Genomic DNA, 143609 nt, shown 5'->3' with positions numbered 1-143609 from the left:
TTGGAGTCTCCTCTAAAAAATAAGCTGGAAACTTGAAAGGTGGTCGGGGGAAAGCCAGGGAGAGGCATAGCAGTGCAGCTTAAAGCTCATTACCCTCTCTCCCCGGCACCTTGCTGAGTTGAAAAGGCTTGGCTGCCTCTCGTAGACACATCCACCGGCCGCTAATCAGGTCAACAGCGGAATTAAGCAATCTTTTAGATTTGGTCACTGATGCTTGCAGGTTGTAAAAATACTTGCTTTTGAGTGTCATTGTGGTTTACCGTGATATCGTTATTGTCTGTCATTTAGAACAAAGGACACTAGGAGAGAGTTTAAAGATGAGGCTGAACTTCAGGCAGTTTGGTGGAACAAGAGTTGTAGTGGAGAAAGAGTACCTGAACACAATAAAACAGACCATGAAGATAAAGACAGCTTATTTTATTACACGGCTATCCAATACATTACTAATACCTTTCAAGGATAGAGTAAATATATGCTGTGCGATGCTGAAGAGGTTGCTTGTTATGAGAAATAAGACGTGAAAAGTTTATTGTTTCATGTGTGGTATTAGTTTTTGTTTTTTCGTCTTATTTACCGGAGTCACTGACAAGAATAACATTTTCACTTGTAGAAAATGAGGACACTACTCAAGCTGTCATATTTAGGTAAAGGTTTCTCAAGCGTTTCCACATGTCTTTTGTATATTATGAATTTGAAGATACATTATTGAGGACATTTTTAGAACGGTAATAACTCTAAACAGCACAAAAACTATTCATATTAAGTTTCAAAGCTATGACTTATCAAAGATTTAAAAAATATATTTTGGTTGTTATAAAAAAACGTAATTCACATTGCAAATACAAAGATAGCAAACTGCAGATTTATTTCAAATGTTAAACCATTGACTTTGCTTCATGTTTTTCAAATTCCTAACAAGCTGGTTGTTTTCTAGAAAAAATGGCGAAAAGATTAAAGATTTTGTGGATGAAAAAAAAGACTTTCAAGTTTTCATCTTCCAGGAATCATGACATTACAGCTAACAGCTTATTTAAAACTTATATCGAGGCATAATGTCTTTTTATACTCTGTTGTTTAATGATCTGCTCTTGAAGAGGGCTGAACAGTTCTTCATCCTTGACACATGAACCCTTCTGTCACACTACAAATATATATATATTTTTATCCATGTCAAGCCGCGATCACACTCTTCCTCCTCATCTTCATCCCACTGCGGACATCAGGCTGAAAATCAGGGATGCCAGCTCTTCACCCTCAGTGTGAAATCACACTGTTAATTCTGAAAGTTATTTCAAATTCTCCTCATTTTCATTGAATGAATTTATTACAATTGGCTTTGGGGATACACAGACAATAACAGCACAATGAAATGATAGAGGCTTTTTAAGCAGGGGTACTCTTTATTATAGAGCTTCAACTGCTATATTTGTAACACTGATTGCTCACTATGGCTTATTTTGTCTTTTCATTTTTGTTTATGAGCATCATGGAGACATAAAAATAGATTATTTTTTATGTTGCCATCTTGTCCGGTTCATCTGAACGAATGATGTGAAGACTTACAAAGAATCAGCCTCTGTGTGACACACACACACACACACACACACACACACACACGCTGGCTTTGGGGCTGCTGCAGTGCACTAACCAGCCTCCCTGACACAAACAGCCATGCAGCACATTGTCCTCCCTGAGAGGAACATCAATCTCTCTCGTACAGCACGGTGCTAAAGCCAGACAATAAAAACTGCTAAAACACAGACTGGCATGTGTGTGCTTTTCCCCAGAGGAATTTTTACAGAGCGCTCTTCCTACAAAAGGACCCCATCCCTCTTTTCTGCCGTCTCCCCTTTTTGTCACTCCTCTCCTCGACACACACTTACGGGTGCACGTCACCTGTCAGGATGATATGTGCCGTGGTTCCACTGGACGTCTTATCGGCTCTTTTAGCCGTGTGACAAAATGGAAATGCCGGGGTTGAAATATGAGGGCACAGAGCTCTGACAGCTCCCACATAAAAGGTTATTGATCTCTCTTTAGGGACAGATGTAAATCTGAATGCAGCCGCCGCCGCCCCCCCTCACCCACATCTGTAATCCCGTGTGCTGTTTCACCCCTGCAGTCATGCAGCCTGGCGGACTTGAGGGGAAAGATCACAGAGGAGGTTGGGAGGGCGCAGGGTGAGGCGGGGCGGTGCTGCAGCAGTGGCAGGGATCCCGGGCGAGAGCTGCCGAGCTGTGGGAACGTGGAATATGATCGCTGACATCCCTGTGTGGATTACGGCTCCCAGGCCGTCACTTGTTGTACATCAACGTCCACCCAGATGTACGAGGGAGCAGGCCCGGTCTGGCCCGGTCCGGCCCTCTGACCACCGCGAGGTGAAGTTAATAAAAAAAAGAAAAAAGAAGCTCCGAGACAGATTATTGGCCCGAACGTTCCAGTTCAGCCCAGAATGATGAGGTGATACAGGAGGAGCAGTGAGCGAGGGGGCTACAAAGAAGAGGTGAGAGAGGTCTGACGGGAAAATGGGATAATCCCTCCAAGACGAATGGACCTCTTACTGAAGGCCAGTAAATTAAAAATGCAAATCATACAAAGAAAAATGTTGTGTTCCGATGGAGAAAAAAAGACCAAAGGAGCATATTTATGATGCTTTTCTAACGGTTGTGTGGCTGCCAAAATAGAAGAGTGGTTTCCTGTTATTCACAGCTTAACAGGATATTCATGAAGATGTAAATGAAACGAGCCGCAGTCCGCTCGATTAGCCTCAAGTGGAGCATAATAAATTCTTACCCTGGACTCTTGTGTCATGTTGCACAAGTCTAGACAGGAATCAAAGGCAGCAGAAGGTGTTTCTGCTACTGTCAAGACACTTCTTCACATGAGAAACAGTCACCCGACAGCCAGACATTAATCTCAAAATATCAACTCCTGCAGATTTAAGGTGAAAACCTCTGGTAGAAGTAGACAGGAGCTACTGTATGTTTGGAAAATACCCAGAAAAAATGTTGAGTTGGGGAAAGATTCTGCCTGGTTTTTGGTTCTATACTGTGATGCTGAGCGCATGGAGAGCTGAAGCTGCATTTTTATTTTTTATTTTTTTCATGCCTCACACAGCTTAGTCTCTTTCACATTGGTTGTTTTTGTGATAAAACCACATATGATAAGAAAAATACATTGTAAACATTAAAACTGGCAAGTGCACAGACATTCCTGTAGACAGACGATGAAGTTGGATCACTGCAAGTGACGCTCAACTAGAAATCCACTGAGTCCCAGGAGAATCTGGACTGGGAGTCATGATACTCTGGAGGCAAACCTTGTTATTGTGTGTATATTCACGCATTACCAGCGCCGTGGTGTGTATAACAGTGGCAGTGTTTCAGAAAAGCTGAGTTTTCCTCCATTTCTACACAGTCAGAGTGTTTTTGAAAAGTTCCATCCCAGAACTGGCATTTGAAAAAGTTGCCTTGAAGAAACTTACTCCAGCAACAAGATAAAAAATGTGAAGTGTGAATCGAGTCCTTGATTGAATGAGGAGGAAATTTTTATTCAACATGTTAGCAAGAGTTACAGATTTCCTTCTTCATAGCCTTGTGAATTATCCTCACAGCTCAGTGAGGCAACTGGGCTTCAAACCAAGTGTTAACATTGGCATACTAACATGCTGCCAAAGGCTAAGTGATTAAAAAACAAAAAAGATTCAAGAGTAAATCATCATTCTCCGTGTAAACGATGTGATTTAAGGGAGACAATACACAGAAAAAAATTCTCGAGGGCAAATGTTTGAGGTTTGGTTTCAATAAAGGGACGGGGGACCTTGTTTATGCAGGCATATATATTTTCATGTACCTTAGAGGAAGTTTTAATTGATGCAGGCATGAGATAAATTGCTACTCAGTCAACAGTATAGTCTAAAGTGGAAATGTCTGGAGCAAATTCCACTCATCACCAACTAACTCGACGCATTTAGATGAAAAACTAAGACAGCCCGGACATTGAAATGACAGAAATGCATGAAAACTGTCAGCTGCAGGATGTAACGGACAAATAAAGATCATGTGTAGAAAACAGAGAAGAAAAATGAACCGAAGGTCGTAGATGAAAGGATTTTGCTTTCTTTCCAGCACATAGTCCTCACCCAGAGAGTTCATTCCTCAGATTCCAGTGAGAAGGAAGAGCGAGTCTCACCAGCGGCTCATTTGGCATGATTGACATTATTTGCTACCATTAGCCACCAGTATGCGGTTGCCCTCTGACCCTCCAGCAACCATGTTGTTTAAAACAACATCAAGCAGTACGGTTTAATCTGCATGGGAAAAAAAGTTTGGAGAACCCGCCCGCCCGTCCAGGGCCTCTTAGATCAATCAACAATTAGAGGTGAGATAATGGTGACCGTGTCTCCAGGGTCAACGATCGTATATTCTCCCAGCCCGGCCTGGCTCGGCCAAGCCTGCCCCGGTCCGTCCCCGGAGTCAAAGCAACAACCGTGAAGGAAATATACAGTAGATGCAGGTGTAGCAGGCCGCATGTGTTGCTTTAGCCACAGCGGTTTGACGTTAAGAAAAGCAGAAACGCTCTCTTTCCCTCTGAGCGACAGGCAGACATTACAGCCAAGAGGTTCCTGCCTGTGCCTCGTCTGACTGACGTAAGTGAGAATCGAGCAACGCAACAGAGAGGCAAGGCAGAGCCGGCGTTTGCCCACGTGAGCTGTGTGCAGGGACATTATTTTTGTTTGTTTCTTTGACTGATAATTTCGATGGAAAGGCTGCAGCATTCTATAAGCTGGAATGAAATGAGTTATCACAATAGTTTAGTACGCTGGATGAAATTCGTGGACCGATGACGTTTCTCTGTCTCCACATCGTATCTGATACCCGAATGCCATCACAAACAGAGCATGGCAAGTCTATGTCCATCTTAAAAAGGCCCAACAGTGTAAAAATGAAGAACACCTGAGGTATATTAGGTTTGCAACAGGCTGAACTGTGACCCTATCGTATTGAGCAGCTGGTGTGAAACAAGGGTTAACAACATCGACACCCCCTCCCCACCAGCATACCTCCCCCCGAAAGCCCTGTCTCCAGCCCCCCCCCCCCCCCCCCCCCCCCCCCCCCGCCTTAAAAATAAAAGGCTACAGCTCACATGAGAGAAGGAAAGGGGAACCAAAGATGGGGGGCAAAGAGGACCAGGGGAAATCTCGAGCTGAAAACAAACAATAGCCGCATGTTCACTTCTACAATGTAATCTGTCAAAATGCAATTAGAACTGACTTCTCAAGTTGTGCAAGCGCTTTAGCTCAAAGTGCAAAACACGACCCAGGTGAAGGCGCTGCGGAGAGACGACTTACTCTGACATGTGATATCGATTTGCTCTTGTCTGTCAGTAAAGTGAGTCATTGTTTAACTTCCTCTCCAACACCCCAAACCATCATCTCTCTCCACGGGATCAGGAATGTTTGGATGTTGAAGGATGAGAGTTCTACCGTTGGTCATAATCCTCCTGGCTGCGTTGGGTTGCACTAACAGATTGGTTGTGTTCATGCATCACAGTGATGACAGTTTAAAGCTTCTCCGAGAGTAAACCGAAGAAAGCATTCTGGCATGCAAAAATGCAGACTACGTATTGTAAACTGTGCAACGTCTGATGTAATTACTGCAGCGAACGTCAACATAGCTTAAAATCTCTAGCTGGAAAAAATCCAGCATATATGAGCAACTTGACATCTATCATAATTATGTTGATTTGCAGAAAAAAGATGAAATATTGTTAGTTTATCAAGGGGAAATAAAGTGCTGTGATAGCAAAATTGCATTTTTATAAAGTGACTCTACAGATAATGATAAATAATGATGATTGGAAATTGTGTTTCACAGGTAATGAAGACTGGCCCGAGGTTCAGTTTTCCATAAGTTCAGTAAAAGCTGTTGTCAGCTCTAAAGTGTCCTGGGTGGAGATTCTTTAAGCTAATTAGCATTAGCCCTGTTCCAGATGTCTGATGTCTGTTTACTCTCAGTCAGACTCAAAAAACAATTGTTCAAAGTAATTCATGGGAAATGTAGCAACGTCTGGAGACTTTTCTGTTGTGAGAAAGTGTGTTTTCTCTGAATCGCTGCAACAACTTTGAAGAGGCCAACATTAGCGTGACGTCCAGACTCGAAATATTTTTATCAGAAGGGAATGCAGCAGGTTGAAATAAACCAGAATACAACTCTGAGATTTTTTTCCTAAATCTTCTACATACAATACTGAATCGAAAACTTTCACTTTGTTGTTGTTTACGTAAGGGTCATTTACTGCTTGTGCGGGGTAACTTCCAAACTCATTTCTGCTACACAAGTGTCAAGAAAACAAAGTATTCTTGTTATTCAGATAAGGTTCAAAGTTTCCTTCAGAGAATAACGTTCTGCCTCATGACTTACGGTAGCTGGTTAATTGCTTAAATGTGTTTGTTCTTCAGAGGGCTTTCTTTGCCTTCTGGTGTGTGTGTCTGTGTTCCTGTAATGAGCTTAATAAAACAACATTTCCTTACTTCAGGGAACATTCCGCATCCGAGGAAGTGTTAATCGCTCCGCATCCAACGGGCCATGGAACAGCACTGTTGTGACTTCTTTCTGTTTGATGCAAAATTCTTAAAAAAATAAAAGAAGCTGAACCTGAGCGGGGAGTTGAGGGATCGGACGGACACATGCAGCTGACGTGAGGACATGTGTACAGTGGTGGGCAGTCGTTGTGAACTGACACGGGTCCAGCTCCAGACCTGTTTGTCTCCCCCGGCTGTCTCTGCGGTGCCAGATGCTGCTCTGGTGCGCTCGTCCATATGGAAGCACTCGGCTGAGCAAACAGAGACGAGGCCGGATCGGCACAGTGGGAAGGGAACCGTCCCTCTGAGTTTTAATACCGAAAAGTAGGCTAACCGTGCGTCAGCTATCCCACGTTTACAAGCAGCCTCCATGTCCCTGGCCCTCCCAGCGTATAAAGAGCTGCCTCCCTCTGCTTCTTACCTGCCATAATCCATAACAGGTTCACAACAAGTGCACTCGTGTTATTAGGCTCGGATTTACACAAGCTATTTTTAGGGCTTGTGAAATATCTGTGATTTATGGTTGCTACTGTGTGGTTGCTTCTCAACCAACATTTCTGAAATAGCATTACTATTGAAATTGCTTTGAAAAGTGATCAAGTAAAAATTTGGAAATTCGATCAACATGATAACAATATAGGCTAAATACTGTGTGTGAATATCCACACTACATATTAATATGATAGTTTATGGATAGTTTGCCAGTTTGGTTTATTCAGGTTTTGTTTCTGAAAGCAAGGCCCTTGGTAACATCTTATGATAGGATCATTAAAAAAAAAGGTCAGTGCCAAATACAAATTATTCCTCTCTTTTCTCTTTTTAAGATGGTGTATTTTGAAGGTTTGAATCCCTACCCCCGACCAACACCAGAGTTTGAATCCCTCCCCACAATACATTCATCTGTCCGATCATTTTCTCTCCGTCTATCCCCGAATAGCAGAAAGTCTCCACCTTTGAGCCTGATTCAACAGTATCCGCCTCATATCGAGGCTGCATTATCAGGGACCAAGGACATATTAAAAGTAATCAGTCATTTCTATCAATGTCATCCAGGGGCGGGGTGGGGTTGAAATTCAGCCCGGGAGCTTCGTTTGGAGGCGCATTTTATTCTGATCCAAATATGAGGAGCGGGTGCGCGTGCTTCGATTGGCAGATTGGAGAGCGGAGACGGTGGTAGCACACAGGCCGTGAGAGCAGGGGGGGGGACCTCCCAAACCTCCCGAACCTCCCGATGGCCACCCCGCCCCTGGTGTCATCTATTGACTGTGAAGGTAGTTCACCAAAAAAAAAGTAGGGCTAAACACTGTGAAATACAATCATCAACATCTGTGACGACATGTCCTCATGTACGTTTTGTTTTTGTACGCAAAAAAGTTTCCCTACACGCGAAACGTGTCTCACAAAGCAACTGAGAATGTTCAGTTCTTAGGACTGTGGCAGCGTTATAACCTAGCCACAGAGATCCGCCAAGCACAGAGAGAAAGTCATGAAGCATACACAGGAAACTCAAAACATCCGAAGGAAGGAGCATGCGGCGTATGCTGGTCTCAATTTGTTGTTCACAGTGACAGAGGCAGATTTTGTTGTAAAAGCCATAAAAAAACTCAGTAGCTTCTGCAGCACGAACACAACCCTGTAATCTGCCATTATTAATGTGTGTGTGTGTGTGTGTGTGTGGTTGGTTGCGTTACCCCAGGAGGTGAAGGGCAAGGCGGGACTCAGACGTCATTGTTTCAGAGCTTTCATTCGAAAAGATGGAGACGCTGAATGAGCATTTTCAGAGTTATCCACTCTGGGAGCAAGGCCGTCCTCATTTGATTTAAAAAGAAAAAAAAAAAAAAAAAAAGAAGAAGAACATATGGCTGCATCTAAACCATCTTAATAGAAAAATGATGAAATGGTGGCAAAGGAAGTCAAGCAGTCAGTCAGTGAAGGCTGAATTTTAATAGTTGTTGAGAGATTTTAATCTAAACCAAAGTGATGGGCTGACTGACTGTCATGTTGGTTCTCTGCATGTCTAAAATCAGCAACACTGATGGCTTGGATACAATGACTTCCAGATATAATATATAAACAGATTTTCTTTATAAACTTGGCTTCAAGCATTGGAGAAATCTTCATTACTTGTTAGCAGTTTTTTTTTTTTTACACTCTTGTTGAAAAGTTTGGGCTCAAAGGTTCCCAAAGTGTTGTCACCTCTCAGAGGAACCAGTAATCTTGTATCTGGAGTTAACACTGTTGAAATCTCCTCAATCTGAGCTTTAATCATTAGAAAACCCACATGCATGCGCAAAAATACACCACCGGCCATAACATCACGTCTGTAAGCTCAATTTCACAATGGCTGTGATCAGAGGATTGGCTTCTTTCAGCCCCCTGATGACACATATTTCTGAGTGTGTGTGTGTGTGTGTGTGTGTGTGTGAGAGAGAGAGAGAGAGAGAGAGAGAGCAAGAGACAGAGAGAGCGAGAGAGAGAGAAAGTCTCCCTTTGTGTCTCCTGGGGTGAAAATGAGACGGAAACATATCAGTACACGCACACACACACACACACACACACACACACACACACACACACACACACACACACACACACACACACACACACACACATACTACTACTACTACTCCACTCCAGGTCAGTGGTCCCCCTTCTCCGCCTATATTACAAAATATGATTTATAGCCCCTAAATACAGACATGAGGCGCTTTAATAAGACAGGGAGCTTATAAAGAGGGACGTGTGATTAAGAGCAGATCCCAGATCCTCCCGGGTCAATGAGGAGCGTATAAAACAGTCGGGGAGGGTTGTGTTATGGGTGGGGGTGATAAGGACAGATGTACGGCGGTCCTGAAGGTAAGACGGTGAGATCTTATGGGCTGTCGGACACAATCCAGCCAGAGCCGGAGCCCTGCAGGGATCCCCCTCTGTGGGAGAAGATATTACAGAATACAGAAGGAATTCTTCTTTTTCATCTCTGTTGTACAATCAGAGAGGTAGTATTTATCTCCTGGCATAATGACACGAGACGTGGAGTAATGCACGAGGCCAGGGCTTTCTACTGGACCAGTGAGAAATGGCCGAAGCCACGCAGCCCCTCCTGGCTGGGCTGTTTAGAAAGCGAGGCTGCGTTACTCGTCAGCAATTACAAACCCTGCATGTGATGTGATCCAGGCTGCACTCACACTAATTGTGGCATTTTAGTCAAAGGGTGGGGTCTCTGGGATCCTCTCAAAGGGCTGGAAGCACATGCACACATTCGTCCACCCCTTCCTCTGCTCCCTACTTACAACATCACAAAAAAAAAAAAAAAAAACTTGTGTAAAATGGAAATAAAACAGAATCAAATATTATAGAATTCATTTAAAAGATATCCAGTAGAAAAGAGTCGAAAGTAAAAATGTGCTGATTGTTGAATTTGACATTCCAGCAACATGTCTGAATAATTGTGAGCACAAGAACAAACGTCTGGAAAAAGTGTGTAATGCTAAAGACTCACCAGGTGGAGGATCTCACAGCTAATTCGCTCAAGGTCATTACTCTGATTTTGGGAAGAAATCAGCATTCAGGCATGCTGAGCATTTTCAAAAGTCAAGATGAGGAGTGTCCTGGCCAATCCTGTAATCACATAAAAAAAAACAATGAAAACGTCTGCTGGCGTTGTCCACAAACAAAGTTCATCACTACATCTAAAACTGATTTTATCCAGAGGAACCAGCAAAGGAAAAGTGTTGAGTTTTTGATGCGTTCTTGAAACTTGAGCTTAATTCTAACAGGTTATGCTAATTTAAATGTCTCTACTTGCCACAGCCACTACAAACTGAGTTATCTCTAATATAATAATTAATAAAAGAATACAAACATTGTGACATGTCGTTCTTTGTTCTTTGCACATCACATACAATCAAACATGATGATCAAAGAAAATGCTAAACGAAAATCAAACCAGGATTAAGTGGCTCACTTCCATCACAAATTCCTAAATACAAAAAAGTGATTGACAACAGTACACTCTGAGTCCAGTGAAGAAAGAGCTCACCCATCTGACAGCTTTTATTCAGCAGCTTTCCAGCAGAGCTCCTGGACATCTTTCAGATCTCCAGCAGTGAGAGTGAAGCGGTTCATGTCCGCACGTTTTTCAAACTGTTAGACAGGAAATGTAGCTGTCTAATCTTTAGACTGAAGGTCAGCAGTGAACCGAATCACACACTATGGCCCCTTGCACCAAGATCCTGCGTAAAGCGTGCTAAATTGCACGCTCACGCAAAAGAGATTTTTCTTGGACTCGCTTGTGTTTTGTGGATGATAAACTAAGATTAATTCCATCATGGACATGCTCAAAAAAGAGTACTCAAATGAGGGTTTTGCATGCATGAGAATAATCTGCTGGAAACGAGATTGTTCCCTTGTGCATTGGCTTGATTTCACTATAGAGTGGTTTGATAGAGTGCTGAGTCCACACAAGCTCAACATTAAATGTCATATCATGTTGGTTATCAAACATAATTACAGCCAATAAATCTAAATTTGGAAAAAAAAGAAAAATATTTAGAAAAGATAAACAGACCTAACAAGATGTAGGACAAAGAAAATGTCTTAGACAAATCTGAAAATAAACATTGTGGAACGCCAGCTGAGGAAATGCCTCCCATCATATAAGAACAGCCTCTTTTCATTTTCAAACATTACAAATGACACAGTGCACAAGCTAAATTAATCTATTTGCATAAACCCCTAGCTCCTTCTTGGGAACCTGATATTCCATAATTGTGATTCAAATGTGTGAAATGATTATGCTTGCCATTTTATTTCTGTCAGATGGTATCTCAGGTGCAACAGTAGATCAACTTCTGCATAAATATCAAGTCTGGGCCAGTTTCCATCTACAGATTCAGTAAATTTGTTTCACTGTCTTTCAGTGCCAGCGGACAAACCGATGCACGGCTGGAGACTCAACTGTGGCATTGTGTAATGCTGCTGATGAAGAGGCATTAAACTGTTGCAGAGCATATTGGCTGATTTCCGACAAACAGAATAGATTTTGAAAAATATTCCCTGGCTTCATGTTGGCCTGTGGTGCAGCCTCAGTGTTGTTTTTCTTGGCTGTAAGGGCCAAGTTAAAAATACAAACATTCTCTTTTCTTGCTATTTAAACGCCACTACATTATCAAGACATTCATAACTCACCAGGATTAGCAGTTGTTTCAAATGCATTATATCATTATTAAAACGAAAAGTGATCTTAATGTTCAGTATTTCATTTATATATTTCATTAACTTTGTATTTCTGCTTTGTCCAAGTAATTTTGTGGGGCTGGAGCCTTTCCCAGCTGCATTACTGCTGAACTAAATATTCTTTATCATTAATACGGAATATGGTCTTTTTATTGGACATGTTTTCTGAAATGCAACAAGTAACAAACATTTGAAGAGCGGGATGGAGATAGATAGATAGAGATATACTTTATTAATCCCAGACGGAAATTCAAGTCTTCAATACTCTTCAGTACTTACTTATTACTTACTTCAATACTTCAATACTGTCTTCAATAGATCAGGCATCATTTACACAATGGGTCAAAGACCTTTTGATTGTTTGTTGTTTTTTAATTAGGATTCAAGGAAACATTTTACCGTTTCTATCATACAACATTGGTGAAAACTTGATAAACTATAAAAGGTTGTGTTCATACATTTTGTGACATGGCAATCTACATAATTTTCTCTTTGGAAAAAAAATTGCACTTCTGTGATAATGATTGCTGCTTGCTTCTGTTATTCACAATGTTATTGTATTTTTGTCACCCTGTTTCATTTCCTTCTCTCCGTTTTTTTCTTTGTTGCAAATATCCCAAGATTTTTTTTCTCAAATGAAGTTTATTTGTGTCGGTATTTTTTCATGTATGCAAGTACTTTTTGGAATGTTTGATGAATGCGTGGTACCGTAACACCGTTAAATTAGCAAAGCATGTCAAACACGATGTTTCCAAATATTAATACAAAAAATAAAATTGAACAAGAAAAGAGCAGACACCTTTAACCTGAGTGAGATTCCACATTGGCAGACCAAACTTCATCCATGAACATGTTTGATGGGAATCAACTTCAAAGCTGATAAGAGATGTGTGTCCTGCGATGTTTAGGTCAGGTAGACAATAAAAGTTTGTTCCGACCTACCTACAAACGCTAAGTTGCACTTTGGTTCCAAATGGAGGGAAGAGAAATTTGAGAGAACAGGGACAAAGTCTATTGGAAACTATACATATATTTGACATTTATTACTGGCATCAGGACTTTCAGTGGCTTTTTATATTTTTCAAATTATGAGTTCAGTTCAAAGTTATTATTCGGGGGCGACTATTTTCTCTTTATGAGAGGAAGGAGAAGCTGTATTCCCTCTGTATGAGGGAATGTTAGCTGGGTTTTAACTAAATCCTCCCATTTTATTAACTCATATTAGTGAAATTTAAAAGTAATATTTAATTACGATGCCTCAAAAGACATTTTAAAGGCTCTTTTTTTTTTCTGTTCCACCATTGATGGTCTGTCCCAGTGTGTCTGAGTCTCAGACTGTCCCAGCAGCTCAGCTGCAGAACTGGGGAAGCCATTACCATTGGAGAGACTTTAACAGAGACTTCCCTGCAGCTCGGAGTCCAGGCCTCAATTTAGAGTGGACCGAGGCGTGTGGCAGGCGAGACAAGGTCTCGACATCTCCCCTGCTCCCTCTCTCTGTCTGTATTCCCCTCTCTCTATGTGCGGTCCAAAGCGTTGACCCTCTGGGAGACATGGAGGAAGAGGGACAGGGTCCCAATCCAACTGGCTCTGTCAGCGAAGCAATGCATTTTCCTCCCGTTCATGTGAGCGAAACACAAAGACGACAAGCGAGAGAGAGAGAGAGAGAGAGAGAGAGAGAGAGAGACAGACAGACAGAGAGAGAGAGAGAGAGAGTGCGTCTGTCCTCGCTTCGACGAGTGTCTGCTTACTGCTAGCCTTCCCCAGTCCTGCATTGCCTCATCCTATATGAGCTCAAAATGGGCTGGGACCCATGTGTCAGGGGTCGCACTGTGGGGACTAGGCTTGGCCTGAAAGCCTGGGAAACGTGTAGATATTTAGCCGTATACATCCCGGCTGCCAAGAGCAGAATCTGCCTGTACGCATACGACTCGTGCGCAAACAGAAATAGACACACGCTCGCAACACATGGCGGAGTAAGTGGGTGTAAAACTGTGAGGAAACGGAGCGGGGAGGGAGGGACTGGCTGTAGGTAAACAGGTTGGGAGCATCGCGGTTGTGCGGAGGGGGGAAATCCCCCCTCAGGCTCCCTTCCCCCTGTTGTCCTTCCACCACACACACCTCACAAATCATAGCAGCTTCTCACCAAAGTCCACATTCCTCAAGATTCAACTTCATGAGAAACATATGGCTGACATGAATCACATTATTCCTGATTAAGTGAGTATTGGAGAAAAGCATCCATAATAAACATTTTGGATATTGGAAATGAATTCATTAGTTTGCCGTTGTGTGCCGTATAATGAAAATAAAACCCTGCCACGGGCTTGACTTTATATTTCTTGGCATAGAATCAACAACACCCCTCTAAAGTTAGATACATAAATGCAAACACACTTTTATTCATTCTAATGTTGCTGCATCTAAGAGTAAGAAATTAGAGATTCTGTCAGACAGGTAACACATAGAAAGGGAATAAAACCATCCAAGCTTCAGCGCAGACACCAGAAAAAACAGCTGTTACAGCTGGCAGACAGCATCGTGGTGCAATCAATCCTCAAACAGTGAAGGCATCCAGGTGCATCTCTCAGTCTGCATCTGCCACTCAATAAAGTGATTTAATTCCAATAAAACTAGAAGCATGGTGGAAAAAACAACCACAGAGTTTTGGAAGAGTCCTCCTTAGACCCAGTTAATCAGACTCATGGTACATCAGCCACTGCTGATGGGCTAGTATTACAGACACTACTACAAAGACAGCAGAATTTAAAAGAATGCATTTTGTTTATCACGAAGACTAAAGAGACAACAAGGTTTCTATCAGTAAACATGACAGCGAAGCCAAAGGTGGTGGAAATTAGTGAAAGTGAGGTCACTTTTCTAGGACTGCTGGTTTCTAGAGAATGTTCTCACGGTGGTTTGTTTGACAGGCATGTGCTCCAGAACATACAGAATATAAGATTTATACCTTTGATTTCAACATCTTTCAGAGAGGAATTACAGACTTCATCGGAGTTCTTAACTGGAGTTCACTTACAAGTACACTGACCTGAACGCTGTGTTCAAGTCTGCGTTCAGGGCTTTAATACGTTCCGGAAATTTTGTGCTACTTAACACTTAGAACTCATGACAATGAAATTACAGATTATCCTCCTGCACAGCAACCACAGAAGCAGATTTCTTCAAATGTAAGGATCAGTGGATTTCAACCTCCATGCATGATTTTTGCATTTTCTTTTTATGCATAGGGTTTCTGAGCACTCTGCTTTTCCTCTGTCAGTTTAGAGAAATGCTTCTGAGGCTAATCGGAGACCCTCAATTGTGAATGAGAGTGTGTTGAAATGCTTGAAATCCACCTCCATTGTTCCTGTACTGAGTGACCACCACCCTGACCACCAGCAGCAGGAGCACAGAGGACGCAGTCTTCGCAGCATTAGCCTCTGTGCTCGCACATCTGGACGGTAACAATTACTAAATAAAGCCAATCAATGTCCAGTCATCACGAGATGACTGTCATACACTACAATAAACACTTATATAAATATTTGTTCAATTAACAGCATTATATGAACAGATATTCAGGAAAAATAGACTTGACAGTTCTCGGACAATTGAAAATATGAGTTGTCTCCATAAGGCGACACATCAGTATTCAGTACTTGCAGTTTGCTTAACAGTGGATCGTTGTTGTTGGTGTTTACCTGAGTCATATGGTTCGACTTGTCAGATACGAGTCACAGAGATTAAATAGTGCCGGGAATAGCGATGGAGTAAGGTCTGGCCTTTGGGGACGTGGCTGAAGGTTGGAGGAGAGTGGCGTGTAAGTGATGGCATGTCATTTGATCATTGGGCGCGCTCTACCCTCCAATTCACGCCGTCCCACAATCAGCTGAGGACCCAGATGAAAGGAGTGAGTGACAACATGGCAGAGAGCGGAAAAAAATGTATAGAAAGACAAAACAGACGGAGGAGGGAGGAGAAAAAAACTGCTGCAGCAAACATCGACGGGGGATAATTAAAGGGCAGGATCTTGTCATGCCATGCGATTACTCAATTCCTGTGATATCCCTGAGAAGCTCCAGCTCCTGCCTGCTCTATAATCTAAAGCCGGGCCGGGAGATGCTGCACAGGAGGAAGTGCTTGGCAGAGTTCACAATGTCATGAGTAAATCATGAACATGAGAGGATTAAGGGAGGTTCCTTTCCTTTTATTTTGACACAAACTCTGCCTCTTGTAAATTGATGGTTTTGGGCTCTCTGTCTGTATGCCACAGAAAACATGCAACGAGCTGTTCAGCACATGAGAAATAAAACAGTCCTCAGCTCAGAAGAGGACATTAAGCCTCAGTATCAGCAAATGATAAAAACCAATAATGTGTTCAGCACATGAGTCATATTGCCCGAGGGAGTATGGGAGTATGAAACTTTATTAAGAGATCTGTAAAGCTGGGACACCTTTGATTATTAATTACCCAAAGAGAAGCCATCTATTACTGAGAGCACGTCATTCTGCTGTTGACGGAGCAGCCAGTGATTCACAGCGATGAAGCACGGGAAGCAACCGAGGTAAATTACACAGAGGGCAAGAAGGGAGCTAAGCGCGCTCCGTAGAGTCTGCAGTCGTATCGGCCGAGTGAGGGAGCGAGAGAATCGACAACACGTTCCAAAATAACCTGTTGGTAGAGGAAAACACATTTTATATATGCTATTTGAATCAGTGTGGGGGCAGTTTTTAGATGCTACTGTCACACATATTAAGATTGGTTGGAGTGATGCCTGAATTTAGTTTCTCAAAATATGAACCAAAAAAAAAAAATTTTGTATTATTTCAGAGTTAACGCTAAAAAACATCGACAGCGCTATATAAAACCAATGCATTATTATTATTATTATTATTAAAAATTGGACTAATTATAGTAGACGTGGTACCCGTCTGTATATTCTAGCTTACACTTTGTGTTGACATTTAACAGCCACTTGTAATGATTATTACTGTATCCGCTGCAACTGGAGAAGAGTCTGAGCAGTAGACAGTAGTAAAACAGTTGAAAGGCTGTTTTATTAGTTATAGAAACACTTCCTGGTGCACAATGTTGGACACATCCTCAGTGTTATTCTTTTAATCACTGGGTTTTTCAGGTCTTTCAACAGACACCCACGTCCAGGCGACCTAACCAAGGCTGATCAGACCTCAGTCGGTGCGCAGAAGTGGAATTCTACATATTTGGGAACATGGGGTCAAGTAGATGCTTCACTTCTGCCCCAGGCAAATCTGTATGATGAACTCAGTGGGATGCTGTACTCCTGAATCTCTCAGATGTCACTCCAGGTGACCCTCTCTTAGATCAGCTGCTCCAGTTTCATCCAGGCACCTCTGCCTTGTGCTGGTATTCCAAGGATGCTCTTCTGCTTGAGGAGGGTCTCAGCCTGCTCAACTGGCAAATTTGGATTTGGCAAAATCCAAATTTCCCAAGCCATTAGTGTGAGATGGTGTCTACCAGTGAGTAATTAAAGAAAAGTAAGACTACAAGCTCAATCCATTTACATTTATCATGAACACAGCACAAAAGGCACCACGCGGCTGTTAATCTGTTAGCTCATTCTTTTGTGACTGAAAGTATGAATTTAATGCAGTAATTTTGGCATGTAAGGCACGTGAAAATGATTCACAAAGAAAAACTAAAATAGCAGTTGTGCACCATCAACAGGTATATTCAAAAACATTTAATTACCTAAAGGAAAATGAGACTGGATGATTTTGTGCTGTGTGTGTTTCGTGATCTCATCAGACTCACATGGAGAATTATTTGGATATCTGTGCAAATTATCTTCATTTGAATATATGAAAATGTGGGTAGATGAAAACTGCTTGGTGGTTTATATGATGAGGTTTTGTATTGCGATCACTAAGAAAAGGTTTAACTCACATTGGAGAAGCATTTCTAACTTCAACCAGTTTGGAAACGTTTATTCTGATTGAAGATTTGAACATCTTTGAACATTGAAACACCTTTTCGAGGTTTTTTGCTATATTGGTTGTTAAACCAGGATCTGTGTGTGTGTGTGTGTGTGTGTGTGTGTGTGTGTGTGTGTGTGTGTGTGTGCTTTGGTTTCCTCAGGTTGTCCTTCCTTCTCCACCTGGATTACATGATTGGCCACAGCTGCAGTCGCTGCTTCATCAGCAGCTGAAGTATGAAAGCCAGAGCAGAGCTGACTGCACGACTGCTGAAAGCAAGTACAGAATTCAAGATGAACTGAGAATTATATGGTTAAATTAAAAAAAAGGCTTTGCGTTATGGTTGCAATATAGTTCAGCATACAAGGGCTGATTGTAGCCTTTATGTGGAAACTGAATACAAGTACATTTCAATGATTCTTCAATTTTCAGTCATGCTCAAAAGAAGCACATAGGAGATTTGGGAGATTTGAGAGTAGGTTAGTGTGTGCAGTGCATACTAATCAACCAGTGCAGTAACAATTTTAGATCTAAATTTGGATTTGTTAGTGGATCTTTGTAAGTTGTGCTCATCTATCCTACTTTTGGAGGAAAGTTCTGAAACAATACCAGGTGACTTTGGGCAGGGAGCAGATTATGCCCAACAAAAGCTGTCAGTCCAAGAAACAGTTGATAACACACTCACACATACATTTAAACCTACAAGTAATTTAGAAACACAATGTAACTTCACATGCATGTTTTATTTTTTTTGAGTGGGGGGTTTCCGGTGGGGGAAAAAAAACTAGACTAAATGGGGAAAATCTATGCAGGGAGAACATGCAAACTCCACACAGAAGGGCTACCAAGTTGGGAAAATAACCATCAATCATGCCATTTGGAAGATGAAGTGTTGTTTGCATGTGTTCAAATGGAATCCAAATAAAAGTTCATAGCATCAAATTTAAGAATGAATTTATTTTACATTTTTTTCATTTTTTCCATAAGTGATGATCCTAGGAGCCAGTCATGTACCTTTCCTCTTTATTCAGTGTTTGATGAGTTTTACCCCTCCACAACAGAGGATGCATGGATGGAATGAGAAAACTCAAAGACAACTTGTGTTACATTTTTCTGTTTTTCTAACATTGTTATTCAAAGTCAAGAGGTTGAAAGACATCAAACTTTAAATCAAAAGAAAAACCTGATCTTTGATTATTTTTTTACCCTTGTGTATCTTTCTTTGTGCCGTCCCTTTCAGCTGAAGCAAACAGCACCTCCGCTGTTGACAGCATCACATAAATTTGCACGTTTGGTCCGAAACATTTCGACCTCACTCGATTAATTAGCACTTTCCTCGAGTAGCTGTATCCGCTCCATCGGCCTGGAGATTTATGCCCATGGGGAAGACAGAACACCCTCCGATTTCAACCTTTTCCCCCCATCATTTTTATCCCTACTTTCCTCTTAACCCTCCTCCCTGACCCATTCCCGCCTTTTTCGCCCGCCGACCGCCCTCCATAACGGCGCTGATCTGTAAAAACATACAAACATGACACTGAGTCTATGATAAACACCAGGTCTGCATTTAAAGAGGAGAGGAAATCAACCCCAGTTCAGGATGTGACCACTACCTCTGCTCAGATCAATCATACTCCAGCAGACCTGCATGTGGGGGGCAACCGTATCAGTGCCGCAGCGGGGGGAGGTGGGCTTTAGACACACACCCACACACACACACACACACACACACACAGGCCTTCACTTAGACACACATACAAACAAAAGCTGTGGTATACAAGTCTCTGCGCAGTGCAATGCACACATGGGCACAGCACACACAAAGTTAACAAGTCTCCCAGGCAGACAGGTAAAGAATGAGCCCACTGCAACTGGATTCCTGCGCCGTGGTGCTGGGTTTACACTTTCAACTCCCCTTTCCTTATCTCTCAGATTAGCTCGATAAGAGAATTATGAAGCCAGACGGACATCTAAAGCTTCCTGGGGGGTCAACGGCGTGATGAGAGACAGCCCGGGAGGGGAGCCCGCCGCCTCTGAAACGCTCAACCCTCCCAGCCAGTGTACATGCGCGCTCATACGCACAGACCCCCACCCAGGGGCTCCGCTTATTCATTTTCTCCATCATCCCTTTCTCCCCTTTATCAGAAAGAGAACGCGCGGGAAACAAAGGAGGAGGGAAGTGAAGGAAGGCGGTGAGTACAGATAGCCTTGCTTCTGTGACTTCCTTCCTGTGCATTCCAGGTTTTGTGACCCTCCTTCAAGGACAAAGAGCTGAAATACACCCCCCTCTCTCCATCCCTCACCCCTCCTTCTCCTTTCTCCAAATTCAGGGGGAAAAAAGAAACTTTCTTTCCAAGTTGCAGGATGTAAAGAGCGATAAATTATGGAGGTCAGGAAGTCACCTGATCGCAGGAGCAACTCAGCAATGCACAGGTACAAACATCTGGGGATGGAATGTCCACCAAGTCTACGCAGCGCAAGGAGCAACTCAATTTGTCTGAATGGAGAGAGAAAATGGTGACGGGGCTCAGATAATTAAATGCTTCTGTTTTCCAAAGTTATGATGTTTGAGCATCTGTGAAAGCAACCCTGAAGAACTGCAATGTTCAGAAGTTCATTATTTGCATGTGAGGAGTGGATGTTGAGTTGCTGTAAATGTGAACTGTATTGCAAGCTAAATTGTCAGTTTGAGATTTTTTTTAATTTTTTAAATTTTTCCCAGAGTTCCCAGAAGTAGAAACTGTGATCTGAGGTGATGGTGAGTTTCAAATGTCACTCAGTCTAAAATGGAAAGCAACTTAATATGTGAGGTGTAGTGTCAGGGGAGTTACCTGCTCTGAACGGAAAACCAATATACAATTCAATAATGATTGGTTGGTTTAGGTTGAAGAAAAGATCTTTCTGTTGGCTTTAAAAATGCAGCTAATTGCAACTAATTCTTCTTATTAAAACAAAAAACAGCTTCAAACTACTTCAAAATCCCAACTTTCCTAATTAAATTGACATCCAGTCTCTTTTCACCTGCATGCCAGTGACTGTTTGTGTCAATAATACCACAACTACATGTTCTATGCCCTTGTGTGCAATTGAACTGGGACAAAAAATAAATAAATAAAAATAACCATCCGTTTGGAATGAAGGTCAAACCTGGAATCACTAACAGCTGGCTATATTTAAATAAAATCAAATCCACCACAGGTTTAGTAAAATCTGATTCAGGTGGGGAAAGAAAAAAAAATTGAAGAATAACATTGTCGATGGTAAAACTTGGATCGTTTAGACACTGTGCTTGAAGCTTTGTTGCCCCGTATCACCTCTTTAAACAAGGTATTGATGACTCCCGACCTCCCTGCATGCTGCATTACATTCTGACTGCTTCCAGCGAAGCGTGACGTTCCTCTCCTCCAGTTTCTTCTCGGATTTGAATATTTTTTAGTGGTTCAACGAGGTAAAGTATCCAGTTTTTACAAGAGACGTGCAAAGTTTAAATTAATGTCAGAAAACATAAACAGACATGTTTTGACTTCTTCTCGTTGTTTCCCCTCAGGTTCTGATTGTAAGCCTTTCGAAGGAGTCTTAGAGCCCAGGAGGAGAACCAGTTGGACTTGCCATAGCCAACAGCCACATGGTCTTTATCCTTGTCATGATATTGTGTGTCGCTGGATGGAGAGAAACCGCTGCCGGAAAATCAGCCTGGTGTTTTCTCAACCACACGGCTCTAAGACTGCGCAGAGAACCACATCTCCGGCAGGGTTTTCTGTTGGCACTGAGGCATCTGCTCCCTCATCCATAACACCTAACGCCGGAGTGTAAGAGTTTTTAAAGAGGCTTTAAAGGAACGGCACACACCACCCCGACCTTCCCCACATTTCCCCCTCGAATCGCAAAACTGGCAAGTCTCGGCGTCCGTCCATCCCATGATTCATCCTCCAGCTCTGTCATCTGTGACTGGTGACGCACCCCACTGCCCGGGGCATAATTAAACCTCTGACAGAGATTGCAGCTGCAGCGGTACCGCTGCCATGTGATCCCCCTGCTCTGGTATCATCTATCAACTGGGCAAAAAAAAAAAAATGCCCCTCCGGACCCCTCAACTCCAACCTTCTTCACACCCGTGCCCTCGCTCCGGGCCCAGGCCAGCCAACCCCTCATGCCATGCTAATTTAATCCAAAAACACTTCCTATAGCAGCCTGTTAATGTCAGAGTAGATTTCCTCTGTGTTCTCTGTGACCCAGAAAAGAGCACCACCCTGCCACTTTGCCAGGAACCTTCCATGGTTTTGTGTTTCCCAACAAATGGCAAATATGCTTCAAAACCAATAAACCTACCCCTGATATTTATTAGGCTGTTATTCAAGTATTCCTTCCCTGCCCGGCCGAACGGAGATGCACACGCACGCGTGCATTCGTGGAAGTGTGAGCGCACACATGCAAGCAGTCACACACCTTTCGTCAGCTGCAGACGTATTAGTAATTCTAATGCGGCGCAAGAAGATTAAAGAGTTGCGTTGTCTTGGGTGTTACAGTACACGTCTAGCTTTACTATGCAGACCAGAGGTCAAGAAGAGGAACACAGAGGGAGGAAATTGAGAACATTTCTTGATTAAAGGCCTGTGGAACATCTAACCTTTGACTGCACACAGGCTGCGCAGTGTTCAGACTGCATGTGCCGAACAGCCTGGGTCCTTTCAGCGTGTTCGCTTTCGCGTTCAGCGGCACCTGGAGAGAGCGGACGGCGCAGGCAAATAGGCAGAAACCCGCATCGCTTGCCCAGACATCTGGGGACAAACTGGTAAAAGCAGCTGCCAGCTTGGCAGAGGGAGTTATTGTTTGGCCGGTGGAGCTGTGTAGATTGACATCGCTGTGTTTTTGTGTGGAAATAACTGGCATATGTTGCGCAGTACTCTCTCAGATTCATTTTTATGTTGATGCTCTGGTTTGTAATTCAAACTCTGGTCACCGTGGTGCTAAAGTAAGGTTTTTTTTTAAGTCAGCTAAATGGTCAGGTAAACAAGTCAATGTATGTCTTCAATCCATGTGACCGAAGACTGAAAAACACAATTTTCACAGTGAAAACAACTTTATGGGGTGCATCTCCACCTCTTCCTGTCATTCACTCAGACTAGTTTCCTCGTGTCCCTTGACCTCTCAGCTTCTCACCCCCACCTCGCCACCCTGCTTATCCATCCTCTCTCAGCTCCGTCATCAATCTCTCAGCGAAAATCTTGTTTCTGCCAGTTGTTTCCTCGACTGCCAGTGTGTTTGCTAAGACCCTGCGACAGCTCCCCCTTTCCTGCCGACTTGGTCGGAGGCTAATAAAACTGTCGTGGTCAGTCATAAGACACCCTGAGAAGGAGAGCGTAAAGGGTGGAGTTGGTGAGTGGGTTGGGGGGGCGGAGGGCGGAGGGTGGGGGGGGTAGCAGGGTCACAGCTCAGAATATGCTGGGTTGGAGCTGAGTGGCTAAGCTGAGGGGGAGGTTCTCCCCGCTCCCTCGGACCTCCAGATCGGTAGGATGATAAATGATATTTAAAGGAGACAGTAAAACACATCTATTGCATAAAGTCATCAGTTAAAGTTAATTACAAAATATATGGGGGTTTGATTGAATGGGTCCCCGGGGAGTGATCAGGCAGAGGAGCTGCAGGCGGGCCGTAGAAAGTCGTCAGATGAGCGGCACTGACTCACTCACATTCCTCCAGCCGGGACCTGGTCTGTGTAAAGGACTCCAGCGAGCGGCAGTGATTCATCCCTGGTCAACATTAAAGCAAAACCCATAAGAGTATTGGGCACTACCATTTTGGAGTTGAGATCAAGACTCTGGAAACATCCGTTTGAAGTCATGTCATTTTTTACTTAAAGTTTATTTTTAGGGACGTTCAGCAGTTAGGCCTGAGTTCTCGAGGACTGAGGAGGAAACTGTGGGTCAGTCACTGGACGCTGTACAGATACTTCATGTTGAGGATGTGAAAATCTCAACATGAGCTGTGCTCATCTCCTTCACTTTCATTTGCAAAAGTGGCCCTGTCTTATGTTTTTTGGGCTCATTGAGTGGAGACACACTTCTTAATTGATCACATTTTAGAAACTTTATCCCTGCATTTAACTCCTCTAATCTGTTGCAAGCTAATCAAACCATCAAACTCTCTCTACCCTCTAAACCACAGTCCCAGTAGTATATCTGAAAAATTGAACTCCGACTGGATGGTATATTTCTCATGGTTGCCTCTTTATTTGCTGGAGTTCATCATAAGACAATTGCATCTGTTCATGCTTAAGAGAATGTCTATTATTGATTCCTATTTGTACTTCTGTCACTGACTAATTTTCAAAAAACACAATAGCAAACCTACATCTCTCTGCTTTACCATTTCTGCAGCCAGTGGTGGTCACCAAGAATCTCATTCTCTGGCTTCACCACTTCTTTTGCCCTTTGGGTAAGGCCAAAAGCAGCTGAGGTATTTCTCTTGAAAGGTGAGAAAATCTATCTCCCTCTCACTTGATACCATTAATTTAGTCAATTAAGCATAATATGTGATGGGATGTTCATGGGATTATCAGTAAAGACAGCGCAGTCACTACAGATTAGGTTGGAAAAGTACACAGATTCCAAATTTGGTTGGATCATGGTACCCATGATTCCTTAACTCCTAAACTGTAGTTTATCTGCAGTGTAGACGATTTTTCCATGTAGATCATATTTCAGGAAGACATCTATGATTTTAAAATTGACTGTAGTAATAACATGAATATTGTAAATAATATAGGCAGTGCCTGAATAATGAAAGGAAATGGAAGATTATCTTTCAAAACTCATGCATTAAAAAAAAAAAGCCTGAAAATAATAATTGTGTGTATGCTAGCATGCATACTTTGTGTATGTGCTCACGTCTGTGTTTGTGTGTAGGTGCGTGTACGTATGTTTGGGGGATCTGTTACATTTCAGACGGGGTGCTTTGTTACTGCTTCTGAGTGTTGGGGTGCAGCCGTGCATGCAATCAGTCTGTGTTTCTTTATAATTTTCAATGCGCCTGTTTTTTAGCCTCCTATAACTCAGCACCAACTCACCAACACAATCACACTTTCCCAAACACACACATATCCAGATGCAAGAAGCGCACGCAAAAAAACATTTGCGCTTTTTTTTTTTTTTTCCCAGGCCAAATGATTTAAACCAGTTCCTCGTTCACCCAGCAGACGCCATGTGTTTCCCATGTTGCTCTGACAGTGGCTTTTCATGCGATCTTCATGCTTTATTTCAGAGTAAAAGGGACAGAAAGTATAATCTCTCTGTATCATGTTATAAAGTACAAATCACACTGTGGGGGAATTGCACGAAAAGACATGAATAGAGAGCTGTTGGGGGCGAGGGAGGGGGGGGGCACGATGACGACGGCGGCGGCGGTGGTGGTGGTGGTGGTGTATAAATCTTCATGGGGTTTGCAGGGAAGGAAACTCTTATGCTGAGGAACAAGAAGCACATGTAGCGAGCAAGCTACCAGGAAATTGGTATAGTCTTGTATGATTTTATAGGGATCTTGGGCATGCCCTTCACATTAATTAGGATGTGGAGTGCGGAGGTATTTTTTACAGGAAACTAAGTATGGAACCCCTGCTGTCCGCCCCAGGGCTCCAGCTCCTGAGTGGAGAAAAAAAAAAAAAAAAAAAAAAAAACTAGCGGACTGTGTAACCAAAGTAAAGCAGGATAATGCAGGTCATATGCACACACAAACATGCTGACACACACTGAGAAGCTCCAACACACATTTGAACAGACCATGCACGCCATGGCAGGAACATTATTACTGAGGGCAAAAATGAGCTTTTGATCAGATTTATTAGTCACCAGCAGGTTTGTTTTGTTTGTAAAGTTATGTTGGTGAAGAACGTTAGCTGACCTCGGATCTGTAATCCTGCTTGCGTGTCCTTCTGGTTTGGTGAAAGTGTTGACTGCTTCCGCAGATCCTTCGTGTCTCTGCCCACCCAGGTCGCTCCTCAGAAGTGCACAGCAGTAACTTTAATGCTGTCTGTAGTTAATATGGCACTTCTGAAATCACCACAGTCCACCGCCAACCAGCACTCCGACCAGCGCTCATAAACCAGCCTCATCGTTCCCGTTCATCTACACATAAACATTTACTGGATGTTTCTAAACGGACACAAAACATTTAATCATCAGTAATGATTTAAAAGCATCATGAAAAAAAAAATGAGTGAGCTGTATTGAGCGAATAGTTTATCCTTAAAGTTACAAACAGAAATGTGTGTGATTGTTATGATTTGAGCGAGTTGTCAAAAGCTAAACCGTGATGGCAGGAATTCTAGGTCAGAGATTCTCCTAAAACTGCATCTCTTGTAAAACAGTTTAATTGAAAGCTGAACTGCTCACATGATTAGAGTTCGACTGGCTTCTTTACTGGAATAACTATTTACTTGACTGATGTAAACAAACAGTCTTGCTCTCATGATATCTGGAGCTCCGCAGCAGCTGCTTGAACACCTGACAATCATGATTCATTTTCCGAATCTTGAATTATTTTCAGATTCAGGACTTTGGTCTGAAAGGCTGTTTTAAGAATAAAGAAGAAGATTACACCCGATGAAGCGACACAGAGATAAAACCACAACAGGTCACCAGATAAGTTTAAGTAGATGTTTTTACAATTGCACATGTAATCGTAGCAACTTTACAAAATGATAAAAATCTTGTTGCCCTTATTTGTGGCCCCGTGCTCCCCCCTCCACGGAGGAGGCGGTGGGTAGATTCACAGTTGCAGAGGAGGAAGAACCGGCGGCGGCGGCAGCGGCGTGTGTAGCTCAGCGTCAGGACAAGCTGTGTCTAAATGTCTTGATGTATGTTTACACAATCTAATGCACAAGTTCAAAGGTGAAGGGGAAAAGGGCTTTTAATGTTTCCGGGTTTATTTATTCAGCCTTGCGTCTGGCTAAGAACTAACTCCCACCCCAACACCGACACCAGAGCCCCTCCTCACCGCCCCCCCCCCCCCCCCCCCCCCCCCGCCCCCCCCCCCCCCCCCCCCGCCCCCCCCCCCCCCCCCCCCCCCCTTCAGGCCCTCCCACTGAAATGACATCTCAAGACCGGCGACTGGCGAAGAGCATAACGCAGCCAGTGTGTGTGTGTGTGTGTGTGTGTGTGTGTGCGCGCGCGAGTTTGAAAGGAGCTGTAACGTCTGCTCAAATGTTTCTTTTTTTTTTTTTTTTTTTTTCCCATGGCCAGTGAACTTACGCACAGTAGTAAATATACAGGTCATAAATCAGTCCAACACATTCTTCTGCAGAGGGGTGGAGCGGCGTATTATCGATTTCAAACGGCTCGTGTAATTTTCTTTACAAGAATGGATCACAAGGTTTAATGAGGAGTTGTTTCGTTTTTAAAAAAAAAGAGAGAGAGAAATTTGAATTATATGCGGAAACCTGTGCATCTGCAGTGCATGTGTATAAAAAGGCAAAATCTGTAACGCTTTTATTCTGAGCAGATGTTCAAAATCGCATTAAATGTGCACACACACACACACACATTCATGCACACTCAATAAAAATGTGCTTTAGGTAGGCAGACTCGGTACGCCAAACTTTAACTGTTGTTCCTGTGAGCACAGTCAATCATAAACAGTCGACCCATTTTATTTGGCCAACTCGCTGTTAGTGGATAGCGTTGGCACTGCAGCCCGAGGCTCATAAAATTGACATGTCTGTAAATTCATGCATTTATTGACACAAATTAATAGATGCAATACTTTTCTCTGCTATTTCATCCTGCACTTAGTTTTTTTTCAGTACCTCCTGGATCAGCTGGACAGCTTTTGGATGAGGCTCCCATCGAAAGGAAGTTGCTTTTTTCTTCTTCCTTTCTTCAAAATCTTTTAGTACAAATGTTGTGGCCAGACTAAACACAACAGAAAAGTTTACTGTGCACAGATGCACGCCGGTTCACTTCAAGTCCAGGAACTGCAGCCAGAGAGTCATGGCTGACTGTATATTATGGCTACCAGGGGGCTCTCGTCTTCAGACAAGGACAAACCATTACATTATGCAGCAGAGAGAAAACGCTGGAGGGGATGATTTGGAAGCTGGAGCTGGTCTGTCTGCGTGTGCTCTCCGTGTCTGTGTGGGTTTTCCTGCAGGTGATCCAGTTTCTTCCCACAGTCCAAGGACGTCGAGCTCAGGTGACCTGAAAATGGAAAAGTCTCAGTCAGCGCGCAGCTGGATTTCTTGAATTGTGCTCAGTTGTTGACTCCATACTGGACTGAGCAAATGCAGAAAATAGTGTTAGGAAATTATAAAGATGCAGTCATAGAAAAGTCCTCCAGTTGTTCACTAAGGTGAAAAATGTTCCAAAATCCAATTAGTGTATCTTCAATAGTTCTGGACCTGGCAGCTTTGGACTCTGTCTTTACTGCTCAAACAACATAAATGCTAACTAGCTCCTTTAAATGCAGAATTTCTCCACATTTTATTTGGAAATACCTTCTTAGTGATTCATTTATTGTATGCTTTGGAAATTCGCTCCCACTTGTCGAGGGATATAATAAAGTTGGCCGTCAGTTTATTATATTAAAAAAAGGCACTAAAACTCAGTTTGGTTGATAGTTCTTTGGGTTTTTTTTTTGACTTGACAAAAGAAAATAAATGTTACACTACATGATTTTCAACAATGTTAAAATATTATTGTTCTTGTCTTGCACCAATGAAACTGCTTGTTATTTTCTTGAATAGCTCACTAATTGAACTGAAGAAGCAGATGTTGAAGACACCGATGTAGCCAAAAAGACAGAACCAACAAAAGCACGATGACGATACGAAAAGACAAATGAAAGTTGTATTTCCCACCAATTAATCTGACTTGTTCGCCAACATCTCCTTTAAATCAGGATTCTCCCCTGGATTGGAACATGTTAAACATGTTAAATTTGTCTTCTATCTTCATCACTCCAGTCTGTCATTACCAGCTCATTATTCCTCTGTGCACGCATTTTAAATTAGGTCAGACAAAGAGAAAATGAGAAAATTGTTGTCCTTGTTGTCATTTTTAGATGAACAGAAAAGGAAGTAAGTGAGCCCAAGGCCAGTTTTCAAAGTAAGAGTTGTTTGGCGGCAGGTCTCTTTGGTTTACTCAGCTGTGTGGAATTAGAGCGACTGACCTTGCTCCGAATCAGCTTTCTGATCCACCTGTGATCCCACCCAGCAGCAGGAAACACTGTACATTATGGGCTAAACGTGCCATGAATTATGGGCTAAGGTTTTTACCCCCGGAAGAAGGTCCTTTCATGTCCCAAATTGCCGGGCAGTGAAAAGAAAAGTAGCGGCTCTCCTGCGGCTTTGGCTGATGACTTGCGACGTTAGATGTATCGAACTGATGCCGTTTATGTAGATCATCCCCTCAATTTTCAGCCCAAAGCAAACAGGCCGAGGGCTTTGGGCGTAAAACCGCCTCCTCTGAGCTGGTCTCATTTTCTCGGTTCTGCCCCGGCCCGTCCCCTCCTCCCCCCGCTAACGAGACGTGCCAGTCACAGGACGCCCTGCGGGCTCCGGAGACCGCTGCCTCCGTGGGACAGATGAGGAGCAGGCTTTGGCCGATCAGCCTGGCTGGAAATCAGGAATGCCCTCCTTCTCCACCTCCTCATCCCTTGCCGCTACCTCCTCTTCCTCCTCCTCCTCCTCCTCCTCCTCCTCCTGCCTTAATGACTCATACCAAACTCACCATGAGATCTGTGACCGCACCATCCTCAAACCATGAGAAGACTGCCACCAACTTCCCCAGAGCCGGAGGATTACGAGCCCAAATGCTTTGCATCTGTGTGCCTTCTATCAGCGCATGCCAGAGTGCTGTTTCCTCCGTGTAATGGGAGTCACTCCAACGTCCCCACGAGGTTAAAGTCTCATCCGGGGATGTTTCTCAGTTGAAATCAGAAAAGAACTGCTGGGAGTTGATTACATTTCATTTTACTGCTGAGTCTTTTAACAACAATTATTGGTGCCATCAGAATGCAGCGGAAGACAGGAAATGGCACTGAAACTCATTAAAAGTACTTTTTCTGGTATTTTTATCATTTTATTATTATTTCTTTATGAGAACACAATTTTATTCCACCCTTTCCATTTTGCTTCTTTGCCTCAGTTTGCTCACTTTACTGGCTCTTTTCTCCCTTCAGCTGGAGGAGCTCTGCTTTTCCCCACCAGGATTTTATGGCTCTCCAGCAGAGTGTTGAGACACAAAGCACTCCAGCAAGAGACGGCGGGACAGGCCTGACAAACACAGAGACGCAAAGCTTAGGAGGACTGAAGAGGAGAGGGATGAAGACGGACAGGACGAGAGCGTGTATATGTCTGAGTTGACGGCCAACATATTTCAGCGTAAAGACCGAGCGCTTTTTCCTCTTCTCTTGTTATTTGAAGTTGTTTCCAAATGTCAGAGGAAACGTGCTTGGCTTCCAGAGGAAATATAAGGTGTTAAACATACCTGCTCTGCCCAGATCTGCTCCGATCTGACGGTGATGAGCCACATCTCACGCTCTTAATGGTTCACAGCGCTGTTCCGCAGCGTCTGTTCAGTGTCTGTCTGGAGGTGGATGTGCAGTTCTCGGGCCAATAAGTGCACGAGTAGCAGAGATGGATGGCCTGCTTCAGAACAATCGGAATCGGTGCAACGACCCAGAAGGTCTAGGAGTCTAAAAAGTGAGACCCGGGATCTCAGCTGAGATCTTCTTTCTGAAGCTCTCTGAAAAGACAAAGAGGTCATTTATGGAAAAGCATCTGGATCCGGTGGCAGAACAGGCCAAGCAGCAGAGAGCATTCCCATCCGCAGCCTCTCCCCCCTCCAAATATGAAAAAAAGCCCCCCCACCTCCACCCCCCTCCCTGCAACCACCACCCTCGTCTGTTTATCATAGGATCTCCAACACACAATCAAACATGAAAGGATGAGTGCTCGCAAGAGGTCTTTCGAGATTTTGTGGAAATGTGACATCTCTGGAAACATTTAGTCTGTCATAGCTGCTGCTGCTCTTCAAAGAGTGCCGAGAGGAATAGATTAATGTTGCTTCTGTAACAAACCTTCCTCCCGTCTGTTCTCTTTCCCTCCTGAACACGCCGGCTCCCTATATCTACCGTAACCATACAGAGAGATGACTGTGTAAAAAGGAGGCAGCAGATCATTATAAGATGTTCATGTGTGTCAACACTGATGTGATTTTCAAACTGATAAGACATTTGTGTTTAGTTTTTTTTTTTTTTTTTTACCTTGCTAAATGTTTGCTTCTCTGTCCCATTATGTAATCTGGGCTTGAACTAATCTATATGTCTGAGTTATGTCGACCAAATGGGAAAGGCATGTGAACACATACCATACCGTTGTATGTAATGATACCAATGGGAGGTACACTGGGTGTTATTCTGAAGCTTTTACCGTCAGCGCAGGTCAGTGAGAATTACTGACTGCATGCGAAGGCATCACTTATCAACGAGGTGGCTTCTCATGGGACAGGCTGACATCAGCCACATGATCTTAGCTTTTAACCTTTAGTTCAGTCACTGTCAAGGTGTCACAGTTCAACTTTTCACTTTCAAATGTTAGTGATGACAGTCCACAAGACAAAAACAAACACTGCCAGTTACTTCATATATTCAGGGTACGATTTACCGGTGCCAGTCTACATTCCCCTTTGGTCAAGCCATCCAGTTTTCTGCTGAATTGTCACTATCACAGGAGGGATCAAATCTGTGAATGCATTTGTGGGATGAGCCACAACAGTTGCACCAATAACAAAAAAAAAAAAAAAAAATCTTCTATGTTGGCGCCAAACTGTTTCTTACAACAAAAAAACAAACTTGCCAAATATAAGGCTAATTTTTGTCCCATCTTTCTCTCTGGAGATAATCACTGTCAAGTTGCTTGGAGGAGGCAAGAAGTGAGTCATTGAAATCTTTCTAACGAGTTAATTGCCTTCCATGTGTGGCTCAGTAACTCCAATATTACCATTTGCTTCTGATCAGTGCAGCTGGCAAAATAGAAACAGTAAACCGATGAACAATAGAAAATTTCTGAAACCACTTATTACATTTTGAAAAACAACTGGAGAAAATTTGTGTCTGTATGAAAACAACTGTATCTCTGCCAGTGCCTTTGGATTAAGATCAAGTAGTACAAGAAAAAGAGGTAAGTTGTCTGACATGTCTGTTTCTATGGTTTCAGGGGGCAATACATTGATTTTAACCCTGTTTGACGTTTGCACGAAGTTAAACTTAACCTCAACCTGTTTATGATTTACACTATGCTGACCTGTGGAGGAACTCTGATCCACAAAAATTGAGCAGTTTCAGCTCATTTTCTGATTATGCCAGAAGGTTCTACGAAGAGACACAGGAAGTCCTGCTCAGTGTTCGTCTGTGGTTATTCGCTTTATCTTGATGATACTCTCATCTCTGTCTTCGCAACCTTGTCAGAGCTTCTTTCTCTGGGCCTTTTGGTCCCCCCTGTGATCGTACCGGACAATATAAATGTAATTTGAAGACATCCTAAGGAGCAGAAAAGAGTCTCCCCTGAGTTGGAATCCTACTTTTTGAGGGTATTTTATGTATAGAGGAGAAAGACGGAACTACAGAGAGACAGCGAGGGTCAGACAGCGAGAAAGGAATGCTGTTTACTCATTGCACTCATCCATAAGAGGGCTCCCCCCTCAACAGTCAGCCAGCCGGACACTGCCTTGAGTTCAGCACCACATCCAGCCAACACTCCCCCCTCCTCCCCCCACCCCCCCTCCTCCTCCTCCCCCGAGCCCCCTCCTCCCAAACCCCCCGACCCTAAACCGCCACCACTTTACTAACACAAAAAGATGCAGCACGGCACTTTCCTTTTCACCCTTGCATGCAACTCGCCCCGTCTCCCCACCTTGCTCCCGCCACACACACCCATACACACACATCCACACACACTCACGCACCCCTGGCCTCCCCCTTTCCCACCTTTGTATCAGTTGAAAGGCATATGGTTACTGCCATCCGATTCCCCCCCGGCTGAAAGTGCCTTTCACTTTACCGCAGTTCACAAAGAGGTCAGACTACGGCAAACAGAAATATTGTGTGAGAGCTCCTTTTTTGTGCCTGAGCTAAAGATGTGGGAGAAACAAGAATAGCAGAGCCAGAGAGAGAGAGAGAGAGAGAGAGTGAGAGAGAGAGAGAGGAGGAAAGAGACTCGCTGATAAAGTTACATCTGGTCAAACAAACCTCACTCCATTCCTCATGCCAGAGCGGGAGAATTTATGTTGCAGTGAATAAAGAGCGGTATCTGAGAGAATTGACAGGAACTAACCTCGGACATGGTCAGCCGTACATCATTCATTCATCTCCGCATCCACGCACCCAGTTTTTGAGCCAGGTCGGATTTCCTGATGCGGCTCAAACAGCTGCAGTTTAAAAATTACCGTCTTGCGGGCCGCAACGCTGGGATTTTCAGGAGAGTCACGTGGCGGTTGAGTCAGGAACAGAGACAGAGGCGAAAGCTGCTTTTATCAAAAGGCGAACTGCACAATGAGGAAATCAATCAGCGATGGGCAGGTGGGACTGATACCAGCGAGGTGTCAGAAATATCACAGTGGCCGCTGTGTGTAACACGATGAGGCAGCGTTTCGCTCTCGAACCCCCGGGTCCTCTGGGCTATCTAGTCTCTCCAGCTCTCTTTGTGCTGCTCTGGTAAATGATTAATAATGAGTGTTCCTCTGCTGACCTTGTTTGTTAAAAGACTTGTACCTGACAACTCTCCACACTCTGCGCACCAAAAGAAAGCGGTTTGTGACACAGACAGGGACCGACTTCTATTTCAGATCGCCACCCCCCCCTCGCTTGTCAGTGAAATGAGTCATGAAATCTGTCGAGCTCTTTGAACCTTCTGCAATCTCTACCCCGGCGTCCCTATTGTTAACCTTAATAATCGCAGCCATGAGTCGAGGGTGAATTTTCAGTCCGCAGCCCTGTAATTAGACTGCCGATGCAGGCACCAATTTATGGCCAATATTTTTCTTGGCATAAGAGTCACAGAGCTCAAGATTTGATTTCCAAACAAGGAGCTTTGTGGAACCACACCAAAACAGCCTCTGCGAGGAAACCACGCAACCATAGAGTCTTCAGCACTTCAAACACTTCACTGCGAGATAAAAGAGATTCATTCTGAACAGCTAACTGCCGTTTACTTTGCCCTTTGTGATGATTCCTTCCAGTAGGATAACATTTGGTGAGAAAGTGTCAGACTCGGTTTTGCTGGAGGCCGGGCGCTCTCCCCCTAGACCAGGGACTCTTTGAGGAGCCCCCCCCCCCCCCCGCCGGTAACCTCCCTCCCACAGCAGACTGACAACTGGCCTGGAAGTGTGCCTTGTTCCACAGGGCCATCAAACATTTATTAATCTAATAAGCTTGTGCCAACACGCTCACACACAGACCTGAGGGCGCGCCGGGCTCCCCGTCAAATGAGCGATAATGCAGTTTATGTGCATCTCTGTTGTAGTGTGTGAAAACACAGCGTTTGTGTGTGTATTAGGGAATGTGATGGTGAGGGATTTTTCTTTTTCTTTTTTCTATAGTGCTGAATGGAAGACTGTCTTGTACCATAAATCTGTCCCTCATTGGTAAGACAAAATGAAAATGGCCCCATCATAAAACATCTGTAATGGCTCCATCCACCACCAACACATAATGGGGCAATTACCAAGGAGGGGGCTGGGACAGCATGAAGCCTTCAGCTCTCTTTCGGTACGCCACACAGTGCTTCACTCTGTGTGTTTGTGTCTCATAAGCATATGTCTGTGCATATGCTTCATTTTATCTTGAGGTATCACAGCGTGACGACATGAAATTACGGCGCAAAGCGACCCGGACAGGGCAGGCAAACATCAGCTTCTACCTGTTCAATAACCAATTAGGACTGCAGGCCGAACACATCTGACGCCAAGCTGCATTATTGATGCTTGATCTTTTGGTCTCGTGCCTTGACGTCTTCCACACCTCGTAATCAAGTATAATTGAGGTTAACTGTACGGCACGGCTGAAACGCTAGACAGGTAAGCCGCAGCCTCTCATGATTAATGTAGTGTGTTAGTGTTCTGGGCTCTGACCTTTTGAGATAGGCCAGGCACCATTTTTAAGTGAAAGCTCTGCCTCTGCCGAGTTGTGGAGTTGTCCATCAAGTCCTCCGGTGCCCTGCCGCCCTCCTCCCCCCCACTGCCGCACCATCTCCCCCTCTCTTTTCCAAAGTCAGATCCTTGTCTTGCTGCCTCATTGCCCCTGACCTGTGTTTGTTTGCCTACATGGCTCGTTTTACAATGAACAACCAAAACCTCTTTTTTTTTTTTACCACCCAGATCCCCTTTTTGAATTTGAGTGTGTCTTTTGCAAAGCAGTGAAAAAGTTAATTGATGCTGATTGAAGGGAATCAGAAAAGAAAGTGTTGCTCTGTAGACTCTCATATCGCACTTTTTTTCTCTCATTTTTCCGATCCGTGGAGCTCACTTTGACGTTGCATGTTAAAGCAAACATTTGAGACCCGACATGTCCTCAAGCATCCAGACCAGTGAATGCCATTGTCCGGCGGCCCCCACCAGCCATCGACCTTCCTTCTGCTCTCCGCGAGCGTCCGAGGATGTGAATTGGCAGCGAGGTCACGTCCTTGCCTCACTCCCAAACATGAGCATTGTCCGAGTTGGCTGAGTAAATTTGCTTTTGACTCCAGCTCATTCAAGCCCTCGCACCGCCACACAGAGACACACTCAGAGGCCAACAAAAAAGGGAAAACAAAAAGATGAACTACGCGAGTACGAAAAAAAAAAAGGAAAGGCAATGTTCCTTTATGCAGACATTTGCAGGAGAATCCAATGGTGTACTTGTTAATCAGGGAAGGACCCGGGTCACCATCTGTAACATAGACCAGGGGCAGTAAATGGATGAGGAGGGGTGAAAGGGCACACTCAGACATTCCTTTAGAAAATAAACAGAACAAAAATGGGCTTCTCTGGACAGGTACTTCTAGCAGATCTATCAACTTCAGCATTTTCTGTTTTCCAAGTTCCTGAACGTGTTCAATGTCGCATCTGTGGACTTTTACCAGAAATACAAACATATATATATACCTTCCTGGGGTGGGAGGCATGGACGTGTTGTTTCAACCGCAGCCGATTAAGCGACTTTAAATTCATGCTAATGTTTTGAAAGCCCAGTTGGAGGCGAGTTTAATGCGATTAGCAGGTTATCGGTGAAGAAGCGGAGGTGTCTGCTGTTACCGTCTGGCCTGACAGGAGGAAGGGGAGGAAGTGTGAGGAAGAGGCAGGCAGATGCAGTGTCAGAGGGGAGAACCACTAATCTTTTGTTTCACTGTGACTGTTCTGTGCACGGTTTATTACCTGCTTCTGCCCAAATGACATCTGCCTAACAAGTGCAACTAGAATCAACTTCTTTTATTTTTACATCTCGGTTGATGAGCAGGTTCAAAAAATGTATGACAAAACTCAACCTTTTTTTTTTTCTTTCTTTCTGAAGTGACTCTCAGATAAGCAAAAAAAAAAAAAAAAAAGAAAAAAAAAGAAAACATGACCTCTGGCATCAAGCAAGTGTATTTAATGTTCAGGGCCAGCCCTGCCTTTGTGCTGGAGCCAGTGGTTCAATGAAAGGCAGCAGTAGGGGTCACTTCAGGCATCTGCTGCTCTCCTGCACCAATCATCTGCCCATCTGTGTATGCGGCTGCCCTTCTGTCCACTCGTGCACACACACACACACACACACACACACACACACACGTACACGTTGACACACGCTCCCCAATGTTGCGTGCAAAAGCGCACTTATTGTAAGACATGCGAGTCTGTCAGTGTTTCGACTCTGCATCTGCTTAGGAGCACCACCTTGCACCGCGTTGGCTGGAGAAAGGTGTCAAGCTTTATTATAGGGGGGAACCGCAGTGTCTGCAAACCATAACGGTGGGAAGTAGAAGAAACTAGAGAAGGAGGGACCCCTCTAGAGGCAAGAAGAAAAAAAAAATGAGTGAGGAGAGAAACAGTCACTGAAAAATAAATAATGAAGTTCATGCTGGATTTTCTCAGTAGCAGTTTAGAAGTCAGGCCTTGGCAGCATCCAGGCTCCTCGTGCTCTACATTTCAACCATTCAACAAATCTGAAGCCTTTTCTAATGCTTCTTAATGCTGATTTAACAAATTTCTGCTCGCACAGAGGTCCTTGCTGTCTCAAAGATCAGCGCGATTTATGTGTTTCCTGTGGCCGCTGAGGACATCACTGATAACAAAGCCATTCAGCAGCAGGAACAATTGAGTCTGCCTGCGAGCCAAGACGCTTTCTCAAAACCTTGGAGACGTTCCCGGGCTTCTCACTCAGAGCAACACCTTATAGATCTTCACTTATGCAGCCTCACAGTATTTTGAAGAGGACTCCGCCACGCACAGATGTGGGGTGTCAGGACTATTTGTGTTATACATTCTCCACATTTCTGATGAAAAGGACCCCCTCTCTTTGCCAATTTCGGTTTGCTTAGACTAATATATTAGGAGCAAGTTTAAAATAAACACATCTCCCTCTCCCTCTCTTTCTCTCTCTGGGCTCCAGTGCAGATAGAGGGGGACAATACGGCAGTTGTGATGAAGAACTTTATAGGAACATTTAACTTAAGAGTGAGGGATTGAAGCGGGTAAACAAAGCATTCCTTTCCCTTTCATCACCATTTAACTGTTCCCTTAACATTTAGTCTCACCTCCGGGCCAGTGCCCACCAGACCGAGGAGCTTGTCAAATAAATATAAATCAGAAAGTAAAGGTTTATTCCAGCAGTTAACTTGTGGTTGCTTAGGAAAGTTAAAACTTGATTGAGCAGCATTAAGGTATTTGTTATCCAGAAACAGCTGCAAAAGTCCCTTCTGGAGGTGCACTTGCAGCAGCGAGGCTCTCAGCAGCACCCCGGCCATGGCGTTCCAGACGTACGGCCTCGGGGGCCATTTGGTTATACTCAGGGGAATGGTTGTTGTGTCAGTCATTTGCAGCGGCCGCTAAAGAGTGCACTTAGCATCCTCTGTTTCCCCCTAGCAAACATGTGGGGAGTGACATGATACTGTACGAGAGCCTGGACAACATATAACATTTCAAAGCAATTTCCTAATTGTTTCCAGGCCAAGGTCGATAGCCTATATGGAAGCAATCCCTTCTTTCAAACTCCGTGCATGTGTGTGTGTGTGTTTTTGCCCACAGATTGGGAAACATTAAAGTGTTAAGTAAACTTGACCCAGGCAGGTCTAATTCATTGGGAAATAGCTGGGGTTTGTACATTCAGTGCCATATCAGTGACAGTCGGCCGGCGCGTTTCCTTCCACTTGGATGGTCACCATATGTTGATACGGGTTTTGACGGTGCAATCCTGAGACATCCAGTCACTCAATAATTGCATTTGTTGTCTATGAAGAGAACGTGTTTACAAAGGGGTGCCAATAGGGGAAATCTGACCTGGAGGCAAAGGTATATGTGGTCCAGATGCACCAGATCTCAGGAGAGGGGAATTCAACTTAAAACTTGAAAAGACCCTATAAGTGCTTGAAATAATGTGAATTAGTAGTGTTTTAATTGTATTGCCAGCACATTGAATCACTGTCAAAAGAAAGTGTACTGATTGTGAGTAAACACTGTCATTGCAAGCATAGGAATCAGTAATACCAACAATGTAATTACTTTTTTTTTCTCAATTTAATGAAGTTAAACACACAACTTCTACACTTCCCAACTCAATGCCCTGCAAAGTCCGGTTTGGATGCTTGTGTTTTCAAGGGAACGTTATCCAAAACACATCATATGAATGGGATGGGATACAGATCTGGTGGAATTAATCATCAGAAGTGCCAGACTGGTGGACTTGGTTTTGAATTTTATTTGTACAGTAATGGTGTGGAATATTATCCAGTAATATATGTATATAAATGATCTTATATATCATTGTAAAAGCTCTTTACACTCTAACTGAATGCACCTCAATACTCAGATCCTATATGCAATTATGAGGTAGACAATAATAATGGTATTTTCCACCCTCTGCAAAATATCGAATACACCTTAAATTACTCTTATCAACGTACGAAATATATGATTATCATGAAACTCTGTACATCACAAATAATAAAATAATTATAGAATAGAAATTATACCAATTTGAGTGCATTTTGTATATTTACAAAGAAATGCCGTTTTTTTCATTTCTTCATTCGTTGCACTTTGTAAAGTTTTCAACTGTACAAATATTTACAGCTCAAAAAAACAAGACAAAACAAAAAAAAATAATATTGAACAGCAGTGCATTCCAAGCTAATGTGCATTTAAATATCGTCTCGTTGGCGAGTCTCTCGTGTTTTTTCTTTTCTTTTTTCTTTTTTTCTCATATATTTTCGTCAAGAAGACAAATTCTCGCTGACCACGTGTCCTTGGCGCAGTCAGTTCTGGAAGTGCATTTAGTAACGATGCAGACTTTCGAGCAAAAAAACAAACAAACAAACAAACAAAAAAATAATAAAAGTTCGTCTCATTATGTGTGCTTTCTCTCTGTCTCTCTTTATTTATTTATTCTTATCTATCTCCTTCTTCACCAAGGCCCGAGTCAGGCACAAGTCAGATTCTGTGTCTTTTCTGTCAAAAATGCGCACCGAGCCTCTCAGCTGGTAAAGCAAAAAAAAAAAAAAAAAAAAAAAAAAAATCTCTTCACGGCATTACCACCACGCTCCTTCTCATCTCCTCTTCTTTCTGCCTGGATGTTTGTTTGGTAGATTAATCTTCTTCTTCTTCTTCTTCTTCTTCTTCTTCTTCTTCTTTAATCTATTTGGGAAAACAGGCACTTGATCGGGCCTGTAATGACTCCAGCTGGACAGTGGCAATTACGGCCCTGGATGCACATACCCAAAACAGTCCGGGTCTCTGCTGGCAGGATCACACGGCAGAGCTGCAACAAAGCGCCGCTGACAGGCAGAACGCCGGGCTGTCCCCGGGCCTCGGCACGAACAGGTGCGCAGTGGGACTCAATGGGTCCTCCGCTCGCTCTCTCTCTCTCTCTCTCTCTCTCTCTCTCTCTCTCTCTCTCTCTCTCTCTCTCTCTCTCTCTCTCTCTCTCTCTCTCTCTCTCTCTCACACGCACACGCACGCTATGCGCTCACTGTGTTGTGCCATATGGACACGACTCACTCTTCTGGGAAACAAAAAGCCTGCTTGATGAGTGATAACTTGTTGCATGGAAAAAAAAGGAGTCGATGTGCTTTATAACACTTTAAGGCAGAGAGCGTGAACGAATGTGACTGAGCTGAGTCTGAATAAATAGAGGTCGCCTCGCGTGTGCATCCCTTTTGAGTAAAGACGAGGCGCGTCATGCGTCAAGACCCGCGTGAGGACTTGATATCTTCAGTCTAGGACCCATTAAGACTTCTCTTTGATATTCTCTGTCTCTTTTTTTTTCTCTAATATATATAAGTTCTGAGTGAATAATGGCCGCTACCTGCACCCGCACTGCTCCACCACCATGTCCTCGTACTGTTTGTACACCACGTTGTTGCCTGAGTCTATGTAGAGGATGCTGATGGGGCTGAGTTTGGTGGGGACGCAGCAGCTGGGCGGAGTGCTGTTGGGGTCCATGGAGTTCATGAGCGTCTGTATGATGGCGTGGTTGGTCGGCTCCAGGTGCGACCTGAGCGGGAAGTCGCACACCCCCTCGCAGTGGTACGCCTCGTAATCCAGGGGCGCGATGATCCAGTCGTCCCAGCCCAGCTCCTTGAAATTCACGTGCAGCGCCTTTTTGCTGCACCTGGATTTGGACTTCTTCCCGTGCCGCTTGCCGTGCCGATTGCTCAGCGCGGTTCTCCGCCGCCGCCTGGGTCCCTCCCCCCTTCCTCTGACCCCCCTGGGCGGCGGCGACACCCGCTCCCCCTCCACCTCCTCCTCCTCCTCCTCCGCCGCCGCCGCTCTCACCACCACCACCTCCTCCTTCTCGCCGACCGACCTCCGCGACTTGATCTTCTCCTTCATCTCGTTGAACAGGTTCTCCCTCTTCTTGGAGCGAGTGTAGGCCACCAGGATGGCCTTCTCCTGCTGGGACCGGCCGCTCCTGTCCAGACCCAGCTGCCTCAGATCCACCTCGGTGTCCGACTTGCCCAGAGTGACCCTCAGCTGGAAGCACAGCTGGCTCCCCTGCTGCTGAGGATGATGATGATGTTGGCGATGATGATGGTGCTGCTGGTGATGATGCGGGTGATGGAAGTGATGCTGGTTCGCTTTAAACATCTCCCACACGTCCAAAACCTCCCAGCCGGGTTTGGTGGAGTCCAGCGGGTCCAGAGACCTGGAGTCCAGCAGCCGGTCGGAGCGGCACGGGTAGACCTGGATGTCGTACAGCCCCGTCGTCTGCAGGGAAGTCTGCGAATCCCCGTGCGCTCTCCTAAATATCCTTAATTCCGCCCCGACCAGCTCCTCTTTTTCTGAAAGGGTTGAGACATCAAACAGATACTTTTGTCTTCGCAGAGGAGAGTGCAAAAGATCGTCTGCAAGGATAAAAGAAGAAAATAATTGCAGTCAGATTCACTTAGGGTGTACAGTGTTCAGAGGGGTGGGGGGGTGGGGGTGGGGGGGGGGGGGGGTCACATTCTCCCACGGAGGCCTTCTCTCTCTTTTTTGTTTTTCAAAAGTCCACCCTGAACCTGCCTGAAACAAACTACAGCTGACAAGTCTTTGGTTTGGAGAAGAAATGAAAAAAAAGCGAGACACTTGAATTGCATTTACACCCGGTTTCCCCATTGTTTTCCTCTAATTTGTCCCTCACAGAAATCCCTGGATAATCAGGTTCCTGCATCTTAAATCAAGCAAGTGGAACCGAGTTTTGTCCAGAAAGTCATTTTAACCACAGTTCCTAGTTTAATTTCCTACAAACGATAATATGATGCAAAGCAAACAAGCTCCGCGTCATTACGCATGAGCCTGTCTTATTTCACAGTCTGGATTTGTTTCCAGTATTTTTGAAAATCTGATTTATCCGCTAATCGCCTGTCAGATTCGGACAAAAATCTTTCTTTTTTTTTCTCCATCAACAAATTGGTGATATTTTATACTGTATAGCTACTTTTAATTGAAGTCAGTGCGTTTTTAAGGAAAATAGCAACGCTTCCATTACGCGTGATGACAGATTGATTATTAATGGGCACTTTTTTTTCCTGGCAAGGCAAAGGTAAACCTATTTACAACTCCAGAAGGTCTAACATTGCAGCAGATAGTAGAAATGTGGTTAGATTTGCCCTTTTTTTTTTTTTTTTTTTTTTTTTCTTGGCGGGGGTGAGGACTTTTTCATAGTTGCATCATTTAAAAACATGATAAAAACCATTAAAGACAGAATAAAGAATAAAGAATCAAACAAGGGGCCCAGTGATGTGAAGGGTGCTGCCAGACACAACGGACCAAAGGAGACATACTGTACACTCAGCCGAACAATACACAATTAATGCATTATTCCCCGCCGGAGACCCAGGAGGCCTGCAAATATTTCGCCAAGGCTGCAAAACAACGCTCGGAGGGAACGCATGAAACGGCGTCAACACGCAATAAATTTCTGAGTTTAGAGCACACATTTTCAACTTTAAAAAAGGATACATTATGCTGCAGTGTAATAAGCCCGATTCAAAAAATTATTTAAAACCAGAATTTTTAATGTATTTCAACATAATAATTCTACTGTCGTTTATGATTTGACAATTAAGCAATAATGTCAGAAGGAAATTAAGTATTTATTTCATATATAATTTTGTTTAAAAAAAGGTTCTTAGTTGGAAATTTTGGATATGCTGTGCCTGAAATAATTCATAAATTATAAACCTCAATTCGTCATAGCTGCAGATCCTGTGCGTCGTTTAATATGTCGCCATTTCTCCACCAATATTATTTAATTCTTCAATCAAAGTGACATGGCCACATCTAAACACCTCTGTGATCTAATTTGTAAATGTTACTTCAAAAAAAAAAAAAAAAAAAAAAAAAAGAGGTACTCGAATGTGGTTGTCAGCTCTCCTCTGAACCCTGCCCAGCCAAACAGTAAAAGTAGATTGAAACCTTGTGCTCCTTTCAGTGACTTTGTGCGTCTGGTTTGCATTAGTCCCTTTTTTTTTTTTTTTTTTTTTTTTTTAAATAAGTCCTCAAACAAATCGAATGCAAGTTCACCAAATAATTAACAGTTCCCAATTCCCATCTTCCTCATTAAAGCACTTCCCCTCTTTCATTTCATCTCATCCTGCCAACGACAACATTCCCTTTAAAACGCGCCTGCACGGACCGACCGACTGACCCAACAGCCTGTAGAAATTATTGAGTTATTTGTGTTGACAGTAAAAGAAAATGTACTAAGTTTTTTTTTTTTTTTTCAATTTCAGTATTTGTAAAAAGGCCATTTTTTTCCATTACGCGTAGGCTTGACGGTGGATAATTAGGAGGACTGCGGTGGAGTTTATTGCTTGGTTCAAACCGGCATCCTGTGCACTTTAGTTTGACCTTGTTGGTTGTATTTGAACAAATTCAAAACATGTTTCTGTCATACATGCCTCTGTTTAAAGAGAGAGAGGAAAAGAAAGAGGGGGCGGTCGGGCGGCACCATCTGCGCTTTAATGAGTTACCCCAAAGTGCCAAGAGTAATTTTCAGATTCGAGTTACTCTATTCTGATCTCGGGGATTTCTGACCTGTAGTGCGAACACTTCTGCTTGTTTTAAAAGCAAAAATGTTTGTACCTAAACAAGCGGTTCGTCTGCAGCGCGCACCAACTAAACCAAGTCTCCGCATGCAAGAGAAACGCGTAAAAAGCGCAGAAGTTGGAACTTCTCGTGCAAACAAGCTGCGCTCCGTGTTCGGTTGGAGGGGATTTAGGAAACCAGAAGTCCCAGTTGAGGTTCATTCTGCAGGTTAATGCAGTGCAACACTTTGGGGATGCTGGGATGAATCCCAGAAGTAACCAAAGGCACTTGAGCTGAAAGAACGGGAAGAAAAATAATTTTCCATAATTAAAGTGGCGGTCGCAAAGGGAGGTTCCACAGTCAGGGGGGAAAAAAAACGTACGAACCACTTCATAGTGGAGGAAGTGCTCTTTCATTTTTTTTTTCCGTTTCCTCGTCGTTTCTTTCTTTCTTTTCTTGATGTGCCCATCGCGGCCGAGCAGGGTCATTATGGGAGAATAGACAGTGTTTGATAAGTTATGACATGAACACTCAATTAGATCACCGAGTTCAAATACTCCAGTCAGCCGTTCGATGCCAAGCAGCTCTCAGAGAGTCCAGCTCGGGGTCAGAGCCAGTGACACATCACATCAAAATCACGGGAGAGAGTGAGGCGTTTTTCCTATCAAATCAGCTCCCACTGCAAGAAATGACCGCACGGACGCGCCAGTAAACTTTACACCCAGTCATCAAACGTTTGTTTGGCTGTTGAGCAACTGAGAGAAAGGAATTCTACAAATCTAGTCTCCGGGGAACGAAAATGCATCAAATGCTGACACGCAATGGGGGAGAAATTATCACAATTTCACTGAAGTGCGCAACGGAAAAAGTTGATTCATCGCAGTGATAATTGCAAGTGCGCCTAATCACGTTAGTGGAGGACGATCAGCCTCCTCCAGCAGCGTTGCTCATCAGGATGGACATTTTTTGCAGCGCGCAGTCTGAGTCCCAGAGTGTTTCAGACAGGAGGGAACGGCAAACAAAGATAGCTTTTATTTCCCCCTCAAAGATTAACTCGGCTTATGTCCCCTTGTGTGCGCTGGATGTGTTTGTGTTTATCAGATTGTGTTTGTTCTCGCAGGCCGGTCCAATCACTTGGTTACACATGTTAACTGACCCAAACACCTGCTTCTCACACCGACCCGCTCTGCCCCATGGCCCCCGGCTCCCTTTGTCAGGACAAGTTGAACGAACTGGACACCATAATGGCAGCAGATTGAAAGTTTTCTAATAAGTGTTTGGCGGTTTGGGAGTTTCATTCTGGTTGCAATGTAAATCTCACACCTTTGTTTTTCATTGATTGATACGTTTAGGCGAATCGAAAATGAACTAATAATTATTTTCAGTGATGAAAAGGTTTGCTCTGCATTGACATGGAGGTTGGGGGCAGAATAGTCTTTTTTTCTTTTCTTTTTTTGCAACCTGCGCTGACAGTGATTTACAGCCTTCATTCTCAGAGCGTCTCAATTAGTGTTTTACTGTGTTGTTACCCCGAGGTTGATATTAGTGGAGTTCTACTTCAGACTTGGACGAAAGTTGAATGTTTCAGCGGCAGGGCGGCAAACAGACCAGAAAACAACACATTCACCAGAGGATCAACAAACCTGAAGCTATGCAGTAGTTTGTGTTTAGTTGTTATTCTGATCATTCTTCCACTTTTACGCGTAAAAGTGCGCGTAAGGACTGCCTGATCTTACTTTAAAGGATGCGTAAAAGTACCAGCAGCAAGTTTGGCGCTCCGCTGTTTTTAAGCATTACTGTTGGCTACTTTAATGCCATGTAAAAGACGAGAGAATCAAGCAAGTCAAATAGTTAGGACGTGCCATAGAATTCTTCAACTCTGAGGCGATGGATCTGGCATCGAGCTGAAACCAACCTGTTCCTCTGTCCACAAAACTTGTTATGGTGTTGGCAGATTTAGAAGAGCGGAAAAAGCTGGCGTTTAGTCCGAGCTTCTCAGCAGCCGAGTATGTCCTGTATATGGAGAGCATGTATTCATGCGGAACAATCGCGTTCTTTTGCTCGTCTTTGTGGTGTCCCGCCACAGGATGCGAAGACGCGAAGATGTCTTTTAGGAATCTGGGTGACCTTTGTCCGTCTTGATGAGGAATCCTGGCTCCTCTGTTCCTCCTCGGCGCAGAGGGAGCGATGATAGCAGCAGACTGGAAACACGGTATATTCCCAAAGAAAACAAGGAGGAGGCCCAGATATATCGTAAAGACTCGAGATGCGTCCATGGCTGGAAGAGTCACTGGATGATGTTGAGAAACTCTTTTTTTCTTTTTTCTTTTTTTTTCCTTTCAGTGAGTGCGTCCCCCGCTCAGTAAAGTTGGACTCTACGGGCCGCCGGAGTCTGAGGTGCTGCGCGCGTCAGGGTCGGAGAGCTGCTACTTTTGCGCTCCCCGGTCGCACCAGAAGAAGTGCGTTTTTCGCTCTGGACTCCGCACAAGAGCGGAGACTGTTGGGCCGAGAGAAACACGCCCACATGGTGGTTCAGTGCAGGGCTTCCCAAACAATTTCATGTCACAGACCCCCAAACAGACGCGCAATAGATTTAACGGAGTGCCAGAGGAGAGAGCGAGAGAGATCAATACAGAGGAACAGGCTGAGCAGCATTGTGCTCATGACTATCCCTGTTTAGATCACAAAATGTATCATTATAAATATCTCAAAAATATATTTAGATCAATTTCTGAATGAAATTAAAGCATAACGTCTTGGAGTACTGCTTCGATCAGCATTTCTGTTTATCTCATGAGAAATCTGGAAATTAGGTGCAAATCCGCACATATTTCCGAAATACCATCAGAGTTATAGCTTTTCTTATCACAAGAGGCTGAAAGCATGCAAGGACAATGGCATCAGATTAGATTAGATTTTACGCACAGATGACCTGAAAACACGCCGCGCGACCATAAACTTGTGACATTTTTAAAGACGTCCCACACATGTTGCTCTCCTCATTGTGGCCATTATTTACATACCCATCAGTGAAACTGTGCAAGATGTGGAGAGAATGTAATACTATCAAACTCTGATCGAACACCGGCAGATACAGTCAGACGCATTTTAACTGATTAATGGAAATTACAAATGCAAACTGCAAAGCTGCGGAGGTTTGCGTTTAAATGTCATATAGAGGCGTGAACACAGTAAAACCAAAACATAGTCTGACTGATGTCGTTAAAAGGCTGTGTGTGGAATGACTGGAGTGACCTCTAGTGGTTCATAGAAACTATTGCAAAGGAGCCTTTATTTTTTTCCCCTCAGGATAAATTCTGAATTCAGGTCCTGTGGGTTAGACTTGATGAACAGCTCATCCATCCATCCATCCATCCAGTGGAGCGATGGAGATTTAAAATTTTTTAGATAGATGAAACTGTCTGAAATCTGTGATCCAACGTTCATTACAGGATTCAAATACTGAAGCAAGGAGCAGCAACACTGTAAGTCAAGTTTTGTTGCACCATGTTCTTTGACCATCAGACCAAACCAAATTTATTCCAATAATAGAAATCCGTTTTTATATTTGATATTTTTTTCGATATATTCTTTATTATTAAATGAATTTATCGTACTTTATTAATCCCCTTAGGGACTTTTTTTTTGTTTTTTACTGAATTGACCCATTGGTGGTCACAATATGGTGCTCTGGGGGACTGGCAGGGGTCAAGGGTCATGCTCAGGGATCCACAGTGGTGGAGATATAACCTACAAACTCCCGATCCTCGTGCCTCTCTTGCCACAACTGCCCGACTTTGTGCTGAAAGGTAATGTATTTAATCTGCAGCATTTGGGTTTTTGTGGATTACAGGCTCCAAGGATCTCCTTCCAACACAGCCCTGACGTCTGCTGTACTAAAGTTTCCCCTGGAATGCCACCAGAAGGCAAACTTCTTCGAGTTAAGATAGAAGAAAGCAGGATCCTCTACTATATATACATTTGCCACAATATATTTGACAGTACTTTAGTAAATACTACACTTACAAACCACATAGAACAGTATGACTGATGCATGGAACAAATTAACCAGCATGATGTACAGTATGTTGAAAATACTAGGGTTGTGTCAGGTCTTCCATGGTGATGTTAAATATATCGTGTTCAGTTTATTTCTGGCAGAAGTACAACAATAACTTAAAAAAAATACCATGGTATGAATTATGAATTCATATATATGTGTGAAGTATATTCCCCAAACTTTGTAACACAAACACACACACACACATACACACGTAAAAATGTTGATTTGATTTGAATAACCTAACATACTTCAATTGATTTTAAAGTACTACTCTATATTCCAGCTTCAAATGATAATGCAGTATGAATGGAAATGAATGAGGAGCGTTATTTTCCTTCCTGCTGTGCTGCAGTTTGTGTTTGCTCCAGCAGAGGTCGTCGGTGATAGAAAATAACAAAGTCTCCTCCTTGGATCACATTCAATGTCATTTCTCCAGCTTGTTTGAGAAACCAGAGGAAAAACAAAGACAGTGTGACAAGATATTACAGTCAAGTGATTACATGTGGATGAGCCAGCAGCTCATCCAGTTTCAATCATAATCCGCGTGTTGCTTGACAGCATGTTCAAGAGGCTTGTAGTTTCATTTGAATTTCTCAGAAAAAAAGAAAAGATTTCTCAGAAAACCTAAATCAGACCCTTTCTTCAGATCCCCGTTGCTTTCATTTGGGAAACTTTTGGTGAAGATCAATGTGTCTTTAGTGTATCACAGCTTTAGGGGAGGGTGAGCTGCTTTTCTTGAAAACTCACTTGGAGTTGGAACTCACAGCTCCTGGTGGGTGGTTCTCAACCTCTGGTCCAGGACCCCTGGGGAGGACTCAGAGGGGGCATAACTTCGTCTTATCTGAGGTTTTCAAACTTTGATTTACAGGTGCAAAATGAAGAAAAGAAGAAGAAAAACACCCTCTTGTGGTGCAGAGTATATGAGATAAAAAAATGTTGATGGTTTTCCCAAAAGTATTACAACAATGCTACAATATGGCCGTAAAGTCATTTTGAATGATAAGTTCTGGTGCAACATCCAGTGAAATGTCCCACAAACTTCTCCTATAGCATTTGCATTATGCATGTTTTTACAAAGCATGTGTTTGAGGCTAGTTTGTTTGCAATGAGGTGCTTTATGTTCGTCTCTGATAACTCACCTCAGATCTCAGTGTTGTGTTTTATCTGCTACTCTGAGGAGATTTGTTTAAAAATTCAATACTTTCTGTGGAAAAAAAATTCATTTTTTTAACCATTTGCTTGGGTTGTTTCTTGGTCCAGGTTGGAGCCTCTTGCAGGCTGGTTTTGGTCCATGGGCCTTATGTTTAACACCCCTGGTTAAGTAACTTTAGTTGCAGCACACACAGAAATCTAAAATAAAATAAAATATTTATATGGACCTTTTTGGGATGTGGAGCAGAATGAAACTTGCATTTATTACGAAGGGTGTTTAATTTTGATTTGCATTCTGGTGAGAAAGGGTAAGTGTTAGACTTGACTTTAACATTTATTAAATCAGATAGTGCTCTGCACAGCCCTACCTGGGGTTCTGATGGATAATGTTCAGACACACTGCAGGTTTATGGTAGAGTTTGTGCATGTTGTGTGAATTTGAAGCACTGAATTTGCGTCCCTGCTGCAGCTTCAGCACCATGGAGAGCCAACAGTGAGTCGACAGCCCGCACCAAAGGCGCGTGCACACACACTCAACACTGCTCGGTGTGTGTTTGTGTGTTAATGAAAGGATTGGCCTACATATTATACTGTTTCCACTTATCGCGGATGAGAGACGAATCCATCAGCAAGGCCTGAAAAAAAGAAAGTATGATTGAAAACTGTGCATATTGCGCATCAGTGTCACGCTGAACTGCAAAACCTCGCCTTGTCTTTACCAGAACTCTCCCTAAATGCTCCCAAAACGCTGTTTCAGGACGCGCGCGTGGCATGCCGACTGTCTGTTCCTATATGGCGGAGGGCTCTCGGTGGTTAAATAACGCCCCGCGCGTTATGTAACACGGCCGGGGACGCGGCGCGCTCAGTGCGCGTGTGTCGTCAGTCTGCGCTCAGCTCTCCTCCCGCACGCACGCACCCGCACGGCAGAGCGGAGGCTGGCACCACCAGCACAGGAAGGACCCTTTGTGCTTCACCCACTGACTGGCACCCGCTTCGTCCGAGAGGCATCACCGGCATCCGTCCAGGCAGGTGCTCCTCTTCCGATCGCGAAAACAGCGCGCGCTGCCACAGGCGGAGGGATGGGGGACAGGGTGGGCTGAGGATAGGCTTGTTTACAACTTTAGAAACCAGTCTCTCTTTTAAAAAATTCCTCTTAAATGATCTGATTGTTCGCATACATGTAGATGTTTCGGTTTGAAGTGGGATTTTTTTTTTTTTTTTACCCCATAACATCACGCATCCTGCGCTCCGGATTCGCATGTCGTTGTTGTGGAAGCATCTGCGCGCAAAAAAAAAAAAAAAAAAAAAAGGGGAAAACGTCGCCTGGATGTGTGGGGGCGCCTCATGAAACAAAACAAACCCCACTGCTTGATGCGACACGCTATAAACGCAAAAAACAAACGGCTGAATTAAAACGCAGAGATGGATCGCTGGTGTTTCCAGAGGGATTATCTCATGGTAAATTCATGACAGTCAATCAGAAAGGCTCTGGAGATGTCTTTGTGTGTTTTGTATGAACAAAGAAGGGCATGTAAACAAATGGAAAATGCGCTTTCAGGGTTTGTCCATTGGAACAGTGGCTCTATGATATGGCAAAAAAAGGGAATGGTTTTCCTTTGCTAAATTATTTTTTTTAAGGATGCTGATAACTATGATGAGGATTATCATGACAGTTTTTGTGATTTTTCAGTGCTTTGAGCTGGAAGAAAACAGTAATGTCATCATGCAGAGATGATTCAGACCAACTAAGGCTGGAATCTGCAATCTGTGCATCAAAACACTCATTTAATCTCTGTTCCATAAAGCAGTCCGGAAACATGTTTAAGCTGAATTAGCTCAGTACAGTACAGCTTTCAAAGCAATTTTTGTTTTTATTGTTCGCTCTATTTTTGAAAAACTGGTTTCTGTTTCTGTTTTGAGAACCACTGACATTTTCCTCCTCATTGTAAGACATTCATCATGAATTAATTAGTTGTTTGGTAACTCATGGTTGGCATGGAAGTTAATGTGCTTGGTTTATTGGAGGTTGGATTGATAAATCAATAACTCCACTCAGCTGCAGGGATGATGCAGTGTTCATGTCTTTTTTTTTCTTTGAAGTGTCACATCTGTACATTTGTCAGGTCAAACTAAGAGCAACATTCGATTTCCTCTGAGAGGTTGTTTAAAATTGAGGCCAAGGAGTCGCACGTGTTTCCAAAAGGTGTGGGTCACCGACTATTGATCTAAGGACTCACCAGCTTATTGTGATCACCTGAACAAATAACTATGAAGTTTTCTATTCTGGACTCTTGAAGCTGCTCAAACTCTCCAGCGACAGATCTGCTGTTTGCGGATAAATCAGTCACAGTCATCACTGGAATGACTGAACCAAACACTCCATGAATAAACATGTCAACAGAAAAAACGTGCATGTCATGCTGTGTTACGGATGAATGTCAATCCATCCATTTATCTTCTGTATTTGCTTTAGACAATCCCAGGTGGAAGTCAGTGTGCACGCTGGAAAAGTCGAGAGCCCGTCCGAAGCGATTAATGCCAAAATGGAGCAGTGTGTATGATCAGCATTAGAAAGCACGTACCCTCTGACGGATTAGGCTTTATTATTGACGCCCACTCCTTGCTGTTTTATAAGAAGGCCATCTGGATGAGGGAAATGGGAGCGGAGGCTTAAAGACTAGTGCGTCAGTGTCCCGCTAACAGCTTGTCTTTTTTTTTTTTTTAATGAAGTCTTCCCATCTGAGAATATACTTTGGAAAAAAAAAGTGGGAGAGCCCTATAAGTTGATGTGTTTTCCTAATGATTATGGACTGTGTACGCAGGTTTATTGGTTCTTATTTACTTAAGTGTGCCGCAAATCCTCAGTGTGCAACTTAAACAGGACTTATCCTGTTTCTCAGCAGGGAGCCAGTCAACTTTATCTGCAGCCAATAGGATCAAATCCATGATCCTACCTTACAGTGTAGTCGGTGACTCCACTATTTCTAGACTTCCTAATGCTGTTCAAGATTTTTAAAGGTGTAATTTATTAGAAATTGTTTTATAATAAGGTGTAATCCAAACGTTTATTCAAAAGATTAGACTTCACAACATATTGGTGAAGTGATTGAGATAATGTCCCAGTACACTGCAGGAGATCATGTTTTAAGTTATCCATCCATACATCCATCCTCAGTGCTAACTTTATCTAAGTTACAGGGTCCCATAGAGTTAAGTTTAAGAAATTGCACCCAGGTGCAGGAAGACTGGAAACTTCCCACATAAAGATGTTGTAAATGTGAGTCATCCTGCTGTGATTCAACAGTGCTCACTACCTGTGCACCATGCAATACCAAGGTAAACCCATGCTGTTATAACCAAAATCAGTCACTCTCAGAGTTTTATGATGATTTCATTTTTTGAGGAGATATTTAAGTCAGCAGTCTAGACAGTTGCATCTATAGAGTTTAACCCATCACGGGTTAAAAGAGTCAACACTGCTCTCTACTGCCAGACCACACCCTGTTTCACTGAACGACTGCATATCTCGATATGCTCTGTGCAGCTTTTAATTCATTAAATCTACACTGTTCACATTTTTACATCTCATTCCATTATTCTATACCTCTTTTTGTGTTTGTGTCACCTTAAAGCAAAAAAAAAAATTCATTGCAAAAGCAAGAAGATGTAAAAACATTTAAACTCTGTGGGAAGGTTTTCATCCTGTAGAGTAAGTCGATAGTACTTGAATAACTGAATAACGCTGCCCGTGCTGGCTCAAGGCCGGTGTTCATTCAGTCAGAGAAAAACACTGCATGCCTGAACGGTGACGCCCCCACATCACCTCGGCTCCACATATTCACGGGGAAGGATGGAATCGGGGATGAGCGGCAGAAGCCTACACACACTCTGTGCAGATTCACACATAATTGCTTCCATCTAACTTGAGTCCTTGGTGCGGCTCTGTTCTCTCCGGTTGCTAGGACTGTTGCTAGGGCACCGCCGCCGTCGCTCGGCTCGGCGCCGCTTGGTGCCTGTAATCTGATTCTGCCATGCTGGAGTGCCAGCCTGCTGTGCATTGCTACAGTGTGGCAACGCTGTGTGTGAAAATGAGGCTGGAACTGCAGGAGAGGTGGTGCAGGCCACCCACCAACTCAGATCTATTTTTTGAGTCTGATCAAAAGGAAAAGGAGGTGAAGTTCGATTCCCACGACTCTCCGTTCTATTTTCGCATTGTTCTCTGAAGCCTCGGTGGTTTTAAAAAAATAGGATGCGACACAAGTCTGGGCTGCCTTGAACTGATTCTAATAGTAGGTCAATGTGAAGTACAGGCAGTTTGCTTTTGTCGGGAGGTGTTCGGAGGAAGCCAGATGATCACGGCAGGCCTGATGTTCAGTGTGCTGAAATTTTAAAAAGACAGCGTCTGGATGTAGGCATGGAAGACATGTTGAGACTCACTGATGCGACAGAAGCACTCGGACCTCGGGGTCAATTACATCAGTCCTAATGAAAAAAGAAAGAGACTTATGCAACTGGCCCCTGAGGCAAGTGTGCCGAGAGGCAATCAACAGGCGCGAGGAAGTGGAGTGATTGTATGAAGTTTGTTCGAGCATGAGGGAAGATCTGCATTATTTAGCTCCAACGCTCCAGTAGAACATTGCTTCTCTTCTGTTTTTGATGTGTACAAAAGAAGAAGTTCACAGGCCGAAGTGGCTTTCTCCTCTGGTTTGAGATCTTTTTTTTTAAAGAGAGTATAATGGTAGCCCATCATGTTTTATTTTTCCCCGACTGAAGCACTCAGGAGCTTTTTGGCAGGCAGCCACGGCAGAGAGCGGATAACAAGGTTAGCCTCATCGACTGAATCACCGCGATTCATATTTCATCAGCATAATCTGGCATAACTTGGTTAAAAGATAGAAACATGAAAGAAAAATTAGCAGTCTGGTTGATGAGATCATGCTTTTTAGATATATTTTACATTTTCTCCACTGAGAAAAACCTGCTGCTGTACTCTGGTTCTCCAGCCTCGCCGTTGGTTTTTAAAGGTTCCCACTCATCCTGAACATCATGAATTCCCCCTGCCGCCCTCTGAGGAGATACATTTTTTTAAAACATCACCAAATTCACTCATAAACACATTCTACCATCAGACAACCAAATTTCCTGTATTCAGGTCCTAATTTCACATTCGTGTATTAACTGTTCACATCAAAACACATCTGGTTAGCATTAAGGTCTGTGTTGATATTCAGTGGAACTGTCGGCACTCTTATGATCCATTCTTGGCTCTGTATCTTCGATAGAGTATTATCTAAAATGCAATCATAAAATAGGATTTCGAGCGCCCTCTAGTGGCTACAGTGTTATTGACGGCAGCAATGTTGAATACTGGTTTCAGTCAGAGGGGAAAATCACTATTGTGGATCAAGAATGAGTTTCAACTCTGTTTCTGTCTAAAACTGAAAGTAAATGATAAATAAGAAGTCAGATCATGCATGTTTCAATCAATCTTGTCTCAAAATGAAACAGGATTGTTTCAGTTTTAGTGTGATCAATCTGCCGACTGTAAGCATCTCAAAAAATGCCTCATTTATTTGACTTGAGCGCAAATAGTCTTGGTTCCATTTTGGACCTCATAGAATTTTGTGAGTTCAAAACTCTAAGATGAGATTGACATTTGTACTCCTCAGTCAACAAACTAATGTCAACATCTGGATCAACTTCGTTAAAGACACAGTACAGATATTCAGGTCTTTTCAGGATCCATTCTAAACAGATGGCGGCCTTCCACCATTCCTTCAGCACCACATCTCAATCCTTTCACTTCATGTATTTGCATGTTTCTATTGGAATATCTGTGCAAACATCAGTGTTTTCTTTTCCCTTTTCCTTCCAGTTTTGGTTTCTTGTTTGCTATTTGTTTCCAGCATATTTCATTTGTATCATTCGGTCCAGAATTCAGTGCGTGTTGGCCGTGATTCACCCGAGGCTCCTTGTGCCATCTGTTCTCGGGATGATGTGTGTGTTTGCACAATTTGCAGAAGGTGGGATTTTGTGGTGTAGCAGGGTTCACACAGAGGACTCTTTATGTCGGGGGTTTGAGTGCCACGTCGAAGAACTGCTCCATATGCAGTGCACAGGAAAATGACTCACCTGCTGTCTGTCCTGTCCATTCCTCAGGGGAGAACGCTGCGTGAAGCACAATGGGACCGTTCCAAGAATATGAAGTGAGTCTAAAAGTTCAAAATATGATTTCTTCACTTATGGATGTTTTTTTTTTTTTTTTTTTTAAATTCTATCCCAAATGTTGTGTTCCAGGAAAAGAAATCGCCGGAGAAGGGAAGCCCACGCAGCCGCATCCCTCGACTGGTCCTCCATCCTTTCAGGCCGAAGGACAAAGGATCGCCTCTGTCCGATTCCCCTTTCTCAGAGGAGGAAGCCAAGGACTGCGACATCAGCTCCGACCACTCCAAGAGGACCATCAGCACAAACAGCTTTTGCTCTGGTAAGCTTCTGTTCAGGCAGAAAATAGTTGCTCACAAAGAAGGGTTCAGAAACTATAATTGTACAGCTTTCTAAATGTATTTGTGACCAATAATTTAAATCCTTAGGTTCAGCCAGTTCAGACTATAGAGACATCAGTGTGTTTTTCACATGCGTTAAAGCAATCTGAGCTCTAATCTATTGACTAGAGTAAACGTGTAAAACCAGTGTAAAGGCCTTCATGTTATCTGTCAGAAAACATCCGGAGCTGAACCTTGAGCTCCGACTGACTGCTTGTGTTGACTGCCTCCGCTTGCGCCGTCCGTTCTCGGCTATTACTGTCTGTGTGCCTGTCTACAATAGATGACACCGGCTGCCCCACTAGTCAGTCTGTGTCCCCCTCCAAAACCCCGTCAGGCTCAGAGCGGAGCGCCCGCGGGTCGCCGGTACTCCCAGAGCGCAAGGCCAAAGTGAAGAGGGTGAGGGTGATGGCCGAGTGGAGCGGCGAAGGACGGAGCGCCCCGAGGCACAAGAGGGAGCTGCGCTCGGCCATGAAAGCCAGAGGTAAAGAAAGGATTAGAAAAGATTATTCTTCCTTCAGATAAACCTTGATTTTTTTTTATATCAGGACCAATATTTTGCATTGGATTAATCTTTGGATTGATGTTTTTGTCTGTGCAGATTTCTATTCAAGGACACGCTGCATATTTATCCTTGCACATGCAAGTAGTTCCCTGAAGACCAGATTCCAATGCAGTGGTTTTGTTAACATATCTGCAGCTCACACATGAAAAATGCAGGCAGGGGCAGCAGCCTGAGAGCAGAACCCTAACTGGAGACAAATGTCATCTGTGTTGTGTTAACATATATCAGAAAACATTGCCCGGGATGTATCCCAAAACTCAATTTCCTCCCTTTTAATCTTGAGAAAGAGCAAACTGCTTGATTTGTGAGTCAGAGTTCTGGAGAGAGCCGATTGGTGGAGGGAAAGGTTGGGGAGCTTATCCAATTAGACTGATTAGGAGGAGGCTACTGCACTGGCTGCTTGAGCACAGACCTTCATTTGACTCACCAGGCAGTGGAGTATCACTGGGTTTTCAGCCGTTTGTCACAGTCTTCACTGGACACTTTACTATGGTGTTGTTTGATGGAAAAAGATGCTACTCAGGTATGACGAACGTAGTTTCCAATCCAATTGGAAAATATTTAGAAACCTTTTTATCCATTTGTTCAGCATTTCAGCTTCTGTTTACCTCATTATGATGCTGTCTTGTAATTAGGTTGTACAAAGCACCTTGTTCTAAATAAAAGCAGGTTTCCTCTGTTAGTAAAAATATGGAAAAGAGCAATCGGGTCTGATAAAAAAAAAAAAAAACCCAAACAATTTCTAATTGTACCTTTTTAAAACCAGATGATATGAAATTACAATGGGGTTCAAACATGGCCTGAAATTGGATAAAACTTGATTATTATGGAATTTTTAATGTCTAAATACATTTTAGGTTGAAACTGAAGCTTATCTGAAGAACTGCTTGGTATTTTTAATCTCTTTCAGTTAATAAACGAGTCTCGTTACCGCTAAAAGGTTTACTGCTGCTTTTAATTGGAGTTTAACACAAAATTTATGGGTGTTTAATAACTTTCCTTTTTCTTGGAGGGTTCACTGCAATCACTGGAAACGGTTGAATTCATAGGACTTAAACTTTCATTTTTAATGGAAGCTGATTGTTTTAGCACACTTATTTAAATTTAAAAATCTCATGCACTCATTTGTAAGTACTTCTAAAATACAAAAACAAAGCTGTAGAAAAGATGAATGCAGTTAGCTTTGGGGACGTTGATTGTCTTAGAGAACAATAGAAATGAGTAGTTTTTATATAGTGATATTCCGTTTTGAGGTGTGAAGTTTTCTTTTTTTAATGTAGAATTCCTAAATTTGTGGTGTTCTGCAATTCATATATGGAGTGTCTAGGAAGAGCATTAATACAGCAGTAGTAGCTGAACATGCTAAGCAGTGTTCATTCATCTTGCAGGTAGCGAGGCAGACTTCAGCTCTTCCAGCAGCTCTGCCAGCCTGAAAACCAGAGAGAGCATGAACTCAAGTGGAAAGAAGCCCTCTGCTCGCAGGTATGACGTCTCGTCAATGCCTCTTGCTTTGCGTAAAAACCTCGCTGAGTCATTAAAAGTTTTTCTTTGTGTGTTTGAAGTCGGGTCAATCCCATCCGACCGCTCCCAGTGTTCAAACCAGCCGGGAGTCCGTCAGCCAACCGCGATGCCGAGCTCTACGCCCCCTACAGGACTCCTCCCAGAAGCCTCCCAGCTGCCTCCTCGACCAACAGCAGCAGCTGCAACTCCAGCCCCACATCCAGGTACCAAACCTGAACATCCGCAAAGTCAAGTAAAACAAATACGAGACATTGTGATTAGTTGGTGTGACACCTCGCTCCACTTCAGTTTATTACAGATATAACTTCCTCTCTTTGGGTTGGTAGTAGATTTTGGAGACGAGCCCAAACCGCGGTCTAAATCGGCATACCCGTGAGTGAGTGGGTGGGTGGCTGGATTAAGCTCAGACTGTTCCGTCAGGACCTCTGCTGCAGCTGGATGGGATTATATCGGTCGTGATTTGGCTGGAGCTGAGATTATTCTGGATTTAATAAAGCAAATGTCTGAATATGGGACCCAGACAGTGACCGTACTGACTGAAGCCACTTCGTAGCAATGTTGGAGCGAGTGCACCGTGGTTACAGAGGACAGATGAGGGTCATAAATTATTTAGACTAGCAGAACTGAATGGCTTGAGGCTTGAATGTGTTTGGGACCACCATGATTTTCTGACATTGTGCTTCAGGCTGCATATTACATGAGAGGTTTACTTTGGCTTTATGTTTGTTGGCGGTTTCAGAGGGTTTGGCCCAGAAAAATGCTCCCTCAGCATTATAATTAATAGTTAACCATCGAGCCTCCTGCTGCAGCAATTGTGCCGTACTTATCTGACGTTTGCTGACTGAAAGAGCATTTCGATCCCCCGTCCTTGTCGCTTTAAGACTTCCCGTGTCGTGCTGCTCCTGCCTGGCTGGGCATCATGTGACATCTCCCTTCCCTCACATGCTACCTTCTCCTGGGCTGTTTCTATTTATGGCAGGGATGCACGGTGTTCACTTCAAAGCGTTCAGTATCCCGGGTTGCTAGGATATGGTGCTTGGAGAGGGAGCTTGACATGCTGCTTTGCATATTGCCCAAAATCCACCCACGCATCCTGTACAGAACTAACATGCATCTTTTTTTTTACCAGTCTTCTTCAGGCATGATTAACCACTAATCACAAGACATGCAGCGGACTTGTGTGTGCAATTAGCTGTAGATTAGGCTTTTGCTGGTAAGGTGATTGCTTTTTTTTTTTTTTTTTTTTGCCAGCTCTGCTTGTATTTAGATAAACCAGCATTTTGGGGGTTTGTAGTCTTGAGCCTGCATGCCAGTAATCCTGTGTCAGACTGTAATTCTGGGCTTCACAGAGCATCTGCTTTGACAGCACTCTCCCAGCCAGACTAATTACCTTCTGCACGGCGCAAGTTTGTTTTTAGCTGTCAAACGGGTTTGTTTTTCGCAGTCATTTTTCAGATGCCTGGTAAAGGATGATGAATTGATAATGACTTCTAGATGGGTAAACACAGCCTTTTTTTCCCCACAATCCTGTTAATCACCGTTTCTCTGTCCAACAGAAGAGCGAATCCAAGTCGTTACCACTCCTGCAGAGACAACCACGGAATCAGACCCCCGAATCCTGAGCAATACCTCACCCCTCTGCAGCAGAAGGAAGTTGCAATCAGGCACCTGAAGACCAAACTGTTGGAGTCTGAAAACAGAGTTCAAGACAGGTTAGCTCCTCTGATTAAAAAAAAGCTTATCTTTAATTGATTTCAGAGCTTGCAGGAGTGGTCCCATCAGGGGAAAACGTGGCGCAGCAGTTGTGATGTAATGCCTACGTGCAGCAGCTCAAACGTTAACGTCTTGTGAAGTGTAAACCCACTGGGAAAAGCATTATATAAGATGGAGAAGAAAAAAAAACAAAAACCTGAATGCCATTGTTGGAATACAAACTACGAGATGGATTAGCAACATTCATGAGTTGGATATTGACTCCATAACTGGATTTTATTGATCTAATGTTAAGTTCAGTTACTCAAAATGAATGCCTGACCTGAAACATTTCTCCACTCTTATGCAGTGCTGCGTTTCAGTAATGGAGTATTTCTGTTCTTTTTCAGAGAGACGGAGATTGAGGAGCTTAAAGGGCAGCTTGGCAGAATGAGAGAGGACTGGATTGAAGAGGAATGTCACCGGGTGGAGGCTCAGCTCTCTCTCAAAGAAGCTCGCAAAGAAATCAAGCAGCTGCGCCAGGTGGTGGAAACCATGAAGAGCAGCCTGATGGAGAAGGACAAGGGCATACAGAAGTACTTCATCGACATCAACATCCAGAACAGGAAGCTGGAGTCCCTTCTGCACAGCATGGAGCTGGCCCAGAGTGGCTCCAACCTCCAGGAGGAGAGCGCCTTGGACTTTCTCTGCGACAGTGCCGACGGCGGCAGGAAAAAGATGGCGGGGGAGGAAGATGGCGGGATGGAGCTGGGAGACCAAGGGGCGGAGGCCATGGCGGACAGCGGGCTGTTGGTGAACGATGAGATGGCCAACAGGGCGGACATTTTCGATCAGGTCTTCATGTCCACTGCCATGGATTTCAGTCAGGACAGTAACGGCAAGCTGAGGGCCGGGGCAGAGACGGGGTCTGGGACAGAGACGGGGTCTGGGGTGTCTGCGCCGTCTGAAGATGGACAGTTGGCTAAGATTCCTACCGAACCAACACGACAGCCCAATACACTTTCCAACACAATCACCATCGCCACAAGCACAGCTTCACAGTACTGCACAGAGGATAAAGGAATCCAGACGGACGTGGCCCCCGTGTCTCCGGACCTGCAGGCCCTCCTCCTCCAGCTGCTGAAGTTCCACGGTGCCACGATGGGGGAAGCAGCTCCGTTAGCACCGGGCGGCTTTCTGGGATCCTCCAACCTGTCCACTGCCGACCAAACGCCCCCCCGACCCAGCGCGCCTCCAAACACCCCCGACGTCTCCGCAAACCCCGGCACGTGTTGCTCAGAGTCCTTAGAAAGCCAGCGGTTCATGGAGGAGCTGGACTTTGGCGTCATGGAAGAGGGGCGGGGCCTCTCTCCAGGACTGGATGCGGTCGGAAAGCGCTACTGGAGCAACAGCTTCCTGGTGGACCTGGTGGCGGTGGCAGCCCCGGTGCTGCCCACGGTGGCCTGGCTGTACTCGCGCCACGGCGTGGACGGAAGCGCGCCGGTGTACAACATCGCGGCGCTGATCCGGGGCTGCTGCGTCATGGGACTCCACTCGCTTCGTCACGCCACTCACAGGCCGGATGTGTAACGGCCTCCCACCCGCATGCAGCTACACGCAACCCTGAACTCAGAGCACTTAAGCATCTTTTGGAAACTATTTGTGAGATGTGTTTTTGTCTGACAATGCAGTTTTTTTTGTTTTTTTTTTTTGATTCCAGCACTATTATTTTGCACTGTACAGTTACCATTGAGGCAGACCGGTGACACGAAAGGGATTATTTATCAAAGGGTTTATTTATATATTCATCATTTACATGTGTAAACAGATCATCTGGGTAGATGGTTAAGTATTCTCATTGTCCTGTGGTGTCCCTCTCGGTGTTCTCCCGTTTCAAAAAAAATGTTCTTCGTTTGGATGAGAGAAATGTGAAAGACTAAATGTTAGTTCGACAGGTTTGGAATTTAAGTTGTTGTTCAAGAAGAAACCTTAAACCTTCAGCCAAAGCTTTAATGTGAATTCACTGTTTTGTGAGGTGTAAATATCTATTTTTTTTTTTCCTTGGGAGTAGAGCTTTACTTGGTACAGCTTGTGTATTGTTCATAGAAATAAGCTGATGCTTCACAGCAACTGACACTTGTTATGTGCCTGAGCAATGTGCAATACTGTTGGTTTACATCAAAATGTCCCCGTATCTTTATTATTAAAGCATGATAATTCTGGCATGTGTGTGTCCTCCTGACTTTCTTGGCTCTGACAGGGCTGTGGTGAGGTAACTGAAATACTTTCTTTTATGTAATGGGCTTGTTTAAGATGCCAGCGCCGGCTGGAAGTTTCCTCATTTGCGCGACTTGTTCGCATGAATAAATAAAACGGGAGAAATATCCAGTCTGAGCCCAAGTGCTACCGAGCAACGCGTCCTCATGACAGCTCGTCTTATGTAAAAGCTTTCTCGGGCCTCCCCTGGGTCGTGCTGCTGACAGTGTAGAGTGCATTATGTCCAGTTTGCAGGGATCTCTCCTGTAACGCTGTTTGGGCCCCAGCATCGGGAAAAACCGAGTTGACGTCAAGTCGCCAAACCACGCTTCCAGTGGTGCCTTATGCATTACGTAAGATCCAGTTGTGACTGAGTCTAAATGAACTAAGGTTCTCATGCCTTTGCCTCTTTGCTTCGCCGCTTTGCCATATGGCGATTCATCTTCAGTTGCGTAACCGTGACCTCTGGGTTCATAAGGCATTAGAATAATAAGTCATAAGATGCTGTAATCCCCACACTGTGCTGCGGATGAGTGGAGAAAAGTCCGCGGATGCACCAGTGTGTTGTAAAATGTGTGTGTCGAGTGCAGCCACGTGCGTTGTTCCTTTTCTGAGGAACGGTGACGAACATTTTCCCTTTTAGAAAGTGGGTCAGTCTCCAAGAGGTTTTTGGCAAGCGGGCTGCGTCCCCAGGCGGACCGGAGCGACTCCATTATGATGGAGGTCAGCGATGACAGCTGCGTGCCAGTCGGCGTTACGGGCCGTTTAGGATCCGGCTGTAAAGCATTACAGACGTGTGAAGGCAAACTCGGCCATGATGGCTCTTTCAGCTCATGTCAATCATAGCGGTTATGACGAACAAGAGCAATTAACCTTCTTGGCTGTCCATTGTCACAGTTTTGAATTTAATGTTTCTATTTCCATCTAATCCACTTCATTTTAAAATCAAATATGCTCTAATTCCTTGGATTAAATGACAGAAGAATTCAAACAAATTAAATTATGCTTTTTAAATCGTTACAATGAAGTGGAATAATCCGACTGTATCCCACTTCAGAGGCGATGAGCTATGCACAGTGGATTAGTGGTTTAGCCCTCTCACCTCACAGTGAGATTGACCCCAGTTTGATTCCAGCATTGGGGCACCTTTTGTGTAGCGTTTGAATAATTTTCATCATGTGGTTTCATTCCAGGTATTGCAGTTCCACCCCTCAGTCCAAAGCCAGACATATGAATGAAATCTGTGCGTGGCGGTCCATCTCTCAGTTTTTACCCCGCGATGGACTTTCCTTTGCAGACAGTCAGCAGGGATCGACTCCAGCGCCCATAACTCTAAGTTGTAAAAGAGGATGAATGGATTAGCTAAAAACTGGAGTAGGCAGACATTTTCTGTCTCTGAAGTGTACTATTATTTGAAATCTCATCAGAATAATAATAATATTAAAAAAAAAGCCTTTATTCTTTTCAAAACTTTATTACTAAAGTAGCATTTTTCACTTATGTCCCATTCTTGTTTTCATGTGCCTCAACGTCTTTTCCACACATGCTAGTTTAGCATGCTAGTAGTTACTGAAACTGGAGGGACTGATCAGAAGCTATACCTGATGGAGACTACTTTTTTTTTAACTTGTTTAATATCAAATTTCTATTTGTTAATTCATTTCACAGCAGTGCAAACAAAAGGTATCTGTGCATTTCAAATAAAACCAGTCATGAGAGGTCCTTGAAGGCAGCAGGGATTATCCTCTGTGGATCATTAACACGTTTTGACATTTTTAAGAAATCTACTAAAAGAGTTTAAGAAATTTGTGTTGATCCAAATGAACAAATTGCTGAGTCAGTGCAATTATTGATCAGTTATTCTTAGAAAAGGTAATAAATAGCCAATGTAACTAATTTATCATTGTGGTTACTAGTAGTTTTACAAATTACACAGGAGTTGAATGATTTAGCTGTGCTTGCTGAGGTATGAATCAAATTATTTTATTAAAAACATGGGTTGGACAAACACAGCAGGTACACAATCTGCCAAATGTGGACAGAACATGTGGATCCATTCCTCCACTTAAATAATTCTTTGTCGCCCAACCATTAAGAGTTTGTAGACATGAGGGTACATAGTGAAAAAAAACCATGACACAAGATTTTTGGTGCTGGATTTCTGTGCACAATGAAAAATAAAAGCTTGCCTCTTCAATAATTCACTAATCTGCAAATACAGTTTGTCCCAGGATTTGAAACAGTAAAAGCCCATCATGCAATGTCCTTTTACTGAATATTTTATCAAAATCAGCAGCTCTGCTGACAGTAGTAAGTCTTAAGATGAAGAAAATTAAACCAGAGCTGTTGTACTATTAGGAAAGCTTTAGAAAGTCTAACATAAGGTCTTTAAATTTGCTTCTCAGTCATGTACCAAAGATGAACCGTATCATGTCTGCATATTTCAGCTTCCCAACCTGCCAGTGTTTCCATGACAACACCAGTACTGACCAGGAATCTCATTACAGCGATTCTTCATAACCTCAGTAAAAACCACCGGGTTTAGCGACGAGATGAGAGGTGGGCTGACTTTTCTCCAACTTCTGATTGGTGAAGCTGCGAGGTTGGAGATTTCGCTGCGATGGTGATCCATGTTGTCGATGCAGTGAGTGCATCAGTTATTCAACAGCCTGGAGCAAGAATCCCTACTTGATGTTTAGCCTCGCTGTCCAAAGCTGAAAGAACCATGAGAATAAATCAGTAACTGTGAGATTACCATAGGAACCCACAGCCTGCAGATGCGCATTTTGAAAACGCCCACCCTTCTTTTTAATGCAGATTTCCAGTGTAATAATGGCTTTCTGTAGCAAAGGGAGATTATGTGAATTATAAAGCAACATTCATACAAAAAAAAGTTTTTAGACAATGAAAGACATAAATATAAAAACAATGATCAGACAAATCGTGGGGCGTCACTGTCATACAGTGCTGCATCAAATAAATTACACTCCCTCATCCTCTGTGGTCTCGAAAAAGCAAAGAAAAGGAACCATACTCCCTATTTGAGCTCCAAAAGGTAGCACAGGTACCAGTTTATTTACAAATTCCCCTGGGACATAATCAAAGCGGGACACTGTTCTATGCTAACGTAGTGAACCAGAGTCTAAAAATCTTTGTAAAGCAGATGAGAGCATTTAAAATGAACATGAACTGACTTGTATGGACACCACTCCTCCAGAAAGACCAACAGGACCTCGATACATGAACAGTGAGTACACCCGGTGCGCCACCTTCCATCAGGACTGAAGCGTTTTAACACCGCTGCAGCTAGACAACAGATGAAAATGGCTGCTGGTGGGATACAGAGGAAGGAGGACCGTCGGCTAACCGGTGAGCGGTGTGGTGGCTGGATGAGTAACGACTGATGTAGTGTCTCTGTCCACGCCCCACATCCCTTTGGCTCCAAACTGAGCGGTTTGAAAATGTTACGAAAGCTTCACTGCAATCTTCTGCTCCTTCTTCATCATCCTCTGGGCCTCCTTCTCCATCTTTTTCCTCTGCTGCTCCATGGATCGCTTCTCCCTCTCGGCTATCTTCTGTTGTCTGTTCAGTGATAAGCAGACGAAAAGATGTGATTTGCAAGCAGAGTCATTACAGAGCGTGTCAACAGGAGCTGCTGGGTCATCCCGGGCCTTTTCTGCTGAAAGTGACTCACACTGACACCTGCTGGCCAAACGATGAAAGGACTTTTATTCTATGCTTATAAAATTTCTTTTCTTTTTTTTTTTAATTTAACCCACTGAAACATGACAAAATGTCACAATAGAATAAAGAAGTCTTGTATCATAGTTATTCATTCATTCAACTAAATTACACTAAACCACAGGAGCTGTGCCAATAATGGCTGCTTCAGCTACCGATCTAATGCCAAACCTAATCACGACCTCTGACCTGAGAACCTCCTCTGCCTCCCAGGCGGCGTCGGACTCGTCCTCCCAGGCGTTCGTGTCCTCCTGCCAGTTGTCCATTTCTCCCAGTTCAGCCTGTTTCAAACACGGATCACGTTAGTGGTTCCCAACCAAATGCCGGAGGACACACCCGCAACCGCAAACAAATAAGAGCAATGGATAGTTTCCAGCTCTGCTCTCGGTTTTGCATCTTATTGTTGAAATCAAAACTTTGTTTGAATGAAAATGGGAAGTTTGAGGTCTCTCAGTATGGATACATTTGTGCATTTCCATGAGAATTACCATTTATTAATGATGATACAGATATCGATAAAGCTTTAATGTATGCACGTGTAGGATTTTCTATGACATTTTTCTTTTTGCAGATTATATATGAATGACATCGTTTGCTCGCTTTAAACTTGAAATATTATATGGTACCAGTGTTATGTGACTGTTTGATTACCTCGATCGGTGTACTGTCCTTACCATTGTTGGTATTGTGGTTGCATTATTATTATCTATTGGTATTTAATGGTATTCCTTACCATTTTTGGTAAGCAATCAATATCGCAATGTGATCTAATTATTGCCTAAGATTACATCTCCATATTCTATCTCTTGAGTCATTCGGTTACTAAAATGTCTTGTGCATATTTGGATTTGCTAAACTGTTTTGAGTCCATTGTAATTATTTTGAGACTGTTGTAACTGTTTGAATTCGGGCCAACCACTTTTGAGTTGATTGTAATTATTTGAGTGCATTGTAAATGCTTTAAGTTGGTTGTGCAGAATACCACATAAACAATTGTGTGATGAAGTTAACAGAGAACAGGGGTGGGAGTAAAACAAGTTTTTCTTCTTCCCACCCCTTTTCAGGTATCATTCAGGAGGTTTTGACTATACATGTGTCAATTTTGTGTTAAACTGCATTGATATGGCTTGAAATAAATAAGAAACAAAAAACAAAAACCAAAAAGTGGAAGTCTCAAGGTGGATGAAAACACATCATGTCTGCTGAATTTAACATGTACGGAGTTTTGCACAAGCTTTAATTTGGAAGATACAGATGTGGTGATGAATCACATAAAAGGGAGTTGAAGCATGAATCTCATTGATTAGATACTCTGCTGAATAAATATTTCAAATGATGGTAAATGATTAACGTTCAGATATAAAGTAATGCTGCTCATTATGAGGCTGCAGACTTCTATTTCCTCTGTTGTCCCTCAAGTCATTTCAAGGTCATATCCAGTGTATTAACTAGTATTAGAGAAAGGTCGACGTTCCCAATCTAGTCAGGCTGTGTTTTTTACATTTTCACAAGGAGATGTGAATATTTGTACTGATCATTGTTTGAAACAACGATGCAAAAGATAATCAGCTTGGTTCTTAACCTTACAAACAAATCAAATCACTCCACATGTGAAGGGGAGGAAACTGCTTGAGACGATCATGGAGTAGCTTACTGAGGGTGGACTGAAGGTCATCATGTCCTGAGAGGCTGCCAGTCTGCTGGAGAATCCTGCTGAGCCATCAGGCACCAGGTAGTTCAAAGGCTCCCGTTTCTTCAGCACGATCTACAGTGTGGGAGGCAAACAGGGGAAAGGCAGGAGGGCAGACTTTAGCTGAGGCGCTTTGTAATGCATTGCTAAGCTGTCAGCGGGAAAGACAGCAGAATGTGTGAACACGGGCTTCCCAGTCATACAGCAGTAAGAGCTCTGACCTTTCATTCTCTAGTTAAACCTAATATGGCCTGAACACCATGAAGTACTTCAACTATCAACATTTCCATACTGTGTTAGAAACAAAGACACTTTGATTGCTTTGGCTGGTCTTATGTTGGTAATTGAACATCTGTCCATCTTATATTCCACCACCAAATGATTCTGACTGTGGGCACATAACTGTGGAGCTCACAGTGTATTTAATAAGACTGAAGAAATAAGTGAAGAAAGCACCATGTCTCATGTGGTCCTAATTCCACTCCTAATTGAATTGTTGTGTAAGGAATCGCTTAGGACTCGCTTATGTGATTAAAGTCAATGTGATGTAGGAGCTGCACCAGAACACATTGCTGATCACAGATGGTGAGGATATGATGACCTGGATTGGGCAATGTCGCACAATTCTGCTGTGAAAAAAATCAGAGACTTACACTTATATCAGGACGAACAAGCAGGGGTTGGAAATGCTCCTCGTTTTGGTTGTTGAAAGTGTTTTGTTTAGCTTTAGAATAGCCATTTTTTCCTGCAGTGTTTGTATATAATATTTTGTTCTTCCATTTTGGTTCTTGCTGCATAGTGTGTGTCTACCTTCTGAGTTTTTCTGATGGTGGGAGCCATGTCTTTAAAGTAGTCAGGCTCTTCGTCCACATCGTTGGCTGGAGTGGAAACATTCCCATTTCCACCTTCAATCTTAATACTTGTGGGCGCCTCCTCATCCCAGGAGCTCCATTCTTCAATCTCTGGCTGTGCACAGTAAGAAAAAAACAGTGCTACTTATTCAAAGTTCTCCATGTTCTCTGAGTGTTTTGTATACAGCTTGTTGTTTTAATAACCGAGTGTTGAGGACTGATGCCACACTGACCTGTTTTGGTACAGATGATGAAAAATCCACCGTTGTAGGGAGAGTTATTTGATCGCCACTGAGCTTGCGGCCTCTTCCACTCCTGGTGTACAAATGACATGTCAAGTGAAATGGTAATCAAGCTATTACAGTGCATTCATTTTCACAGCAATTGAGCACTACCTGACAATAAGCTTAAGGATGCACAGTATTGAACTTTCCGCTGATCCTCAATGCATCAGTTATCAACTTAATTGCCTAAAGGACAATGCTAAAAACTGCATGCATTGGTTTCTCTCTGAATGCTTACTCTTATACTTTACTTTCAGAATGATTGCTAAATTACATCTATTTCAACTCTTAAAGGTGTATTCCAGGGTCACAGCAGCAGATTGGGTGATTTACATGTGTGTTTGGAAAAAGGTTTCACACCAGGTGCAATTCCTGATGTAACCTGAGCAGTTGAGGGTTAAGAGACTTAAACCATCACATTTTTGGTTGCAAGCTTGCTTTTCTAACCACTAGGCTATTAACAGAATCCTGTATAATTAAACATAATATCATCAGCCAGTTACATTGGCAGGTTTTTAACTTCAAAGATAGTTCTTGAATGCTTCATCTAATCATTAAGTCCTACTGGGATCAAAAGATCTTTTTTTTTTTTTAAATCAAGGCCAATAAAGCAAAGAAATGAGCAAAAAGGTGTCTAATGAACAAACAACAGTGTTTCACATCAAAACCTGATTATAAAAAAAGATTCCATAAACATGATTATGAAAAACACTTTCAAAATACAGAGACCCAAGTGGGTTTAAGCATCCTTCAAACATTTCAAATGAAATATTTTTAGCTCAAAATCAAATATGTGAATGATTTCATGATTTTGATGTGACATATACCTTTACTAATATAAGTTTATGGCAAACACTTTGAAGGAGATTAGGTGAGCTTCGAATAGAGTGGAGCAATCAGTGAAGGAATCACAGAATGGAAGCAATCTCACATTCAGTCACTCCCAGACATCTGCCAATAATAGCTCGCATTTCTAAGTAAGGCCTAATCTCTCAGCATGTGAAGTAGTGGTGGAGCAGAAGCATTCACTTTTTTCTTGTAAGTCATCAGTTTTATTACAGTATAGTGCAACACAATGAAGCAGACTCCAGAAAAAAATAAGACTGTAATGCTACGTGTCAAGCCTATTATAAAAGTTGTAACAGGTGTATAATTGTATGCTTACCTGCATATCAACCTTTTGAAGAAAGAAAGTATGCTGGCAAGACATGTGCAGATCTTGAACAGACGGAACTGTGTGATGGCCATTGTGAATTTGAGCTGGTAGGAAAGGAAAAGGAGGAGCATTTGAATTGTTTATCTCAGTAATCATGACTTCAGCTATGCCAATGCCGCTGACAATAACTACGAGGGAGTGACGATTCGGAGCCACTCCTGGAGTTAAATCCACTGGCATACACGTACAGTATGTACTGACTGACATAGTTTTGGGAGCAGTGACACCTGCTTGTTGTCAGGAGGTGAACTGCTGTGAGGTTTCCTCCACAGAACAACAGCGAGCTAAGGCTGACGTTAGGTAACAGCAGCTCTGCTTTACTCTTTAGCGCACTCAACCTATCGACACTGGCACACTTTGGGGCCTTTATGCAATCACACACACTCACCGAGCAAGACGTCAGTGGACCGTTTGAAGGGAAACTGGTTTCCTCTTGTGCGGCAGAACAGACCAGTTCATTTATTTTCTAGCCGTAGCTTGCTAGCTTAGCGTACAGGGAAACATGATATTTCTAAACTGTTTAAGTTGCTCTCTCCGACTGCACATTAGCGGCGGTGAATTAGGTCGCAGCCCCGTCAAAACAGCTCATGTAACAGCCGTTTTCCCCAGTAGGGTTTCATGTCAGAGATCCTAAATGTGTGTCGTCGCTGGTCTCTGTCCTGAAGCTGCCATCTTTGAACTGGGAGGAGCAGGAACAGGGAAGTACGAACATGACATATTCAAGGACCGTCGGAGTTTGGAGGTGTATCGCCTTTATTGTAGCTTCTATGGCGTCTAAAAGCCATATTTGTTTTCACTGTGCTTTAAATTAAACAATCCGCATTTAGTTTGTGTTTTTAATAAACTTTTAGAGTGTGAAAAAAGTATAAAAAGTAGTATTTAAATATAGCTGTGAATTATGGATTTATAAATAAGCAAGTAATTTCGCAAATAGCACAAGAAAACAACACAAATATCCCATAACATATTATTAAACTTTAAAGCTTTCCTATAAAGATAACAAATAATAATGAATAAATCATTATCATGCCATCTTCTTGTGATGGGGAGATGGGAGGGTGTTAAACCCGATACTAATCGTGTTACGTGAATGCACCACAACGTCACCATAAACTATCCAGTCAGAACGCAGGTTGAACGGAAGTGGCACATTTGAAAAGTGGCAGTTGAAGTGGAGTTGTGTTTTTCTCACTGAAAGACTATCCTTTTTCACATCGGAGATCTATAACAACATAAACACGGTCAGTTGGTTTTCCTTGACCATGCTTAGCTTTATTTTAAATGAGGTGATTTTTGTGCTTGAGAGTGTATCTAAATCCACATTTTGATGGAAGATGTGCTTATCGTCACAACATTGCTAGCTTGTTAGCTAACTAGCTTTGTTAGCAAAGTGTAAACACGAATCTAAAGGAGTTTAGGCAAGTTCGTAGTCTTGATTGTTTCACCAAGACACTTGCTTCTTTTCTTCGGAATTTTACATGCTTGATTTGTTTTGTAAAACCCCCTCCGCACGACTAAAGGTGATGGAGACCCGCTATCACGTCGAAAACATGACGGTTTTGTATTAACCGTGTGCTGGTCTCTGATTTTTTTTTTATGCTCATGCAAATCACCTTTTAAAGCTGCAGAAAACCGTGAAAACATTTGTGTTATCATCTGCTTAACTGTTGTCTTTCCACGTTGACTATTCTTTAATTACAGCCCAGTGCTTGCTTTATTGATACTTTATTATAGTACTTCATTGATGCTTTGTAGCTTTAATTTATTTCTGGTCCAACAGTAACAGTCGCCTTTTCTTCGGGAAATTGTATGAATTTCATTCTGACATTAACCAAGTATTTCTATTTTATTCTATTCAATTAAAGATGGAGGAAGAGGAACACACAGACAGGATGCAGCAACTGGCCATGCTTCATCAAAAACTCAACAAAATAAAGAAGTATCTGAACGAGGGTAAGGCATCAAATACTCCTGGCATCAGTATACGTGTGTGTCTCTTGGGGTCGCTTTCAAACCTTTCCTCTGTCACAGATGACACAGACAGTTTTAACCAGGTCATTGGATCCAACTCGCCTGAATCATGCCTTTCCTATCTGATGGATCTGGAGAAGAAGGAGGACCCTCACTTGGATCCTAAACACCTCACCAGACTCATTGACTTTTACACAAAAGTGTTCTTCAGTATGCCACTGGAAAGACACTGTGAGAATGAGAGCTATGCACGGATGTTGGTCAGATTTGCAGAGCTGAAAGCGTAAGTAAAAATTGTCATTAAAAAGACTTAACTGTATGGATATTGAATGGAAAAAAAATGAATGAATCATTTGATATAACAAATTTTATTGATTTATATTTTTGTCTGCCAGAATTCAAGATGTCGATAATGCAGCGGAGAACTTCAAAGTGGCAACATCTCATTGCCACAACTTTGCGTTTGTCCACATTGCACACGCGCAGTTTGAACATTCTCAGGGTATGGTATTGCACAGACTCTTTCTTTTCTGAATACATAAGTTTTTGAATTTTCGTTAAGTGTTTTTTGTCTCTGTGTGTGCTGTGTATTTTCACCAGGTAACACAAAGATCGGCATTCAGATATTACAGGATGGTATTGAAGTTGGAGCCAAACCAAAGGAGCTGCTGGAGGCCACTTTGCAGAGCATGCAGACAAAAAAAACACACGTTTATTCAGAGGATAAGGAAAATGTACCACGTGAGTATTTATCTTTTTGAGTTATAATTATGCTGACTCTGTTTGACTGAAATTAGTTTTTTCAAATTGAATTCTGTTCTTTTCTGTTTTGCTTCTGATGTCAAATTCCTGTTGACACATCTCGAGCATTTCGTAATTCAATTCTGTATCTATGAGAAAGCAGCTTTGCACAATTTCTTTTGCATGAACTCCTGCTCAAGTGCCGGATCATTGGTATAACTAACATCCATTAGGTTTAAAGCACAATCAATGTGATTGGCTGCTGAAAATATAAATCAAATTTGGTAAACCTGAACCTCTTCAGGTTTACAGGGACAAAATTAAAGTGCATGGAGATCAAGTCACTTCAGCTATGATTTCTTTTCCATTTCATGTCTGGCCAATGCTTTTCCTTTCTTTTCAGTCTTACCAAGCAGTACTGTGCACAGTTCAGTCAAGAAAAGTTCAGAATTCCAAAAAGGAAGCAGAATATCGGATGGGACAGGTGACCTGCAGCTCTCCAGTATTTTCAGTTCAGGGTAAGAAGAACAAATACTTCACCGTTGGAGACGTCTCTCATTGAGTAAATACATCTGAGGTTTTGTATTGTTGCTGTCAGGATGGAGTCTTTTGGAGGATCATCAGACGATCAACTGCCAGGCTGGCGGTCCGGATCTCAGCGGAAGAGAGCCGTTGGCATGGTGCGTTTCATTCTCTGTGCTGAAGTTAAACAACCTCGTCGTCATCAGAGTCTTTCAGTTGATATCTTACCTTCTGCTTTGCAGCCGCTCAGAGTTCCTGTGGTACCTTTCTCGATCCCAGAGACGGATAACGTGAATGATTATGTAAACCCGAAGCCCTCCAAAAGAAGCGACGGGTCGTATCCAACCAGCGTGTCCAGGTATTTCTCTTTCACTTTTTACATTTTAATGTAGGGCTGATTATGTCCAGAGAGACTTTATGAAAACTGTTTTATTGCCTGGTGATTCTTACTGATACCATGTTAGAATCAGTTATGTTAACATTCTCTAATGACATTGGGAAATTTTAGATACTGGCATGTTATTTGAGTTGCATTTACTTATTAAAAGTAATCTTTGGTATCCTCTTGTCGTGCAGTGTAAAACACTGTTCATTACGGATGCTAATTCCCAAATTGACTCTTCAGGACTTTCTGTGATGATACTTGTTAAATGCCATTTTTTGATTGTTATTTTTAGACAAACATCTGGTTCAAATATGAACTCAGTGTTCAGGTTCTCGTCCACTAAGAAAAGTACTGCAGAAGTGGACTTGTCTCATTTCCAAGTGAGTAAAAATAACTCTGTACAGAACTGGTTTCACTCCGTTTCTCCTCCTCTAGCTCAGAACAGCTCAATATTCGCTTCCATTGGTTTTGTCCGCAGCCTCCTGCTGTCAGTCCAGAGGTTTGCAGGAAGGACGACCAGGCCGCTGCAGACTCCACCACTTCACTCCTTCACTCACACAACGCAAAGGACGGCATGAGAATGGAAGGTACCTCAGAAAATTAATGTTTCCATTTTGAAACAGCCGCTTCGTGTGTGGAACAGTCCGAAGTCAACGTTGTTTTTTTCTCTCTGGCAGATGTAACTTACAATTTTAATCAAGTCCTCAACTCTAATTCTCCGGAGTCGTGTTGGGCGTACCTGGTGAACCTGGAGAAACGAGGCAACCCGCACACAAACGTCAACCTCCTCAACCAGCTGAAGCGATGCTACTCTAAAGTCTTCTCCAGGATGCCAGTCAGGCACTACAGCAACAACCCCAGCTACGCACAGATCCTGGTCAGATATGCAGAGCTGGCGGGGTAAGTCTTATTTTACATTTCACGATTTTATTTGACTGTAGTTAAAGTTGTTGAAGATGGGATGAAGTCTCCTCCGTCTCCACATCAACCCGGTTTTAGCTCAAAATGATGCCACTACTTTGGTAAACCTTATATTTTAAAGAAAAGGTGTACCTCACATTCCCAGCTTACTTACTTTATCCTTCACTAAGTTGCACTCTATTGTTGAATGGTTTCCTCTTGTTTTTCATATTTTAACATAAAATCAATGTTTCATTCCACAGGCAATAAAATAAAAAGATGCCCTCTTTGGCTTTTTAACATTACTACTGTTTTGCAATAGTGGGATCAATCTTTGAGTTCAGCTCATGAAAAATGAGACCAAAAACATAAGTGCTTCATTTAGATTTTCCATCCATCCATTTTTCTACCGCTTATCCGGGACCGGGTCGCGGTGGCAGAAGTCTAAGCAGAGATGCCCAGACTTCCCTGTTCCCAGACACTCCCAAAATTTGAATGTCATAATGAGGCTACGGCAACACATACTACTGTAAGAAACTCTTTGCAAAGTGAAAAAAGCATAGTATGTCTGCTTTAAAACCTTGATCTACTGAGTCTAAGGTGCCAATCAAGACTATACCATCTTTACTCCTGCAGAATTGAAGACCCGGAAGAAGCAGAGGACTCTTTCATTATGGCTCGATCAACCTGCAAGACCTTTGCTTTTGTGCACATCGCACATGCCCAGTTTGAAGTCAGTCAAGGTCGGTAATTTGTCTTTCATTTAGGACCATATTAATAGAGAAAACTGAAGCTGAATGTGCCTCTCAAGGCACGGAGCTGTGAAAAACCCTTCTTCTTTTGTGCAGGCTTATATTGCTAACATTCGTCCTGTGGTGATGTGATCAGTGCCTTGAAGTCATGATGTCTCGTCCATGAATGTCTGTTTTCACCTGATGTTAAAATCCTACATATTAACTTTACTCTTCATTTGTTCTGATCTGAACATGTTGGATGAGATGGGTTGAGTTGTCAGCCAATCAAGGAAAACAGCAGAGACATGAAAATATGATTAGTAACAGTTTCAAAGCAACCAGGAGACACAACACTAAAACCTGTACAAATAGTCTTACATTCAGCTCTTTATATGAGCTGATGCATTCAAAAAAAAAAAAAGGATGTGGATACTCATTTAACTGTCCCTTCCACACGGTCATTCAGATTCATGTTTTTCTGTCTCCTCTCTTTCCTATTTCAAGGTAATCTGAGCAAAGCGGCCTTGATTCTGCAAAAAGCAGTAGCCCGCCAGGCCAGGCCGGCGGAGCTCCTGGACACCGCCATGCGGAACCTCAAAGCTGGGGAGAAGCAGCTCCTGCCCACCAAGGAGGAGGACCCGTCCACAGGTAGATATATATCCACTCACAGGGGGCTCACATGGGGCCGAACGGGCAGTTTGGATGTGCTCCATGGTTCTGCTGCCTCGCGCTCTTTCCAGATTTGCCACCAGCTGCTCCTGTGAGTGTGTCTGCCTGTGTGGGGAACCAGGAGATGCAGCTCCCCGCTCGCGTCCCCGTGCGCCGCTCAGCCGAACAGCCCAAACCTGCAGGCAAGGAGCCCTTAGCAGAGTGGAAGATCCCAGCTGCTGTCAGCCGCCATGTTTCTCCTGAGGTCTGATGGCTTTACTCACTTTTTTGACTAATTTATAGCAATTTTTACTGCATATACGAACAAAACTTAGCTTTATGATGCATTATGAGACATGAAAGATGGACTGATGCTTTATTAACTATAGCAAAGTTTTAGCTTTAACATCTACCACCTCAATTCCAACTGAATATTTTGACAAATGCTTTTTGTTTTCATTTTTGATTTGTGCAAATTACTTTTCTAGTCTTTGTTGTTGATGTTCTAGAGTTTTCATGGCATCATATAAACAGAATTTTTTCCCCCTCTCTCTCTCTCTCTGTGAAGGATAAACGGATAACTCCTCCTTATCCCAAACCGGTCCCGCTTGTGTCCGAGCCTGTTCCGCCTCAGTCCCACCCTCCTCCCTCCAGAGTGAACCCACAGAGCTTCTGCCAGACCCCCAAAAACTACAGAAACCCTCCTGTCAACAGGTGACATCCTCTCTGCTTCTGTTAGAATTTATATGTGGTTCTCATTTGGAATTCTACTTATTGCACTGGAAAACCTAAAGTACTTAATTTTCTTGAAACCTCACAGAAGACGCACTATTGAAGTCACTCAGGGGGGTTTCTAACTGTTCATTTCTGTTTCCTCTCTCAGTTTAATCACTCCGGTTGTAAAGACAGTTGCTGAGTTGCCGTCCTCGGAAGCGTCGGCACATCGGAGCGGTCGACCCCTCCAGCAGCAGCAGCCGTGCACGCCTTTGAACCAGTCGGTCTGTTTCCGGACTCCACAGGTACAACATGCTCGTGTTTTATTATCTATGATTAAATGTTGAAGGGAATCGGGTGAAATCTCTTCTTTTCAGTCTTTCAGTCTGTTTTGTTTTGCACAGCGATCAGAACACAAAATGTGTTTTTTAAATCTCTTCTCTCTTAAATGACATAAAACATTTGTATTACGCAGCTGTTTTTAATAGTTTTAGCAGTGAAATATCTTACTGCAGCTCTTTCATCATAAAGCAAATGATAGAGAAATGTTGGCACATACTCACGCTTATTTACATTTTGTAATTGCCAATTAAACCGACAAGCATGTGCTTGTTTTTCATTGAGTCTTTGATGAATTTCAAACTCAGCATATGGGCCTGAGGCAGGAATGGAATTGGGTTTTTTTGCACCAAGCCATCAGTCCTAACAACTTTGCGTTGTGCCACCCTGCGAGAACAAGACCTGAAACAGTTCAACAGTTCTGTAACGACAAAGTGTGTCTTCGTTTTCATTTTGTTTCAGCCTTCCTTCACTGCATTGTCCAATGAATCCATCACCATCAAGGGGAAGCAGTTTTTCATCCTTAAAATGATCGGGCGTGGTGGATCCAGCAAGGTGAGACCTCACCCTGACGGTCCTGCTTCATGATGTTCTGCTGACTTCCAGTCACAGAGTCGCTGATTTTGTGTTTTGCTCCTCACAGGTCTACCAGGTCCTCGATCACAAGAAGCAGCTGTTTGCAGTGAAATACGTGGACCTGGAGGAGGCCGACGCCCAGACGGTGGAGAGCTACAAAAACGAAATTGAACATCTAAACCACCTGCAGCAGTACAGCGATCAAATTATAAAACTCTATGACTAGTGAGTACAACAATCTGCAAATCCAGAACAATGTAAAGCAGTAACACAGCAAACGTGTGAGTAAAGATGAACTGGTTTAATATGAGTAGCAACAGTATCCTGATGGCCGTACGCTTGTGACGTTTGCAGTGAAATAACAAACAGCTACATCTACATGCTGATGGAGTGCGGGAACCTGGATCTGAACACTTGGCTGCGAAACCGTAAAACTGTCAATCCCCTGGAGAGGAAGTTCTACTGGAAGAACATGCTGGAGGCCGTCCACACCATCCACAAACACGGTCCTTTCTCTCTGCCACTGCCTCTTCAGGTTTCAGTGCCGTCCACTGTTACTGCTTCTCTTCTCTAAACACGGCGTGTTTGTGCTGTGCAGGAATTGTCCACAGTGACCTAAAGCCGGCCAACTTCGTCATTGTGAACGCGTCTCTGAAGCTGATCGACTTTGGCATCGCCAACCGGATCCAGCCGGACGTCACCAGCATCATGAAGGATTCACAGGTGAGTTTGATGAAGCAGTTTGACTCCAGCATCATTTCGTTTAAGGGTAAAGAAGGTCAACGTGTCTGACTCTGGATTGTGGATCGCAGGTGGGAACTCTGAACTACATGCCCCCCGAAGCCATCAAAGACACCTCGTCCCAGGCAGGAAAAGCCCGCTCGAAGGTTCCCCGCTTTCCTTCCCTTCATTCAACCAGCTGTGGAGGAATCTCTGAAGGAAATCACACATTCTAACACGTCGCTCCACAGATCAGCCCCAAAGGCGACGTGTGGTCCCTCGGCTGCATCCTGTACTGCATGACGTACGGGAAGACGCCGTTCCAGAGCATCACCAGCCAGATCACCAAGCTTCACGCCATTATCGACGCCTCCCACAGGATCGAGTTCCCCGACATCTCGGAGAAGGATCTGCTGGATGTGCTGAAGGTGGGAGTGTGATCATTAAGATTCAGTAAAATAGTAATTACCAAAAACAACATGAAATCAAACTAATGGGTGAGAATAATAGTCGATATTTGAAAAGAAAAGATTTTGTTAATGAAGTTGAAGTTAAAGAAGCCTAAAACAAAGCAGCAGTGCAGACAGCATTCCTTCAGTGTGAGAGAAGACTTGCAGAATGCGTCGTATCTGCAGTGGCAGACTGTTTTTCTGCGGTTTTGAGGCTGGAGGAAGCACAGAATCTTGATGTCTTGAGGGAAGAAAGAGCTGCAGATTCCATCCACAACATCAAACGCCGAGCGTCCCACTGTGTTGCACCAGTAGCATATTTCACTCAGTAGGAAGAATGATGCAAACTGTGAGGCTCAGCTTTTACTCCAACACGTTTCTGTAAACAGTTTTAAAGCCAGTGTTGAATTCAGGTGGTTCATGAGAGGTCAGCAGTGTAGCACAGAGCTTGTCCCTGAAACTTGCCGCCACGTCAGGGAGAGGGCGAGGCTTTTCCTGTTACTGCAGCAGTGTTGGCCGACTCATCACTTTCTGCACTGCTTTCACCAGAGGTGCTTGGTACGAAACCCCAGAGAGAGGATCTCTATTGCAGAGCTGCTGGAGCATCCGTACCTGCAGCTGAAGCCACCTGCCTCACCTGAGCCAGGTGAACACACACACACAAAACATACAATTGAAGTTTCTGAAGCCGTTCTGATCGACGGCCATGTCAACTACCTGTTCTTTAAATTCCAGAGCGTCCATCCAACACTGATCTCAAGAAAATCCTGACTGACCTGGCAGCCCTCCAGTCCCCCAACAGCATCATCCGAGCTGCTAACGTGAGATTCAGTCTATAAAGAGTCCGAACTGACACGTTTCTGAAGTCCTAACCCATTCTTTCCTTTATCTCCCCACAGAATTTGGCCAAAATGTGCAGCAGCGGGAAAAGGCTGGACGTTGCAGAGTGTGCAAAGTCATCGTCTTAAATTCCTCTGAAAATACAGCATAAATGTTTCTGTTTTTTTTTTTTCCCACTCCGCCTTGTACCGTTTAGCCCTCTCTTAACCACTGAAATACACTTTTGTAAGATGTTGAAGCTAGCAAGTCTTTATTTGTTGTTGCGTTAAAACAAAATTAAGTCATTATACTACATCTGTTTTATTACATTGTGAAAATAAATGAAAACTCTGACATGATAGCATAGCAAAATAAGCCTGTTTGGATTGTTCACTGTTGATGTATGAGAAGCACTCCTGAAATAGTTTTTATGGAGAAAATTTTTGAGTCTAGAACAGATTTGTGTACTTTAACTATTTTATAAGAATGTTTTATTTCATTTCTCATTAAAACCCATCTTGGTCAGTAGTGACCACCTTATTGGAAAGAATTTTCCTTTGTGGAATAAATGACAGAGATGAGAAGCATATATTTGGTGTTCACAAAAAAAAAAAAAAAACAACCCAAAAATCTGATGTCTGCAACGAAAGTGTGTCACTATAGTTCCACCAGACCACAATGGTCATTTAAAGGCTTCCCAGATAGCATTCCAGTTTCTAATCCAAATCCTTGCCATTTGAGTAAATTCACAAATAATGATGAATATTTCATTGAGCTTCTACACATGTAGTAAAACTCAGCAAACGACTAAATAATTAATTCAATCTTGGGTTTTCAGAGTTTTGGAGGCTGGGCAGCCCCACAGCTTTCAGGATACCCATGCAGTGGCATCATTATCTAAAAAAAAAATAGAAATTTTTATGTAATTGTGGCACTTTTTTTTGTCATTACAAGATTTACTTTTGGGATTTATACACAATAAGTGGATTTCTTGTCATGTTTTGCAAATGCTGGTAATTCAACATATCTGATACATATTTGTGTTGCTTGCTATACCTGTTACACTAATGTCTTATTTTTTCCATCAGTGTCCCTTACACTTATAATAAATTCACTTCTAAAAATTTGTGTTGATAAATAATAGGTTGATCCTCCAATAAATTTGCTTCATAACAATCTGTAACTGTAATTAAAAAAGTACTGGAAAAATGAGCTGATAACTTTATCTGGGTCTGAAGTTTTCAGTTATGTTTGCTTTTAAGCCTCTGGCTCTTTGCTTGAATTTTCCTATGTCTTTAAACTTCTATTCTAAATTTAAAATTGTTGCAATCCAGTTAGACCAAACTACAGTTTATACCTTCAAATATTACTGTCTCTGCACTATTTCCCATTACTCTGTGATTCGCTTTTAGGTCAGCACATCTATACATTTTAAAAGTGAAAATTGGTGACAGTGACAATAAAACTCTGCAAAATCCCCAGTAACTGAGAACAAATATTTTTAATTATTTTATTATTTCTGTCGGTTTCCGTGCCAACCCTTTAAGAGTAATAAGTCTGGACCCTCAAATGAGAAAGCCTGCTGAATAGTTTCACCCTCAATGAGCGAGCGTGCACGAGCTGGCCTCATACACCGCCCTCCGTTTCCACCAATCACGGCCTGATCTTCACGCGGAGGCTGACAGAGACAAGCGGAGAGACAGAGGTGTCACTCTGATACTTTTCTTGGGTCGCCAACGCCGCAAACATTTTCGTTTTACACAAACGTCTGTTTAACTTGTGCGATTTTCAGCAACATTTAGTGAATCATGTTGTTATATTACAATTTTGTCAAAGTTTTAGTGCTTCTCGGAGTGTTATTAAAGGCCCTATGACTAATACAGTTCTTAAAATCCCATGTAAGTATGTCAAATGTATATAAAGTGGTGTTGAAAGTACTGCAGAGGTATATTAATCAGAATGTTTTAGCGGAATAGCACTGTTGTGCTTTCGAAATTCAGTAAAGATAATTAACTTAAACCGGTTTTGTGTTCGGTTTTGCGCCCGCACTTTTCAATCCAGCGAGGCTGTCCTCCTGTCAACAGACGATCCTCCTCCTTGACTAGTTTTGCCCTTCCTGGTCAGTCATAACAACAGTGATGGCGGCTGCTGCACGGCTTTTTCTGCGAGGCTCCAAACTCTCCATCTCCGGCGTTGGCACCGGGACTCACGGCTCTGTTGGAGCGGCTGTGCTGAAACTGTCTCCGGACCGCAGCTCCCGCACAAAGACACAACGGAGACATGCATCACACTTTACCTTCCAGCCTGACCCCGTCCCCACACAATATGGTGAGTGGACGGCTAACCGGCTAGCAGCTAACAAGTTCAACTCTTATGACAACAATGAGGGCGGCATACTTTAAACTTTCAATTTAAAAATCAAGGATTTGGCTTTATTGTTAGATAAAGCTTCGATAAACGTGTTTTCTGTGTAGAACTGGGTAACTAAACGAATGTCAGTCATTGTAAACCGTGCACTGTCAGTATACTGTCATACACTTTTAATTCTCTTTTACAAAATTTTGTAATGTCTGAAGAGTTTAGTTGATGTGTGATCTGGTCCACTATTTGCAAGGTTGCAGTAATTTGACATTATTCCTGGAGCAAGTTGGTAAATGTGCATCAATGAACTAGGTGGGTTTACTGTTGGAAGGAGTTGATGACCATTTGAAAAGTAAAGAAAAATAAAAGTCTCTAAATTACTTCCAGGTTGCACTATCACCCTGATCTATGTGTCGTTTCATATGTCTGTTTTAAATTGGCAGAATAATAACTGGTGTCTTGTTGAGGATGCTACCTGGAACCACCCTACTGAAACAATCATGTTGTCTGTACTTTATCCTCTAACAAAGACCATTGTGTCACCTGGATTTAGGAGCTTTAATCCATGCCAAGTCATGTTTTTACATTTCCTGCAATAACCTGAAATGTGAGTTATAGTACTGATCGTCTAGTAGAGTACTGTGAATGTCAAAACTTTCTTTCTTTCTTTCTTTCTTTCTTTCTTTCTTTTTTCTACTTTCAGGTCCTACCCAGAAGATGAACTTGTTCCAGTCAATTACAAGTGCCTTGGACAACACGCTCTCCTCTGATCCCACTGCAGGTATGATGCAGGAGTTTACAAATCACCGTCAGTGCCAGTTCCTGCTGGTATTCAGTGTGATGTGTTTGTGATTCCGAGTAATATGTTTGAGCTGACACTGACATGAAGAGCATGGTGCACCCCTTATAGGGACCATGTGGAAAGCAGAGACAGACACACACCCTCCCTGCAGGAGGGGTTATCAGTGAACGTTGCCACGTTTGAGCCTCAGTGTGAAAAGTGGCTGAGCTGCATTGTTGGAACATTATGATAAGCATGTGTCGGCACTCCTGCTACTACAGGGCTTGACTTAATAAATGGATTTGACTATATGTTTCCTCCACCACACCTGAATTTATGCAACTTGACCTTATGAGGCTTTGCAGAAAGGTCATTGATGCGATCAGCTATATTGAAGCACTGACAGTATTTACAGAATGTCTTTGGACTTTGAGTATGAATTCAGGGCAACGTCCCCCAGGGCTTCTGGCTCTGTAGTGGTAATGCGATCCACGGCCGTGCCAGTGTTCTATAACATAAAACAAGCTATGTTATTCTATAGTGCAGTGGTCGAAATCTCTGTTCTTGGATAGTGTAATAATGCTATTAATGCTTCAGCTCTCAAATATCTAAACATTTAATTCATCTTCTTCTTAATACGTCTTCTACATGTAGAGCAGGACTGTAGACATCTGCTGTAGATTGTTTTATTTTTAAGCATTTTGAGATATTTCTCGGATGATCATGTTTCACACATGAAAAGCTCATTTATTTTGCCTCAAGAGGAATTAAGATTTTCTCATTTGCAACCCAATTAACCTTCAACTTATCTCAGTTCCGTTTAGAATACAAGCACTGACTCAGAAAAGGAACTTAGTTGGTGCTTTTTTTTTTTAATTGAATCTGACATCTTGACCTATAAGATGGAGCATTTTATCCCAGTGTTCACCAGTCGGACATTTCAGCAGTGTTCTGTCTACTTCTTTATGCTGATGGCTGTCTTTTCCCCCTCATAGGAAAAAATATTTAGTCAGTTCTGTACTTCAAGTCTTCCCAAAAGGTCCAGACTCCATGTTGTACCTATATTATTTAGTGAAGCCAAATTTTTATTTCTTTTCTTTTTATTTTAAATCAGACTGAAATGCTTGTTGAGAGAATCTCACTGTAAAACCTAATACATCATATTACATAGCATTTTCATAAATAAAATGTGTATTCACATTTTTCCATTGCACTAGAGCATGATGCTGTTGTATTGAAATATACAGCCCATTCCATTGCTCAACGGAATATTTTTATGTAAGATTTCTATAAGAAATGCTGGTTGTTCAATTGTGATGAGTGCTGTACTCGCTAATCGTGACATTTATCCACATTTAAAGCATGTAGTTGTTTACTTTTCCATTTGTTCTTCTATCTATCTTCTATACTGCTCCTGTTCAGCTTCAAACAGGGTTGAAACTGAGTCCAACTAACTAACTATTTCAGGATTCAGGGTTCAGAATGGACAAGTGGCCAGTCCGTCACAGGACAGACGCAGTGAGGCAGGCAATCACACACACTCACATCCACACCTGCAAGCAAATTAGACTCGTCGATAAAAAGCTCTGAACTACAATCGGACATCCTCACTGTGAGAATTAAAGCTGATATTTTGTATTCTCTGTGTTCTGTTGTTCTTTCACAGTCATCTTTGGGGAGGATGTTGCCTTCGGAGGAGTGTTTCGATGCACAGTGGGTCTGAGAGACAAGTACGGTAAGAAAATAGATATTGTTTCATTACACAGCTTATACATTCATTTACACATTTTAAATTTAGAGGACTTCCTGGACATATGACTTTTTCAATTCTCACATTTTATGTGTTCCTCTGGTTGATGTCTGTGAACTGTGCCCAGTTTTTCTATTAGTTCAGGTTTGTGGAAAAATTTTGATTATTTTCCATTTGAATTATGTCAGCATGTTGGAGTTAGTAGGCTCCAGTACTGAAAATTATCCTTTTTTTTTTTAACTTTTTATTTTAACATTTTTCAACTATCAGTTGGAAACAGCAATAATGAAAATACAAACACAAAATAAGAACAATAACATAATGGGGGAGGTTTTCCATCTTTTTTCTTCTTCTTCTTCTTCCTGTCATTGGTGAGTTTTGTCCTTGAACGCAGTCCATTTCTGCCATTTTAAGTCCAAGTCCCTTTCTCTGACTCTTAAACGGAAGGTCAGTTTTTCCATGGTGTAAATTTCCAGTAATGTCCAGCCATTGCTGAGGCTTTGGGGGGTCACTTTTCATCCAGTTCCTTGTCAGAGCCTTTTTGGTGGCAATGGTCAGTATTTTAAAGAGATATGTATCTTTCTTTTCAATTATTCCAACAGGTATTAGACCCAGATATAAAGTGCATTGATCTCGGGGTAGTATTACGTTTAATATTTCCTCCATCATTCGAATTGCATTGTTCCAGAATGACTGTATTTTATTGCATGTCCAGAAGATATGGGTGTGATTGGCGTCCACATGCCCACACATCCTCCAACAACTCTGTTGTAGCTTTAATTGTTTAGTTTTTATTTGTGGAGTAATAAAAAAAAAGTGCATGAGGTTTTTCCATCCGAATTCTCTCCATGTTCTTCAGCTAGTTGAAGATTGCTGTGTGGTGCACATGGAGAACCAATCCTCCTCAGTTAAAGTGATGTTATGTTCTTGTTCCCATTTTGATTTCATATATAAGGAAGTTCTTCCGTTACATTCTTGAAGATAGCTATATAGTTTAGATACAATCTTTGAAGGAGTATTCTTGAATGCACCTGCCACAAATAGTATCATTTTTTTTTTAATATTGTCCGATAAATGCCTCCTCACTTCATTTTAATAAAAGTGTCTGAGCTGTAGATAGCGATACAGGTCTCTGTTTTGTAGATCAAATTCTTGTTTGAGTTTTTCAAAGGTTTTAAATGTTTTTCCTTCAACAAGAGTGCATATTGCAGTAATCCCCCTCGCTTCCCACCTGATAAATGTTTCATCTACCACACCGGAACCAAAGTTAGGCACATGAGAGGGCTATAATAGTAATTTACTGTCTCCTTCCATTTTGTTTTTCTTAACAGTATCAAACCATATTTTCAAAGTGTTTTTTTTAATATATTTTTTTCTTTATGGTCCTTGGATTCTTTCCCTCCTAATTTAGCAGAAGGTGGCACTTTATCTAAATTGAATTCTATGTTTTTCCACCTTGCTTGATATTCAGGGGAACACCAGTAAACAACGTATCTCAATTGAGCAACGTAGTAACATTGTTTTAAGTCAGGTAGGGCGAGACCTCCTCGTTCTTTATCTAATTGGAGTGTTTTTAGCTTTATCCTTGGTTTAGCCTGAAAATTATACTTTAATTCAAAAATCCATAATTTAATTCTGCAAACTAATTCTCCAGTTCAGCCACTAGAGGGCGGCAGAGCACTGCAGACAGTCTGACCTCCTCTAGGGAGATTTCATTTCCTGTGTGTCGGATCTGTCTGCAGGTGGCTTTATAAACCTGATATCAGGTGATTGTGCCCAGAGCGATCTGTTTATGTGTTCTGGCTCAGGGAATGAAAACCCAGCAGGTTGTTCAGGAACATGCATCAACAACAAGCCAGACAAGAGATCAACAAGCTTTAACCGGGCACATGTGTCATTAATGTCTAGTGGCCGTCTCCGGTGTCACCCTTTGGAGTCAGGCTGCACTCACTGGGGCGACGCGCCACTGAAGAGCCATTGTCAGTAATTTTAGCAACACTTGTGCTCTTCAGCTGCTTTTAAAAGCCTCCATATTGATATTCGCAGAGAGCTCCGGCAGTCAGCCTGTGTTGTATAATCACAGCACAGAGTCAGATTGGGTGGCTCGGGGAATTGGCATTGAGTTGTTTTTTAATTTGGTTTGATCTTTGTCGTGTTGAATCCTCTCTGAAAGCCATACCAGTGTTGACCCACGCCGAGCAGATGGTGTTGTCGCACTGCTGTTTTTTTTTTCACAGCTGACATTTTGACCTGCTGTGATGGAAAAATCTCAGGTCTTACTAATTAGGTGGACGATGCCTCGGTTTTGCTTGGTTTTGCTCAGATTTCCCAACATCGAGGCGAACCAGGAAACCGAGCGTGTCACACCCGTTCTGCATTATCTCAGAATAGCCATTTGAACCAATTGGATGAAACTAATAGAAATGTCATTTCCACAATGTTCTGAGTCATAATTTCCATTCCGGATGCATCTCTTCCTTCTGATGTGCAGCACCACTAACTGTTCATCTCATCTGAACTACAGTTTATCAGCCATCTTTTTTGGATTGAGCTGCTAATCCAAACACTACAGAGCTGCAGGGATACAGGGGAAAGAGAAGCCAAGGATTTTGAAGAGAGTTTGTGGAATTGGTTGTTAAAATCATAAAATAAAGACAAATTGAGTTTCTAATTTCAATTTAATATAATCTAATCACCCTCTGTTTCTTCTCTCTCTGTCAGTGACACAAAACATGAAGTATTCCTTTCTGAATGATTCTGGAAACCTGCACAAAACACGTGGATGAAAACACACAGTTCACCTGCATGATGCATTTTATCTAGATACATCAGACCCATGCATGGTGGCTATGTTTCCTGCACAGTGATCCGTAAACCATTACAATTACAGTCAATTACGATTGAGAAATTAGAAGGTGCTTTAACTCGTTTTTGTGAAAGTGTGAAAGAGAGAAATTAGATTTTGCAAAATAAGCTCAAATATGAAAGTTTTGTCAGTTGCGGACTATATATCAGGTCCTCATGTGAAATTGAAACAATGCCACTAAAAGATGTTTGTTTTATTGTCTGTGGATCCAAACGGCTGTCCACAATAATACTTTATAATGTTTAAAAAAAAGACAAAGTCTGCCAGTCAACGTAAAAGATAAACCTGTGTCTAACCTGGATAAAATGTCTGGCTTCTCGTGTTTCCATCACATTCCCGGCTGATGTTCACGGCGCTTTATTAACAAGAAGTCTCCAGTCCGTCCCTACAGTAGCCGGCTTTGCCTTTTGTTTTCATTGACGTCAGAAGTGTTGACCTTTGGAAAGGGATCATTATTTTCCATCTCATCTCTGTGTACAGTGACGAGCGCAAAGCTGTTTTTATCCCTCTCAGCGCTGAAAAGGACGGTGCACACCTCTGCCACCCGCAGCCCTCACACACAGCGCAGGTTAATGTGGAGCCCGCACTACATGAATGGCTTTTTACGAGACTGATGCGTTCACCTTGGTGATGGAGCCATCCCTCCTCCCCCTCCTCCTCCTCACAGCTGGCTGATGGCTACTTAAGAGCGTTGTTTTCCTGAAAGACAACCGATGGCAGTTGCATCCCCTTACACTACCTCTTGTCGTTTCCATTTAATCCTTTTGAAAGGCATTCAACACCTTAGGTGTTATTGATAGATATTTACATACTTAAAAGTCAATTAAAGTGACCATTTGTGCCAATTACACATAGTCAAGTATGTTAAATGCTGTTTATTTCTCAACTTCTGACTTTAAATTGGAAAAAATTCACTGAACTATTTTTTTTGGGTTAAAGATTGACCACATACTATGTAGTTCGGCTAAACTACTTAAACAAGTTGAAAGTATGTGGTTTAAAGATTATATCTTTGTTGTAATAATGTGTTCTGTGGATAAATTTTAGCCCACTGGAAAGCCCAATTAGTTCCCTTTTCAATGGTGCATTTTTTTTTCTGATGAGCAGCAGAACGGAGAAAGCAGAGTTACCAAAAAAAATTTGCCAAATCGTCTCTGGCAGCGGCTCAGCCGCTTGGTAGGCTGCAGAGTGAAGCGTGCACGAGGACGAACCTCACACAGCCGACATGGAACCTCGCCCTCCTGGTGCTCGAGGCAGCCGTTCTTCAACCAGCTTTTGGTTGCAAGTAAGCAAATGTGGTGGAGTCAGTCCGAAGAACAAGCACGAGCCCGTCCCACATGTGTTCGGCGGGGTTGAGGTCGGACTCGCTGGCAGGTCGGGCCGTCCTTTCCACTTTCCAAATGATGGAGATGGTCTCTGATAAACTCGAGAAGTTCAGAATGAGTTTCAACACTCAACAGCTCACTCCGCTTTGCTGCTCTTCACACAGATGAATGTGGTACCATTAAAGATAAATAAACTGAAATGGACTTTCCAGTGGTTTAAAGATTTTTGCCAGTAAGTTGGAAAGAAATATTGAACCATTCACAAATGTGCTTCCTGTTATCTGCACTTTATGTCGTGTATTATTTGCATAAAACACTGTAAATATGACCTATTGTTTTGGACATGTTTGAGAACAGGAGGAAGTATAAAAGTTATTGGATTTAAAGGTTAAATTCATCTTCTCGCCAAGTGAGGTTCCAAACATCTTCACAGCAGTTATTTTCCCATCAGGCAGCTGTATTTTTTGTGATTAGTTGACCGACTGCCGTTTGCCTCGACGACACAGAATCTCTCACACATGTTATTTGGTGTCACTTTCTCATGAAGCTGCATACTTGAGGCTGTTTTTTTTTTTCTTCTTCTTCTTCATCTGAGGCACTCAGTTCTCCACACTTAATTGTTCGCTCCTCCATATTTTTCGCGGCGCTGCGGCCACTAATTGAACTCTCTGAGAGCAAAGGGCAGTTTGGGGCAAAGTTTCACGACCGAGGAGGAGCAGCCTTCCAGCACACAACACCAGGACAGAAAAACCCCAAGAAAATACAGGCCGGCTTGGCAAACACACAAAGATGAGGGCAAAAATATCGTTCACAGGCCAAATTTAGCCGCCCAGTCCTGCGGCTCTTTTTCAAATTACAGGGTGGAGATGGGGAAATATATATATATTTTCTTCTTCTGTTTTTGCTCCATGGGGGTTTGTGTGTGAATCGGCCTCTCCTCCCTCCAGCCGAAGAGCCGATAACTTTTCACTCCATCGATTTCAGAGTTGTATTGTAACGAGGGATCGGTCTCTGTTCTCCAAAAAGGATTTTTCTCAACACAATAAACATTTCTGTGATCTTTTGTCTCTGACCTCTCTTAACCCCTAAACTTCAACCTTTTGTGTCCCTTTAACGTTCATGTTACAGAAAAAGGAGAAGTATCTGTGGAATTTGGTCATAAAAGAGGAATCCACTGCAGCCTGTAATGAAATCTGTCAAAATACGCTTGGAATCGAGGTTTTTCCTGCCAATACGAGTGTTTTTACTGACACCTAATCAGGATCGGACAGCAGGCGCATTGAGTTTAAAGATTATTTTACTTGAACAGACATTTTAGAGCTCAATGTTACAGCCACAAGTTGCAATTATTTGGGCCCTTTGACTTTTTTTTTTATGTCATTTTAAACTCATATATTCATCACATCTTGAAATTGTCCAGGTAGAAGCCCTTGCAGCAGGTATAAAAACAAGCTTTTTCAACTGGCCTCATGAGAGCAATCGTGTTTCTTCCACTCAAATCTTTGAGTTTCGCACAAGAGTGTAACTGAGAGAAGAAAGCAGGTTGTTTTTTTAGACCCGGAGTGGTTTGTTGTTGTCGGTTGTTTCTGTAGTCGGCCCTGTAAAGGAGTAAACATTTAAAGATACCGAAAAAAAAAAAAAAAAAAAAAACCCTCAACGGATAAAAATAAATCTGATAAAACAGAATGAGAAAGATTTCCTATGTTGTTAAATGTTAGACTGATACCGCCAGTGTAACGAATCTCAGAGCTGTGGGGCTTCCTCTACCATTTATGTATATATACACACAAACATGCATCTGACTTTTCACCATAAAAACTCTGGTCGGCTTCCAACACTCTATTTTTACCTTGAAGCAGAACAGCCTCCAGAAATATTATTTATAGAAATACAGAAAGTCCAGCATTTAGCAAAAATGTACAAGGAGGCAGATCTTATTCTGCATGTGAGTTTAAATCAGGGAAGTTTAACTCGTGATCGATGTGAGTTGGCAGCTCTGTTTTATGAAAATTTAGTATTATATGTTTATATTATTTTTTCAACTAATAGCGTGTATACAGCTAATCACAGCCTGACTAGGAACACATATAACTGAATGAAAGGTAGATTTATCTGACAGTATGTTGAGGCTTCACTCAATAGAATGCTCAGAACATGTAAGCATGAAAGTGTATTTAATTTGCTGGATTTAATTGAAACATGTTGGGGTTTTTAAGCTGAACTGAAATGGAACTTGAACCCGGGCTGAGGAGTGAGGTCTGGACTGGGTTTGCGGAGCTTTCGCCTCACAGCAGACGGATGTGAAAACAGCTTTCAACTCTGCACATTCATCATCCTGCACATTCAGTCAGAGGAGGAAGAAAAAAAACACATTTCCCTGTGAAGGAGGACTTGAAGCAATATGAGCTTTAAAACGAGCCAAAAGTTTTAATCCCTTCTGAAAACTTTTTTCTTTCTTTGACACCACACAGACTTACATTCTCATCTTTTTTTTTTCTCCTTCTTTTCTTCTATCCTTCCTTCCTTGTACTTCTTCTCCAGGAAAGGACAGAGTCTTCAACACTCCCCTTTGTGAGCAAGGCATTGTGGGATTTGGCATCGGCGTGGCTTGTGCCGGAGCCACTGCCATTGCAGAGATCCAGTTTGCCGACTACATCTTCCCTGCTTTTGACCAGGTAAGACGCCGAGCACATGGAGTAATACCAGAATGGAGCAGCATACAGTCACGCCTGGAATGAGCGCACTGTCTACTTATAGCCGAGGCTCTGTTGTTTCCCAGTAAAAAGAAGCCAGAATCATAAAACAGGTCACGACTAATGCTCCAACCACAATACAGCCATCCCCGGCCAAACGGTCTGGAGTTTAAAACAAACAGTGTCCATTTATGTTTTTGCACGATTGTTTTAGACATATTTTATTGGCGGTCACGCTCACACGAGTTACGCTGTTAGGAACGCATGACTCGCATGTGTACAAAGTGTGTATCTGAGCATAAATAAACCCCCGTGATGTCCTTCCACAGGAATCAGAGGTATTGCTGGAACAGACAGAGTTAATTTGGATGAAGTGAAGAGTTTTCATCCATGTTTTTGAAGGATGAGCAGCCTTTGCTCTTGAATCTGTGTCTTATTATTGATTTAATTCAGCATGTGTCCACCATGCATGCTCTGTAGCTGCGCGAAGACACAATCACACAAGCTGACACTGATAACTACTGGCAAATATAGTCACCAATTAATCTCAAATGACTTTTCGAAGCGTGGGAGGAAAGCAGATTAGGAGGAGGACGCTAACCTCTACGCCACTGCGCAGCCTGCATCTGACGTGCGCACATCAAATCTGTAACCTCAGGCCAGACAAAGCCTTGTGCCCCACCAAGGTCTGCCAGTCTGTCCGGCTGAAAAACAGCACTACATTATCACAAAAACGCTTTCAGATTTTGGATTCAATTATTAGAATTTGGGAGAAACACAAGGACAATCTGGGGAAAAGATAAACGTCTTTTGTCATGATCCTGCATGGACATCTTTTTAAGCTTTTCTATCAGAGGTTTTGTACGATAAATGTTGCAGTGACCTTCTTCTGAAGGTTTATAGATGATCATAACTACAAAATACGAGAAACAGAACTACATTAAACCAGACTGACCTTAAGCACCGGATGTTAATGAGTGTATAGTGTAGATTTTGGGATGCTCAGCAGACCATTGTAGCAAACTCTGTTTAATTCTAACGATTTTCTACATGTTCATTATTTCCGGGACATAAGAAAGTAGATTGCTAGTAATGTGTTCAGGGATGGGCGAATTCATCAGCAACAGCAAACCAAGACAAAGAGAACGGCATTGGGCTTCTGCTCAGTGTCTTACCTTTCAGACTGAGAATATATTCTACGCTGAAGCCCTTGAGGGTCTGCCGTTGCATATTCCACAGCCCGGCTCGGTGAAACACTGAAACATAAGAAGTCCTCTCCTGCTTTCGTCTTCCCCCTGAGGAAGATGAATGTGACATTAACAGGGTGGGCCGAGCTGCTGTTTTATGCATACGTGCTGACGCCGGTGTCATACTGTGTACCGGCTCTCTTTATGATAAATGTTGGTCCACTCTGCCCCGTCAAGGCAGCGTGAAATCGAATATGTGACAGCGGAGCCTGTTTGAGCTCAACAGTTCCATTCATGTTCTTTCTTTTCTCAAAGTGAATGTCGGTGCTGCTGTGAAGTTCACTCCAGTTTCTCATTCATACGACAGTTTTTAATCTGAGCTCGCATAAACACAAATCTTTTGATTTTATTCCCAGATAGTCAACGAAGCAGCCAAGTACCGCTACCGATCGGGGAACCTGTTCGACTGCGGGAATCTGACCATCCGGGCTCCGTGGGGTTGCGTGGGCCACGGGTCGCTTTACCACTCCCAGAGCCCAGAGGCCTTCTTCGCCCACTGCCCGGGAATCAAGGTCAGGCTTCATGACGGCTTTTTAATCCACACTGCAAACATAACACAGGTTTTTAATCACATCTTCACTCAAAGTTGTGTCAGAGTTCCAGATTTTGGTTGAATACACAATTTACAGGGTTTTGTTAACAGCTGCTGCGATCGACTGCCAGTTTCTTCAATCGTTATTTTATCTGAGAACATCCTCCAGTAAACATCCCCCCCACCGGTTTCCTCAAACCCTGCTTGTATCACAGAAAGTTAAAGAATAGATAAAACACAAACGTCTCTGAAGACCTGTGTTTCCGCACGTAGAAGACGTCTAAAATTGTAGCGAAGAACTAAATGTCTTTAGCACACAGAGACGTTTGCATAGCTGCGTCTGCTTTTTTGCAGAACGTGTCCTCCTGAAGCCATGGAGTTATTTAAAAAAAAAAAAAAAGGGGGGGGGGGTGCTGATTTGTGAGTTGACACAACAGTAAAACGGTCAGACCAGAGCTGCTGAAGCACACATAAAATGAAGATGCTTTGAACTGATGCTTAATGTGGAAATCACTTTACTCATTTTTTGGATTATTTTATGGCTGTGATTTGTTTTGGCAAAATCAGCATAAATAGAATTTTAATGGCGGCACCTGAGCTGCGATGTCAGCTTTATCCACATATTAAATCACAGCGCCGCCGCAGGAAGAGTGAAGCCGGCCGCATTCATCCGCATCTTTTCCATTCAGTCTAGACTAAAATATAATTTTTCTTCCACCCAAAAAGCTACTTTTTATCGAGTGTATAAATCTTGAAGCCCAAGTGAAGGTGTCCCAGTGTGAGCGGGATCCGCCGAGTTTCTGCAGCTCCACTGCTCGAAAGCTGCAAGTTTTGTGGAAGTAAAATCCATCAACTCTGACTTTATCGGGCTTCTGTCATTTTAAATATTACTGCAGACTCATCCAAAATGTTGTGTTAAGAGGCTGCCACTCATGTATTTCACAAATAATGATGAACTTATCATCAGTACTTCAATGAAAAGTGAGAAAACCTGGAGCTTGCTTCTTCACAATTTCACTTTTACAGCATTGATTTCATGAAGTCGGGCCTGACAGTGATTTAACTGCACAGTGTCTGTATTCACTGAATCAGAAGTGACAACCACTGCAACGCACGTTAATAAGCAATAAAAACACTGTCATATTTTCCACCAGCTGAAAACACCAGCGATGCCTCCAGGAGATAAAGAAATGGAACTCACTGAGAATGAAGCCACTGTTCTGGTCCAAGGAAAAAACATTTGATAGGATTAACTCTGAGTTTGACTTTTTGTATCTTATAAGTTTATTTAAAAGAGGCATCTGGTTTAAATTTTTTTAAGCTGTTATCATACGTTTTTGCCCCCCCCCCCCCCTTTCTTTTGTGTTTTGAACTGCTCGCTTTCTCGGCCGTTCTTGACTGTTTTTTAACAAAGGTTTGAAATGTCAGTGACATTCTCCTGGCTATATCACAGTAAATAAATAAGCTACTGTATTTTCCAGACTATATATCACACCTGAATGTTTTTGCTCAATTTATTTCTTTAGAATAGAGCGACTTTTATTCTGCTAAATGCCCACCTTAAAAAAAAAAAAACAGGTGCCGTACTTACCGGTAGTTTAAATTCTGTGGTCACCATTTCTTTTCAGAAACATTTTTAGTGGTACTGTAGCAACATTCTGTTGTCACACAGTGACATCTAGTGGTTCAAGCAGACATGTACTTTATTCTTTGATTAAAAAAAAAGTCACGTCTTAGAATAAGTCAAAGACCCATATAAATTAAAAGTGCCACTTATTCACCTGGAAATACAGCAGGCACAGGATTTACTGCTTGAACCATTGTTGATTGGCTGTAGCTCGACGCGGAAGTCGCTCTGCGTTGTGTAGCAAAACCACGGTTGCGGATTTTTGTCCGATGATTTTCTCAGAAGATAGTGATGATGGCTGTGAGCCCGTGTGACCGCGCCGCCTGAAGCTACGGTCTTTAAGACGTGTTCGTAGGATATCCTCGTCTCTCACCCGGGACTGATCAAAATTGCAGCGTGAATCCGTCTTTAGAGCCGTTCAGCCTGGAAGAGAATGAGAAGGAAAAAAAGATGTGTGCACCGGCGGAGTGGCAGCTGGCCGTAATAACTGTCCAGTTAGAGAAATTTACTGTGCAGAGAAACGTGAGCCTCATGCTCACAGGCTTTGAGCACATCTGCAGGTTTCACGTTTGTGTAAGGCAAGAGAGTGTGTGTGTGTGCGTGTGTGTGTGTGCGTGTGTGTGCGCGCGCACATGAAGAGTAAGAGAGGAATGAAATTCATCATCCTAACTGCCCAGACAGGTATGAACAGGAGTTTAGTTTTCTACACTGATGGTGTTTCACAGTTTTAACCACATGTGCTCAGAGTAAACAAGTCCACCTTAAAATCTCAGATATGCAATCCCTGTCTGCCTTTTTTTTTTTCCTTAACTGAGCATGCATACACTAATCATCATGAAAATTTCACCCATCACAAACATGGGGTGTATAATTTACAGCTACACTTGATCCACTGTGAGTAAGCAAAGCTGAGAGCAATAAACATGTTGTCTCTCTGCAAAGGTCAGACTGATAAATGTTTATCTGTCTGCATATTATCAGCCAGAGGATGTGTTCAATGAATAGTTTATACCACCAATACTTTTTTTTTTCCCTTTCAAACAGTCATGGAAATATCTGGGGGGTGTAGTAGTAATTAATCAATAGAAGGAAAAAAAAAGATAGACGGGACAAACTTTCATATATATTACTGTAGAATAAAATATATTGTGACATAATTTCTGTGACCCAATTAGTGGAACTCACAGAGAAAATCCAGTTTAATCTCCATTACAGATCTGGTCTCAACATGAAGTCTGACAGGGTTAATTTAATTATAGCCGGATTATTAGGTTTGTTGGGATATCTCACTCGGGTGCAATGCCAGGATTAAGAAGACATTATAAATGTCACTGCAGCATGATTAGTCAGTTAATGTTTGAAAACGTTTGTTGGTTTTGAAGCTGTGAAATTGTCCAAATTTTCCCCTTGCGGTGTGTTCAGAAGGTTTAACACTGCACCTCTTTAAAATCCAAACTCAGCGTGGAAATACGCCACATGTCAAACATGTTCTACCTGTTTGAAATGCTTCATTACAAACATGTTGCCACTGCTGCGAAACAACAATCCTTCTTCCTGAACATCATCCTGAGGGAGTCAGGTCTTAGGGTTAACAATAATAATAATAATGATAATAATGATAATAATAATTATTATTATTATTGTAGTATTTTAATTTCAAATTACTTACTTTTCCTGTAGAACGGAGTCAAATGTCTGACTTGTCTAATGCTTTGAGCCTGTGAACTGACAGGCGTGTGTGACTTATATTCAGTTTGATTGTGAATGACATTATCGGTAGCCAATCTGCTTTAAACACTTTCTCCTAAAAATGTCAAATACACTAAATCAACTACCATTTGGGCACCAAGCCATCATTCTGAGATCTTCACTGGGAAGTGGAAATACTGCTTTTGCTTCCCCCTAGACGTCTTCGACTGCCTTACGTCACTTCTGCATTTTAAAACCATCAGACATTCATAAAATTCGACATTTTTCCATGTCCGATTCTGAGTGAAGTTACAGATGTCTCAGCTGCACTGAAGGTCTAACACATGTCCCTTCCTCCTCAGGTTGTAATACCCCGCAGTCCGGTGCAGGCCAAAGGACTGCTCCTCTCGTGCATCGCTGACAGGAACCCCTGCATATTCTTTGAGCCCAAGATCCTGTACAGAGCAGCAGGTAAACTGCCCGGTTTGTGCGTAGAAGTCAACATGTCACGCCGGCCGTGTTTACTCAAGTCGGACGATCGGCTTCCAGTAGCTCCGCGCCCCGCCGGCGCTCTGTTTGCCCGGGTTCTTTATGGAAAGCAAATGTTCTCCCTTTTAGAGGCACGAGGCAAGACACACAAGCAATATGCCAGAGTGCAAACAATGTGAGTGAGTTCAGTCGGGCCACAAGTGTGAAGCAGACCGTCTAAATGGGCTGTGGAGTGTTGACAGTGCCGGGCTGAGCCCCACACCCCCCCCCCCCCCCCCCCCCCACCCCCCCCCCCCCCACCCACCCCCACCTCCATCCCCATCCCAATCATCTGTGGAAGGAACATCGGCGTACAGGAGTGGCACAAACAAAGCCAAGGCCTGCCTGGCACCGGTCAGGTTGCATTAAAAGGTGCCACAAAATATTGTCGGAAACTTTTAAACAGGTGTTTGGTGAGCTTTCGCAAACATAAAAATAAAAAACTGCTCTGTCCTTGGTTTAAAACTGCATTGGACCCTGAAGATGTTTTTGTTCATTAAAGTAATGAAATATGCAACTGAAATGGGTAAATTCTAAACTGAGCTTCCTGTTGGAGTTTTCTGAATTAAATGGACCCGCAGTTTTTTTTCCTCAAAGGACCGCACTGCCATGACAGTTGATTTTTGCTCAAAAAACTTATTTATCTGGTCCTGGGTCTTTAAAAACAAAACTCAAAATTAACCCCCCAAAATTCTGCTAATTTCTTTCCTGCCTGTCTTCCATTTTTTGCAAAGATCTCATCATGTCTGCTCTTAAACTGACGCTGACATTTAAAACTGCATGTGTCAAATTCATGAAGGTTCCCAGGAAATGTAGTAAATAAGTCAAATGGAAGACATAAATACGTCTCCAGTTTGGCGCCAGCTTGTGACTAGACGGACTGTTTTCAGGTTGTCCTTCTGTCCCATTCTCGTCAAACGATAACTCGGGAACAAAATGATGGTATTTGCTTAAATTTAGCTCTGACCCAAGGCTGAACTGATTAGTTTTTGGTGGCCAAAGGTGTCTGCGAATTTGTTATGAGCGCTTTCTATCAGTAGAACCTTGCACTTCATGCTATTTATTTGCGATTCCTTAAAAACTGAAAGCACATTATGATTCATTTACTGTCGAGTGGAAAGCTGCAATTCATCGTAAATTCATCCATAAAGCTGCAAAGTAATCCATCCGTGGATTATTGTGTCTGGAGACAATCCCAGCTGATGAGCACAGGGCAAGATGCATCGGGTACAAGGGGGTCAATTAAAGGGCAAACACACAGATTTACACACACTAAAGGGCAATGTTAAGTCAATAATTAACCTAACAAGCATGTCGTCGTAAAAATGAAAGGATGCTCGAGCGCCTGGAGGGAGAACATGCAAATTATGCACAACAGATTTTAGTGTCCTTCTGAGGTGAAAGTGCCCAACATTGGAAAACAAATTAAAAAAAAGGAAAAGAAAGTGTAACAGATTTGATGGGTTTTCTTTTCTCATTGCTATAAAACACATATTGTCAGAAAGCATAAGTTCTAATCGACTGTGAATCCCACAATGCAACCTGTTTTAGATTTATGAGCTTCAGCAGAGCAGCTGAGAGCAGGGGTCTCACTTCTCTGCTCTGTTTTCTTTGTATTTGAGTTTACTAGCCTCACGAGGAGAGATGAGACAACACAGCAGCCATCTTCCCAACATAACGCACATTTTTCTCCGTGTCACGTTATTTCCTGCTGAACTAACATCAAGCATATTGATGTTTTCCTGACACCGGCCTATCAATCACAGCGAGTGTTGTGACATGTTTTTAAGAGGAGGCCCTCGGTGGCCCGCCGCGTTTGTCAAGCTCAGATGAACACATCACATTTCAGATCCACCCCAAGGAGCAGATAGTCCCACCACGGACACGCAGTACGTCACGGATCCCTCTTTATTAAACACCTGCTGAAGAAATGTCTTTGTCAGTCACAGGATTTGTAGATTCCTGAGCTATACAGCATATTTCAAACATGCCAAGAGAATTGCAGGCCAAGCCACAGTGCACATATCTGGCTTATGACTCCACTTGAAGGAGATTTCATATAGTGTATGACACCCTTGTGGTCTGATTAGACTGCCAGCTTTTTCCTTTGTCCCACTGTTTTTTGGAAGCTGTCTGGATTTAGGTTTTAGCTTTATAGCTTCACCTGCTGCGTAACGCGATTAATCATTTATTCATGCATGTTCCTGTATTTTTATTAATTTCATTTAATTTGGCCATTTTCAGTACCTTGCATCAAAGCGTTGAGTGGTCTGGTTCAGACAGGCGGCCGGTTCCTTTAACTACAGCCTGAAAAGCGCTTTTACCTTCTGCTTCACACTGAGAGTTTAGTAGTAATGTGTCAAGACTTGTTTTGGCTTTAAAAGACAAATGGAGCCAGCTCTTGTGCTTTACGCCTGTAATGATCTCGGCCTGGATTGTGAAGTCATGGTTTTAATTGCACACCCGTCTTTCTTTTTTTCCTGGTTTTGTGTTTGTGAAAACCAAACTCTACTGAGGCCTGGTTTTATTGTCTAGCCTGAGATTTCACTTATTAACTCATAACCCAGTTTTCATAATTTGATTTTAACGTTCTGAAAAATGCTATTATTCCACTCAATTGGCCAATTTTCTGTCTGGTCTGGAAGCCCGAACCGGGAGCTACATATGATTCATCCTGATGTTTTAACGTAGCACGATGTCGGGATGGGCAATTTTTCTTTCCTTTGCAGCTTCTCGAAAGGCTCATGGAAGCAATTCAAGGTTTCCAGTTAAAGTCTCAAACCCAGAGTGTCTCCCCAGAGAATAATTACTCAGGCTAATTGTGATTTTTGACGTTACGCGTTGCCTCGTAGGAATGCTTTTAGCAGCTCAGTTTCCTTCGGATCAGTTCTCACTTCCACATCCCAGAATCCGTGAGGATAATCCCTATTACTGAATGAAATTTAAAGACTGCAAATGCCAGCTTCACTTAATACAGCGTGTTTCTAGTTTTAAAATATAAATAAACTGCATGTTTAAAAGTGATGACAATTGAAAATTGTGCGTTGTAATAAAATCCCTGGCCGTAGTTAATTTTCCAAGATATTAATAACTATTATTCAAAGCATATACTTATACGTGGTCTTTGTATTGGACCTCAGCTCAAAGAGAGGCTGGCTGCAAGGCTCTCGCTTTTGAATCAATATTCCACTTATGTGGCCCTTTTCCTACAGGGCACATCAACCAGCCGATGTTTTGTTGTCAGAGTTAATCAAGGCTGAGAGCTCCGAGCTGGCTAAAGCGCTCATTAGCTCACGCATTAGATGGTGTGATAAATGCACACTGCTGAGAGACGACACGCTGGAAAAAGTAGGAATAAGCGTTTGAAATGGGCCAGAGAAAATGTTCTCCTCCAGGAACGTGTATTTTCATGGTCTATTATTTCACCAGTTTGTCATTTAGCCTGTCATTCAGAGGCCGAGTCAGTTTGGGATCGTTAGAACAGCAGGGTTTGAGGTGAAGTGATGAATGGACATGCTCAGAATTGACCATTTGCTTATTTATTTATTTATTTATTTATTTATTTTGCGTTTCCACAGTGGAGCAAGTTCCCGTGGAGCCGTACTCCATCCCGCTCTCGCAGGCCGAGGTCCTCCAGGAAGGAAGCGACGTCACTCTGGTTGCCTGGGGGACGCAGGTAGGCGGCCGCATTCATCACGGAGCGACTCCCGGCAGGTCGTCCGCGCAGTTTCAAGCCGTCATCTATCTTTGGCTTATTTTCCATGGTCCCATTGAGAAAGGAGCCAAGTTTCATCTCCTCTAAGTGACGTTTAAACCCACGGAGGCTATCAGCGGATTAACTTTAAGTCCATCACAAGCCCCCTCTGTCTCAGCAAGGCCTCCCAGCCTGCAGTCCAGAGCCATATCTGTTCAGACATCTCCACAACATTAAGACGCGTTCTGGGCTTTCAGTGCGCTAACGCTCCATTGTTGCCTTTCTTTTCATGCTCGAGATTTTATTTTCTTCATCTTTATATAAAAATCCCCGCCGCTCAGCGGGAGTCGTCGCCGACTTGCATTGTGCCCCGCCACTTATCGGGCTTATCCAGGGTGTAATGTACCTGTGGCATGGGGGGGTGGAGGGTCGGCGGCTTCTGAAGGGAATACATCTTTATGAAAGCCACTGTTATTGCTGAAGGGTGGACAGAGAAGAAATGGGTTCTAATAAAGAAATGGAAAGCATGGCACTCCCCCCCACACACATCGTCTGAACCGTGGCCCGTGCAGACGAAGGCAAAGAAAACAACTCACACAGTAATAGGCGCAGTGTCCAGTCAGCACCGTGTGTTCCAGATCATCCAAACAAAGGAAGCCCTCCTTCTGTTACCTTCTTCAGGAAGATGAGCGCTATCTCATGCCAAAAACACAAGGGCGTCATGAACAGCATAGTTTATATTTGTGCTTAATTGTATAAATCGTAGAGATCACTCTGATCCTCGACAGAAGTTCTTCTTTAGTAGCTGGAACGTCAACATGTGCTCACAAAATGAACTATATGCATAAAGAATTATTTTTGCCTCTTAAATTTCCAGTTTTCAGGTTTCTGTGCATCACACTGTTCTGTTCTAGGTTCCTTTTTAATGTTTGTAACAAATATATATCGCTGAAGTTCTTCTCGCCACCTGTTTAGCTTCTTTGTATTTTTTCATTTTGTTACTAAGAACTACATTTTCAGTCTCCAACAGCAACATTTGGAATATATCATCGTATGTTGCCTTTTAACGTAAAGTCTAGACCTGGAGTGTTGGGGAATTGGATTAGCATCCCATCAGTGACAGGAAGGATGTTCATCATGAAAACTAATCAGGTCTGTGGCACAAGGTACAAAGACTTGCTTTGATTAACTCGGTTAAAGGGAACAGCTAATAGAGGCTTCAGTCATCTGGAGACTCTTTGCACAAAACAGTTTATTCTTGTACTAACAGAAGTTGACTCTGTAGATTCCCTCTTCAAACATTCACCGTCAAGCCGTCAACAGTGCAATGCTACATGGGATGCTTTAACCAGAGCGATAGTACGTTTGGTCAGTAGGGGGCAGTGTTGTAATCCACCCTGTGCTTTCTTCACCATAGTAGAAGATAGAGAGATTGGGAATCGAACTAGCAAATATGACTGAATGTGAAAGTGTCACACTGTGAAGATAAATCACACTATCCAGTAAAAAAAAAAAACAAGTGTCCTTACAGCAGGGTGATATAACCCTATAGCCAAGTGTTACAATACAAACCTGATAATCTTTTTTTTTTTTTTTTTTTTTGGGTCCATAGTTTTTGTGAAGTGTAGCTGTGAAACTGAGCCCCACATGAAAGAAAAGACTGGAACTCTGCAGCTTGTGTAATGCGATATGCTGAGTTTTGTGCTCTGCAGCATCTGGACCTAATGTGAAAACGAACATGTCTTTTGTCAGTGAAATTTCTGTGCTGCTGTCAATCTGTTCAAGTTCAGTTCCAGCAGATGTAAATCTAGATTCAACGTCGCTGGCGTTGAATCAAAACTGAACCGAGAACTGCTCAAATCCAAGAAATCCAATCAGATTTGAAGGCTAATTTCTGTTTCGTTAAACATTCAGGTCCATGTGATGAAGGAGGTGGCCAGCATGGCTCAGGAGAAGCTGGGCGTGTCCTGCGAGGTTATCGACCTACAAACCATCCTTCCCTGGGATACTGAAACTGTCTGCAAGGTAAACAGTGATCAGACGTTCATTCGCCACCAGAAACACATGAAGTCTCATGCTTCCGAAGAAACCCTGAGAAAGTAAAAAGTTGATAGCAGTGCTATGATCCGAGTCCAAATCGTTCGCTGTATGGATTCCAAAGTGATTACAGTTCTTTGATTCGTGTCAAGAATGGTTTTCTGTCACTGGGTTAATCTGCCTGCTGCGTTTGTGTTTATTGTGGTGCGATATGAGGCAATGCTCCCACTGGACAGTCTGCTTCACAAACAAGATTCCTTCCACTGGTGGTAAGACTGGACGCCCAGTTTATGTGGCCTCAGCGTTTTGCAGCCTACGGCGCTCACCAAAACAAAATGTTTAATTCTGAGAGGGCTTTCAAGGAAAAAAAAAGAAACTGGGTTTCCAGTGGATATTTCATTTTTTGTTTACTCTGCAGTGGGGTGGGGAGCGTGGCACAGGACGGTCTGGATAAAAGCGACGGGGAAAGATTCTTTGCTGCTCACCCGAGGCGAGTGTCGGTAGACTAAACCACCAGCAGCCCAGCTGGAGACGTGTTTGGACGAGCTCTCTGGAAACAACACTGAAGGTGTGAGTTAAGGCAGACCTCAAGGAGCTTCGCTGTGGGAGGGGAGCTGTGATTACGCACCATTGTTGGACGCCGCTTTTTAAATCGAATACATATTGTGAGCCCTCACAAGCCTAATTTTGCATGTTTATTATTAGACTTTCGCGCTCTTCTGGTGAAAACCTCGTCTCCGGGCACCGGGCTGCTCCTGCTGCCAAGCAAATCTCATAACCAGCAGTTAAAGCACAGGATGAAACTGTGGTTGGAGGCCAGTAATTTAATAGAGAGTCAATTGGAACTGATGGTTGAGACTGCAGTACTGTATTGACGCAGACCTGCTTTCAGCTGAAGTCATTTCAAGATTTTTCAGAGGGAGCTTCTCAAGTAAATGTGGTCTTTTTAAATATATATAAAGAAAAAAAAAAAGCCCCATTAAATAACTGCCGTGAAATGTGACGGCGTGTTTATGTGCCACTCGCTGAGCCCAATGCCAGACTCGCCACTTCAAGCATATCAACAGCGTCTCTCTTTGTCGTTTCCTTCACCCTAAAAACTATTAAATATCTTTCAGCTGCATAAACCAATTTCCCACAACCCCGAAATGCTCACACACCCTCACACACCCCGATCCATTTGTAATATTCACATGTCCAGTCGTTCCTGCATGACGCTGACCAGCAGAGCCCAGTAACAGCTTTTTTTCTAACCACGCCATTATCCCATCTCAGGGACGGCTCACAATTAATTCCAGTCTGAATAATGACTATTATCAGCCAGGCTAATGCACGGGAACACACATTAAGGGTTTTTATTTGATTGTTTAATCATTCAGAAGCAGACGGGCACATATCCAGATGTGCATTATTCAGAACGACAGCTTTACGAGCGAACCGTCGTGACAAAGGCTCGTGGCGTCCAAACAAGAGAAATATACAAATGCAACACAACAGGAGCTGGAGGTAGAACGCAGAGATGACCTTTCGCTATGTGGAGGTAAACATGCCGGCTATTGTTTATTTGTGAGGCGTGGTGTGAACTCTGCGCCGCTGCATCCTCTTTGGTTTTTCTGTCGATGTTTTAGACATTTTGACACGATGCCTTATTGTTTGTAGGCTTTTTCCTCTGTTTGTACGTGATCCATTTCGAATTTGATGGAATGAATAGAGATCAATTGTTAAACCCTTTCAATGAAAAAAGATTTATCTTGTGCCACTTTTACACACTGTGTGTGTGTTAACTTTGGCTTTTGTAGGTTTTACTGCAGAATTCTGATTGTCGACAAAACAAAGTCTTTGAAGATCAATGATCAAATTATATAAACTCAACTTGGTCATTGAGTGAATATTGTCACTTTTAATACTGTTCAAAAAGTAAAATGTAAATTTTAGTGACAGCAAAGAGGAAAATTCCATCCTGTTTTCCTTTCTGCCATTCGCCACACATTTGGAAATAAAATGTTTTGTGTAAACATAATCTCTTCAATCTCTCAGAAATGCAAATTCCTTCTTACTATCCTCAGAACATCAAAAAGAAAAACCCCTAAAGCTCAATGCCTACTTCTGTGTAACAATGAGAGGAGACGACTGCTTAAAATGAGAACCAGGATCGTGCACGTCCTCAGTAACCCTGCGCAGCGGTGCCCTAACTGCTGGGTACTGCACAGCTGCTCTCTCCTGGCACCATTTGAATAATCTAAATGTTTGAGAATCTGCAGGGCCGCCGCCACACAACCATCCAAGACTTTTGTCTTAATGTAACCCACCCATGCAGTCCGCTTCGGTGGCACAGTGACCACTGTTTATTTTCATGATTGCTTCAGTTAAATCAATTAATCGCCTTGCCGCCACAAATGTCTCAAAACTGTGAAAATGAGCTACTTTCCCTTCCCATCAGTGCCAACTTTATTTTATTATTTTTTTTTTTTAATCTAGTGTGATTTAGAAACAGTAAAAACACTGCAGGTTCTGACAGATGCTACATAAAAACAAAGTTACATGAATCTGGTCGTTGTTGGTTCCACATTTAGTTTTCACCTTCGTTTTCCTATACAGTATAACAGTAAACCGGGGAATTGTACGACCATGTGTGACGATAGACTACCACACACTCTCCTGTTTAATGTTAAAAGCAAATTCTGAGACTCTTTCCTGCTCTTATGAAAGTGTTGTTTTTCTTGTGTTTTTGTTAAGTCGGTTTACATTGTTTCTTCAAACTGTTTTGTGAAAACTTGTTTTGCTAACCAGTGGGTGGATTTTGGGGCACGTGCTCTTCTCACCTTTAGAGTGAGACCATCCAAAGCATTCTGTCAACTTCCTATTTCAAGAGATTATCCCCCCGGTACCCAGCCTTTTCGGCGCGTGCGCGCCTCTTTTGTCCTGTTTAATAAGCAGCCGTCAGAGTGTAAAGACTGCGAGATAGACCACAGACACACATCCAGCTGCTGGCAGCCAATTAAAATTTTTCATGTCCTGTGACTCACATTTACCACACGTATCTTTCTCTGTGTGTGTGTGTGTGTGTTGCGGTGAGGTACGAGCTGCTTTCAAGCCTGGGCGTATGAAAGTGCACGCAGAACGACCTGTCTTTCAAAACGCAGGATCATTAAGGCAGCGCAGTGAGGGAGCACGCCATCTTTCCTCTCCTGAGGGATTCGTCCTGGCAGCCACCGGCTATACTTGGGTCTAAATATATTCAATCCTCTTTTTGTACAAAGGGAGTCATGGTCAAAAAATTGCTGTAAAAAGGACAGAAAAAGTGAGTGTATTTTATTCTGTCCCACTGTCTGGAGCCGTCCGGTAAATGTAATAGTCGTTCTTTAAGGGATAAACAAATGGCCGGTTTACGCCTGCCAGACCCACGGCTCAGATGATATGTTGTGGAAAGTCTTCCTGTCTCCCTCGGCCTGAGTATATGTGGAGTTGTGTAAAGATGCTCATGTTTGGACGAACGTCCTACACTGCAGCTTTTCGGCTCCACATAAAGAGAGATGCTTTTGCCTTCTGCAGTCAGTCAGGCAGCTTTTTATTATTCTTTGTTCATTCAGGCATTTTGCCAGCATTTCCATCCCCTCTCACACGAGTCCACATCAGACGCGTCCGGGCCAAGTCAAACAGACTCGGTTTGGACTTGGCCGGTCTGCGTGCGTTGTTCCCGGTATTCTCTGAGCACGCCGACGGTGATTCAGCTCCGTTCTCAGCTTTTCCAGCGTTCGGACCTGGCCAGTGAAGATTATGTGTTCATAATAGTTATCGGTTTCTTAACCATGATCTAAGAAGTCACGTCCCGCAGCACCAATTTGGCAGCACCTCATGCAGTTAGGATATACCAAACCGCAACGTTTACAATAATAGCTTTGAAAATAATGAAATGATTCATTAAAAATTTGTTCGCATGAACCAATTTTTACATAATTGAACGGTGTCTTATTGGTTGCGTACAAATTTGTACATTAGGGCTAACGTCATCTTCCCAGTCCTGCCAGATCTGTCTAAATGTCACCGAGACAAAGGGATTTTTTTCCACAGTAATTACGATCAAAAAAATCCTGATATATTCTCCAAAATTTTGGAGTCATGTTGCATCAACAGCTGATTCAGCAGCAGCGAGAGCAGTGTTTCAGAGGGTTTCATGGACAGTTCAGGTCCTATGTTAAACTGTTTGATCTCTAAAAGTATAGAATGTTTGCCACTTGTTCAATTAAAGATATGAAAATTAATCACCTGTGTTTCAAGAAAGTTTAGTGATTGCCTTCAAATACATTGGCTTGCAAACTTTTTCATGCCCCTTGAACTTTTACACCTTTAATCACATTAAAGCCACAAATGTAAATGTATTTTATTAAGATTACATGTGATGGACCAACACAGTGTGCTGCATGATTGTGAAATAGAAAATAAATAATACAAAACTATGTACAAGCTTGCTTCCACTTCATTATTGTGTTGGTCTTTCACATAAAATCCTTCTAAAAGACATTTAAATGTGTGGTTAGAATGTGATAAAATTTGGAAAAGTTCAAGTAACGCATGAATACTTTTGCAAGTCACTCTATATAAAATCAATAAACATAGAATCACAAACTGAAAATATGAATATAAATAGTTTGTGTCTAACAAAGTAGGAAATATGACATTTACCTTCACATGGCTGAATGTGCTCTTGATGAAATATCCAAAATTAAGAAGAGCAGATACCATGAAAATATAACAATTTAGATTGCTTTCTTCTACTCAGAGATGATTAATTCCCTATTTAAATGTGTTATTTTCATACACTCTGAAGGTGTTTTGTGATTTTTCACATTTGAAAAAACACATTCAATCCCCCTCAAAGATGAATTATGATGGGAAAAATTAGCTCATCGATATCTCACGTGTGCTGGAGACGAACCAAGCGGTAGGGGATGACCTCTGAGTCTTAAACTATCCAAGAGTGGTGGGATTAAAGCACCATCCATTCACTTGTCTGTCCGGCATTAGGCCTTCAATACTCCTGTTCAAACCAGAGTGAACCTGAATTACAGAGGAAAGCCCCGCTGAAAGGCTCCATCCTCCCTCTCTGCTTCCCATTAATCAAAAAGTCACATGAACAAGCATTTATTTAATTTTAAGCTTCGGCATGCTCTCGTGGACCGATTACACCACTTTCCCTCTTGTGTTTCACTCCAAACTGTAACAGCTGCATCTGTGCATTTCGCTCGCTCACTGTGCGCCGGTCCAAGAGGTTATCAGTTAGGACAGTAATATCTTTTCATGAAGAAATATTGTTTTTGTTGCAGGCGTTGTGTTGGTATCTCCTGGTTACCCAATATAGAGAAACCCCAGCTTGCTGTTTGGCCTCTCTTTAACTCTTTTTCCTCTCTCAGTATTGTTGAATTGTCTCGTCATGTGTTTTTCTTTATTTTCTCCTCCTTTTTTCCACCACAGGGAGTATCTTAGTCAGAGCACGTCTTCTTGGCACGTCTCTGCGAGCGTATAAGTTTGCATGTCCCACCTGTTGCTGTAAAACACCAAAAAATGTTTCAGTTTTCAGCATCAGATTCTTGCAGAGTGTAATTTTCTCCCCCGTTGACAGTGGCTGCTGCAGCGTTTTCCAACGGCCGCAGTTTTCCTTCAGAAAGACGAAAGTCAATAAAATTTCTCCGCTGTCAGCGTGTTTGCTGTGTGTGTGTGTGTGTCTGCCGATGTGTGTGTTCACGTCGGCCTGGGACACATTTTACACCATATCATAAATCCATTCAGTTTTAGATTTTATGTCATTTGCTTGATATTCGAAGAATAAATGTCCGAAACATGAAGACCAAATACGACTCGATAGATTTTTACCATTGAGGCCAGCCACCCAAAATTGTATTACGTATTTATTATACTACAATTTCATACCTTTATTTTAAGTGACACTTTTCAAAATTCATCTATTTTTATTATTGCTCATTGAATTATTTATTTTTAAGGCAGTCAGAAGAGTCAACCAGCAGTTAAATAAAAAATTTTAAAAAAAACCTTGTGCCTGTGATACGCTTTGCATTGTGACCCCTTTTTCATATTATAAACTTCAACTGTCTTAAATGAAAAATAAATTCAACATTTATTTTAGATACATGGTGGAGAAATTATTAGATTTCAGTGATTTCAGTAATAAAAAAAACAAAGGGAAATAAATCAGTTGTTGACAGCACATGCTGCAGACAATAATGTAATAACATCACTACTTTAAATTAATTGTAATGTTTGAGTAAATTCTAATGAAAGCCATGATGACGACCTGTACATGAGGATAGTTTCTGTAGCCCAGCCTTCTTAAATCACAGTTGGGAGCCTCTGCTGCAGACTGTAAAAACCTGTTCTTCACCGTAAACTGCATTTGGCTTGATATGTTGTTTGCAGCTGAACTGCGGATGAGTCAGAGGAGAAATTAACAAGCAGCATGAAGCCTCATGTTTTAATCAATCGCTCCCCTGCCTGTGAGTTACAGCTATTGTTCAAACCTGTCAGGACTGTGACACGTCAAGGAGTTTTTATGTCTCCAGACAAGCCGTTTTGATGCGAATCCAAAATGCTGATCGTCATTTTTCAGCATAACAAAAAGCTCATTTTCTGCACGGTTGTGGTTTGAGCCGTGCCAGCACCGGCCTCTCTGGCCAGGAGGTCTGCAGTGTACCTGGTAACGGCGTGCGTAAACCTTCCCCCCCCCCCCCCAACTGCCTGGACGTCAGCCCTCGCAGTGATGCAACCCGACTCTCTGAACCTGTTCACCTTTCCTGGAGACACATGTAGTCACACGAGGACACACGCTGCACTCGTAGCCCGGGTCCCCGAGCAGATGAATAATGGAGCGGTTCGGGGCGGCGGCGGGATTTACTGGGCGGCTAATAGAGGGAGGGAGGGGCGCCGCGGGAGGAATGTGCCCCAGCATCTGTGCTGATTCTTGGAAGTGAAGCAGGTTACGATGTGTGTTCCCAGTGCGCTGGAGGCTGTTGACTCGCCACTCAGATAAGACCTCCTTATCGTGGCCGCGCTCCTCCCCAGCACCACCCCCCCCCCCCCCCAAACACACACACACACTCTGTCTCTTAATGGTCTCAAGCTGTAATGTGCATCCCGAGATGAAGGCAGCAGGTAAACACGGCGCACGGCGGGAGCAGGGAAGCACAAAGCACGCGCAGATATGTTCCTTTTGTCATCTGCTCAGGTGGAAATTAAAAAAACAACAACAAAAAAAAAAAAATCCTGACATAAATGGACCAGAGTGGAGCCGGCAGTGTTTTTCTGCTCTGCACCGAATTAGACATGCTGTCCCCATCGTGTCCCCGTCTTCAAAACTGTGGTTGTTATTGTTTTTAATACAACTTACCATAATTATATAGTGCGAATAATCTGTCACTTGATACTGCCTTGAAGGGACTGCAGCAGAGAGCTGGACGTTTGGACTGATGGAAAATATTTGCAACCACACATAAAAGAGTTTACATGAAAAAAAAAAAAAAGTTGATAGTCTGTATTTATACAAAAACGATCCTGGCATCCTCTGATGGAAACAGACCTCCGATAATGAATAAAAGACTGTTAAACCATAACTTTAAGTGCTTATAAAAGATGCTGGCTGTTGTTTTCACTATCAAAACAAGAAATATCAACAGGCTGACTCTTACCCCCAGTTTCAGCCTCCTCCTCTTGTTTTGGAAACTTCCCTCAGATTTGTCTGTGTTTGACTGGGAGAATAATTGACGCTAAATGAAGCCTCAGTTGTATGATCACTTTTCCTCATGGCACAAATCTGCCCAGTTTCCACTGTGTTGACACAGGATTGTTCTGCCACATTTGGCCCTGCTGTTTTTAATAACTCCACAATAAACCTGAAGCGTGTCACTCAGTTTGCAAGTAACCCTGAGCTTTAAATCCTGAAGGAACCGTCACTCACCATGATTCCATCTTATCGACCTTTTCTCAACTCAAAGCAGAAGAGGAAAAAAGGGACGTTTTACAATTTCATCCTTCATAAGATAGCCAGCCACACATTTCCATTGCAAATCATTGGATTTCTTTCTTTTTTTTTTTTTTTTTTTTTTTTTTTTGGCGATACAGTTTCCCTTTGTTTTTAAAATTGCCAGACTTCTCGATGTGTTTCCCCTCGCATTGAGCAGCCGCATGAAAAATGGCTGCCGCCTTCAGACTGAGCCCATGTGTTGCACTTCTTTTTATCAGGTCAGAACTTCCCTGCACCATCATTCATGCTTTATTTGCTGAGTTGAGAAATATAAAATAGGTAGAAACTCATACAGAGTCTGTGCCTCGCCTGTCATTCACCTTACCGCAGCCTCATTATCCTTGTCTTTCAGCGAACATCTTGTTGAATTTTGAAAACACCTGGACTCCGTCCAACACTATGGAAATTAGTTAAAGCACTTTCTCTTGAATTTTGTGTGCCATTTCTTCCTTTTTAAGTCACCACTGCTCCGAGGATGCTGAAAACAAAACGTCGAGGCGTGTTGATTGTTTATTCTCCAGCGCCCAGCTCTTCCGTCCTCCTTATGGAAAATACACACTTCCAACTGAGTGAAGAAAGCGATAAAGCGAACCCGGAGACATCGCTTTCCATTTGGAGTAATTTGACGAGGCCTCGTTCCAGGGGCGCACGCTGCCTCCCACACGCTCCGCGTTTCCATGAAACTTCAACTGGAAATCACGTCCTGTCCTCTTCGCTCCATTTCCTCATTTCGAAACATAAACGAAGAGTTTGAGGCGGATAATCCGAGGCTCGTTATGCCAATCATGGGGACGAGTAAATCACGGCGACCTGCAGGTGGCCTCCAGCCGGGGAAACCGGGACCACTTGCTTTCTTTCTGTGTAGACGAGAGTTAAATGGATTGGCAAATGGATTCAGCTTAAATAGCGCTCTTCACTCGCTTCAGTAGCCCGAAAGCTCTTTACATTGTTAATCACATTCACATGTGAAGGCGATAATTTCCTCACTGGAGTTGAGATAAGTTAATATTTTTCACTTGATTGTATAAATTTTACACCAGTGCAGTCGTAGTCTCACATGTGCGCTATGAGCAGTGAGGAGTCAGTTCTTCATGTTGTTCTATTTTCAGACAGTTTAGCTGTGAATAGCAAGAAGAAATGGAAACTAGAATTATTTTCTTTGTTGGAATTTTTTTTTTATACTTTTGCTGTGTCATTTTTCTTTATGAGGCTAACATGTTACCATATATCATGTTTTGATCTGGATGATCAAACCCCTAAACTACTCAGGATTGAACTTTTGTTTGAACGCTTTTCATGGGAAATAGTCACAGCCTAATCTTTATACAGGTGTCAAAGTTGTGGACAAAAGGGGGAAGAAAATAAGCCAGACTTCCAAGAAATCATTTATGATCGGATGGAGCGTTTTCCAATAGCCGTGTTTCTCTTCCAAGGTAAAGCAAAAATTGAAAAATGAATATCCAGTCAGTCAATTTTATCCATACAATTATTATCACATATCGTTTTTACAGTGTTTATGTTGCTCCACACATGTAGCCTGTTGTGGCAACATTTGTGATATGAAACAGGGTCTGATTTATTAAGAATGGACTTTAATCTGCAGCTTGTTTGTTGCATCGCTTTAATTGTTTCAGGAAATTTAATTTAAGCCCACTCAACTGACCTAATTCCGAAGACGCTGTTTCCTTTATAGAGCTGATGGACATCACATAGCTTAAAAAATAATCTGTTTAAAGGTGTTTTTAGCAAGAAAAGTAGCATTTTGAAAAAATAGGAGCCTCTTCTGGGACATAAGATGTTATTTTGCAACAAAAGACAGTAAAAGTTTTGCGCTCTTTGCGCACTGCTTTCTCAGCTCAGCTCCCTCAGTGAAGTTTTAATGAAATATTCTAAATCCGTGTTGTTTTCCCTCGATGTCGGAGGTTGTTGAAGCACCGTGGGGCCTTCATTTGACACCCAGATCAGCGGCAGGCAGAGACGGTCTCTATCTGATCTGTGGGGTGGAATCAGGCCAGAGAGAGAGGCAGGCGGCCAGGCTGGGCTCGTGCCTGCCTTTCCCTTTCAGCCAAGGGTCCTCAGCCAGTATCAGCTCACTGGGCTACCACATCATACCAGCAATAGCTCACACACACACACACACACACACACACACACACACACACACACTGGAAACAATCAAAGTTCAAAGAAAATATCAGAGGAAGAAAATGCGCGGAGGTTTGGATTCTGTGCTCTTATTATTTAAGCTTGCGTCTGTAATTACGCTGTTAGCACTCAACTCTGAAAGGAACAAACAGCAGGACTCTGTGAGGTGGGGGTCGGGGTTGGGGTGTATTTAGGGGGGGTCATATGTTCCTTTTCTACCAGTGGCTGATTGTGTCATAACAGTCATGTGTTGTGCTACAGCAGTGGTTATATCAGCGGAAAATTACTCATACAAGTTAGTCGCTGATGGATCCAGCCTCTTTTCCATTTTCCCGGTGTTGCGGGTGAAAGCATGGCGTAATGCAACATAAAAGAACAAACTCCTCAACCAACACTTCGCTTCACAGCAGTGGGGCAATTTATCTAGATTAATAAGTTCTTAACAAACATTGTCATTAATGAACGCCGTTTGTGGTTTTTCAGATATTTCTATGATAGAGTAATCTCCTTTCCTTGTCTCCTCCAATTCCCCCCCCCGTGTCTGTCTGCTACTGACCGCTTTTCCATCCTTCCTGCTGGCAGCAGCTCCTTCTCACATTCCACTGCTAGGCACTAAGGATTTCTCAAATTCTTACCAGTGTCACTAACTGTAGCGAGGTGGCCTTTGGCAGGCCCATGTTGAGACACATTTAAAAATCATTTAGACTTTCATTTTTCACAGATCCGTCACGAGCTTTAGCCATGGTTTGAGCGCAGGCTTTCTTCGATGCACCGGTCTACCAAACAGAGGAAATAAATTCCTCCTCAGTGTTGACAGTAAGTGCAAACACTCAAAACAAAGCAGCTAAAAACATAATTCACGATCTAGTAATTGTTGGCTGAATTAGAATTTGGTAACTGGTTGATGGTGATTGATGCAATGAAACGTTTGTTGTTATAAAACAATCTCACTAAAAGCAGACGGCACTTTAAACTGGAAGAGCTCTCGCTCCGCCGGGCCAGGTTGTCAGTTTTCCATTGGAGAAGACGGTTTGGTTAAAGAGCCTTGGCCAGAAGTGCGGGCAGACTGAGATCATCGAGGTCGTCCCGCAGGCCGATAACGAGACTGAGCCGAAAACGCAGAGCGTCTGAAGTCACAAGGACAAGGAGACATCCAAGATACAGCGCACCAGATATTCTCTTGCCCAGGGATTTTCCTGCTTATTCAGAATCATCAATAAATCATCTCACGGTTACATAAACTGGAAGCAACCCAAAAAGTGGTCGTTTTTCTTCTTCCCTCAACAAGTTTTATATTTTTCCCCTTCACATCAGCTTTGCAGATGAACAGAAGTGTTCAGACACCATAAATACCAATTATACCAGCTCTTGAGTTTGTTTTCGTAGACCTTCCCTTTATCATTACTGAATGTTCATTGGCTGCGTTTTCTTTCAAATCCTTTTCAACATTTTTGGCTGTAGTTCACAGTACAGTTTGGCAGCTGAATATACTTAAATCCTTAATGATCAGTTTTCTTACGGTTTCTGTGAAAATTGGATTCTTCTGAGCTGTTTCTGTGAGGAATCGTAAACCAGTGCTGAATGCAGAGTTTGCCCTGTGATGCTGTGATGGCCAAGAGGGGGGAAAAAAAAGATTCAGCTTCAGATTATGAAAACTCTGTGGGTAGATCCTCTCTTACACCAAAAATCTTTGAGTAAATGTACAAGCTGGGGAATCCTTGGACCAAACCAGACTTTGAATGATCTTCACCGCTTAGTATAATGATCCTTTTGAGTTAAAGACGCCTGGCTTTGATATTAACAGTTGTTCATAATGTGCATGAGCACAGATTTTTTTAGTTTGATCTCACACCAAATGAAACCGAAGCTGAGACGAATAATACGGATACTGTGCATATGCTTTAAGTAAAATGTGTTGACAGAAGAAGCCGATCACTTCCAGTGGTAACAATGAAATGACACAAACACAATCAAGATTCATTTGTCATGTTTTTGGTTGTTGTGCTCCACAACTGGTGTCTTTCTAGTTCAAAAGAGCTTTTTTTTTTTTTTGTTTTTTTTTTGTTTTGTTTTGTTTTCTGGCATCACTAACGATGATCTCAGCCCCGGACTCCATGATCTTAATGCACCTGCGCGACGCACATTCACGTAACTCTGGCAGGCGGAAGAAATAGTTCTGGCCAGTCCATGAGGGAAACCCTGGAAAAAGTTCAATAACTTTATTCTGTGACGATGGAGAAACAGACTTTCATCCGTTGTTGTGCCTTATTAATTATAATTCCTGATTATTTAAAGCATCTTGGAGTCCATGTCATTTGCCTTTTCGTCGACCCGTGACCAAAGCTGCCTTATGAAAGCAGATCGCTGTGCGGTTCCAGGCCATCTGTTGCTAGACTTGTTGTTGTTGTTACCGAAGACTATTTGTTTTGGAGGACAGATCAGGCATATCAGTCATGGCAATAAATAATCTTTTGAATCTCAAGGGTCCAGAAGAATATTCAAAAAACTGCATTTTGACAGTGTTTATTCTTATGCTGCAGTTTTCTTGTCCAAACCAAAGCTGGGGAAGAAAATGAAAAGTTTGCACTCAGGTCTGGTTCACTTCCACATAGGACCAAGTAAACCAAACACACATCAAGCTTATGATAAACAAGGAGACGATGTTCCTGAAGATTGTCATGTCCTGTGTTCGGTCTGTTTACAGCTCTGTAGCTCATGCTGCGTTCATATTTCCATCAGGCCAAACTTTTTCATTCCAAGCACACAACATACGGGGGCTTTTCAAATGGACAAGGCTGCTTTCTTTGCTGTGCAGATGGTAACATTCACACTTTGACAAATGGACTGCTCTCTAACGCCGCAATCTTACCAGTGCTTGTTTTGCGTTTGTATGCTGCAAATACTCTACATTCAAGCAGTTTCTTGATTGCCCACGGCTGTTTCAAACAGTTTGTTTTTTCTTAGAAAATATATTCCAAAGTCTTGGTGAAAAGTGGAGTGTTTATGACAGAATAATTTACTTTTTCTTATGGCCTTTGGGAAACGATCCAGCAGTTCAGTGACGCTCCTTGTATTTTCAGTGTAGTACATCCTGAAATTTTAGTCACTTGCTCATTTATTTTGGCCACTGTTAGACACGTTGACAAGTCAGACACAACAGATTTACGACTCCTCTTTAAACCTCCTTCCCAAAGAAGGGAAAAAGGTTTGCATTCCCTCTGTGACGTCCTGTTGGTTATGTAGGAATCTCGCTGGTTGGTTTTAGGATGTATTAAATCTGCCATCTTGCTGTAGAGGTTTAGGAAGTGATGCTTGCTGTAGATTTCTTGCAGTTTATCATGTGGTGGAGTTAAGATACTTTTACCACCAGCAGGAATCTCTTTTTTATTGAAGCACTACATTTGTCAAACATTGGGAAGAAGCATGTTATCCCTCTTCTCCTTGTTATTCTAAAAGGTTGTTCCTTCTGGCTTGTGTATGGAGGCTGTACAAATCAACTTCTCAACGATGGACTTTTGTTATACTTATGTGGCAAAAACAAAATTTGCCAGTTTTTCTTCTTTAGAATTCATCCGTGAGCCAATGCTGCCAAATCGAATCAGTTTATGAATGTGAGTCGTCCACTGTGAAGGTGAATTTCCCATCACAGAAGAATTCTCGTAAAAATATAAACTCTCCCACAACAAAGTCACAAGGTTGTATTTTTGAGAGTAAAGGTCATCTGTTCTTCAGTCAGGCTTCATTAGTGCATCACCGATGGCGAACTTCCTGCCGAGCCCCCAGTATTGAATCTGTTCGTCAATACTTCTACACTATCAGCAATTTGCCACTAATACTTCCATCGTTTTTATTTCGGCCCTCGGCAACACTTCTACTTAACATGGAGTGTTTTTTTACATCACTGCTGTTGCATTTCTCCAGGTACAGGATCTGACTGTTCCACAATTGATGATCTTCATTATGAATTAATCATTGGTTTGGTACACAAAAACATTAAACGCAGAAATTCAAACACCTATTCCCATTAGTTTAGAAAACTTGAGGTGATGGCTTCAGTTTTCTTGTGTAATCCAGCAATCCAAGCAGGTTTTATAATGATGAGAAACAGAGATGCTGAAAGTGTTGTAATGCTGGGAAAGTTGGTATTTTAAGAATATTTGTGGTCTTGGCTGGGTGATGCACTAACACAGTTCATAGATTAATTTTCTTCAATGAGTTAAGCCAGTAATTGAAAGAACCCACCACAGGCTTCATGGACGAACACCAAAACTGTATTAAAGCTGCAGGTTTGCCCCACGCTGCTTGATTTCATGCTTTTAAAACAGTTTCCATCCTGAGTAAAAAATTCCAGCCTGTTTTCTGCAAATCCTCAATAATTTGGCTTTATGCAAGTTATCCTGCTGAGGGAAAAAGTCCTTCCTTCAAGACTGAGTTAGGATGTAGCATACACAGCAAACCGCCCCTTTCCTTATGTTGTACATGATTTTAGAGGAACTTAAACAAAAAAAAAAAAAGTTGATTTTTCCTACCTGGAGGTGTCCTCAAACATGCAGCTGCCTGTGTGATGCTCACAGAGCTGTCAGCAAGTCGGAGCGTGCTCACACGGTACCTCGCAGTGATTGCAGGGCGAAAAGGTAGATGGTGTGTGTGTGTGTGAGTGTGTGTGTGTGAGCGAGTGTGCACGTCAGGGAGTAATTGAGTTGAATTGGTTTTAATGGGTCTTTATGGGATGTTTGGAGTTATTTCTGTCTGAGGTCTCCTCTGGCGTCCTGGCTCCTCTGGAGGATGGTTTGGCCGTCCGCCCAGCGCCGAGGCTGCGCTACGCTTTCTCCTCCGCTCTCTCATTCTTGCGCTTGTGTCGCTCGCCGGTTCACACTTTCCCTCTCTGTTGTGAGAGAGTAACTAATTGTATGGCGGGACGGGAGAGAGCGAGTGTTTGTGTTTCCTCCCTCCCAGCGCAGGGATTTTAAAAGGGCCTCTGGTTTCCCCGAGCACTCACCCCTCTCGGCTAATCGCAGCACGCCACTTTAAAGGCCCCGGCGAGCAGTTGAGTCCTGACCCGGCTCTCATTTGTCACGGAGATCACACGGTGGCGTATGAGTTAGGACCCTGCGGCGGCCGTGCAATGACAGGGTCGCTGGAAATGAGCAGAATGCCCACAGATCCAGCAGCCAGGCGGACTCCTCGGTGGCGGCACGTAACCGAGCCTTCCTGTTCCTGTCACATTTTGATGGACGGCCTGAGAGATGAGGAGGCGCGTTCGACGGGAGCACTGGGACTCACGGCTTCGAGCGTATGCGAGCGAGCACGGCACGTTTTGCTTCTGTCACTGCCGCTTTTTTTTTTTTCTTCCCCTCTCAATGAATTCAGTGGTGTAAAAATAAAGACTCAACAAGTAAGCACTGGCAACTTCCCCTGGAAAGATTCTCGCATGTGTTTTTGAAAGCTTTAAGAGGACATTATGTGATTCTGCACCAGTCAAACCACATCCCACTTTAGCTTCGAGCATGGACTGTTTTTATTCACTTTTGTCTGTACGCTCGAGTTTCAGAATGAGTCAGTGCTCCGTGATAACTTCATACTGTATAAATATTCTCCTTCTTTTCCAGATCTTTATATGAACGTGTCTCACCTTGCTGCTAAGATGGCACTTTGACAACAGGAAGTTATGGCGACCTGTGAAAGGAACTCGCTACTCCTGTCAAAGGAAGGATATCAATCAATCCGAGATGCAAATCTTATGAAAAGTGGTGTGTGTGTGTGTGTGCTTACATGCAGTGTGTGTGGCTATGAGGCATGTGTGTGTTTGTGTGTGTAAAAATGCCTTTGTGGGCCTCTCCATCATTCTGTGTGTGTGCGAGTAAGATTATATGCCATGGGAGAGTGACATTTCTGACCTTCGCCTCTGAGGCCGCGCCAGGTCATTGGCCAACCGCCTCTGAGTGATGAGGCCGCACGGCGGAGGGGAATAGAGCTGCGGCTGAAAGAGACGGGCTTCTCTCAAAGCAGGATGGATTTGAGGGATGGATCGTGGAAGGGGCGAGTTGGTAAAGTGAGTGAAAAAGATGAAACGGACTGGCGCTTTGGGAGGGGGGACTCAGTTTTGAGAACAGAGCGACTCCCGAGGACGTGCTCAGTGCTGCTCACTTGGTTTGGGTGTGTATGGGAATGGCAGTAAACATGACATTTCCCCTGCAGCCAGCGGAACGACTTTGGCATCAAATGACAGCCCTGCAGCACAATGAGTAGTAAAACTGTAGCCGCCAGGGCAGCAGAGCAGCCAGCAGAGAGCAGGAGCCCTGGAGCTTAACCCAGCGCCAGGCCGTGCAAACAGAGCACGTGAGATTTTCACTCCATAAAGACAGGAGGTCAACTCACAGGGAAGCAACAGTCTTTCAAGTGGAGGCCCTGGACCGCTTTCTTTCACCCGGATGTCAGAAGTTTTATGAGCTGTATAAGATTTCGGTTCATCCATCCAAGCTTGGATTATGGGAGGAAGACGGAGTGCCCGGAGGAAGACGGAGTGCCTGTAGAAACCCAAACAGGTTCAGGGAGAACATGCAAACTCCTCACCGAATGGCCCGAGACCGAATTCAAACCCAGATCCTCTCACGGTCCTAAAGACGATGCCATCCTGCCATCTTAGTCACCAAAATCCAAAACAGTGATGAATCTGGTGCACCGAAATGATGATTCTTAAAGTGAACACGGCTCCAGGAGTGTTTCCACATTATTGTCTGAGGCAGTTCTAGCCATAATGACAAGTTTACTGATTCAGAGTCCAACTCTCAGAGGAGTTGTTTGGTTTTCTCTGAAGCTACACAGGAATTAATGTTTAAAAAAGTTTTTTTTTTTTCTGAAGAAAAACAAATCGAAATGTATAAAGTCACAAAAAAACCCACAGCATCAATTGTAAGAATTGCAGAGATTTTTTTTTTTCGTCTTTTATTCCGTTGTTGAATTTCATGGATGAGTTTTTTTTTTTGTATTTTGGATTCACGGTGAGAAGACTTTTAAAGATCGTAAATAAAAAATAGACTCACTCTGAAGGTGTTCTGTTTTGAGTATTGCCAGCAGATCTTCATCCCTACAACCTGGATATAGGTAGATTGAATTTTTCATCCCTAACCCACAGTCAGCGTGTCACATCGTTTATCACTTTTAGATTTCAGTTGAACTGAATGCCCTCAGATTTTTAACCAGTTCGGTCCAATGAGGTTTTGCGCCGAGACATTGACCGTTTGACTTTCCCACATGTCTCCTTTAACTGGAAGGCTGCTGGTGTTGAAGAATTAATTTCTTGACTAAAATAATTAAAGCTCTTGTCCGGAGTTTCCGTTCGTTTCCAACGTATGTATCATTTTTCAACAGAGCTTAAATGTGTCAGTCTGGTTCGATACTACAATATAATATTAGCATAAAGCAATATAAAAATTTATTTATGAGCCCCGCCTTCGTCTCATAGACCCCCATGTTATCCGAAAAAGCGCCGGTCAGCATCAGCCAATAGACTTCGAGCTTCCGCATTCTCTCGCTGTCAATCAAAGTGTGCGCAGCCAGAGAGCACGGCCGCTCGCCCAGGCAGAGGTGAGTAACGCAGCAGCCGGCCCGCTCACCTCGGATATATCCATTGTCTGCTGAACATCCACCGTAAACAGCTAAACATGTAGGATGCTGTAGGACTCAGAGGCTCTCATTTTCACCCGACAGATAATAGCGTGCACAATTAAAGGGGCGTGGCTTGGTCGCTCATGAAAGCAGAGGGAGGGCGGAACCTCGAGACGCTGGATTAAAAAAAAACCTCTCTCTCTCAAAACTCCGGACACAAGCTTTAAGCTTCTTGTGATTGTTGAGACTTTAAAATTATTTTTGGTCAGGCTTTGATCAGAAAGTGGCATGCCATGCCTTTTAGCATGATCTTTATCAGAACACCATTGCTGTGTCTTGTGATGATACACAGGACAGTTATTTAAATCCACTCAAATTGAACCTTTCAACTGCAGAGTGTGAATAAATAATACTCGAGACTTTAAAGTCAGTGGGGATGAACTCTCTTCTGTACCATCAGTTATAATAAAGTGTTGAAACGCATCACTACAATATGAAATTCCCAGTGGAATTTTGTAGAAGTAATTTGAAGGGGAAAACATATTTTATGTGACTATAAACATTGGGAGTGTCTTTGAAAATAGACACGCTATAACATCTTTTGCTCTTATGCCCTTTAAAGGAAAACGGTCAATCTCATGCCTTTCCTGTGAGTGAGAAATGCTTTACAAACCCAAGAGGAAGAACATTGAATTGGAAGCACTTATCGTTAGGTTTTGCACAAAAAAAACAAACGTGAATTTGGTTGGAAATAATAGAAATACGGTCTTGAGCCCTATAAAGGGTTAACTGACAGGTGCACAAAGCACTGAGGGAATGAATCCCATGTGTAGCGCCATATATACAACTTTGGTTACATAATCTAATTTCAGTGGGATGGAGCCAGTTCATTCAGGGAGGTGTGTTTACATGACAGGATTTCTCTCAGATCAGTTATTTACCCAGATTGCTTTAGTGACAGTATCCTGAGGATGAATTGAAAGATTCATGAAGTGTTAAACTGTACGGTCCTCACTGTAAGCATATAATTTCTCCTTCTTGGATGCATCTAACCGATCATCTCCTGACAGTGTCGAGTGGACTTCCTCTAGGGCGCTCCACCGCTCCATTAAAAGTAACTGCGTTTCCCCCGAGCTTTACCAACATGAAAGGTGGCTGTTACGGGCAAATAAGAGGGCTTGAGGACTACAGGGGAAAAAAAAAAAAAAAGGTCAGACCACTTGACGAGAGTAAATGGTTCGGTCTCCTGAAACCCCTCCAAGAAACCGGAAGCAGCTGAGTTACAGGCTACAGCCACAATTACTATGTTGAAGTTGGAGCGCTGCAGCAGTCTCCCGTCACCGACGTTAAAATGACCGAGCCTGTGTGTGTCTTTTTTAATGTTTCTTGAAACTGCGCGTAATTGAACCTCAGGAATTGAGGTGAGTTTGACTGAGCTGGACAGCTGAAGCGAAAGGCTGGACTCGGGCAGCAAAAAGCCATTAGGTTTGCCCTTCAGTTTACTTTGTAAAGTGGGCTTTAGAGCACAGGGAGGACTGAAACACTGAGACTGAACTACAGAATATCAAACCACCTTTATTTTATGACATGATTTCATATTCAAATTTGTGAATGGTGAAATTTTGTTTGGATCATTTAACCTGCTGACAGATTTCACATGTAGATGTGTCTGTTTTATTCACTTTGGCCACAGGAAGGATGTTCATGCCTTTGTCAAAGTCTTTGATCCACTCCAAAAAGAAACAGAATTGAGCGGCATTCTGTCAAATTGTTTCTAAGATGTTAATTTTCTGTTTCCATGTCTCATTCTGCCTCTTTAGTTCGGACTGGCCGTACTCTCATCTTGATAAGCAGGATTCTGGTTTCCAGCTGAATAATCACATTGCCTTTAGGGACCCTTGTTTGTTCTCCTCAACAATGAGAGACAAATTTGTGGTTTTCTTATGAGATGGCTATCGAAAGGTCCAGACCATTAATACTGATTAGCTTTTTTTTTCCCTCCAGTGTAATTTGGACATGAAACTCTTGTGTTTTCCAGCAGTTCAGTTTGACACTGTTATTAAAACGGTGTGGCTTCAATCATGTGTGTTATTGCCCTCCTCTGTCTTGATTGGGAGGATCCAAACAACCATGCCATGCCACTGGAGACATTGAGAGCTTCTGATTTCACCTGTCGGGTACCTGTATGTGTGGTTGATGTAGCGGGTGGAGCTTCAGGGTGAGGTTGATACGGTGTGATTGTGCAACGAAAGGAATTTCAGCTGAGCCATATATGAGAATTTTAAGAGTCTTTAATTAATTCCTCCATCGGTTCTGGGACTCATGGTCTGAACATTATCGCCTACTGTAGTACTACACCTGCTGCCACGTTAATGTCCCAGACATGACTGCATTTTTCCATTTTTCTAACTTATTGTCATATTGCATGATGTCCCACAGCATTCCTGCAAAAGCATTCTGAGCTCAAACACACTGAGCCAACACTTTCCCAGTGACTCTCACTTCTGGTTTGAGCAGGATAGATTCTGCACAAGTCAGTTAAACGGGTAATGATTATCCCATCCTGCTCCTTAGTGTCTGAAATTCTTTCCCACAATATTGTAAAAACAGCGGCAGGTTGGTTTTGTGTCAAACATCTGAAGAATGTGCTCTTGATGCAGCGAGCTCCTTGCTGGGTGTCCCCTCAGAGAGATGACAAACGGGGAAACCAGGCGCTGCTGTTCTCGGTGGAAATCAGAGGTTAGCTAACGCAGGCTTTGTGTATATATTTGTGTAAGACGAGGGGTGGGCTTAGCATCCGGGCGGGGTAGAAGATTGGACTCTGTTTGTTCACTAGACCTGAGTGACTCATCGGGCAAAAGAAAACCTAACGGCAGCATGTCATATCAAGACATCGCCCAGCGCTGAGCTGCCCTCCCGCCTCCGCTTCATTCTTCCTCACTGTGCAGGTCATTGTTATTGTCTTCCAGTGTTGCTATTAACTTCCACATTCCTGACAACCATGTCATATAATCAGTGAATTTTTGCAGCGTGAACTCGATCACCTCTGCTGGGTTGCTGAAGATGCAGCCTCATTAAAAATCTTGAACTTATTTTTACTTTGATTTATAAAACTAAGAACCTTTTCGATGCAGCCCATCCTGCACATACAGAGTCCCCAGTGTGGCCCGGGGCACTTTGGCACTGCCGTAACAACGCTGACTCATTTAGCTTTCAATAGCAGGGAGTGATAGTGGCACTCGTTGCCACAGTTATTTAGCGCTTGACAGCCAAACCCGGGACCTCAGCAATGTAAACATTCGCCGTGTGTGTGTGCGGCTGTATTTAAAGTGCTATATGTACACGCAATGGTTATTTTCAGCAGGTTATTCAGTTATGATGGCAGTTGGGTTTGGTTTGTGGATTTGAGGAATGGGGAAAAAAATATGCCATATTCACCCAGTTGTGTATGGCGCCACTGTTTTGGTGGAAAATCCTTAAAGGTAGAAGCTCACATTCCTCTTACTTGCATTAGTCTCTGCACACTAATTTAAAATCTTACTGAAAATTGTAACATTTTAAAAATAATGCTGCCGAATATGGAGGCATCCAGAGCAAGACGTGTTGGCCTGATGTGTTGCTGGATGTCGAGGTGAACTGGTTTGCTCTGTTCTCTGCTGTAGAGAAGCAGACATAGCTTTGGTCTGGACAGTTGGCAAGTGTGGATGAGGATTATAGTAGAGCAGTGGTTTTATGTTGTGGCAGATAACGGGTGGAGCAGAGGCATCCTTCTGCTGTAATGTCAGGTTACAGAAAACCCAGCTGCGAATGCCTGAAAGGCTGAGACCTCTAATGTCCATGATTGTCCTGTTGGCCCCGTGGACCAGCCTGAGTCGGCCCTCCAGCCCGTTCTGTTGTGTCATATCCATTTTGTGCAGACAGAGAGGAAATGCAGCAGATATATCGTACCAAAGCAGGCGCAGCGTGAACCGTTCGGCTCTGGTAACACCCGTCTCCTGGTCCACATATAACCTCCAAAGTGGCACCTCCAGCATCTCATACATCCAAAACCTGGTTCTACCGAGACACAGCAGTGGATCTTTTAGATCAGATTATTATTTTTTAATCACTTTTCCTATTTGAGCAATCGCTGTGTCAGACTGAATGATATAATCAGGGGGTAAATTTCACCTGATATTGTCTCGGTCGTAAAGATTTTTGTAAGACTTGTTTGCAAATGTGCAACTAAGTCACTTCTTTGTTTTTCAGTCGGTGGTGAAAACCGGACGCCTGCTCATCAGTCACGAGGCGCCAGTCACAGGAGGCTTCGCTGCTGAAATCAGCTCCGCGGTGCAGGTGAGTCTGGGCCGTGCATGTTGGAACATCTATGATGGAAAGTTATTTAATGTCTATTCAGGCAAAAGCATCACCAGGACCTATATCACATAGCCTTAGGGGGCCGTCTTCACTTTCTGTGAGTTTGCAGCGGTGTCAGAATATTGTGTGAATATGTTTTAACTCTTTACTGAGTACAAAAGAGGAGAGCTGTTCAAACTCCAAGACCCACCCTGCTGGGATATGTGGGAGAGTTGAGGGGTGACACAGAGGGTAAACACGCGGCGCAGATCATGTGTAAGTCGAAAGGCTGAGTGCCTGCCAGCTCGTCTGGCTCTTATCCAACACATTCAGCAGCTCGAGCTGGATTGTGACACACAGCTCATAGAGGCAATCAAGCACTTTAAAAGTCCTGAGTCCTCAAGTGCTGCAATTTGCATTGTCTTTCTGTGGTGTTCTCTTCATTAAAGCTGAACTCTGATGCAATACTCAGATTTTTTTGGGGGGGGGAAATCCGCTTCATTGTTTTGATTGTAAAAACAAGAAAAATTGCTAATGTGTTTATTGGCATGTGTACTGCAGGAGTTTGCGAAGACTTGGCTGCACTAAATATTCTCTGTGGATTTGCTATCATTACGACTTTATGATGTTTGTAGCTGAGAGGAATGGATAATATTCTGTTGGTTGCTTTGTGACTCAGACATTATGAAGTCTCATTACTACAATAATGTTTGTTGGCCTAATAAGGCCTCTAAGTGCTAGAGAAACACTGGGATGCCGTTTGGGCTATAATCGATTAACGGTTGGATATCCAGTGTTAGAAAAGCTTTGTTTGTTTTACATTCAGTTTTCTTTCTTGGAAGGATGCACATAAAAATGTGATCATTTAGAGCATGCACATTATTAGCATGTGCTTAATATAAAATATATGTTCATTAAACAGCCTCCTAAGCACAATTGTGGATAAAAGGAAAAATTATGTTTGGATTCAGCATATATAACTTTCTGATGTTGTGCAGAGATTACAAGTATTTAGTTTTAAGTGACTATATATTGATGTTTAACGGTGAAAGTTTTAGAAAATGTGCCAAAACATCAGCGGGAAAGCCTCCCTTTAAAATCATAGATTATCCCTCCATGTTCTTTATCTACTTTACCCAACTTTGAGCTCATTTTCATACACATGGTCAGTTTGGGAGACATCAAAACTGTAATTCAGAACTGAACAGCTGATCAACTACACCACCATGTGACTTGGTATCACCCTTAATTAAAAGTAAGAAAAATCAGGAGGGATAAAAATCCCCTCACGGAGGTTGTCTGATATAGCAAACAGTCTCTGCTAATATGGTTTGTTGTCAACATGTGTAAAGACTCCCACATTAGTAATCACTGACATATAGAAGCTAATTCTGTAGTATTCCAGATGAGTTGGCCAAAAAGTTGGAAACAAAAGAAAAACCAAGCATGGAGAAAAAAAAACAGGTGACCTTTGATCTGTCATCTAAGATCATGGTTTTTTTTCCCCCCCGTTTGTATTTCTCTGTTGAGGTAGTTGACATACTGCGTGTAACTTCCTATATAAAGCTTGTGAAATACTGCTTGCTGCAGGGAAATGCAGGTCTGGACACTGTAACCAGGACATGCCCAATACAGCTTATGACATCTTCTGAGCTTTGTGCGATGCATGACTGAACGCCGAGCCCTCCCCGTCCCCGTCCCATCGTACTAATTGCGTCTACTTTTGCGTAGTGAGGTAATTATCTTTCTCATGCTGCGAGTGCCGCTCCTCCGTATTCAATAAGCAATTTGTCTCTCAACAAAATGACATCCCTCCCATTTATTGGCCGTCTCCTGAAATGTCATGCAGCTGATTGTGGGGACGACGCTGCCTGTGATACCTGGAACTGTTTCCTCGTTAATGCGAACAAGTCGGAGCTCCGCAGTGGGCGAATCGATCCTCATCTCCTCCTCTGTCAGTCAGATGTTGCTCCCCCCCACCCCGTCTGCGAGGGCTTCAGTGGCCAGTGACTCATCGCCCCTCATTTCAGTGTTTCCATGTTTTCACATTGTGTACGAGTGACGTAAGCTGTTGGCGTTTCTGCTGATTGCATTGATGCGCGGCTTTCTCGTGGCCCCACGCGATTTGGACGTGCTTTCTGGCGGAAAGAAAAGAAGAAGAAACCTTTAGAACCGTTGAGGGCTGTTCTTTAATGGGATGCAGCTTCACTGACAGCTCGCCGTCACGCTGAAAACCACGATGTGTTTACGGACATGCTAAAGAGCTTTCTCATAATATCAAATAAAAGATGTCACCGCTCATTTTAGCCGTCAAGCCTTTCCTCTCAAAAGAAGTTATAACAAACATTGATATTTTATAGATTGGAACATATGCAAATTTGTGGGATTAGAAAAAAAATGTGTTAAACATTGCTTGTTCCAGAGCAGAGACCTGCCTGGTCATTTCACACAATTGATCAAAAACTTACCTTCACCTCACCTCTAAAGGTTGAGACATCAGATTAAAGTCACATACAGTCAGTAATACAATACTGACTGCATGAGCAGAGCAGAGTGAATTATGCTGCTCATGGTATCCATTGTAACGGCAGTGAATTAGAACGACCAACAATTAGCCTGCAAAGCAACAACGATCCCCAAAAGGGAATTTATCCATTTGTTCATATTTGCAAACTCTCCTCGCCGTCGTTCTAACGTCACCATTTGTCTTTCTACTGATTGGCAATTTTCCAGGAAGCCTTTCTCAGCAGCGTTCAGCTAACTCGGATTTAGTGAGTGTGTTTTGACCTTGGGGGTCATCATATTTTCGGTGCTGTTGGTGATGTGCTTGAAGCGGTTTAGCATATAAATGGCTTCAGTGACGAACATCATCTCCAGGCAACCACGGGAGTCAGAACAGCCTCTTTTTCAGTACAAGTGCCTTCAAATTTGGCTAAATGTGTTTTCTCACTTTGGCCGTCTTCCAGGATAAACTTTTAACATTGTAATATTTAAAATGATGCATTTAAAATCCAGTGTCAAAAAAAAGTAAATGGATTCTTTTTTTTAACAATTTTATTTCAACATTCATACATTTTATTAAAAGCTTTTTAGTCTGCCCTCTAGCGTAGTGCAGTCTTATTGGCAGGAGCGCCTTGTGGTCTGAATTATACTCATTTTAAATCAGCAAAGGTGAGTGCTCCATCATTTTTTGGCTAAGACATACTTCTAACACTCTTCACAGATGGAAAAGAAAAAGCCAACAAAAACATTTCAGAATATTTTTCCTCATCATAAAAGCAGTGCAGCACCCACCATTGACTCACCCAACCAGAGGTGATGTTAATTTTATTATTTATCAATGTTCAAATAATTATCTCTGCTGGCCTGATGATGAACAGACGCATTACGAAAGGTTAATGATGTGACATTTTCAAATGATCTGATCTGTCTGACTAAAGTCATATTTACTCATCCTCTGATCAGATAAGACAAGAAAGTTTCAAGCAGTTGTCACACTGGAGATAAATGTCATATTTTTCACTTTGGTATTTATAAATAGAGTGAATGGTTAATATATTTGACAGCCACATATTAATAGCTTTGTGGATAGTTAGATCCTCCTCTCACAACTGGCTTCTTCTTCTTTTTTTTTTTTTTTGTTTTTGTAGGGTGAATTTGTACCCAGGAGTTTAAAATTAAAGGAGGAAAATGATAGGATGGTAGTTGGTGAAACTTGTATAGTCTGGGAAGTACTGTTTAAAGCTGACTCTGTTATTTCTGGACTGGATGACTCCAACTACTACCTACCCCAGGCCTCCGCTCGCTTGCTGGAAGATTCATTTATGGCTTTGATTTTCTCTTTTGTATTAAGAACAAAAGAGTGTTTGGTAGATGTTGGCAAACCTCCGCCACCATCAGGCTTTGGCTGCAGCCTCAGCGATTTAAAAATGTGTCACTGAGTTGGCGCTTCTCTGGATGTCTGAGGAGTGCATGGGACCGGTCGGGGCAGGAAGAGCTGCGGCTGGAGACGCTTCTCATGTGGACCACAGGGATGCACAGACAGGAGTGGTGAATCACACGCTCACGGTTTTAGCTCTACATACCACTACAAGATGTGACTAAAGGCAATTCGCATTCCCAAACCAAATCATGAATTTGTGGTTTGTTTGGTTTTTTTTTTTGGTTTTTTTTTTTGGAGGAAAGAAAAAGACTTTTTTGTTTTTTCAAAGAGACATTCTATGTAAGCACATGAAATGTTGGCCGCTACCGGAAAAAGATGTTCATAAACTCCACATATACCAACTTCTCTGATAACTTCACCTCTCGTTTACTAGAAATAACCCTCTGTGGTCGAACTCACACAGATTCCAGTGCATGGTGTGGCCTTGTCACAGTGGGGGTCTTAGCGTTATATATGTGAGGCCCTGGGATCATTTTCATGATGTTCCATTGGCAGTGCTCTCCATCAGACTAGTGTAATTTGAACTAACATAATCCAACGTGAAGCTGTGGGTGCTGAGCTGTGGTTCAAAGGCTCCCATCAGTGTCAGCTGTGGATGAAAGCATCCATCTCTTCTCCCATAAATGCCTCCTCAGTCAGAATCAGACTCCTGGTTGCTTGGCAGGGTCCTGTGAATGAAAAGCAGCTCAGTGCTCGGGGCATTGTGCCTCGCTGTAAAAGTTATGATAGCACCCCCCACCCGTAGCACAACCAGCGTGTCCTTCTTCATCAGGGGGATACACTGAATTGCCTTCAAAGGCCAGTGTTTATACAGGAAAGCTTTTGCGTGAGTTCTGAGGATTGGATGCAGGCGGACGGCATTTTGTAACGGCATTATGGACGTTGTACAGGTAATGAAGGTGGTCTGCCGCTGCTCATTTCCATCAGCCATTCAGATCCCGAGGCCAACGTTATGATGACCTTTTATCTGCCGACTTCAAAGTTAATGTTCACCTTTTTGCAAGGTTGTTGAAATTCCTGTGCTGCACTGTCGAAATAGCCTGGAGGCACATTAGAACTGAAGGATGAGTTAAAGTCTTAATTTGCAGTGACAACTCTGCTAGACCCCAACATAAACTCCAGAATTAACTACTGAGAAATCAGTCCCATTTTTACTCTTCATACAGAAAATATTGTACGGGGGAGCCCACTGATTTTATGGCTTGACAAATTAGGTGTCCTGTGTGCTGGTACTGGATCTAAATATTATGATGTCTGTAATCACATGAAAAGACAGAAGAATTTGAGCCAGCCTACATCCAAAGAGGATCTGTGCTTCATTCAGGAAAGTGTCATCCATAACCTTCATATAGAACTAATCAAGGATTGCAAGTTTACCAATAACTGAAGCTGTTTATGTGTGAAGGGTGGTAAATAGTGTTCTTTTCTCTCCATTCACTTTGCATCGTGTTCTGTAATTCATATCTTATCATTGTGGCCATCGTTACTTTACAACATCTTGACTAACACATTGACACAGTGCTTTATATAATAGGGTCTGGGTTGATTTGAAACCAGGTTCAGATATAACGAGCTGTTTTTGACTTTGTCTTCAACTCCGCCATGTAACACGTTTAATCCCACTCCCGGGGAATCTGGAGTGTTGAAGTCCTCCGTCTATGAGACAGATAAGCCTGCTCATTGTGCCTTGCTCAATTTTGTTGGAGTCACCTGGAGATACTGTTGCGCTTCATCCTGACTCACTGTTCGTTCAGGCCACTTCTGTTTTGTTCAAGCTTCTGTTTGATCAGCTTCCCCCGCCCCCTGCATTTCCTTTATTTCTTTGTAAAACACTGTGCATGCAAACCTTGCGTGGTGATGCTGCTTTATGAATAAGTTTTCCTTACGAAAATATTTTTAGTAAGACATTCTACATTGGACCACACGGTGGCGCTGGCGATTAGCGTTCTTGCCTCACAGCAAGAAGGTCCTGGGTTCGGGCTTGGGGCCTTTCTGTGTGGCGTTTGCATGTGGGATCCCTTTGGGTTCTCTGGCTTCCCCCAACGGTCCAAAACATACATGTCAGATTAATTGGTCACCCTAAATTTGGCTGTAGGTGTGACTGTGAGCATGAATGGTTGTCCGTCTATATATGTCAGCCCTGCGATAGACTGGCGAACTGTCCAGGGTGGACCCCGCCCTCGGCCAAAGCAGCTGGGCTTGACTCCAGCCCCCCGCCACCCTGAAAAGGATGAAGAGGCTTTGAAGATGGATGGATGGATGGATGGACATTCCACATTTATAAACAGTTTTTACTTTATTTACCCACCTCACTGGGGGGGTATGGGGAGAAAACTGGTATGATAGAGATGTGTACCAACTAAATATAATTGGGTTCACCTCCATGCGAAACATTGGCTCTGGAACTAAACCTTTCAGTAAAGGAATTGGTCTCGTTTCTGCTTGGGTGTTGGACAGGGTGAGTGGCACTGGGCGGGTGTTCGAATACTCGCAGACCCCCAGATGGTGGTTGGCCACACAGTTGGAGTTTGTTCCGGTGGATGAGAGGTTTGCCTCTCTGTGGTGGATTTGAAACCTCTGTTGCACCAAACAGCAGTATTTTGGCGTTCTTGGAGTCAGTGGTTGAGGTCCTGGAAAGGGTATCGCCAACACTCTCCCTAGTCTTACTGAGTGGCTTCAACGCTCTCGTTGGCAGTTACAAACTGAGTAACCTGGAAGGGTTAGCACCCCATCTGAACCTGAGCATATAAGTCTGCTTGCTACCAGAGCTGCTTGGGTCTTGGGTCGATGATCGTCTTCATGTCGTTTCTCCTGACCTGCAACCATACGGATGCCTGAATCAGCACAAAGATATCGTCATGCTAAACTGGCTACAACTGTGGTGTGGAAGGAGATCGGAGGAGCTGTGAAGAGCGACTTTCTGTTAGTCTGAAAGGTGCTCCTGGGCACTCTGGTGGCTCAGGAGAGGTAGGAGTGGTTGTTCTCAAGCTGTGCTCAACAAGTGACGACTTTATTCAAAACTGGTAGAAACATTTTGAGGATTTCCTGGAACCAAGAGACATTCCTCTCTTACTAGGCATTAGGCTTCTGGGGTGACCTCGTCCATTTCCCTGGTGGAAGTCACCAAGGCAGTCAAAAATTCTTTGGTAGCCATGAATATTTTGGGGCTGTCTTGGTTAAAACACCTTTATAGTATCACGTGAATCTTGGGAACAGTACCAATAATATTCAATAATTGCATAAAGTGTAGACAGCAGAAGGCACCGTCATTTAACAGTGTTATTAATCATATCATTAATTAGTTACAATTTGACAGCCACTGTCACCTCGCCACAATTCACGTCTGGTCGTTGAATTGTAATAAACCCAAAACAGTCTTGGAGTATTTCTACATAGTCACACTCATGAGCTACACATCGTCAGACCTCCAGCTTCAATGATGAGCCACGTAAGGTGCAGTTTGCAAACATTATGAGCCGTCACACACCCAGCGAAAATGGTCACCATTGAACCATTTGGCATGCGAGTGTAAATAAGTAACAGTACATCAGCTGACCACCCACAGGGACGTGAACCATGCGTGTCTGAGCGTCACTGGTGTGTCTCTAGAGACAACATCAGAACTCCGTTGTATCCTTTTTTTTCTTCAGCTGAAGTTGAGTCCATTTGCTCTTAGCTGATTTAGCATGTAATATTGGCACTTTCCCACCCCGTCTAGCTGTAACCCCCAATCTGCGGGTGTCTCTGACTACCTCCGATGTTTGTGTGACAGGATGTGATCCTACGCTCATGCTGTGAAGTATTTTTAAAGCCTGTGCCACTGCAGGACACCGGCGCTTCTACTGCTGCCATGTTGACATATTTTTAATGTGACATTTAAGCACGCTACATATAATGATGCACTTCCCATAAGATAAACATTGATTTGAATGAAACCCGAGCAGTGTGGCCTTCCCTGGATTCAGCTGTGGTGGCAGGCGGGCAGGCACACTACTGTACTTTACTCCCACGTCCACTAAATGTATTTAGAGGAGATTACAGATCTGATCCAGACAAAAGAGCAAACTCCCTGTTACTGTCTGACTGGTTGTCTGTAGTCCAGCACAGAATAGATGCTAAGGTTTCTTCTGAGAGGATGTGAAGGGCTATACACTGTCTCTAATCAAATGAGACAAAAAGCAGGCACCTTGTGGTGTTTGATGTTTTCAGGTAAGGAGAAACTTTCCAAATCCAGTTTCATATAAATATCTTAGATAAAAGAGCTCGTTCCTTGCATATTCTGCTGTCAAATGAATAATGTTTAAAAAGAGATATTCTGTCAAGCCTGCACCGAAGCAACTTTATGGATGGATCCTCACCTGACAACCTGAAATGTTATGAGTACAGCAGCATTCCTGCAGGCCATGTCTATTCAAGTACGCTCCTGTTACCTGCTGATGTTCAACCCAAGTTTGCAGCCTTCCTGTGACTGACACTCAACTTTGCTCAAGCCAAGCCCCTCACACCTCTGCTTGCTCCGTGCCAGCTGCGGCGTTCATTAATGATACTTTAATGATCTATAAAATAAAATGAGAAAACATTTGATCGGTTTCACGCCCTGAAGATATCGTAACCCGAAGAATGCAGTCACATATTATTGCCTGCTGCGGGTAACGTGAGCAGAAACCAAACTTGCCTGCTGCCTGCAGCATTCGTATCATCGCTGTTCACTGGATGCTTCACATTTTCAAAGAATCAGCTTTTCATTATTCAGAACCTGTGGCTTTTTTTTTTTCTTTCTTGGATCTCATGCATTTTCTTAATAATTAGTTGTCTCTGATTAACCTGAACAAACCCTTTAGGTCATGAGCTTTTTTCAGTGCATGAAATAAATCACAGGCATATTAAAAAAAGAAGAAGAAGCAGGAAAAATACCAGCATTATCTTCTCGTATAGCAGCAGTGCAGTGGAGGTTGCGAGGATCTGCCACAGCCTGTTCGTGAGAATCTGTTTTATGTTGCTCTAAAGTCAGCTTGAAAAGACGGTGAAGAGGAAGGGGAGGTTTGTCGGACTTGTAGTCTCCATGCAGAGGACATTCATTAAAGCTAATCACAGTTAATTAGCTGGGTGGAGCAGGTTTCCAGTTGTCGGACGCTGGGTCCAGCTGCCAGGCAGATAACGGAGGCAGCAGCAGATCAGGTGGGGCTCCCTTTTTTTTTTTCAGGGTTTACTTGTCACTGGTGCCAAGGTGTGGGATCTCCCACAGTGGGCTGGCTCTTATTTGGCCATACCACCTTGCTGATGCCCGATCCCGTGAGACCTCGTAAGCTAAGCAGGTTGGTACCTGGATGGGAGACCTCAAGGGAACACCAGGAGTGCAGTGTGAGAGTGAGTAATTGGTGGTGGGCGGAGCATCCGATGGCACAGAATGGCAGCCTTGCTTCTGTCAGTCTATCCCAGGGTAGCTGTGGCTTCGTGCATAGCTGGATGCGTAGGGAGACTCAACCCCGCCAATTTTGTAATGAAAAAGTGTCAGTCGTTAAACATTTATGTTTCATCTGTTCATCAGCACCACAACAGCACTGGGAGTCGGTGAAATCGGTACTTTTAGAAAATCAAGCAATGCTGTCTTTGTGAAACTATCTTAATGGAAAAATACAATGAAGGAAGATGGTCAAAAGAGGCTCGATTGTTTTTATCATACTGTGTTCTGAGTGCACTTGTGCATGGATCGCTTATAAAAACTCTGCAAATAACAGTATGATATGTAAACTAGAGCGCTTTCAGCATTTCGGTGATTACAGCGATCAGCCATCCTTTTGTCTGGTCATCCATTTGAACTTCCTTCTATCCTCGATACCACTTTATCCCGTTCATCGTTTTCAAGCAGCATTTTCAAGCTACATGATTTTTAACCAGCAGGACAAAATGAACAGCAGGACATTATGTGAAAAGGCCTTAATGAGGGATGGATAATGTAGGAATAAAAAAATGACAGTTAGCTGGAAAGAAGCACTGACAGAAGTGAAGTTCATTCATTCATTTTCTGCCGCTGGTCCCTTTCGGGGTCGCGGGTGGCTGGAGCCGATCCCAGCTGCTATGGGCAAAGGCGGGGGTATGCCCTGGACAGGTCGCCAGTCTGTCGCAGGGCTGACATATATATACATACACAGACATACAACCATTCACTCACACATTCATACCTCGGGGCAATTTTTTAGAGTGGCCAATTAACCTGACGTGCATGTTTTTGGACCGTGGGAGGAAGCCGGAGGGAACCCACGCACACACGGGGAGAACATGCAAACTCCACACAGAAAGGCCCTGAGTCCCGGCCAGTATTGAACCCTGGACCTTCTTGCTGTGAGGCACAAGCGCTAACCACTGCACCACCGTGTGGCCCCCGGAAGTGAAATGTTTTTCAAAATAAAACTCAATGTAGACAAACAGAAATTTGTAAGTAAATTTTCCAAATAAAACTTTTCATTCTCTCTTTGCGGCCCATTACCAGTCCACGGTCCGATGGTTGAGAACCCATGCTCCAGCAGCAGTAGATTTAAATGTGAAGATGTAGTAGTAGTAGCAGTAGTGATTTATGTCTTGACTTAAATTGAATTAAATCTAGTATTATTATTATTATTATTATCATTATTGTTATTATTATTTTTATTATTATATTAATTTTAAATTAAATTGTCTTTATTGTTAAAAAAAATAAACCTCATAGCAATAAGTGTTTTTTTTTCTTAAATGCTTGACATGTCATTTCTTATATTAAGTAGCATCACTCATTTTAAAATGACTTTGCTTGTTTTGTAGTGTCTGTTAACAGTGAAGCCCTCTTTGTCGTCTCCACCGGATGTGCAACAGACATCTACTTTTACACTTTCCACTTAGCTTTAATTCAAAAAAGTGAACTTCAGCTTAAAACTTTAAGCTTTAATAATTTGATGAACTCATTCAGGGATTTTTCTGGTTCAACTAAAGAGATCCTGAAGCGCTCAGGATGAACAGTTTACTTCAGATTAATAAAGCACCACACTCGCTCCCTGTTACAGCTACTGCAGCTCTGTAGTGAGTGCAAGTTAACCAATCACTGATGATTGTATGCAATTATGCACTTTCACAATGAATCATAAGAGTCTGACAAGAAGAAAGAGGCTTTTTTGTCCATAGCACACTGGATGACTCCTCTCAGATATTGTTTCATGTATTTTATTTTATACTGAATCATAGTTCTAGATTTGTCAGCCTGTTAGACTGGAAAGCTCCGCCTCTAAGCAAAGTGAGCCACACAACAGCTGAAAGCTTCTGATGCAGTTTTTTTTATCTCTCTTCTCGGGCTGTAAAAGCACAAACACACAAAAAAGACGTCTTCATCAAGTCTGACAGTCTTCAGGACTCTGCCAAATGTTTCACAAGATACAAAAGAGAAATAAAAAGGTGTGACACATGCAAGTCTCACCCTGCCAACATGTTGGTGGGTTCATCATGTGGGATTACATGGATGGTTGGATGTAGAACACTGAGTCCAAAAACACCAGCAAGACGGAGGAGAAGTGTTCAGGAAGTGAACCAGGGTTCGGTCGCAGTGCTGCAGAGGGTACTTCAGGTCTGATCCTGCAAAATCTGCGCAGACGCAGCCAAGCGTGTTCGCTGAACTCGTCGGGGGGTTTGTCCCATTTGGAGTGTTTTGACCAGCTTCATTCTGCTGTGTCTCCACGGGAGAAGGTCATATGCCAAAACCGAGACACGAGTCATGGTTGATTTTGCACTCCTGCCAAATTGCGTGAGCGCAGGCTCTTTCTGAGGGCTCCTATTGCTGATATTTGATGAGAGAATGAAATCTTAGAAGAGTTTTTTGAGTTCCAAAGTAACTATTTGAAACTGTTCCGGGTTTGATATTGTTCATAACACTGGATACCAGCTGGTCGTCCTCTAAACTTTTATTGGAAATGTAGAGGGTTATTGCTCAATCATAAGCTTGTAAAATCTTAGGGGGATTATTTCAAACATCTAAATCATGACATGTTACAAATCATTACTTTGCTTTTTAAACACATGTACATATGTACTTACACCTTCCCAATTATGAACACATTCCATGCATTATGGACCCAGGTCCCTCCAGCTATAGCACATATAAACTCACTCCTTCCACACATGCTTACAAACTGTCATTATGTCTTGAAAGAAAGAAGTCAAGTTTATTTAATCACACCCCTCCGTCTCTAACTCACTATTTATTATGTTCCTGAATCCTATAATGCCTGTTTGTTTCCCTGCTGATATTTACTGAGCACTAGCATATTCAAGAAAATGTTACTTCCATTTCTATGACTTTATATAGTTTTTTATTTTGTTTTGTTTTGTTTTTGATTTAAAAATATATATATATTACATTGATCAGGATAGTATGATTAGATTTCGTGACTGAACCTTTACATTTTGTTTAGAGCTGCATGACATCAGGTGACATTTTATGTGCGAGAACATGTTGAGCATTGTGATAATTACGAACAGTTAAGTTGAGCTGCGCTTTTCTTACAACTAACAGTGCTTTTGCTCCTGCACTTGCTTTAAATGAGGTGTGATGGGATGGCTGGAGATGATTTGAACCTGATTCTGACACCACATGTGACGGGATTCCTTCTGGGAAACGTCTCAAATAATATGGCTTAGTCGATGGCACAACTTATTATTGCCTCCATAAATAATCAGCGTTGTCGATAGAGTGATCAAATTCAGATGTAACCGCATCTTGTAACCTGCAGGTGAGTAAAGCTCAGAGGAATCCCAGCCTCACTCCCTGCCTGAATGAGTGCCGATAAGCTCTGTCTGCATTGAATATTTGTCGTCATTTGTTTCCTTTCTTCCTCTCTCCTCTGCAGGAGGAATGTTTCCTGAACCTGGAGGCTCCCATCAGCAGGGTCTGCGGTTACGACACTCCCTTCCCTCACATCTACGAGCCCTTCTACATCCCGGACAAGTGGAAGTGCTTCGAAGCGATCAGGAAGATGATCAACTACTGAAGCGGGCCGGGTACGCCGCCGCTCGCAGCCTCTGCAGGAGCTAATGTACCACTGATCAATTTGCCATTTTCAAACACTTGAAGACTGCCGAGGGCCGCCCTGTAATTTCCATTATTTATTCCAGTTAGCGCAGTTATGATTGAGCCGTGACCTGCCATCAGCAGAACCCGTCATTACAGACAAGAGTGTTTCTACACAGCCGGTCATTGTTCAGTATAAACCTTCACAAGCTGTTGAGTGGATTCTAATCGAGACAACACGTGCTGAGATGTTTTCCAGAGACCCGCAGTCATCGGATTATTCTGTAGTTTTGTTACTCTGGCTTGTGTTTTACGTGTCAAGCCACAAGGCTTTTTGTCTGCTGCTAAGTGTTAAATAGGAAGCTCTGCTGATGGCTGAGTGCAGAGGCGATTTACATGCTGATGAAAACTTTCTTTAAGGGCTTTTAAAATGAGGAATGCTGCTTCTGCTTTCATATAACACATTGTTTATGAGTCTGGACTTCAAGACACCTTTGAATAATTCATTGAGGTGCAGAGAAATCTGAAATGCTTTTTTAGGCTCAAGAAATAGTCTGCGTTGGTAATGTTGCTGAGTTTTTTTTGCTTTTCATGGGTTCATTTTCAAGAATACATGAATCTTAGTGACTTTTTTGTAAATAATGCAGCAGTAGTCCCAAACCTTTATTTTATTTTTTCATAGCTCCTGAGTTTGCCTCAGAGAATAGCGCAGACCTCCGATCTCTCATTTACCAAAACATTAAAGTGAAGACAAACGCCGGTGGACACACAGACTTGTGCAAAATAGAAACATTATCAGTTTCATAGATCTGCGCCAGTTTCACATGGTGTCATAGTTTGGTTTTCTTCCTCATGTAAAAACTAGTTTTCACAGCCTGAGAGTGGATAAAGCCTGCAGTCTCCTGTTTGTGCTGTTAATATAATGAAATTATGGACCTTCACCAAGGCTGTTCTGTTCTGATCTCGCTCTGTTTCAGGAATAATGCACCTTCTTTTTTTAATTTTGATGGAAGTTGTAGTCGATGAAGTCCTGAATGCAGAATATATTGACTGATAGGATTCTGATCTTGGAGCAGCACTGGAAGCTTCTCATCCCCAACCCAGCTCTCTTCCTCCGTCACTCGTCTCTCTGTCATTCATTACGTTTTCATTGTTGAGAACCGAGTTGAATGAAAAGCTATGAAATGTATCCTTTGTTCCTAAGCTTTAGCGTGGGATCTGTGCAGTAGGAAAATCAGCTAAATAAGCTTAAGTTTTTGTTTGTGATTTGGAATAAGGGGCCATCTGGCTTAGCCACTGGCAGGAAGGAGAAATCCAAGCTGAAACAGGCTGTGCTTCTTCCTGGGCATCAACGCTGCAGACAAGAACTGACGTCACTGTTGCTGGAAAAACTGTTTTGTTTTGTTTGTTTTTTTTTTGTTTTTTTTTAATGCAACTCAACAAAAACAAAGAACTTTGTGAGAATTTAAATGGTCAGTCGATCAGGTTGACCAGACGCTCACTTAAGAATTGACAGATTTTCCGGCTAATTTGTTTGGAGCTCATTAGCAGGATTTTCCCAAATGTCTGAAAAATGACTGGTGGTTTGATCCGGCGTTCTAACTTCACACTCCAGACTGAAGCAATTAGAAGAATTCTATGTTGATGAGGATATAAACAAACTTGAAGGAAAGAGCTTCAGTGGATCCGACAGATTTCCAACAGGTCACTCTCCCTTTGGGGCGGTCTTTGGTTTTAGCGGTTGTGAATTTATTGCAGATTTTTAAAATTCATAATTCTTTTTTTAATATTATTCAATGAAAAGCCATCAACATGAATTTTTTTTTTATGAACAATAAGTTCTGCCTTCACTCTCTGTGTCCCTCAAGCATCAAACAGTGCAAAGCTTTGAGCGGCTCAAAGGAAGCGGTAATTATTCTCCAGCCGCTCTGTTCAGAGAAGGTAAAAGGAGAAGTGAACACCTGTAAAACAAGCAGTGAACGACTGAATGCTTCCTACTTTGGGCAAATCACATTAAAAGTTTGCAGCGTTCAAACCAAACGGTCGGACCGTCGGAGGCGTGTCGGTATTTCCGCGGCACGCTGGACCCTCGTCTCCTGAAGCCGAGGACTCCGCAGCACCTGTTTGTGCCGCTTTCACACCTGCAGTCAGACCTGCCGACTTGTAATCAGACCACCCAGGAATGATTGTAGTGGCAAGTTGTTAACAGAGTGTGTTTATGTGTGTATGTGTGTGTGTGTGTGTGTGTGTGTGTGTGTGTGTGTGTCAGGGACATGCCCGGCGGGAGGGTTGTGTAACGTCACACTGAGCATCTCCCTCTGTCTCCTCATTGTTTGCAGGAATATTGAATCATGCTTTGAGGCCTCCTGCCTGCCAGACTCTTGCATAATGCTTTTTAATTGTCAGTGTCATCTTGAGTTATGGTTATTTGAACGCTGGCCTGCAGGAGGAGGAATCATTTATTAGATTCTCGGCTGAAACCAACACGTCACCTCTCATCCTTATCTGCAGCGCCGGTCGCCAAGTTATTCACTTTTGACTGTCTCTCCCTTTTTCCAGAGCCAGTTTCTGGTCGCCATGAACTCCACGCTCTCTCCCCTCCTTTCCTCTCCGTTCATCCAGTCGGCAGAGAGCGGCCAGGAAACGACTGTCAGCTGTCCAATCAGAGTGAGGCATCCAGATGGGCTCCCCGTCCGTCTGCGTTCCCCGAGCTGAAAGACTTTTACCATATCTGTAGGTTTAATGGCCACATTATACGATGAAACCTCTGCAGTACTGTCCGCACAAAGCACACCACTTCATCTAATCTGGAATAAGAGCTGAAATCATGGAGAATGTGTGACCGACCGTCTGCCTTTTAGTGCTGTTACTTTCGATTGTCTTTGACTGTAACCTTTATTTAGTTTGACACCATTTGGACCTTCTTGTATTCTTCTTGTACTAATATCATGGATCTGTGGTTTTTAAGGAAAATAAAGTAATTAGAATTGGTAAAAACACTTTGTTTTGGACTTTACTTGGCAAAAAACAAAATCATGGAAAATGCGTGGAAACAAATAACAAAGAAATACACCAGTAAAGACAGAAATATTTTCATTCTTTTCAGCTACCAGGGAAATGTCAAAACAGAATGATGTTATATTTGCAGTTTAAAACTTTTATTATTCCATATTGGAGAGCTATATTTGATTTCCTTACATGTACATCAGTAAAGCGTTTCTATAAGCGGGATACTATCGAGATCTGATTTATATTTTCAGTATCTAATTACCTTGAATCTGAGTTGAACTCCCTGCGAGTTTGAGCTGGAGCTGCTGCAGAGGAGACGCACTTTAAAATACCTGATTCGATTCCGAATTTTAGAAGTCACATTCAGGAAGTGAAAAGTTTCCATCTATTTAAGAATTTAGTGTTAAAAGTCCTAAATTATAGTTTGGGCAGCTTTATATCAACAGAAGAAGCCCAAACCCTCAGGGAGCTGATATAAACTGGACAAATGTTTCTCTCATTATATGGTGACTTCAAAGGTCTCGGCCCTTCTTTCCCCCTGCTTTGTTTTATGATATTTTTTGTGAGCTGGTCTCGGGTCCTGGAGTCTGTCAGGAACACTCAGCTTCATTTTCCTGCACGTGCTGCTCGGACATCTTGAATCGTAGGAAACCTGTCACCTGAATACAGCAGAAGCTGCTGGAGGAGTGTCTGTGAAACAACGAGATCCTCACCTCAACCTGTGTACGTGTGTGTGTGTGTGTGACATTAATTCCAGATGGCCAAATTAAGACAGAGGGAGTTTATGAGGGATTTCTAACCATTACTTCAGATAATTTAATGAAAATGACAAATTTTATGTGTCTACTTTTAACAAACATACATTTATTTGGTAATTTCTACTTTAGAATACTCAGTAATAAGCCCACAATAATCACCGTCATGTCATAAATGTTTGAACATGTGCTGGATGGCTACAGAGAACTCATATTGCCTTTACAAATCTCATATAATACTTTGATATATACTTTTATTCTTTTCATGATGAAGTACAAAAGATTACTTGACCTTATTTTAATAGGTAAGTCATTAGGAATATTTTTTCGTGTGCGATGGTAAGCCGGCAAAAGGCACGGCCTCCTAGACGAGAGGTCCTGAAACCAGTCTGAGCCGAGATCCTCCAGGAAGTGAAGCCGAGGCATCCATTTCAACCATAAACCATGAATTCCAGGGTTTTTATCATTTATAACTGAGTGTTCGCAGACATCCACATGTTGGGAGACTGATCGTTTTTAAGCTGTTAATAGCTTACATTTCTTTAACCTGATGTTGTTTGACTCATCAACTGTTGCTTAAACTGAGTTTTACTTGTAATTTTCCCATTTGAAGTTTTATCTGCAGTAGCAAATGTTGCAAACACAAATGCACAACGTTCATGTGTAAGAACTGAGAAATCTTGAAGATATCGGGTCACACACAGGATCTCCTCTCCCAAATCCAGCTGTTACTCTCCTCATCAGATCTCAGGTGTTTAATCGATCCTGCAATCCTGCAACTCGTAATCATGACCCCCGTGGTTTTTGGCATTCTTTGGAATCTGTCTCACAGATTCAGCCCCTGGTTTCTCGCAGCTCACTGAAATAGAAGCTCAGCCGTGATTTGTGACTCCACAATTTGTTCAATTTTGGTTCACTTCTACTTGGAGAGACTGTTGTGAGAACCTGAAGCCTTCAGTGCTCAAAATGCTGAATGGATTTCACAGTAAGACAGTAGATGGTTTTTATAACAGGACATATTTGTACTAGTGTACAGGAAACGGATGTTTATAAAGACAATGAAAATGCATGTTATGAAAATTCCTGATTTCAAAGGTTGTCTGCTGTTTCTTGAACTGAGGTTTGAATGAAGAGAATTCAGTGCAGTGACGCTTCAAACCAAAACAATGTGCTCCGAAGCACTGAACCATCTGAAACACGGCTGCAGATGTTAACGAGAACATTTAATGTTGCCCTGTTTTCACTCGTGACCCCGTCGCAGTGACAGATACTTAAATCACTCTTAATATAAAATGTCTGAAGGTGCAGCTTTAATGCTGTAACGGTGCCAGATTTCCATCGAGTGACAAGTTTACCCAAATGTGTTCCTGCTGGAGTCTCCTGGTTTGTTGTGTTCTATGAGAAGCAGGTGCTGTCCTTGTATCCCAGATCAAACTGTCTACAGAGCAGCTGCGTCTCTGGATTACATTTCCACTCGTCTGTCCCAAATCTCAGAAAAGGGGAATCTTTATTTTCTTAATGCATTTTATAAACTCTTACACCCACGGCCTTCACGCACTCGCTGACTCCTCCGGGATCCGTCCTGTCGTCATGGAGCGCGTTAAGACCGGCCGCTCCGACGCACGCAGCCCTGCTGTCGTCTCATCTGTCCGGGCTGGAAATGTGGAGCAGATAAAAGTATTTATTTATGTGTTATTGGAGTGTTTTTTTTTCCCCCCATGTGTTGGGTTTACAGTCCACAAGCGCGCACGCACGCACGCTGGCTGCCGCCGTGACGCTCACTTTCACTCCACTGCTGCCGTGTGTCGCTGCACTCGTCACGCAGATTAAGCCTGTGGGGGGAAGAATAATCAGGCCGCTAATGAAACTGCAGCCGGGGCGTAAGACGGACCAGATGGCCCCCGCGCCTCAAAGGTCTTTGCTTTTTAATTTGCTGGACGCCGACCCATCAGCGGAGTTTAGGAGAAAGGTGAGAACGACTTCAAAGTGGGACTAATAAATTAACAGTGTGATGTTTTCCCCCGTGGCACCGCCGGAGATCTTGTAAAGGGAGGGGATGGAAATGCGGTGCAAAGGTCGGCTTCCATTCAAATCTGCACCGAGTCCCGTGGCTGAAATCTAAAACAGCTATCTGGGAAAACACAAAAAAAATAAACTCCTGAACGTTACCCAGTTTGGCGTTTTCTTTGTGTTATTTGGACATATTTGTTGAGTATAAAGCTCAAGATGTGGACTTTCTGCTTCCAATATGTCACTTTGTAAACAATTTGTGAAAGTGATGGCAAAGGCTTTTGCGCGGCGTGCGATAAAACTGCCTCACCAGTGCTTTCTTTGGTTTCCAAAAAATACACTCGGCTGCTAAATAAAGCCAGTTGGCAGTCCGCATTTCAGATCCTGGCCTGTAAAAATGAACGCATTTGAAATGGCTGGGAAAGATCTGAACGGTTGAATTTCGGGGTAAACGAATCGGAGCCTATCTGCGCTGCACACACAGGCTATCACCATCTGAACTTTCAAAGGCTGACATTTGTAAATGCTTTTGGACTGGCTCATAGCTGGAATGTAATGGATACTTGCCTCTGCACCAAATGCTCGCTCTCTCTCTCTCTCTCACTATCTGTTCCTGTGTCTCATAATCGCTGAGAAATTATGGCCTCACCTTGCCCAATGTGACACCTATCGCACTGTACTTTTGAAACATTTGGTTTCATGTGACATTCACGGGGAAAATGGAGCAAAGAGCCGCCAGGTGGTGAAATAAAGGAGCGAAGAAAAAGCCTTGAAATATCTGTAATGATCAAGTGTCTGCAGAATTCATGTAAAGACTGCGATGGGATTCTCAGCCGAACAAACCCTGGTCGAAATGTACAGATAAAAATCACACATGTCATTTTGGTCTGGGTGAAAGCAGGGCCTTCAACCGCGGCGGTGAGGCGGCCCCTCCTTTTGGGTGGGGTGGCAGCGATGACCTCTGCTTGGCAGAAAGGCCATAATAGCATCTGTGTGCTGACAGTGTGTCATTACACACTA

General features: G+C 42.8%; 5 protein-coding genes across 6 annotated transcripts; 3 read left to right on the top strand and 2 right to left on the bottom strand.

Moving 5' to 3' along the window:
* Nucleotides 1-39527: 39527 nt before the first annotated feature.
* gdf6a (growth differentiation factor 6a) lies at nt 39528-45917 on the bottom strand. Of its 2 annotated transcripts, XM_030101958.1 has the most exons (3): nt 45416-45917; nt 40792-41333; nt 39528-40716 (listed from the first exon to the last, which is right to left on the bottom strand). In XM_030101958.1, exons 1-3 carry the CDS (start codon nt 45774-45776, stop codon nt 40291-40293), a joined length of 1329 nt encoding a protein of 442 aa, XP_029957818.1. In that variant the 5' UTR covers nt 45777-45917; the 3' UTR covers nt 39528-40290. The 2 variants fall into 2 exon arrangements, with proteins under 2 accessions (XP_029957818.1, XP_029957817.1); XM_030101957.1 differs by having other exon boundaries at nt 39528-41333.
* Nucleotides 45918-49629: 3712 nt separating this feature from the next.
* Nucleotides 49630-61258, top strand: sybu (syntabulin (syntaxin-interacting)). Its single transcript, XM_030101962.1, has 9 exons — nt 49630-49744; nt 54875-54921; nt 55013-55199; nt 55541-55741; nt 57211-57304; nt 57385-57546; nt 58900-59055; nt 59446-60032; nt 60102-61258. Exons 2-9 carry the CDS (start codon nt 54898-54900, stop codon nt 60623-60625), a joined length of 1935 nt encoding a protein of 644 aa, XP_029957822.1. The 5' UTR covers nt 49630-49744; nt 54875-54897; the 3' UTR covers nt 60626-61258.
* Nucleotides 61259-62892: 1634 nt separating this feature from the next.
* On the bottom strand, nt 62893-69758 carry ebag9 (estrogen receptor binding site associated antigen 9). The gene is made up of 7 exons (XM_030101961.1): nt 69462-69758; nt 69023-69117; nt 67807-67888; nt 67533-67688; nt 66687-66797; nt 65222-65313; nt 62893-64873 (listed from the first exon to the last, which is right to left on the bottom strand). The coding sequence occupies exons 2-7, from the start codon at nt 69103-69105 to the stop codon at nt 64756-64758; spliced, it is 642 nt and encodes a 213-aa protein (XP_029957821.1). The 5' UTR covers nt 69106-69117; nt 69462-69758; the 3' UTR covers nt 62893-64755.
* A 460-nt stretch (nt 69759-70218) lies between these two features.
* On the top strand, nt 70219-79251 carry ttk (ttk protein kinase). The gene is made up of 25 exons (XM_030101956.1): nt 70219-70314; nt 70939-71026; nt 71105-71327; nt 71440-71546; nt 71645-71785; nt 72189-72303; nt 72384-72465; nt 72550-72665; nt 72985-73072; nt 73171-73279; nt 73370-73592; nt 74229-74335; nt 74831-74974; nt 75067-75239; nt 75543-75688; nt 75858-75993; nt 76490-76582; nt 76671-76828; nt 76958-77109; nt 77202-77326; nt 77416-77490; nt 77575-77751; nt 78322-78418; nt 78508-78593; nt 78672-79251. Exons 2-25 carry the CDS (start codon nt 70939-70941, stop codon nt 78738-78740), a joined length of 3030 nt encoding a protein of 1009 aa, XP_029957816.1. The 5' UTR covers nt 70219-70314; the 3' UTR covers nt 78741-79251.
* Nucleotides 79252-80709: 1458 nt separating this feature from the next.
* On the top strand, nt 80710-139818 carry bckdhb (branched chain keto acid dehydrogenase E1 subunit beta). The gene is made up of 11 exons (XM_030101959.1): nt 80710-80919; nt 81656-81733; nt 83400-83468; nt 90216-90349; nt 91971-92126; nt 95825-95933; nt 99569-99666; nt 101599-101709; nt 123755-123841; nt 136655-136805; nt 139375-139818. The coding sequence occupies exons 1-10, from the start codon at nt 80730-80732 to the stop codon at nt 136793-136795; spliced, it is 1173 nt and encodes a 390-aa protein (XP_029957819.1). The 5' UTR covers nt 80710-80729; the 3' UTR covers nt 136796-136805; nt 139375-139818.
* Nucleotides 139819-143609: the final 3791 nt, after the last annotated feature.

Source organism: Salarias fasciatus, chromosome 11, assembly GCF_902148845.1.
Source record: "Salarias fasciatus chromosome 11, fSalaFa1.1, whole genome shotgun sequence".
Lineage (NCBI taxonomy): Eukaryota > Metazoa > Chordata > Actinopteri > Blenniiformes > Blenniidae > Salarias > Salarias fasciatus.
The sequence above is the reverse complement of the archived record's forward strand: the minus strand, read 5'-3'. Positions and strand labels throughout refer to the sequence as shown.

Excerpts from the sequence above, each read along its gene's own strand:
- ttk (XM_030101956.1), top strand. The coding sequence starts at position 70,939 with ATGGAGGAAGAGGAACACACAGACAGGATGCAGCAACTGGCCATGCTT. Across the intron at positions 71,547-71,644 it reads GCAGTTTGAACATTCTCAGG|GTAACACAAAGATCGGCATT; the intron begins GTATGGTATTGC and ends TATTTTCACCAG. Across the intron at positions 72,304-72,383 it reads TCCAGTATTTTCAGTTCAGG|GATGGAGTCTTTTGGAGGAT; the intron begins GTAAGAAGAACA and ends TGTTGCTGTCAG.
- sybu (XM_030101962.1), top strand. The coding sequence starts at position 54,898 with ATGGGACCGTTCCAAGAATATGAA. Across the intron at positions 59,056-59,445 it reads GAAAACAGAGTTCAAGACAG|AGAGACGGAGATTGAGGAGC; the intron begins GTTAGCTCCTCT and ends GTTCTTTTTCAG. Across the intron at positions 60,033-60,101 it reads GTTGGCTAAGATTCCTACCG|GCACAGAGGATAAAGGAATC; the intron begins AACCAACACGAC and ends CTTCACAGTACT.
- ebag9 (XM_030101961.1), bottom strand. The coding sequence starts at position 69,105 with ATGGCCATCACACAGTTCCGTCTGTTCAAGATCTGCACATGTCTTGCC. Across the intron at positions 67,889-69,022 it reads TTCAAAAGGTTGATATGCAG|GAGTGGAAGAGGCCGCAAGC; the intron begins GTAAGCATACAA and ends TTTGTACACCAG. Across the intron at positions 64,874-65,221 it reads GAGGCAGAGGAGGTTCTCAG|ACAACAGAAGATAGCCGAGA; the intron begins GTCAGAGGTCGT and ends ATCACTGAACAG.
- gdf6a (XM_030101957.1), bottom strand. The coding sequence starts at position 45,776 with ATGGACGCATCTCGAGTCTTTACGATATATCTGGGCCTCCTCCTTGTT. Across the intron at positions 41,334-45,415 it reads TTTTGTGGACAGAGGAACAG|ACGATCTTTTGCACTCTCCT; the intron begins GTTGGTTTCAGC and ends TTATCCTTGCAG.
- bckdhb (XM_030101959.1), top strand. The coding sequence starts at position 80,730 with ATGGCGGCTGCTGCACGGCTTTTTCTGCGAGGCTCCAAACTCTCCATC. Across the intron at positions 81,734-83,399 it reads CTCCTCTGATCCCACTGCAG|TCATCTTTGGGGAGGATGTT; the intron begins GTATGATGCAGG and ends GTTCTTTCACAG. Across the intron at positions 95,934-99,568 it reads GATCCTGTACAGAGCAGCAG|TGGAGCAAGTTCCCGTGGAG; the intron begins GTAAACTGCCCG and ends GCGTTTCCACAG.